This window comes from Eleginops maclovinus, chromosome 15 (genome assembly GCF_036324505.1).
Source record: "Eleginops maclovinus isolate JMC-PN-2008 ecotype Puerto Natales chromosome 15, JC_Emac_rtc_rv5, whole genome shotgun sequence".
Taxonomy (NCBI): domain Eukaryota; kingdom Metazoa; phylum Chordata; class Actinopteri; order Perciformes; family Eleginopidae; genus Eleginops; species Eleginops maclovinus.
This window is the reverse complement of record NC_086363.1, coordinates 13,903,013-14,045,900: the sequence shown is the minus strand read 5'-3', so window position 1 is coordinate 14,045,900 and position 142,888 is coordinate 13,903,013. Positions and strand designations below refer to the sequence as shown.

General features: G+C 40.4%; 9 protein-coding genes and 1 long non-coding RNA gene across 21 annotated transcripts in view; 3 read left to right on the top strand and 7 right to left on the bottom strand.

The window, feature by feature from the left end:
- Nucleotides 1–1,552, bottom strand: part of LOC134876682 (kelch-like protein 29) — a 191,683-nt gene extending 190,131 nt beyond the window's left edge. For both annotated transcript variants that reach the window (XM_063901738.1, XM_063901737.1), the window contains exon 1: nt 1,274–1,552. The gene's annotated coding sequence lies outside the window, so the exon portion shown is untranslated. The remainder of the gene's footprint in view (nt 1–1,273) is intronic.
- An 11,326-nt stretch (nt 1,553–12,878) lies between these two features.
- Nucleotides 12,879–20,809, bottom strand: trib2 (tribbles pseudokinase 2). Its single transcript, XM_063902149.1, has 3 exons — nt 19,453–20,809; nt 17,783–18,075; nt 12,879–15,086 (listed from the first exon to the last, which is right to left on the bottom strand). The coding sequence occupies exons 1-3, from the start codon at nt 19,720–19,722 to the stop codon at nt 14,612–14,614; spliced, it is 1,038 nt and encodes a 345-aa protein (XP_063758219.1). The 5' UTR covers nt 19,723–20,809; the 3' UTR covers nt 12,879–14,611.
- A 41,700-nt stretch (nt 20,810–62,509) lies between these two features.
- On the top strand, nt 62,510–70,590 carry gzf1 (GDNF-inducible zinc finger protein 1). Of its 4 annotated transcripts, XM_063901776.1 has the most exons (11): nt 62,510–62,594; nt 63,130–64,190; nt 64,822–65,005; nt 65,120–65,186; nt 65,610–65,772; nt 66,344–66,527; nt 66,636–66,805; nt 66,893–66,987; nt 67,085–67,252; nt 67,379–67,536; nt 67,942–70,590. In XM_063901776.1, exons 2-11 carry the CDS (start codon nt 63,145–63,147, stop codon nt 68,668–68,670), a joined length of 2,964 nt encoding a protein of 987 aa, XP_063757846.1. In that variant the 5' UTR covers nt 62,510–62,594; nt 63,130–63,144; the 3' UTR covers nt 68,671–70,590. The 4 variants fall into 4 exon arrangements, with proteins under 4 accessions (XP_063757846.1, XP_063757844.1, XP_063757842.1 ...); XM_063901774.1 differs by having other exon boundaries at nt 64,825–65,005; nt 65,120–65,772; XM_063901772.1 differs by having other exon boundaries at nt 65,120–65,772.
- A 91-nt stretch (nt 70,591–70,681) lies between these two features.
- On the bottom strand, nt 70,682–76,955 carry napbb (N-ethylmaleimide-sensitive factor attachment protein, beta b). Its single transcript, XM_063901777.1, has 11 exons — nt 76,721–76,955; nt 75,031–75,110; nt 74,690–74,806; nt 74,162–74,208; nt 73,723–73,800; nt 73,572–73,627; nt 73,061–73,145; nt 72,860–72,964; nt 72,718–72,786; nt 72,568–72,618; nt 70,682–71,897 (listed from the first exon to the last, which is right to left on the bottom strand). Exons 1-11 carry the CDS (start codon nt 76,819–76,821, stop codon nt 71,796–71,798), a joined length of 891 nt encoding a protein of 296 aa, XP_063757847.1. The 5' UTR covers nt 76,822–76,955; the 3' UTR covers nt 70,682–71,795.
- A 1,803-nt stretch (nt 76,956–78,758) lies between these two features.
- Nucleotides 78,759–89,955, bottom strand: gpcpd1 (glycerophosphocholine phosphodiesterase 1). 6 transcript variants are annotated; one of them, XM_063902889.1, is made up of 22 exons: nt 89,638–89,954; nt 89,282–89,371; nt 88,980–89,070; nt 88,765–88,849; nt 87,757–87,795; nt 87,550–87,625; nt 86,725–86,766; nt 86,296–86,419; nt 85,779–86,022; nt 85,485–85,647; nt 85,213–85,342; nt 85,010–85,064; nt 84,835–84,927; nt 84,670–84,747; nt 84,348–84,387; nt 84,122–84,180; nt 83,955–84,020; nt 83,692–83,828; nt 83,431–83,566; nt 82,629–82,789; nt 81,846–81,895; nt 78,759–80,108 (listed from the first exon to the last, which is right to left on the bottom strand). In XM_063902889.1, the coding sequence occupies exons 2-22, from the start codon at nt 89,328–89,330 to the stop codon at nt 80,065–80,067; spliced, it is 1,962 nt and encodes a 653-aa protein (XP_063758959.1). In that variant the 5' UTR covers nt 89,331–89,371; nt 89,638–89,954; the 3' UTR covers nt 78,759–80,064. The 6 variants fall into 6 exon arrangements, 4 of the variants coding, with proteins under 4 accessions (XP_063758959.1, XP_063758957.1, XP_063758954.1 ...); XR_010167555.1 differs by having other exon boundaries at nt 79,923–80,108; nt 82,629–82,812; nt 89,638–89,955; XR_010167554.1 differs by lacking the exon at nt 81,846–81,895 and having other exon boundaries at nt 82,629–82,812.
- Nucleotides 89,956–93,825: 3,870 nt separating this feature from the next.
- On the bottom strand, nt 93,826–98,867 carry LOC134876543 (solute carrier family 23 member 2-like). Of its 3 annotated transcripts, XM_063901522.1 has the most exons (12): nt 98,676–98,867; nt 98,202–98,339; nt 97,622–97,779; nt 96,794–96,953; nt 96,424–96,605; nt 96,105–96,225; nt 95,843–95,999; nt 95,149–95,402; nt 94,865–95,029; nt 94,675–94,783; nt 94,446–94,541; nt 93,826–94,326 (listed from the first exon to the last, which is right to left on the bottom strand). In XM_063901522.1, the coding sequence occupies exons 1-12, from the start codon at nt 98,721–98,723 to the stop codon at nt 94,073–94,075; spliced, it is 1,842 nt and encodes a 613-aa protein (XP_063757592.1). In that variant the 5' UTR covers nt 98,724–98,867; the 3' UTR covers nt 93,826–94,072. The 3 variants fall into 3 exon arrangements, with proteins under 3 accessions (XP_063757592.1, XP_063757593.1, XP_063757594.1); XM_063901523.1 differs by lacking the exons at nt 94,446–94,541; nt 94,675–94,783; XM_063901524.1 differs by lacking the exons at nt 96,424–96,605; nt 96,794–96,953; nt 97,622–97,779; nt 98,202–98,339; nt 98,676–98,867 and having other exon boundaries at nt 96,105–96,384.
- Nucleotides 98,868–112,891: 14,024 nt separating this feature from the next.
- chgb (chromogranin B) lies at nt 112,892–117,576 on the top strand. Its single transcript, XM_063902030.1, has 7 exons — nt 112,892–113,052; nt 113,194–113,240; nt 113,323–113,413; nt 113,783–115,169; nt 115,773–115,872; nt 116,042–116,152; nt 117,179–117,576. Exons 1-7 carry the CDS (start codon nt 113,007–113,009, stop codon nt 117,257–117,259), a joined length of 1,863 nt encoding a protein of 620 aa, XP_063758100.1. The 5' UTR covers nt 112,892–113,006; the 3' UTR covers nt 117,260–117,576.
- A 56-nt stretch (nt 117,577–117,632) lies between these two features.
- trmt6 (tRNA methyltransferase 6 non-catalytic subunit) lies at nt 117,633–122,807 on the bottom strand. Its single transcript, XM_063902031.1, has 12 exons — nt 122,508–122,807; nt 122,172–122,302; nt 121,894–122,003; nt 121,290–121,381; nt 121,101–121,184; nt 120,885–121,009; nt 120,606–120,776; nt 120,276–120,421; nt 120,079–120,164; nt 119,347–119,449; nt 118,976–119,062; nt 117,633–118,225 (listed from the first exon to the last, which is right to left on the bottom strand). The coding sequence occupies exons 1-12, from the start codon at nt 122,612–122,614 to the stop codon at nt 118,064–118,066; spliced, it is 1,404 nt and encodes a 467-aa protein (XP_063758101.1). The 5' UTR covers nt 122,615–122,807; the 3' UTR covers nt 117,633–118,063.
- On the top strand, nt 122,038–129,943 carry LOC134876856 (uncharacterized). The gene is made up of 3 exons (XR_010167504.1): nt 122,038–122,304; nt 128,775–128,976; nt 129,801–129,943. It is a non-coding gene; the product is annotated as an uncharacterized LOC134876856 (long non-coding RNA).
- Nucleotides 124,195–132,304, bottom strand: fermt1 (FERM domain containing kindlin 1). Its single transcript, XM_063902029.1, has 16 exons — nt 132,211–132,304; nt 130,341–130,500; nt 129,732–129,829; nt 129,040–129,175; nt 128,794–128,919; nt 127,789–127,972; nt 127,580–127,682; nt 127,389–127,496; nt 126,493–126,624; nt 126,254–126,303; nt 125,888–126,012; nt 125,621–125,727; nt 125,288–125,512; nt 125,080–125,204; nt 124,852–124,993; nt 124,195–124,755 (listed from the first exon to the last, which is right to left on the bottom strand). The coding sequence occupies exons 2-16, from the start codon at nt 130,489–130,491 to the stop codon at nt 124,582–124,584; spliced, it is 1,986 nt and encodes a 661-aa protein (XP_063758099.1). The 5' UTR covers nt 130,492–130,500; nt 132,211–132,304; the 3' UTR covers nt 124,195–124,581.
- Nucleotides 132,305–142,888: the final 10,584 nt, after the last annotated feature.

The following is a 142,888-nucleotide window of genomic DNA, read 5'->3' as shown; positions in this document are numbered from 1 at the left end:
ACCAACTAGAGCTGCAAAGATTAGTAAATTGACATAGGAATAACAACATTTTACTTTTTAATCGATTATCCATTACAGTATATTTTCATGTAAAAAACCCCCAAAAAGGCAGGAAATGCAGTTTTACCCTCAAATATGTGAGAGATTACCTGCTTTTTTCTGTGTTTTACACTATATATAACTGAGTAAGTGTTGGGTTGAAACTGATTTAACAAGCCATTTTTTAAAAATGCATCACCTTTGGACTTTTAGTAACTGGGATAAAAATGTCCCACTATTTTCTTACAAACTATTAATCGGTAAATCTAAAAAATGATCGGAAGATTATTCAATGAATATAAATATGAGTTGCAGCTCCAGTACAAAACCCATTCTTTCATCAATGCCTTTTCTCTTGCCAAGAAGCAAACTAAATGCTGCTTCTCGTCATGGAAAAAGTGGGAGCCTTTCTAAATAGATTGGATTCATCTGTAACTTTCTGCATGGAAGAGGCACAGCGTCCTTTACAACCAGCGCTCTACTTCACACTGCCAAGGGTACAGCCCTTCACTGTAATAGCAGATGGGACTTGTGATGAGTAATGCTTTGTTGTCTGGAGGATGAGTCTTGCATGCTGCTGGCTACAAGTTATATACCTATATCTGTATAATATAAGATTATAATTGTTTTAATTACACTTGAGACACCCTGCAGAGTGCAGCACTAGGATGCAATAAGATGCCTTCTTAAGCACTTGTGATATGGAATTGTTTATTTTTGCCCACCATGCAATGTATCCCACATACATTCTATGTTTTAGTACTTGCTTTATTTTGCACAAGAGTTTACTAATTATTAATAATCTGAATGTAGAGCATATTTATAATATATTAACTGATTTGATTCAAGCTCCATTTTAAAGAGGCTTTTTAGAAATTGAAGCTGTGACAGCCACCATCCGTTTGTCCTTGGTTGCCAACCTTTACACTGACCACTACTGTACCATTTCCCTAAGCTTTACAGTTTATGTCAGAAGTCTGAGACGTGAAGTTAGTTTTTTTATTTCTTGCGGGAGCGCTTGCGCACAACGTGAGCTCCGTACACACCATTTGGCAAGCTATGGTCCTCAGCTAAGGGGTGGCAGTGAAATTGATGATCCTCCTCTCATTCATTCATGATAGGACAAGTGCCCGTGTGCCTTCCTAAACTCCTGCCTACAAAGCACGTCAAAATGTAGCGTACATAAAGTCAGCGTGGTGGCTGATCCACCTACGCTGCCTGAAGAAGCGCTTACCTCCCCGGCCGCTCGCTGCTCCTGTCCCCCGGCGTTTGTCCTTGTTTCGCAACGACGTTGCCTATGTATGAATGCTGTCTTTATCCCGCAAAGACTGCTGTTGCATTTCACAGCAGAAGGAACAACACTGTGCACCGGTGGCGGCTGTGTGCTGCTCGGTAAGTAGCCCGTCTGTGCGCCTCTCTGCACGTCACCAAGTGGGGTGGACAGTACTTGGCAGACGCGTCTTTCACTGCTCCCTGAGCGGCGGAGGATCTGAGATGTTACCGACTGCTTGGACTGGGCTGGCACACCGTGTGGCCACTTTTCTCCTGATGCTGCTCCTCCCCTTTCACTTTGGGTTGTACACACAAGCCCTACAGCGCCTCTCACCCGCCAATGTGCGCCACTGCATGCACCCGCAGAGCTCTGTCAAGAAATAAGTCATACAGTAAGAGGGTACTGGGATCATTACGCACCACTAAAGGGAGGTTCATGCATGTCTTAATTAGGTGACATGTTTGTAAACTTCTCTAAATGTATAATAAGAGTGCTATTTGCAATGAAACTCATTCCCAAAGGCTATGAAGAAGTGAAAGGCAAAAACAGCTTTTCACATCTTTCAAACGTGCCAATCTAACACCAGGTCCTTCTTTTGGTACTGTAGTACCAAGAGCACCGCTGCTTATCCGAGGTAGTTAATGCCAGTAATTACATTCACTTTGCATCCTGGTTTTTAATCAGCCCCTGATTAGAGGGCTATGGAAATCAACAGGACTCCCTCGTTGGATCCAAGTCGCCTAAAATAAATGTCCTTTGTTGTGCTTTCATGAGAATCCCTATGCGGTCAAGCAAAGGCTTGAATATATGAAGGAAAATACAACCGCGGTGTTAAGAGAGTAGAGCTTTTCACAGAAAGCATTTCGGCATGTCACAGAAGGAAAAGCCATGGTGTAAATAATACTACTAATATGCTATGGTCGAATTCTATAGCTACAGCTGCTTTGATATCAGCACATTTATGCTAACATTTAGCTAAATAAAGACACGTCTTTTTCTTTGCTGCCTGTGGGTTAGCTAGTACTTGCAATTAAATCAAGGATAAACAAAGAACCCGTGTAACCCACATTTTTCGACGACACAAGACTTTTAAATACTGCCCAAATCTTCATAACCATTTCTAATGAGTTTCAGCTGTTGCTTAACAGAGCTATTTGTGCTGACCCGATAGATTATCACCCCGTCAGATACACAATGTAAAATCCATTAGAGTTTATTGGTTAACCGCTGAAATTCACCTTTACTGTCCTTACTGTAAAAACCGATGGTACACCCGATACAGGTGTTTCCACTTAATAGCTTGATTAGTCCTCCTTCAAGGAACCGCGCGGGCGTCTTTGATTGACATCTCTATTGACCACTTGTTGGGCGTTTCGTTGAGCTCCTGTTTTCAACACTGGCTAATCAGCGTTATGGGAAAACACCTGTGTTAAAAATATTTAGTATACCAATACAGTATACTAAATCATATACATACAGTAACAGTGGTACATAATAAAGTGAATCATGGCTGACTTCCATTTCTAACAACACAGTATAACAATACCCTTACATGAAATAAAAATACTGCAAAAATATGTAAATATCACAAAGTCTCAAAAATCAAAAGTTTGTCATAATAATAATAATGTAATGATAACAACAATAATAATAATAATATCATTTATAGCATTTAATAAACTGCAAACACTGTTATCACTCTTATTGGTACTTTAGGGACATCATGTTATTCCCAGTACAGCTCCTACCAATTTATACATTTACACCTGACTTAAGGCCTAATTGGTAATTAAAAACACCTGAGTGTATGTGCAGGGCCTTTAAGATTCAAATTAAAATGTATGTATCAAAGTATGCATTTGACAAATACAACAAAACAGTACTTTTGTGGTACTTTTTTTAACACCACTGTAATGCTTCTCAAAACATGGTGAAGTGCGTCAATGTCATGTTGGAATTACTGCGGCCTATACAAATTCTAAGACGGTAATTTAAATAGTAAAGTACTTGAAGTAAACCTACCATGATCACCAGCATACAAGTTAAGAGCCCTCGAAAACACTTGTATAAAATACTTGGGGCTCTTGACTTTGGAGAAATCCGGCGTTTCATCAAAATGTCACACTTGGCAGAGTAGATGGTGGGCCTTATCAGGGGTCAAATTCATTTTTTGCAGTCATTTCAGAAGTCTTCCACCTGTGCCAGCCATGGCAGCATGTGGGATGGCATGCAGCAGTACTGATTTGTTGTAAAACCCAGAAAGCCTAATCTGAGACAGCAGGTAGTGGTGTGTATTAAAAAGGACTTGTAAACAAAGAAAACGCTTCCTATCAGAGATCTTGATGTGAGGGAATTCTACCGTCAAAGGAAAATTGGATCATGTGGATTAATTGAACAATTGGCGAAATAGAGATGTATTTATATCTGCAGTGAAGAAAGCAAATAGTAAATGTGAGGGCTATGATTTAATTTGACAGAGGTATTGCAGATGTATTGAACCCAAGAAGAAAACACAGAAAAAACACATATTTACAAGACCTTGTTGAGGTTTTCAGTCATAATATTTCAATTGCTTTAAGAACAGGAATCTCTTCGGAACATAGTAAAAAACTAAAAAACATTTTAGCTATTCTGTTTGTTTTCGGGCATGTTGAAACTTGTTTTGTTATCTTGCACAGGTTATGCTGTAATGACTCACCAAGAATGCCAGTGGTTTTGCTGGGCTGTCTGTTACTTATGCCCTTTGGTATACCCTGTATGTGACATAAATCTGGAGCCTGTTAACCATCGTAATTGGGCCCAGGGGGTGGAAGGTAAAAACAAACTGCATCTACATCATTTCATCCTTGTGTCTGTGGATACTGCATAATCCAGAGGAACAGAATCAAAATAGAGAACAAGGAAATGTCTTGTCCAAGTTTTAGAAAAAGTTGTATAGGAGTTAGACAACTGCTCTGGGGCTCTGTGCCAAAACTGGGTAACTAAGGACCCTCATCTGTTCTTGGCTGATGCCTTTATTCAGTTCAACACACTATCAATCCCCTTCTATCTATCTATTATTTACTTCAGGCTATATATCAGCCTAGTTGTACTTTGCACTTTGACGTCAATGCTATTTCTTTTACCAGCCTTGCCAGTGCTGTGCTTTTATGGTCAGTGTATATCATTGTCAAAAAGTGTGTCTTGTCTGCAACATTTCTATGATCCTAGTAGTTTGTTCTGCAGCAGATGTGTCAGATCCACAGTGTTTTACTGTCTGTTTGTGTGTGTGCCCTGACAAAAAACAAGTTCAGGATTTTTGTGCAACCTTAGCATTTTTACAAAAGCTACAAAAAGTGATTCTGAATTAAAACAGACAGGGAGAGAAATGGGTCCAACAAATGAATCTCAATTTGGTGATATACTGCCAAGAGTTATAAGAAATTCATGAAAATATTTTAGAACTAATGTTTTAAACAGATTGGAGTAGAAACAACTTGAACTAGGACATCTGACTCCCATGCAAGTGTATTTGATGCTTCTCCCTAAACGTATTTACTGTAAAATGTAATGTAATTCAATCAAACAAGGGATTAAAGTAAAAATCTAGAATTTAAATTATGTTTTAATAAACTTCTATAGCTCAAGGATTACATGTTAATCCATGTGGCGACCTACTTCTGCCAGACTTCGGTTACTGGAACCTGTTTGGATTTACTTTATTGCACTTGAAAATAAGATTTGGAAGATACAGTTTTCAAGTCTCATTTATTACAGCAATATTTATTAGGACAATGAGCTAATCGCAGCACCCTTATTAGTTTTAGTACTAGTATTAATCTTTCTCATTCTAGAAGCTTTGCAGATACAGTTTTGTTTCCAATTGTATTTAGCAGCTATTAGTACTCGCCCAAGTGTGGGAGATTCATATAGTTTTAAGTGGAATTACAAAAAACGGGAGAGTCAACACATTCTTCCTGTCAAAAGGGTAGGAAGCAGACAGTGAGTCTGTGTTTATCCATTATAAAATCCATATCTGTCTGGAAATGAAACAGCATAGGTTAAGTTCAGTCTCCACATCACTTCTTCTCTGGAAATAATGGTCTGACCGCCAAAGTGTTTGCTTTTTTAAATGATTAATTGGCTGCTATAAATCACTGATCAGCCCTGAAAGATCGATGCATTTTAGCATCCTCAAACAAGCAGGCCTCTTCAAAAGGGTTCGAAGCAACAACAGTCAAGCAAGGACAAGCAAAAAAACAAAACAAATTCAGGTTGACTGTTCTCCTGTCAAAAAAGTGGAGCGCAATGCGACGTTTTTTAAAAACTGCAAATGGGCCTTTGGTTGGATTAGCCTAGGTTAAATCATGTTGGCCTACATTAAATAATAATGGCACTTCTAATGCAAACCCTCTAAAACTACCAAAGTATTTATTGCGTAGTCTTTGTTTGAGACAGATTTTTTGATGTGAAATATATCTCAGAATGTTTCACGCTCTGTCAGTTAAGGCTGGTGGTTAGAGCGTGGTTGAATGGTTGCCATTGTTGCAGTTATATTCAAGTGCCTCTCCCTTTTATGGATGGAATGTGAATTAAATTGTGAGCCCTATGACAATAAACCCCACAAATTGATCACAATGTCCCTTAATGCCAGCAGGTTTGAGCAGTGTGAATTGTAACTTGAGAGCAACTAGAAATTGTATTATCCAATTCCTCCTCCACTATGGATGCCTGGAAACCAAAACAATTAACAGGCCTATTTCTGCTAGAGATGACCACAAACTCACACTCTTACTGCCGCAGGTGGCATAAGGCTCGCTTCCAATTAACAAGTCTAATTACATCACAACTCTGCAGAGTTGTCTGGCATTCATTGTGTCTGATTGTCTGTGTGTACTTGTGTGTGAGTGTGCAAATGTTCATTGTGGAGTGTGAATTAAAAAACACAGCAGAATGATGAGTGGGGTCAAGGGACAGAGCTTCATTTCTTGCTTGGCTTGATAATTGGCATGGAGAGTTTTAAATGCTGAAAATGAACACTTAACTAGCGCATTTGATATTTAAGAGGCAACAACTGCTTTATTGTGGACAGCTCGGTACTCAGATAGCAATGCAAATCTATCTAACAGACGCTACAATCATACACAATAAACTGTTATTTTTGACAAAACTTATCATATGGAAAAAATTAAATGAATGACATTAACATTTTCTATTTAAAGCAGCAGTAATACTTACTTTCAAAATAACATGAAACACATGTTTATGTTTAATGTGAAATGGAAGTGGGGTTGAACCCACAGAGAATTGTCACTGACTCCATGATTTCCTTTACCTTATCGTTATGGTGTATGTATAATTGATGTATTTTAGCTTGTTGTTTTGTTTAATGCTGAAGTGCAAAACCAAAGGATACCTTCCATGTTTCAAAAGTGAAAGCAGCAAAGTGCACTGAATTTTCTTTAATAGCCAGCCGGGGGAGCCTCCACTGGTCCGCAAAAAGAGGTCCAATTTATAACTGTCTATGAGAAAATTACAATATTTATAACTACGTTTAGTGGACACTCATTCATTCATTTTGTAAGTTATGTTCCCACTTAAATTAAGTCAATTAGATGATTAAGCAGGGTTTGCTTTAGGGTGTGGCCTTCTGATTGGCAAGTTCCTAGCATAGAGCCAAAATGATTGGCTGGCATTAAACATGTACGTTTTTAGTCAGAATCATAGATGCAAGTGAAAGGTGAAATGTCAGTGTAGAGAGCATGCAGGTGGCAAATAAATAAATTCATAAAAAAATGTTTATCTCCGGTTTAATAACATGTGTGATAAAATGTGCAGCAGCAACTGTTTATTTCAGCCCATGGAATTTCTTTAGATTGCTCCAGAAAAAATCCCAGGCCATGCATAGTTTATCACTTCATTTGCACATTTGGCTGTTTAACATGGTTGTAGACTGATCAAGGCTTGTATTTTCAATGTGTACACCAACATTTATTCATTTTCTTAAATAGCCCTCAGCCATTTGCAGCACTCATGGTGTCTCCCAACTGCCTTATTGAAAAACCTAAACTAAGCCTGAACTAAAACTAGACACTGCACGCTTCAGAGGTTGTATCTAGATTGAGAAGTCCATGTTGTTTTCTCCTTTCTCCCCCTTCTCTTATACCTCTGTAAGGCACAAAACAACCTGTTTCACCCAATTATCTCTCCCACAGGGCACAGTCAGGCAATTTGGCTCAGTCAAGACTCTGATTCATTGAGCCAGATGATTTAAAGCTTTTGGGGGGCCACATGTCAGCCTACCAGGACTGAAACTGCTCCGTGATTCTCAGCTAATATTTAGCAGCGCAGGTTGCGCCGCTAAAGGTTGCAGGGGAAAAAAACACAATAGTAACTTCTAGTCGTCTTCATTTGTCACCGTATGAAACCCATTTTTGAGTGTGAAAACAGTACTAGAGCACAAACTAATATCTACCCTGTAGTGACAGCTGAAAGCAACAAACCTAATATTATATATCTTAAATCATTATTATGTCACAAAAGCCAGTATGAGGTTACATGCATCTTAGTAATTAATAAGGAAGATTGACAGTAAGACAAACAAAATGTCCTTGACAAACATGGAGGTAATAATCACAAACATTAGTCACAAAAAACAATTAATACAATCCTGGAGACCCAGAGAACAACAGCTCCAATAATTACTGTATGGGGTTTCATGCTCAAGCACATAAAGAGGCCAATGCTTCATCTGATGCCTGCAGTCAATATTGCTGTCATCATACTGTAAGAGCAATGCTTATTGCCACCACAGATGTCAGGAGTCAGGAGCACTGAAACAATTGACTGTAGCTTTATAGCCATTTGTGGGGGAAAGAAAAACCTTTTGCATTGACCCTGCAAGAAATTGCTCAGTGATCTGTCCTTTCTCCACCTGTTTAAAGTCATAATGGTTGATCAATTCGTCAAGTCAGTCTAAATTGCTGCAATTAGAAAACAATGCCCCCAAAAGCTATTTTAAGTCATGCGCTTTCAGTGGGAGAGGCAACCGAGAGGATAATTGGGTATTGACAAAAGAGTGTGAAAAGCAAAGACAGCATGCAAGACCACTCTCCAATTTACTCTGTCATCTTGAGGCTCTGATTATGCTGTTTACTGACCAGATAATTGGGGTAACGCTTGATAAAAACAAACATTTTAGGGTGAAGAGTCAAATGCAAACTAACTTGCATAAAGTCATTCGGAACACTTAATTGGGATGATGCTTCCCTATTTTCTGTGACTGCCTATGAGGCCTGACACACTCAGGACTTCCTGGCTCCCTGGAGTTTAATGTAATGTTATTCACTGGGCCGTGCAATCTTTTAAAGCAAGGGGGATTTTCATGCTTCCTCGGGTGTAAACTGATACTAAACGGCTTGTTAAGAGTTAATGACCAAATTAACTTCCTCATTATTTCTGCTACACATGCATTAAAATGACAGTGATCAGTCCATTTTTACAAGTATTTAATATGTTTTGTTGCCAAGGGTGTACCAAGGCCCAGAAAACCTAATTTCTCAATCAGCTTCTTAATGAGTGATGGGGTACTACATGAAGACAGAAATAATCTGACATGAGAGATTTCTGTGTTTCTGTTTGTATCTGGGTTTATCTCACTGGTTTGAAGTAAGCAGGATTTAGCTGGAAAATAATGATGTCACATACCCGGTGCACCAATCAGGATTTAGTCATATTTGGGTGTGTAGACAACTGTTGGGTTGTTTGCTGATGTTGCAAGGCCACTGTTGGTCCAATTTGAGCAAATTACACCATTTGTGTCTCTCACATTTGAAATCATTGAAATGTTTGTATGATCTTATTTAGACATCAAGATACTCATCTGTGAGGATTAACATGACATACTTTTGAATATAGACATTCATAATATAAAATGAATGTCTATATGCGCTTGTCTTTTAAAAGCATTCACCTTTCACCACAACCTATTGAATCTAAAATAAGAATAAATGTCCTTCAGTGGATCTGTCCTGTTAACAGCTTCCACTCTGTTATTGAGCACCATCTAGTGTTGAAAGCAATTATCTTTAATATATTTTTCCAGAGAACATGACTTGATGTAAGGTACATGCACTGAGCTTTTAAAATGCATTCACATCGTTTTGTTTATGAGATGATATAAGCTTTAACTATAATATGTTCCTGTTTGAATGAATGTATGAACCATTAAACAACACCTTCCCAATAAATATTTACAGGCTAGATGATATACTTGCAACATTGAAAATACCATAGAGAAAATATGTTTATGTTGATTATTTACAGTAAACTATTACAGATATGACTCATATATCCACCTGACAGGGTTCTCTGCATCTCTGCTGCTCGCTGGGTTTAATAAACAGTAGCCTATTGGCTCGGTGGAAGACAACACAGGCCATCTGTTGTCTGTTTGTTTTCTTTGGTGCCCTGCCACAAAACTCTGCTGCCAGAACACCCAAGGGTACCCATGTGCAAGGCCCCGCACCTAGGGACCGGATTCCTGATACACCTTTATAGCCTACTGGCTCCGTCAGGGGACAACTGTGTTCTGCCAGGGCCCAGACACAATAGCAGCGGCGTTTGAAAAGGGCCATGTTGTAGCAGGATCGTTACACAACCGTGCCATTAACCTTAATTGGAGAAGCTTGGTGGAACACAGAAAAACTTTCAATGCTCTGAGAGAGCAATGTAGTTCCCCTGAGTTGAATAAAATCGAAAACTGATCTCAGGCTGAGTTAATTGAATTGCGGAATACTTACATGGCTGCTGAGGAGTAAGTGAGGAAGACATCATTCTCTTGCTCTTCGCTGTGACAGAATACCAACGCCGTTACACAGACACAAGACAGGGTGAAAACTATTCCTCCTCATTCTGTCTGTGCATAAACATAATGACACTAATGAATGAATTCCCACATGGTGGTGATTGGGTGTAGCCTAGGAAACACACACTTAAGCAGAGACATAAGGGGAAATGGGGCATAGCTCCCTTTAAGAAGTTTGTTTGCTCACCCTTCAAGGACACTAACTTAGTCTCAAGGCTGGATAAACATCTTATTGTAAGCATCGTGCACAGTATAATATGTCAAGATTTAGCTCCTATTCAGGAGCTAACATTGGAGTTCTAACATCATCGTTTAGTGGAAACTGTGCCATATTATGATTTATTCAACACAAATCCATGTACTGTATCATTTAAGCTTGAGAACATAAAAACTGGGATTTTTCCTGACTATTCATTTCCATTTGGCTTTCCGACTGTTCTGTCTATCTATCTCCCACAGAAGGACAATATTATTATTAATCTCTCCCATTCATCAGAGAATATGGCCCACAGTACTTCCTCCCTAAAGCTGTTATCTCGTACTCATATTAATCTCCATACAGATTGGATTGGATTGCATTGCTAAAGAAGATTAGTGTGACAGCTGGATTTACCAGGGCAGAGGGTCACTGCATATGTTTTGGAACCAGCAGCTACCATTACTTTTTTTTAAAAAGTAGGACAAAAACATCTCACCTTTAGCGTCAATGGAGCACTTTCCAGAGTTGGTTTGTCTTGTTTTGAAGGAGAGCTGAGGACATAAGATAAACACATAAACCTGCCAACAGGAAAAAAATGAACTCATGCTTTGCATGATTTTACCCCCTTCTTACCAAATAGATAAAGCACTGTCCTGGTGCTGCAATAAGCCGCAGACACACATCAATTACTTTGCTCAAACAAAGCCAGAGTGTGAGCTGTGTCTAGCGTGTTTTCTAAGTCTTGAAAAAAAAGTTTGTGAATGTCAACAGCTTTCTCCATCAGCTCGACAGATTGTGGAAATGCACAGCGCTGAATGTGTAAACATGAGATGAATCATTCCTGTCAACAAGGCGATACAACAAGCTGTGTCGGGGAAATGTGTGTATGTCTGCACTTCTGGACTTGGCTAAGTTTCAACTTCCTTGAAATTTCTATCTTTAGTGACTTTTACAACTATACAGGTTTCTAAATCTTTTTCGTTGGTCAGTCAAAAATAGAAATAGCAATACTGTTAGCTTCAAAGCCACGTTGTGCACTCAAAAGTTAGTAAGTCATTTTAAATTTATACAAGTGATTTATACATGCTACTCTCTATTAATCAAGTCTGCAGGTGTGGAGGTTACTAAGTTGTTGTTCAATTGATCAATTAAATCTGCTAAAGATTGATTGACAATTTTTAGAATGTCATAGGCCAAAGGATCAAAATCTAAAAATATGAAAACGGATTTATCATGTTGAAGAAATGCATTGTATTTTAATTGGATATTTTTGGTGTTGCTAACGCCACTAGAGGTCAGGCTTACATTCAGTTCAGGTTTAGAAGGCTACTATCTGTCCACTGAGATGTCAGATCATATATTTTCTCCTTGCATTATTTCTTTTCTAGGACAGGAGGTTTTCTGGTGTGCTCTGATGATAAAAAATGTTGACAAAAATCTGAATACACAATGCCAGTGTGACTCACCTTTTCTCACATTTGATTACAAAGAAACAGGGAATCTATTTGTTGATGTAGCCGTCTGGAATGTGATTGTCGCACCTCGTAATGTCTCATCTTTTTTCAGCTCAGAGGAATCAGAAAATGTTTTATTTCCATTAAAAAACTATTCCCCTGTTGTTGAGCAGTGACAAATAACTTGAAATTGTTATCGTACGCCGAAATACGATGCTTTATCCTTTCTTAAACATGAAGATAGGCACAATGGGTTATAACCTCAGTAAGGATTACCCTGCATGAACACGACAGGTGAAAGCTCCAGGCATGCACTCACACACACACACACACACACACACACACACACACACACACACACACACACACACACAGAGGCCCAGATGTCGGTCCACATAGACGGGTATGAATAAATTGAAGTGATTTTCTTTCTCAAAGACAGGATGAGGTCATCAGAGACTGTCAGCTAGCCTTACAAAGCTTCAATGTTGTCAAAGAGACAGAAACAGAAAAACAAAAGACTGTAGTTAAGGGTCTCTCATGAGTTTGCCACCAGGAAAAATATTGGACTGGAGAGCTTTTTCTTAGTGCCTCATGTGTGCAATCACTTAGATGAAGTGGGGCTGACAGAGCAAAAACCCCCTTCTCCTCGTTCATTGGGAAACCATTCAAGCTCTGTTCATGATTGCAATCTCGTGATGAACTGGGAAGTGCTTTTGTTAGGGCACACTGGCTGGGAGTGTAGTGGAAGATGAAATATAATTGGTTTTTAATATATGAATGTATGAAATGGACTGAAAAATCTCCACATCCCGAGCTGGAATGACTTAGATGTAGCTCGAGGACAAATGGACGTCTTTCTTTTTCTAGTCTGATATCAAACGAAAGGACTGCTTTGATAAACCATCAGATGTATTTTACACATTACACCACTGAAATATCAGAAACATGTTGGGTTCAAGATGTAATTGTAACATGAGGAATGTAAGATGCAATTTAATCAAAAAATGTGAGGTTTTTATTAGGTGCTGAAGCTTAAGTGTATTGGAAAAGAAAAACAAAGTCAAATAGCAGTTCACGATTTATTTACTGAATAATTTTGGACAAAACACCAGAATCTGTTACGATACAATCAGAACATCTGAGGCAGATATCCCACCATGCACCACCCCCCTCGGTGAAACAAAACGGACTAAACATTAGCACCAACTTAAATAAAAAGGTAGCTCAGTCTACAAAAACAATGAAAAGCAAAAAAGTCTCTTTTTTTATTGAAAAGCAACTCAGAAAAGTAGCAAATTGAGAATTTTCATGTTTTTAACCTTTCTTAAAAAACAAGCACCCTCCCCCCCACCCCTTCCCCCACTGCTAGGCAGGCTATAGCATTCATGGGGGCACATGCCAAAGACTAGATAAAAACACAAATTCAAGTAACATTGAGATACGACAAAACATGTCCACTGGTACCCTTTCCGAGCATGAGCGTTTCACAGCACCTACGCAGGCAGTAGAAAACTAACATGGGGTCCTGGTAGTGAACACGTCATAGCAATACTATCACTGAATATCTCGTGTCAAGTTTTAATAAAGAAATTAGAGAGATCGGGTGGGATGGGCTTGTCGGGGCAGCGGAATACTGGCACAGAAGAAATCGTGTATTCCAAAAACTTCAGACAGACATTTCCCTCTCTGCGTCTGTCCTGTGTCAAGATATTGCCAACATCATCCATGAAAAAGGAATCTCTGAATAAAGAAAAACCCTGCAATGTACTTTTAAATATATATTTATATTTATTTATATATAATATATATATAGCTGTTACAATTTAAATAAATGTTACGTTCTCGTTCCTACAACTGAACAATGGATTTAAATAAGAGGAAGCTAATTTTGAAGAGTCGTCCATTCAAGTGCACGATGCCGTGTTTGGAGGCTCAGCGAGACAAGACTGTTTTAAGATCGAGGTTAAGGGAGTGACAGTAAAGCAGCAGTAAACACAGAGTGGAATAGCTTAGACACAAATAAATGTAAAGAAAAATAAAAGAAGTGTGGTGGTGAATGAAGCGAGGTATGGGCAGACTGAGGAAGCAGAAAACATACTAATTACTGAAAACAAGGCCTTCGAGGAGTTGAGTGATGTTAGATCATTTAAAAAAGGCGAGACAAATGAGATGACAAAACAAAAACTTAAGCATGAAACATAGACAACGTCAAACCTGTTGATGATAAGAAAAAGCCTAAGCTACTCCATTTTACTAACCAACGGTCCCGGGTCATAATTTGTTTAACAACACGTTGGTCTTGTGATGACTGACCCTGGGCCTGTGGTTTAAATTGGTACCACCTGAAGCTACGACGAAAAACTAAACAGAATATGTATGAAAAAGTGTGGTGTTGCACTCTGTCAGTTCATTTTGAATTGTTCTCCTTGGTTTCCTGTGTCCCTTCATGCTTTCCATAGTGTCAAAAATGGTGAATGTGTCTACTTGTATGGAGCACCACATTAAACCAAACTGATCCAAAAAAAAACGTTTGCTACATTGTTTGCAACTTGCATGTCTGGCAGCAGCATCCCCAAGCGGGAGGTGCATCGCCAGGTGACGTATAGATGCCATTTGTCATGCCAGGCTCAAGGTTTTCCATGAAATGGTGGAAAAAGGGAAACAGGATGGAAACACCTTTATTACGAGTGACAAATGCTCATCTATTAATCTCTAAACTACTGTTTTTTTTGGCTCTGCTGTGAGCGTGGCAAGCCGGCCGTGGCGGAGTCGTCCCATTTGTGCTTGGTGTTTCTTGCTCAGCTGAAGAACTGCTCCAGCTCCTGTTCCATGTTCACCTCAGGCACCATCTGCTCCTGCTCCCGCTCTCCTCTGCCGGGAACTGCGGGGCCCCCTAGTGCTCCAGAGGAGGTGAACCAAGGGTGCTCCAAGATCTCCCGAGAGGTGAGGCGCTCTGCGGGTTCCCTGCGGAGGATGGAGCGGATCAGGCACTTGGCCTTGGGTGTGAGCGTTTCGGGGATGTTGAAGTGGCCCCTGCGGATTTTGCTGAACAGAGAGCCGGGCTCAACGTCGTGGAAAGGGTAGCGCCCCACAAGGATGGTGTAAAGCATGACGCCAAGGCTCCAGACGTCAGCTGCCTTTCCCGAATAGCTGCCGTTGGCGTTGAGGATCTCGGGACTGACATAGGCAGGGCAGCCATGTTTGTCTGACAGGGAGTCATCATGACCGTCCAGGATATAAGTGTCCTCAAGGCTCTCCAGCTTCACAAGGCTTCTGGAAACACACAAGGAAAACGCAGAAAAACATAAGGATATGGCGTACAACAAGAATAGACACACAATGATCTGTTAATCTGAATGTTATTCAGAGATAATTATCACCAAAGGTTTAATCTTTTGGATGCCAACTAACAAAAAATGCAATACAAAACACACTCAAGTGGGGGTAATTTGCTCTGATGGGCATCTTAGTAGTTTTATATCCATTGCTCTTGGATATCAGAGAAAATAGAGCACATAATGCTCAGGGCTTAAGTTTGACATTTCCCGTCACTCAGATAAAAGCCCATGCATAAAGCATTGACGTACAAATGGGCTTTCTAAAAGACCTCCACAATTCAGAAGAAAAACAATTACGGGTGACCAATCATCTTAAGATGCACGCATTGAACAGTTTGGCTCAGAGCGTCAAGGATCTGACAATGTGGATTTTATTTTCTCCTGCTCTTCCCACTCATAAATAGCATCTATTTGTGCTCTTCTCCAAACCCCACAATAGAGCTATGATACCCTTGAGTGAGGATAATAATGGCTGGTTGTTCAGAAGAGGTGTGACTGTAGAATATGAAGAGGCACAGGCAAAAAAAATGTTCCACGTTCATGGTAAGAGACACTTGTGGGGCTGAGCAAACGCTGCCATCTGTGTGTGAGGTCCATGAGACATGACAGACAAAGAGGCAGCATGTGTGATAGTATCGACTGGGAGCAACTAGAAGAATGGAAACCAACAAGCACTGGCTCTGACATATTCAACAAAGTGTTGCCATCTGCGAGACGTGCATGCACCTTCACATTAGCCCACACACTGGTTCATTGGCAGTAAAAATTTGCTTTCATTAATATGCCGTTTCACATTTTGTAATCAGGAACATCCTTTTGTTTCCTTGTGCCAAAGGCCCATTGTTCCTCTGCAATTTGGGCGGCAGTGGCTCAGTCAGTAGGGACTTGGTCTTGGGCCCGAAGGGTCGCCGGTTCACGTCCCGATTGGACCAAAAAAAAATATGGAGTGAGCTGGTAGCTGGAGAGGTGCCAGTTCTCCTCCTAGGCCACTGCCGAGGTGCCCTTGAGCAAGGCACCTAACCTCTATCGGCTCCCTTGGCGCCGGGTACCTGGCTGCCTCTCTGCTTTGCCACCTCTCCTCTGCATGTGGTTGTGTGTGCATGTATTTCCTCTGTGTTTGTGCATGTATATCCTCTGTGTGTTTAATGTGTGTCAACATAACAGAGTAGAGAAAAGCAATTTCCCTGTAATGGATTAATAAAAGTATGTCTTCGTCTTCTTCTTCAATACCAAGAGCAATGTGCTTCTTTAAATACAGCATATAAACACTCATATTGAGGATATGTGCAAACATTTAATTAGTTTAGAGGGCTTAGAAATACAAAGAAAGACTTTTAAGAGTAGCTTATTGTCTTTATTTAAGCGAGCTGAATGCATGCTTATGGTAATATATCTCCTAAGCTTGCTGTAGGAGAAGCGCACCAACAGTGCCTGTTTCAGTAGCCGTATTGGATTCCAACCTTTGAACGATGCCCTTTAAACAGGCTGCGGTTTGGTCAAAGGCCAACAGCGGTATAGCAAATTCGAGTCAGGAAGCTAAGACACCCTGAAGGAGCATGCTCAGGTATCATTATACGTCTGGGCTTGTTCCTTTCCTTCTCCTTGCATTCACTATCGTTTTTTTTGGCACACACTTAGGTTCAAGCCAGAGTGATCTTCAGTCTCTGAAAAGGTTCACTGAGCCAGGAGGTCTGAAAAGGTGTAAGAGGATTCTTGACAGGCCATATAGTAAATGTGACTCAATACTGCCCTGCACTATCACTCTTAATATTCACCCAGCATCAATCATTTGATGGGTGGGGGAGAGTCTGGCACCCCAGCTCTGCTCATGAGCAGTCTGGTTGTGACATTCAAGGTCATTGGACTGAATATGTGAGACAGCTCAACTTCCTTTTTCCACAGTTAGTGCCAAAGTATGACGTCACAAATTAAAATAGAGGGCATCAAGTGTAGTCTGTGCCTCAGCCATGGCTCAGAACTGACTTTGAAGAAGTTCCCCTAAGAAACTGTAGCCTTAGAACTAACACAGTAAAACAAAGTCTGAGAAATATCTACTAAAATTTCAAAAAGTATAAAGTTAATAAAATCTCAGGTTGCTGTGGCAACAGATGCCTGGAATTTAAATTCCAGGCATGTTGTTTTCAAATGCTGCCACCAGAGGTCAGTAGACTTGTGTTGTGAAAGTGTGATTCTACAGATTTCTCCTGCAGGTGAGTACAGGAGTGCAGCAGTGGGAAAAGCTTGCTTTAATTGGTCGACTGTCAAGCAAAAAAAAGCCAGTCGTGCTAACCGATCTGTCCTTGTTGCATTGCTATTATCCTCCAAAGTGTGATCCCACATGCCACATATAATGTACATGTGTCATTCACTACTTAACCTACGAAAATAGCTCCTAGACACACAAAGGGCTTATGTTTCCTGTACTCTGCATAACATCTGGGAGAGGCATGCAAGTCTTGTATGGTCTCAGTTTACAGTACCCTCTGTGTAAGCGGAGACATAGCACAGATAATACTGACACGGTTACATTATGCAGTTACATCACATACAACATGTTAGGCAAGAAACGATGTCAATGTACACAGTGGGTGGTCGATGTACAACGGAGAATACGGTTTCTGCCGAACTCACCTGTCCTCATTCTTGAAGACAAACTTCCTCAGTTTGAGGTCGCGGAGGACCAGTCCGTTGTCGTGGCAATGTGCCACAGCCGAGGCTATCTGATAGAACAGTCTGGCAGCTTCGTCCTCTCGCAACTTCTTGCAGGTGCGGACGAAAGAGTGCATGTCGCCATAGCTTCTCTCGAAGAACACATAGGCTCGAGTCTCCCCGAGCAAGATCTCCAGGATTTGGTTGATGTGCTGGTGCTGGCCCAGGGCAAAGTAGGCCGCCAGTGACTCCTGGTATCGGCCAATGTCAAAAACCTGCAAATGTAAGACAGGAAGCCATTTATACATAGCAAAGATTGTTTGCAGTTTAGTGTAGGGTGCTACAGACTCGTTAGGTGGTCCTTTTTGTGGTGTATTTACCAGATTTGGGGGATGCAAAACTTGTGTTTACTGTTTTAGCAGAGGGCGTCAGGTTGCACAGAGGCAAAGTGAAAGCATCATGTTAGTGAATGGTATTGTTCTGCAGCCAGGGGGTTGCAGTGTCTCTTTTGTTTCCATGGTAACCCCCCATTGACTCTCAGCACAACCAGTTCAGGTGATACTGCTCCTCTGCTCACACTCAATATAAAATACACCCCACAGCTCTCAAGGTCTGAAGCTGTGACCTGGGCTCCCAGCTTGGAAGGAGAGATCAATCCTTGATGTGGGGATTGATCGCTGCTGTATTGTAAGGGAGATGAGGTCAAAAGGCAGTTAGCTCACAGGCTGTGCCAAAGGCCATTAATTTGTTATTGCCATGACGAAACAGTATGTCAAGTCAAAAGGTACGGGTTATTGGATATGTCATACCTTATGAGTCCAATGGTGCATGTAACCATCGTCTCAATTCACTTAAGCCTGCTTAAGCCGGAATGTACCTCAGGGACAACCCCACTGCCCTTATAATCGCCCTCATAATCAGTAATACACCAAAGTCAATATGGGCTATAAATGTGGGAGGACAAGCTTCAATGTTGTCCTTAACCTTGACGGAAAAGTGGTTTATTTCTTATTGTTAGAGGGTCAATGCCAGAGCCAATGTCACAGCAGCTGGCTGAACTTGCAAAGTTCTCTAACACTGTGTGCTTTTCTCTCAGCACAGCTGTCCTCAAAAGATTACAATCCCACTAATATATGTGCAATAGACTATGCTCAACCACCGAATATAAAACCAAGGGTGAAACAATACGATTACAGCATTGCACTATAAAAGAGACGCCATGGGTAAGCGAGAATAGCACGGAGAAGAGTGTGTGCGTGGTTACTCACTCCTTTGTCAACGTTACATCATGCAATCCAAACCACGCAGCTCGCCCCATTCACTTTTTCCATTAGGCTGCTCTGCCAGCTCTCTATTTACAATGCAAGCAATTATTAAAAAGTTCAGGGTGTGGACTTGCTGCAATAGCAAATCCATCGACACCAACTAAGACATTTTTCTGCAGAGTATGTTCATTACAATTGGGGGCTATATATTGAAATAAAGACAATGTTGCAATGAATGCAAAAGGGGGAAACCTGTAGGAACACTTGGTTTTGTGCTGAAAATGTTGTTTTTCTGAATTGCAACACCCTGCTTGAACAATCGGAAACGGTACTAAAAATACTCTGGGACTATTTTGGTAGGATACGTCAACCATGTTGCTTACTAACCTTACATACGAGCTCTTCCCCGCTGTGCAGGTGGGCGGCTCTGAAAACGTGGTCTCCCTCCAGTGGCTCCAACAAAAGGTAGTCCCCGATGCGGGAGATACAGTGCGAGGAGTCCGGGGTCTCCGGCGGGCTGGGGGACCCGAGGTTAGGACTGAAACTCTGGTGCGACTCTGTAGTCCTTAAGCAAGTCAAATCTTCGAAATCATGCGATTTATGCCGCGATCTCCCATAACGTGAAATGTTAATTGGATTTGACCTCTGTATGTTCATGAGGAATAAGTTTGATACCTCCACAAATTCGGGGGCCTTCCTCCTCCTTGTTCTTCTCCTCCTCGAGTAGGGCACCACTCTGCTGTAAACTCAGTGCAATAACACAAATCTGGAGATACTTCAGTAAATCTTGAATACACTTTAAAATGTAATTGCTCCTTGTTGTTGGGGGACGTTGCAGACTAGCAACAGGCAAAGCCGGTTGGTTTTCGCACAACAAAAAAAGAGGTCAGTATATTATTTTTGCAGAGTTCAACTGTTCATTTGTCCTCCTTTGTTTTCCATTCAAGAGATAAGGCCGGGCTAAAATGACAGAGCAACTGTCCCAAGTCGACTGTAAACCCTTTGCACAAGCACTAGCAGTGCTAGCAGGCACGACGAGACTGCAACAAAGGCTACCAAAGTCAGCTTTTACAATGAATGAAGGGTGCTAAGTTACCCCACAGCTTGTTTGCTAGCTTATCTTGCCGGTTAATGGTATGGCACGTTTATAAAACGGAAACAATGTGTTGGATACAGCTTTGAGGCACGGGAAAAAATGCACAAGCAACAATACAACGCAAGTATTGCAAGCTATATATAGGTGCTGTATTTACCCGCAATTTGACAGACAAATGATGGCTAGCAGGTGCAGAGCTAACTGGTTAGCTTCCTTGGCTAACTAGTACCAGGTCAGTGCACGGCCTTGTTATCCAGGACCATATTCATGCACGGCAATTGTCACCTATCACAGAAGGAGAAAAACCCCATCCGGAAAAAAAACTGTAGCTCTTTGTGTGCGGGAGTCGACGTCCTCTCTCTTTCTCTGGGTCTAGTCCAATGGAAGAAAAGTGTCGTCTGTGTTGACTGTCTGCTGCTGTAAGCTTGCTGTGAGGAAGGAAGGGACGGCCGGCCAACTTTCCCAGGCCTATCCCTTGGTTCAGCAGGACATCCTCTCTCCCGTGTTGCTGCTGTGTTCTTACGTGGCTGGGAATCTAGTCCATTCAGTGCGGAGGTAGCCCAGCGGAGCAGCACACACTTCACACACTGCGCCTGTACAGAGTGAGAGAGCTGCCTGCCTGCCTGGCGGAGGGGGGCTTCTACACACACGCGCGCGTGCGCACGCACACACACACACACACACACACACACACACACACACACACACACACACACACACACACACACACACACACGAAAGCACCTACCCGCCCCCTGACGTCACTCCCACATCGTAACCTCATTGGCTCACAAACTGAGTTATAATATGCAGTGCAGTCATGTGAGAACCATAGTGTGGCTACACCCCCAGAAATCTAAATGCGTCGCACGCTGGTAAATTGGATGGAGGGGGGTGAGGGTATAGCTACTGTACGTGCTGTGTTACAAATGTGTTTCCTCCTGAAATGTCATTCAAGGGAAAGCAAGGGGGATCCCACTCACACAACAGCACACAGTAACGCAATACTGATGTGCATTTGCATTCACACCAATAAGGTGTTAGGCTATGACATGAAAACAAATAATGCAGAAAATTATGTTATAAAATGTGTTACTGATTTCATTCAGTGATGGCTGTTGCACTGCCAGGATATGTAAGTAAAACTTGCAACAAATACAACAAAAACATGCATTATGATTTCATATAATGATGCATTAAAAATAAGCCTGTAAAATAAGAGCATGAAATACATGGCAAAACGAAAACATAATGAGTAAGAATGTGATGACAACAATCGGTGCAATCCTTGAGAAAAAAATGCTTATATGCATTTTTAAAATATGTAAAAGCAAGGTATTATCTTTGCTGTGATATGGGATTGTATTCCATATTTTTGCAAAGTGTGGGATAAAAAGTCTTGGCCATAGAATTATTTTCTAAGCTGGCACAAGGCTGTGAGCTTCAGATGCATCGCGTTTAACAAATCCCTGTCTTGCAGAATTGTGCCCCCGTAATATATTACAAAGAGAAGGTTGGATGAGGTTCATTATTCATTGTTCTTCCTAGATTACTAGGGGGTGTGACAGCAAGATTGTGCAATTCCATATACGAATCCGGGGCGGTGAAAGGAATGCTTGCAGCTGGACACAAGACACTGACAAAAGTGTTCCATTTAACCTTTATTCCCCTGCTTGCAGGCGGTAGCAGCAAACTAACACACTCACACAAACATGCACTATTCTAAATTTGTGTTTCTCGCTCTCTGCCTGAATAAACCCCCGCAACATGGAAATGCATTTTTCACACAGAGGCCTCTCATCTCAGAAACGGTGGTTCACAGTTTCAGAATGTGGCTTCACCCACAAGCTTTTATATATCGCAGTACTCAAGATTGTGTGTATGTATGTATCTGGGATCTGTGATATAATCTCTGCGAGCCACCCACTTTATTCTTTGTTACAACGCTGGAACATTCTTCCCCACAGAACAGCTTTGCTTTTGTCTCACCCATTCACTTGAAAACAATATCAACATGCGGCTGAACGATGGAATTTTTGCAGGTTACATCTTGGATAAACGTGTTTATTTATTTATATTTTACCATAGTACATTTCTGCTTTATGACACCACATCTACATTTACCCATTGCTTTAACCCCATATAGGGATTCTGTTAAGCCTGAACCACAGCTCTGCATGAATCAGAATAATAATCCCTAAGATTCCTTTTGCCCCCATTCCCTGATACACTGTGTGACTCATGCACAGTAGAGAGCAGCACTCGAGAAAATCCATTGAGGCTCATCAGCTCTCGAGACACGTCTACATGTCGAGGAGTAACGGCAGGCTGCCCCATGGTGCTTTCCAGCAAGAGCTTCTGTATACCACTGCAGCAGGATGTGTCCTGGAAGCCTACAGAGGTCAATGAGGATGGGTGAGCATCTCTAAATCCCTGGAGCGGTGTTACTCACCAACTTCCTAATAGGCTATGTTGCCCTGCAGGGAATGATCTAAGGTCAGTTTCCCCAGTAATGTTGACGTTACAGGAAGGCCTAAGGCTTTAAATCCACCAGAGGAATGTGTGGTTGCAATCAAATGAAATGCATCATGAAAACCCACTCAAATTAGAGCTATTTTCCTTGCGTTGTGCATTGAAATAGCCAAATTCACACTGTCACATAGCAACGCGGCTAGCGAGTTCATGTTGACACCAGCAATAATCAGAACTGTCACATCCACACCCAGCGGGTAACTTCCACTGAGAAAATTTGATCATACACGAGGAGTGAAGATGCAGAGGCATAGGAGGAATGAGATCATTCAGTGAGAGGAGACGATGTGAGGGAGAGCGAGGCAGGAGGACGGAGGATGGAGAAACAGGCAGGAACGTGACGAATGTCAAATTTAGAAAACCGGGGAAATACTTTGTGAGAGCTAAGAACAAGAACAACATGTTTAATACATATTTGTACAGAAATGTGTGGGAGTAAAGGGTACCAAGTCAAACCATGTAAGGCAAAGATTTTTCACAAACAAAGAGTTATAATGAAAGCACTGACATTAAGTTGAGGTATTCTCAGCTTTGTTTTGACAACAGACTCCTGCTCCCATGGATTCTTTAGGTTTATTTTTATATTTACTGTTGAGAATTAAACAAATTCCCATGATACTCGTTCCATCTATGACCCGTAATGACTGTGTTGGTACAGGGCGACAGCTGCAATACCCCTCAACTTCAAGTTATTTTGGGTATGGGTACGATATGTGCCACACTCTGCTCTTCATGGTGCTTTGGAACCTATGGCCTGTTTTTAACCAAGAATGTGTGAGGGATAGAGAGAAAGAGAAAAATGGAGGAGGGAGGGAGATAGAGCATTGATGCTATAATGACACTCAAATTTCTTCCCATGCTTTACGCATAATCAAGTTGCGATGGTAGCTTGGCACATACTTGAAATCATAAAAAAGAAATGCAATTACAACTGAAAGCCTGATTTTAGTATCAAGTTCAAATCAAATCTACCCATTGAAATCATATGTTATGCAAAAGGAATGCTCTCATTGGTGTGAAAATGCATATTGCTATTTTTCTGTGATTATCGCATTCACCACTCAGGTGTTATCAGCTCTTCGAAGAACTGGAGACAATGAAGACCCTTAAACCTCTGCTATGCACTACATAGAGGGTCTGTCCAACTATATTGTCATAATTTATCCCCAGAGAAAGCTGAATGTCAATGGAAAGATTTTGTACAACTCGGCTGTGACCCCTTTCACATTACTTTAACGTTGCACGTGTTTTGTTTACTTTGAAATGCGTGCGTGCAATTTAATGAACACATTGCTTTAAAACCTTGTCCAGTCAGCACCAGGGTAAACCCAAGAGGACAATTCAGCAGATCAAATAAACACTGGCACTTCCCTTGACCTTTATTCCACCTCTTGGCTTCTGACTAACATGAGTGCATGAGCTGCTACATTAGGCAAAATCCAAAATGAAAATATCCCGTGCTGACGAACGCAGGATGTATTGCCCGATGAGGAGACATTTTTCTGCTTTCCCTTTTCCGAGGCAGCAGGAAGTGTGAGTGGCTGTGAGTAGCAGGTCACGCAGAAGAGACCTCCTTCAAGCGGAGAGGAAGGATCTTGGCTTGAGGGGGAGACAGGATTGGCGTCACTGGCTTGGATCTCTCCTTCATGAAGTCAGACAGCTGAGTGAGGACTTGTGGCAGCTCTGTCACTGGACAGGGTGACTCACTCGCTCATAAGTGGAGAGGTTAATAATAGTAATACATTAGAGCCGCAGAAGTGAAATCACACAGCTTTAGCAGCTTAAGCCTTCCATGTGCCCAGCTGCAAAGCGGAAATGCTTCTTCTCATTTATCATAGGTTTAGATGACAATGATATACATTTCTTCAAAGCTAAATTGCTGACTGTTAGACATTACGACACTGTTGCAATATGCAGTATGTATTTGGTAATGTGACAGATGAATAAGGAATCAAGCTGTCAAAACTGCCAGGAAAATGGGAGAATGTCTCCAAAAATACAACATCTCCCATGTTTTGATTTGTGTTTCCTCTCTGCTGTCAGACTGCTTTTATCATCTTGCATATGCAGGAAATATTTCTTGGCGCTGTGACACCTGAATGCAAGTGCCAAAGGCGTCACAGTAAAAAACAGGCAGATCTATTAAAATTCCAATTCCAACACTTGACATTTTGGAGATGCAAAGAAAGACACCAACATTATGCTACATTTGCTACTGGTGAGTCAGCCAACTCTCCACGATTTGCAGGGGAGTCCTACCATCGAAAGGGAAATGCATTCGGTAAACAATAGGAATGTGTACTGGTAAGCAATCTAGCAATAGTTTAAGTATCAAGACACAAGGGTTACCGTTCAATACACTGTGACAGATATATGTGATACTCTAGGCAAGGTGATTAAATAGAAAAACTGTATAGTATAAAGAACACACCAATGCTATTCTACTTTCTGTCTTAGTTTACATTATTACATTGGATTTGAAAAGAAAAGTAGTTAAAGATAGATGGACAGCTGGGCTAAAAAAAACACTGCTGCAACAATTTTGGGATTTTAACTTTTAAATAATAAGCGAAAGTGTTCACAAAACATTGTGCATTAATATTTTCTTACACCCCTAAGAAATATTCCAGCTTGTCGTAATGCCTCGTAAAACATTGTCTATGGTTTCATTAATATGTTATTGGATTATCTAGATGCTCATTTCACTAATGTTCAGGGTGTGTTTTTGGCAGTGATTTATACTTCATTCAACCACGTACAGTAACACATCTTGTTAGACTACACATAAAAGCCTAGTGACTCAGTGGATATCCCCAGTGCATCAGAGCACAGAGGTTGGTTTTTGATGTCAAGTTTGATTCTTCTTCTGTGGCTTTCCTCACACGGTCCAAAGCCAGAAGCTCAGGTGTATTGCAGAGTTTACAAAGATGTGAACTTGATGATAACAGGCTGAAACACACAGAAAGACTCATATAGTCAGAACAGATGTGAAGGCAGAGCCATAAAGCCCAGGGGCTTATCACAAGGCTTCTCTTAAGCAACGCTGGATTACCAGCTGGGGAAAAGTGGGAACTTGTTTGGAACTAAAGGCTTGTGTTTCACTGTAGGGGAAGTCATTTGTGGTCATTGTGAATTGTAACTTTGGTTGGCATTACTGTATGCACCACTAAAGCACTTTATGAAATGAATTGACAGCGACAACACCTGCACTACTTTGAGGTCCCATCTAGAAATTCACTAACAGATCTACATTTATGATTACAGTTTGTATTTTGTTCTATGCTGTATATTAATTTAAATGTAGCTTGCACACCTTTTCCGAAACTAATGACTGCACAGATTGGGAGAGACCAATTGTTTTAAATGTGCCATAGCTGGTCCATCAGACCCTGGTAAGGATTGGTAACATTTCATAAGAAAAATAAATACACAAAACAGTTATCCAATAAACTGTTCATGGTCCAATTATCCGATATCCAGAAGCTTGAAATGCAAAATGACTAAAGACATCGATAAAATACTCTGGGGGAAAAAAGGAAGTATACAGTATATTATAGGTATAAAAAATTGCCAAAAAAAAATGAGTTGGGATTTAAAATGCAGTAGGAAGTTGAGGGTTTTAACTGTTAGTGAAAGTATGATAAAAGAGCTATTTAAAACAGAAGGAGAACAACACGGAGTATGTTGTAAAAATGAAACATGATTGCTGTCTTTATCATACAGAAAACTGAATTCTAAGAAATCCCTTCCTACTCTTTTTTTTTTGACAGAACTGTGTTATTTTGTCCAAACAAGTATCATGCAACCTGACACAATAACAAATAGCTTATTTCAACTTCAATATTGACTTAATGTGTGTGATATTACTGCTTAATTTAATCATGTCTGATGTGACATGTTATTTAACATACAACCTTTACAGATGCCTTGTAAAAAATAAAGCAATGTAGTTTTCTGTGAATGTACAGGCTGCTATAATATCTAAGGTGACAGCATGTTGGCAACATTGAAGGGATATATTCATGGAAGGTCACTTTAAACCTCTCCTTTTTCAGTGATTCCGAACCTGTATAATCTATGAAATGACGATAGCTCACTGTCCTTGTCTGGCCTCTGCACGGGAACACACACATACATAAAAAGACACACACATCCCTGCAATCCACGCAACAACATTCAAGCTGCTGCCATGGCAACTTGTCTCTATCTCCCAGGGGATATTGCACAGGACCGCAAACATAAACACAAACACACAAACTGAAATACACACAAGGGACTCCGTGCTCTAATCTCTTGGGAAAGAACACATTGCTCGGTTTATTGCTCGCGATTCTGTGCCAAAAGGTACGTTTCATGCCCGCTTGGAAAGGAAAATGATGGCAAGGATTCGTGATTCACTTCCCTTTCTCCATACCATGTATCATGTTGTAGTCACAGAACTCCATCACAGCATGATTATGGATGGCTTACTGCCATTTCCATCATCTAAAGTGAATTACCGCTTCATTATCCTGTACTCATTTCATATGCAACAGCGTTTCTCCCATGTTCTTTTCTTGATAGCCTGGAACAGCCTCCGAACAGCGTTTACAACTACAAATGAAATCCATTGGAGCAAGGCAGCAGCTTCTCTTTTCAATTTCAGAGGAAGAATAAACCACTGTGTGATGATTTTCATGATTGTACTGCGTACAACAATCAGCCAGGTTGAGTCACGCACAACATGCAAAAGCAGGAGAAACTGAGGTGGGATACAGCAGGAAGTAGACGTTAACAAAATGTTGGTAAGGACATCACTTGTTACTGTACTACACCACTTTAGCTCGACTTCCTGCCTGCAGCGCTGCTGCGTCTCATGTGACAAGCCTAGTCTCTTGTTTTCGCCGACACAAGACACTGGCAGACACACACACACAAACACACACACACAAACACACACACACACACACACACACACACACACACACACACACACACACACACACACACACACACACACACACACACACACACACACACACACACACACACACACACACACACACACACACACACACACATAGGGCTGCTTTGAAATCCAACTTCTGTGCAATCACTCAATATACTGTGGGTGTCAGACAACCCCTTGTTGAAGACAGTGGGGATAACTGCTGCATGCCAATCAGTTCAAACAAACAGAGCTGTCTCCCCCTTGTTTACATTGCCTTGAAGAAAAATCTAAATAGGAAGAGCCCCTCTTTTTGTGCTGTGAAATCACAACATGGAAGTCGTCATGAAATGAGAATCTAGGCCACGCTAGATTGAGGGCAGCGGATATCAGATAAGAGCATGCATCATTTAGTCTGAAGAATATGAATGTTAACATGATGAAAGTTGCAGAGGGAAGGCCTGCCTTCAGTCGCAGTTTCAGAGATCCTTGTGTTGCCGCGCTGCTTTTGAGTATGCCATGCATTCACATATTTATACGGGTATTAAGATAATAATTGGCTTTCGTCTCAAAAGGCCTTTGCTGCAGGCAAAATGGCCTCAAGCCTGACAGAGACAAACAGGCAGAGTGGACAGAGCGAGAAGGAGGAGTGAAGGACCTGCGATTAATGTCACACTAAGCTACATTAGCAGCATTAGCAGTGACAGTAATGATCTGTTTCTACCATATCTGGCTAACAGAGGCTGGCATGTCAAACAAACCATGCCTATGGCATCAGTGCCGGGCAAGGGTCAGTGTATTTAGCATACCATTATAGCTCATATCTGTGCAGTGTATTAACATAGCAATTGTGGAGGCCAGCACAAAGGATGCTCATAGTCTTTTTTTTCCTATTTTTTTCTTATATTTTTGAAAAATGATGGCTAATTTAGAAATGGATAATGAGGAGGGATGCCATGTCTCGAAATGCTTGAAAGAGAAAGAGATGTATTTTTCTTTTTGCTGTACATTCAATTGCTTAATTTATCTGGTTGTTGTATACGTTATATATTCTTATTTCATTTTTTTTTTTATACCTAATGTTATTTTTCCTTTCTCTTTTTTAAAAATATTTTTTCTTTTTTTCTTGTTTCTATTCTTTTTTTTCTCTTTTGTCTTTTGGTTATGCCATTTAATAAAAATATTTAATAAAAAAATAAGGTTCTTGAAAGTCCTCTGGTAAATGCAGAGATAAGCATGACCATAACTTTTTATATTGTCTGCCAGAAAGTTGTTTTTTTTTCAGTCTAATTTTCGACAAGTGTCTAATGTGGTACATCATAAAGAGACAGATGGGTGTAGGGCGGTGGAGCATTATGTGTAACAGATCTTATCTTGGATGGCTTTTCCTCCTCAGAGCAGCACACCACAGCAAAGATCAAGAGATAATGTGTGGAGGATGAGAAAAGCTCAGCTGTTAGTTTCTCACTGTAGCACCTTAGCCGTGGCTTTCTGCTGACTCGGACAGTCAGGGCTTATACGCTGACCTCACAGGTGTGTGTTGTGTGTGTGTGTGTGTGTGTGTGTGTGTGTGTGTGTGTGTGTGTGTGTGTGTGTGTGTGTGTGTGTGTGTGTGTGTGTGTGTGTGTGTGTGTGTGTGTGTGTGTGTGTGTGTGTGTGTGTGTGTGCAGGCAAACAAAAGCAAGAGAAGAAGCTTTTCCCACTTGCATTCCCACTAAATGCTTTTGTTTTCAAGGGCCATCCTCTAATGTTCCAATCATGGGTCATCAGTATAATAATAATAATAATAATAATAACTTATATAGCGCCTTTCATGGTACCCAAGGTCGCTTTACAAATAGGGAGGATAAAAGGGGAGTGGGGGTTAGGGATCAAAGGACTTAGTGCAAAGAAATGTTTTGGGGGGCTTTTTGAACATGGGCAGTGATTGGCCAGAGCGGACGCGGAGTGGTAGACTGTTCCAGAGTGTGGGAGCATTGGCAGAGAAGGCCCTGTCCCCAAAAGTTCGCAATCTGGTGCGGGGAGTGGCCAGCAGGTCCTGGTCAGAGGACCGCAGGGAACGTGACTGAGTGTAAGGGTGGAGGAGATCTGTGAGGTATTGTGGTGAGAGTCCATGGAGAGATTTGTAGGTGAGCAGGAGGATCTTGTAGGTGATGCGTGACTTGACTGGCAACCAGTGGAGCTGTTGGAGGATGCGAGTGATATGCTGCCAGGGCTTTGTGTGGGTTAGAACCCTGGCAACTGAGTTCTGGACGTACTGGAGTCTGCTAAGGGCCTTGGTCGGCAGTCCAGACAGGACACCGTTGCAGTAGTCCAGACGGGAGGTGATGAAGGCATGGATCAGTGTCTCTGTGATTGAATGTGAGTCGTGCCGGAGTCGTGAGATGTTTCTGAGGTGGTAGAAGGCAGACTTGGTGATGTTGTTGAAGTGGGATTGGAAGGAGAGAGTGGAGTCCAGGATGACGCCCAGGTTGCGCACCTCAGGAGATGGGGAAATGGAGCAGCCATCCACAACCAGGGCCAGGTCACAAACTAGTATCTACTGTTAGCAATAAACACTGAAGAAAAGTGATGCAAAAAAACCTTTCTCCTGTGTTGTTGTTTACCCACAGATTCACAAAGATGCATTTCCATTTTCATTTGATTTTCACTTTCTCTCAAATCTAATCACTCTTCCCTCTCTTTGCACTCACACAAACACAGGCGCACAGATGCAAATAACACAAGCATGATGTAATTATTGCAGCCTTGGAAAATTCTACCCATTTCCTGCTGAGAAGTGACCCGCAAATGAGCGCCGCTGTTGTAACGTAATTAAAAACAATCCCTTAAAAATGCAGGATGCATCTTTTATCTCTGTTATATGTTAAATTAAATTACAAGAGAGAACAATGGAAATTGTGTTTGGCTATACCAACTATTCTTCCCAAGTGGATTAGGTCATGTTTTGCTTTTTAAAAGTTCCTCTGTGTGCACTCTAGGAAAGAAGAAGAAGACATTTCCTTCACAGTGCTCGCCGTCAGACTAAACAGATGTTAAAGTCACTTTCCACCCTGACCACTGACATCACCGTTAACTGTGCTGATAAGCACTTCTTTCCTCTGAAATTAATTTGAAAAATGTCAGTAAATGCACTTTTAATGAATTAATATAACCAATTTGATTTCATATAAACGCAGAAGAGTGTGAAACCAATACCCTTCTGGGATCATTTGCGATGACAAAGAATACTAATAAGGATTATGATCATAACAATGACAACGACACAGCTGCGGCAGCAGAAGACAATTATGATGATCATGATGCTAAGAATGGTGATTAGAGCAAGTAGATGAGCACATTTTTGAATATAAAGTCACAAAAGCCTGCAGACATGAACAAGCACCTTTATTATCTAATATCATTCTCTGCAATGATGTGTCCTACTGTGATGCAGTTCTGTGTCAGATGTGGCACAGCTACAGCTACATATTCTCTGCCTGTCAGAGACCCTGCTCTGTAAATTACTTTGGGGATGTAGTTGGGATGTGGTGTATTATTGCTCTGAAATGTGCCATGAAAGCCAGCAGGTCGCTACATTATATGAAATCCAACAGATGGCTTTCTACAACCGGAGCAATATGTTGAGATGACCTCTTTGACTTCCGATGTAATAACTGCCAAAGAAATGAGGGAGCGAAGCAAAAAGCAATCTCTTCAGACAGTGATAACATCACACTTTTGAGGCACGGAAAACAAAGGGATTGGAATGAAAGAAAATATCAAAATAAACAACAATGGGCCGCAGATACCGCTTTAATACGTCTTTCAGTTTGTATCGATTTCAGCTGATCAGAGTCTGAGATCCTGCGCATGCTGTGAGGCCCTAACACTCCTTTTAGGATATTTTTCCTACATGAGCTGTGTAATGTTGCCAGGCTGATGACATACCAGGGATTGCGACAGAAAGCCAATGAGACAATGTGCCAAACAACAATTGTTAGCTCATGCAAATTACATTTCAATAAGATGCCCACAATATGCATATGTGGATCATATTACATTACATTACATACAACTAATGAGGTATTAAAACCTCCTCTTTTACATGCCAGTAGTGTTGCCAACAAACATAGGTTCATCTTGGGTACCACTTTGTCATAGTACAAAACATACAGTTGATAAGGAACAAATCTGGAATGAACTGATACAAACTAGAATAAATTAATAAATTATAGAGATTGATCAAATATTATTTGAGCTTTTGTTTCTTGCACCACTCAATATTTTTACGTACTTAGTTGGAACCATAATTTGCATATTATCAATCATTCTCATTTTACTTGAGAAAATAAAGGACATGTTGTGTTTTTTCCATAATGTGTTCTTTAAAAAAACATATTTGATTTATCATGCACTTCATTTTTAGGAGAAGCTTTTTATAGACTTTATAGCTTCAGGTTTCGACCTCCCTTTCAAGATGTATTTGGGCATTTTGGTATTTTCATGTGTCAAGAGCAAGAGGGGAATGACATGCAACAAAGCTCCTGTGCCAAATTCAAATCAGTCTATAGGGTCCACGTTTTAGCATACTGTATATGTGAATGAATTTATGACAAAGATGAAGCTACAAAATCATGAGGAAGAGCAACATATTTTGTACAAAAAGCCAACTAGCTAATCTGTACTTTGTGCTGAGTGTCATGTTGACAGCAGTTTTGCCTCAAACTGTGATGGAACCTTTCTCTAGAGGAAGCCTTGCACGGCTCCATTGTGGAAAAACTAACAGGCCCACTCTCCCCTGTCTCTGTTACAATGAATCTGACTCAGGCTTCCAGAGGAATGAATGGCTGCTGCCTGCTCACTGCTCTTCTGTCACATGGCCCGCTGCCAGAGCTCTAATTTAAGCTCCAGGCCTTCTGCTGGGAGAGGGGGGAGTGTAGAGGAAGCCTAGCCCAGGCAGAAGTGCAGCGGGTGGGGGAGAGTGCTGGGCCCTGCTCCCTAGAGTGGAATTGATGGCTGTTAAGCTCATCAATGGGGATGAGTCATCTGAGGCAGCCAGCCGCTCCAATCCTCCTGCTTTGCCTGCCTGAAGTGGAGGGGAGTCAAAAGGCTCGGTTACTACCTGCTCTCATGGCTTTTAGAAAGCACATGATAAGGTGATACCACTAAAATCCACTACACTTGAGACTCAATTAGTGTCTGTATGTACCTTTGAATTGCATTCATGTAGATATTTTTCAAAACATATATGTAGTGATTGCAAAGTCACTAAAGCCAAGAACCTGTGCTCATGTGTTTAGAACCAGTTAAGCAACAATTTCCATAGCCGTCTAATTCTCAAAGGTCAATCACTTTTAGACAGCCAGCAGTAGGCTGATGGCGGTTGGCTGAACATGCATCTGATTCCATTTGGGCTAGTTTCAGTTTCAGAGCCTCCCACCTTCCTGTCTCATAATCACTCCTACAGATTTTCGAATCAGTCCGGGCCCCAGCTCAGACTGAGATGACTTCTGATCAACAACGGGCTAAAACACTTTACTATGGTCTGTGATATTTTGGTGTCCACACAATTTTTCATGATTGCTTAAAATGACTGCGAATGGCCACAATGTGAACTCCACAACTGTAAAAGTATTTCCATCCCTTCAGCAGAATCCAAAGCCTTTTTTTTCTCATCTCCACGAGCTGCAATATATCACTGGTGGTGACTGGTCTATAAATGCTATCTTTAAATTCTGTGGCAAGCATGTAACCATGACTGCTAGTCGGCTGCCAAATGCAGTGTGATAGCGTCAAATCGACGCGGATCACGGGTAGGAAGCAGGAGCATAATGTCTTATCACATTCATTCTCATGTAGGCATTCTGCTTATCAAGCCACTGCAACCACAAACAGATCTCAGTGCTGCTTACAGGTTATGATGCCCTCTGCATTTGCACTGAACTCTGTCTACGTGTGTGTGTGTGTGTGTGTGTGTGTGTGTGTGTGTGTGTGTGTGTGTGTGTGTGTGTGTGTGTGTGTGTGTGTGTGTGTGTGTGTGTGTGTGTGTGTGTGTGTGTGTGTGTGTGTGTGTGTGCCTGTGTGTATTTGCACAATCTTGTTAGTGCAATAGGAATGTTAAAAGCCCTCATTATCTCTATGGAAAGTGCGTGATTGCTGACCAGGGTTGTGTTGACATGTCAACCTTGTTATGTGCTATCAGCATCATTGAAGCTCTGAGACGAAACTGTGCTGTTGAGAACGTTATACAGTAGTACTGTAGCATGCAGGCAAGCATGTTTTTAGACTTGAAAGGTGAGCAGGAAAAAGACGTGTAAGACAGTAATAAGAGAGAAATAAAAATCCCCCTCTGTGTCTCTATTTGTAGCATGACTGCCTACACCCTTGATCTGTAAGACAAGCTGCCCACACGTTTGGGCTTTAAGATGCAGCGCGTAGGATTTAGTGGCATCTAGAGGTGAAGTGGCATATTGCAACCAACTTTTTACCCCTCCACTAATCCCTCCCCTTTTCATGCATGTTGGACAAATCGGTGATGGCCTTCAGGTAACGTACAAACCTTTAAAAAATCCGTCTTAACAGAACTCAGTGTTGTTCAAGTTTACACCGATTAAATTGAGCTATTTCACGTTACGCTCTACTACTTTTTCAAACCGGATGGATGCTGTAACGTTTAATGAATTGGGCTCAATAACTGCACAGATATAAAACAAGCACGTGCAAATGACACAATTCCACATTAGAGTGTGCACAAGTATAAAAACACGCTCATCAAGTTGACTTTTCAGACTTTAAGGGCCGAGGTGGAATTGACAGTGGGTGATGTCTCAACAACATCTTTGATTGAAATGCCGTGCTGGGTGCTGTAAAACTCGGTGTGTTAGCCTGGCTAACTCTCGCAAGAGACAACAATCACATTCATTCATTCCGAACAAATAAAATTAGATCACATATGGCAAGGCAAGTTTCACCATAACATGACCATATTACGTTTTTTCAATCATGTGTTGAGTTTGTCCATTCTGGGCTACTGTAGAAACCAGTGGTGCAACATGGTGGACTCCATGGAAGGGGAGAAGATTCTTATGCAAGTATTCTTAGTGCTATGCAATCATACACAAATAAAAATATTGGTTATGGATATGGCATACCTAGTGCTTAAAGACTACAGGTTAGCTTCTCTTTTCTCTTCATATAATCCTTGCACGTCCCTTAGCAGCATAGGAGACAGTATGTAGAGTGTGTTTCCATTTCTCTCATAAAAGGGTTTTCTTCTCGTGGTTGAACTTAATGCATATGTGCATACACGTTGTCAGAACATATACACATATCATATATATTTTATGTGCCTTTACAATCCCCAAGCACACTAGTCATATGAGGGGAAACAATGCAAATCAGAATAGACTGCACATGCATACAAAATAAAACCGCACACATCTTTAAATGTACAGTGCAGAGTAAAGGGTGAGCATGTCCACACTCACACATGCTGAACGCAAATGAACACACAGGAAGCCCTGTAGAGACTCAATGCCACAATGATTTAGGTTCAGAGTGGTTAAAAGAGTGCTCATGACTCAGACTTTCCATTGTGGCTCCCACTCTCCCAGTGCAACTTTGTGTGTGTGTGCAGGTGTGTGAGTGATATATGTGTTTGTGGTGAGTGTAGCATGTCTGCTGCTGTTCATAGAACCACTGTGCTTGCTTTGGGGCTTCACAGACCAGAGTGGATCATAGCACGATCTCTCTCCTTCTTCCAGCCTATACCTAATGTGATGCATGCTCTATTTGTGCTCCATGTATGTAAGAGATAGCTAGCGGCTGCCGTGAGCATGGGGCAGGATTAAGCATCAGAGAGCATATGGTGGCCCACAGCACAGAGCCAGGGGTTTAGAAAGAGAAATCTTTATTCCCACTTTTACAGAGCTTCGGCTTTCATGCTCAGACCCATGATGTACACACTGAAACTATCAGAACATTAAATGAATTCTCAACGATGCCTGAACAACAAGCAGCTTCAAAGTGCAGCAGTGCTTTAGTGGGGAGTTCTTGGCTCAGACATCAAACGTGGTATCATTGTAACTTTGCCACAGATGAAAAGGACAGGATTTCCTTACTGTGTGGTACCTGGAGAAAGCATCCCCAAGTCAAGGCTTTGATTTGCCTTTGAGAGCCAAATTAGGCCAGCCATTACGGTGTGTCACTCAAAAAGTGAACTGACATGCCTACCAATCACATGGGACTTCTTTGGAAGTCAGACGCACAATACTTCCCCTTGTCCATGAATTACTCACCTTGTGTTACATTGAATTATTTTGGTTCTTGCACAGGAACAATAAGACTTACCTTATATCTTGACATAGATTTACTTTTGGTAAACACGCCCTCCAATTACTTAAATTAATTAAAGCTCTTATTCTTTGTTCACCATTGAAACATGGTAAGCAAAACAAAGTTTCCTTCAAGAATTCACGGTAACGCGGAATGAGTTATTGATTTATAAATAGTCCTTTTGGGCATCAATTATTACTTAAAGATGAAAATGTCATGCATGCTGCATCTTTTCTGTCTTACTGATGGATCATAGGCATGGTGCCTGACATATATTGAGTGCTTTATTGCTAAATGTTGCTCAACTGTTAAATTAAATTGTCAGATTTTCCTACACCTATGTCATAACAAGGTAAGTATAGACCTCAAAATAGATGTTTAAGTGTTATGATTGTGTGAAGCTGCAGCCAGTCTTTGGTCTGGACTGCTGTGTCACATGGTTTCCTACCCCAGCCAGGTCACGCGGTATTGGCCGCTCGTTACTGGAAGACAGGAAGCATTGGTCTGTGGTGTCTCACATGCCTCACATGTCTCTCAGAAGATGCTAGCTGGCTCATTTATAATGCATTAATGGATAGGGCCACAGGAAAGCCTATCTCCTGATGGGGGAGTACCAGAGCACTTCCATTCATCAAGGATTGATACACACTGACAGTAGATAGACCTGTGATGTAGCTGCTTGGCTCAAACCAGCAACACAGGGGCAATCAATATTTTTGTAGGCCATTAGTATAAAACCAAAAAAAGTAGCTTCAGAGGAAATAAGAAAAGTTTTGGTAACCAGCTCTGTCCTTAACCTTTTACCAATTTTGGACACAACCTGTTTCTTTTTCATGAAAAGCCCTGATGCAAAGTTTTTCAGTTTTTACCTCAGCCCTGAGCACTGCAGCCCGCTGTCTTCCCAGAGTTGTGTCTCTCTTGTTGTGGCTATGATCAGGACATGATGCAAGGCAAGGCGGTGAGTGAGAAACATGTGGCTGGTGGCTCAGCTTTGCCTGGGGAAAGGGACCTCACCTTGATTGTTACTGATGAGGGCTGACTTCACTTCAGGCACTCAGACACCAAGCCGTGCTCCTGCCCAGAAAAGACACAAGGCACATGATGAGATGTTCTTGAACTAATAAAGCAGCAAGACGTCCCGTGATTTCAGAGAGAAATGCACAAGTGCGTACTGTATGTGCAACCATCAGCAATGAGTTACTATCAGGATGACACAAAGGAATGCTTCATGCTAATCTTCAGTATGTGAGCCTGGCGGTGCTGAGATGAAGTAAACAGACACACTAATTATCACCTCCTTTCTTATTATTCATATGTCCTAGTAAATCACTGGAATTCAACCACTTCTTTTAAACAGTTGCTTTAACGCTTGGATGGATGGGAATTGATTATATTCTTGGAAGTCATGCCGGAGTCATTCCTCCAACTGAGAGCGGCAGAGGCAAGATAGGAACTCAGTAATTTGGAGGAAAGAGGTTAATCTAATCCTTCTGTGCTTATTCAATTCAATAGAAGTTTGATTTACGTGCATAAAGTACATGAGCTCACATAGGCATTCATATTTGTATGTAACAAAGGGGGGTGTAAGAGTAGGCGTTTATGAGTGTGGTTAGCTGGTGCAAAATTAACATGTTGACATCCGTTTTTCTGTTTGTGTTTTCCCCCATCAGTACACACTAGCAGTGAACGCGGAGGGCAATTATCATCATAACCTCAGTGTTTCCTGTTAGCAGACTGCAGGGTTCATCATCGGGGTCGCACCAAGAAAAATAATGAAGAAATTTCACTTTTTCTTGGTCAGTTTTACTCAAACGCTTGGAAACCATTGGACTTGACTTATTAGAAATATAGTTTATGAGTTAATGCATTACTCCAGAGGGTTCATGCTTGGAAACAGCAAATTATCTCGGGAGCACATGATGTGTGCCTTCATAATGACATGATGAGTAATCATTGACTCGTACACGAGGAGTCAAGCGCACATGTTAGTTCATGTGCACGCACTTTCACAGGCATCTACACATTCATCCATACACACACACAGACACACAAATGGTAGGTAGAGTCTGAGGCATTTTGTGTGTGTGTGTGTGTGTGTGTGTGTGTGTGTGTGTGTGTGTGTGTGTGTGTGTGTGTGTGTGTGTGTGTGTGTGTGTGTGTGTGTGTGTGTGTGTGTGTGTGTGTGTGACTCAGCAGGCCTAGTTTAATAAATGTGTATGTGTTCTGGAGACTGACACTCTGCAAAAAGGTTTCTAAGTTGCAGACATTAGACATTTAGCAGCACAGAAAGCAGAGGTTAAATATTTTTCAGAGAGCACAGACAACGGCATACTTACACTTCATCACCAGCATGGTAAAAATAAGAACGTGCTCATGGTTGACCCGTCTATCCCCGAGTTTTATAATCCGCTCTTTCACTGCAGAGGTGTAGCTGTATTAAAAATTGTCAGTTTCATATGAATTCTTTGTTTCAAGGTCGGCTTTGAGGCACAGCAATTAAACATGAGTGAACTCATAAATGTGTTGCACTGGGGGGAGGAGACACCTCAATAAAAACCTAATTTGTTGTGAATATGAAACTTATTAAATTCCTACTTTTGATCTACTTTGCGTTTTTTGTGCTAATTAAAGCACAGAAGGAAATGCCTCCTTTGCATATTTGAGGGCATGAGAATACGAGAGCATAAGAGTGAAATAGGGAGACAAGGAGGGGGGGCGAAGGGGAGAAGATTACATGCTGTTGGCCTCTATAATGAGATTGTCGTCAAATATTCCAGCCAAACTTAATACCTCTCTACAGTGTTTGAAAATATGTTTCCATTTGGTCTGGCCTGGATGGACTGATTAAACCCTTTTTAATCAGGATGTCTAAGTGAATAATTCACCCCCACCCCATCAAACATCTTTTGAAGCACTGAGGCGTCACAGAGTTCCTCTGCTGACAATATTTATCACAGGGACAGAAACTAAATGTTTGATTCCTTTACACTGTTGCAGTGGTGATATACTGCATTGCAGTAAATGATGGCCAATAGCCAACAAGTGACAGTATTGTACAAACAGCTCATCCTTTCAAAGAAAAATAGCCAGCAAACATTTAATATACTGCATCACTCACTGAGTCTCTGCCTCTTTTTCTTATTGTTTCTCTGCAAATGCAAACCGATTGAACCTAAAAGTGAACAGATAGGCCATCTCTGATAGTCTATGGTCAGACTTCTTAGTCATCTCATATACTGTGGTGATTTCCAATGGTTGTTAACAGGTGGCTCGTGTGAATCACTACAAGATGGTTTGCTTAAACTTTACATAGATTTACATCAGTTGACATTGAAAGAATGAGCCACTGGCACAGCCAACATGATGGCAAAGTCAATGTAAGTCACAAAGTTTCTCAGTCAGTACAAAAAGTGGGGTATGAAGCAGAGATGGGGGACTCGAGTCTAGTGACTTGACTCGAGTCAGACTTAAATCGCCAGATTGAGGACTTGTGACTTGCTTGATCAACAGTGAGAAAAGACTCGACTTGACTTGGACTTGCTACTCATGACTTGAGACTTGACTTAGACTTGCATGCAATGACTCGACAAGTCATTGCTGTCTTGGTTAATTGGTGAATAATAATAATAAAAAATATTTTCGATTGGATGTTTCCTGTTGCATGTGGGCGAACCTGGCAACCAGTAATCTCTACTAGGTGATGCGCCCGCCATCTACAGTAGAGCGGTCGGGGTTTGGAAGATGGAAGGTGCTACCAGTTCTGCTGCTACTGCAGCCAGTGTTCCCAAAATCATAAAATTTGGATTTAAAGACTATTCAACTCAACAAAAGAAACGATTCGCCGTGTGCAAGGTGTGTAGCGCAAAGAAAAGTACTACACAAAGAAAAGTAAGTAATGTCTCTAGCTAATTTCACATATTGTTAATCTAACGTTAGCTGGCAGCTAACATCCCATCTCCATCAGTCAAACGTGACAAGAGCTTACTGTTTGCATCACATTAAGTTTTAATCATGTTGACTTAGTTTCACATTGATCCCGCCTATCAAATAACAGACAATTTGACTGAAATACGGCAGTTTATCTGAAATTGCCAGATTGATTCACTTGGCAGATCAGGCCTAGCTATCGCTAGTTGCTAGTCCAAAGTCTACCACATCAATGTAGCTGTTAGCTTGTTAGCGCTAGCTGCTTTTTATTTGTTAAATCATATATAAAGTATAACAGCCAAACAACATGCACAAACCCTATTACTGTAAATGTATGTATAAGTATATGATATATGAGAGATGTATGACATAAATGAGAAATGGGCCACTTTCAAGAGTAAATCGTAGTTTATAACATAGAAGTGTCTCCATTTCATTTCCGTATGGTATTTATTAATGGAATATTATGCAATGAAAGCATGAGCTAAAAGTAGTTTTTTTGCACTTCTCCCCTCTGTCTAGATTTGAAGAGTACATCACTACTAAGGACACATTTGACACCAATAACAATGATATCGCAGTTTATGACTTCAAGAACTCCAAGCAATACCTACAGCTTTAGTCATCCACAGCAGAGTGAGAGAGTGAGGCCTTTTTGAAGGAGTAGTGGACATAGAAGTTGTATTTGTTCAAGTTCATTCCTTCTTGCACTTCTTTGTCTTCTGTCTTTTGCAACACATTAAAAAAAAGGACTGTCTTTTGCAACATATTGAAAAAATGGTTGTAAATAAAAGGAAGTGGTTTGCTGCTGTTCCCAAGATAAACTACTGTGTTGAGTACTCTGTCTGGTAATTATTGTTTGGTACACCAGGCCCTGTAGTCGTTCCTAGTAATTCTGATCCTGCTGGTCCTAGTGAGTATTTATAATTATTCTTTAGCCTTATATCCCCTTCCTCTATTTGTTAGCCCTTTTTTGCAAATGAGGGCTACATAAAACTTAGGCTGCAGTCTCTTAAAGTTTTAAGATGGTTGTCTTCCAGCTTATTATATTTCTATGACTTGACTTGTGACTTGCTTGACCTAAGCTATGACTTGACTTGACTTGACTCGACTCTCACAAAAATGACTTGAGACTTGCTTGAGACTTGAAGGTTAAGACTTGAGACTTGCTTGAGACTTGCATATGTGTGACTTACTCCCATCTCTGGTATGAAGTCAAGAAAAAAATGGAGCTTCCTAGGTTGTGTTTTATTTTTGCTTATGTGATAACTGCAATGTAGTGCAGTATAGTAAGAGATAAGCTAGCCATGATGATAATGTTTGTATTTTTTATTATAGACTTTATTATTAATGTGAGTAGCATAAGCATATATGCAGAATGTGTGCATGTATTTACTCTTATTTACCCAGTATGGTACAGTAATTGTTTTAATGTTTTTGTTCAAGGCAATCTAACTGAACTCTGAGGGTGGAAGAACTGCGATCCACTTTCAAGCCTTGCACACCAATCAATTAAAAAAAGGAAAATCACTTCTTGTTGATAGTGCTGTACTTGCTAGTAAAATTAACACTTCAAAAATGGTAAAAAGGGGAGCTCATTAGTGACAAACCCGCAAATAATTATTTCCCAGCTCTAAAATTTTCCTCAGCTTTATGGAGCTTTTTAACATCTTTCAGTTAATTATTTTGGTTTTTCTTGGAAGTATTACTCATGCTCACGGTTCTGATAAGCATAGTTTTTGGGTTGTAACCACTGTTTCAGTAAAAAAAACTGGAAAACTCCTCGCTAGCTAACTGCTGAGAAACAAACTGATAAAGTTAGCAACTAGCTTAACATATCATTTGGCTAATTAAGACAGAAATGTTTTCAAAGAAGTTGGAGTGGAGACCAAAACAAAGCTAAAATGTTTATGAATATTGGAATAAAATTCCCGAGTGGCCAAAACACATAACTAAATAAATGCTAATTTTGCACCATATCCTGTTTGCTAACACATTAGCCATGCAACTTAAAAGCTGATAAAATGCTAATATTGTGTTTCTGCTGGCCCCAAAAAGCAAATGTTTGTCTGGTTGACTTATGTAAATCTGGTTGCATGTTGGTACATATTTAATGTATTCCACAATTTGTGATCACACACCAGGTGTTCCAAAACTGCCGGGATCATCCGTGGGTTATTTTCTTACCAACATTAGCCTGACAATATCCTGTAGCCTGGTTGTACTGCTTCTCGTTGCTAAGAGAGTTGTTCCCTGCCATCGACTCACCTCACATCACAGTACTCCTGGAGGAGAAAGGGCTTTTTTCTCCTCCCCCATTCTCTAATTCGGTCTGCCTTTCTCTCATCTCGGATAATTCATTCAAGAGCTAAAAGTCAAAGTTTATCTCAGTCTTACTCAGTGTGTCTCTATGGCTTTGTCAATCTACCCCCACCGCCACCCTTTTATCATCTCCTAGCCTGAGTTGGAGAGGCGAAAAATTCATGATACTTGTGATGTTTTGTAGAAAAGCTGAGAACAGAGTGGCACAGAAACAGTGAGTCTGCCTATCAGTGTGCATGAGTCATGCGGCTGCCACACTTAGAGACACTGAAATGCAGAGAGGAAAAAAAAAGCAACAAAGTCAGGTTGAGAGTTAAGGGGAATCAAGGGAGAGAATAAAAGGACATCAATTTTGCACCTGGTCATCAACTGAAAAAAAAGACAAGGAGGGACAGCATGTGCAATGACTTACAGATTACTATCTGTGTGTGTGATAAAACAGAATTACCAAATTGAAATTAGAATCCTCAGTATCAACCTCTAGCCATCAGTGTGCTCTCTTTCACCACTGCCTTCTTATCAGCTTTGTCTACAGCCGAGTTGAGTGACTGTGTTTTGCATACGGCCAGCAGGTTTTGCATGTGGGCCACATTATTGTCACCTTGCTGAATTGCATTATAGAAAGTGAGCGAGCGAGACTCTAGAGAGAGAAAAAGGAGACGGAGAGACAATCTTCTCCAGGCAGGGGTGAATTCAATCTGTATTCACTAAGGGGGGAGTTTCTGTCCTGCCCTCCTGTGAATTAGCCTTCAGACTTGTCTTACAGCACAGTTCAGCCTGCATATAACGCTGTGCCCTTTTGCTTCAATTTTTCCACGGCACAGATTAATCATGGCTCAATCTGATTCTCTGCTAATAAAGCCTTGGGGTGTAACTGCACTATTTCTTGAACTAATTAAGGGCGGAACTTGCTGTTCTAGCCGAATTTTATAAGATTGTAATGCTCTATGAATCCTTGCTGAGAAAAACTACAATGTGTTTTTTTTTTTGTCTACAAGTACAAGCCTCTAAAGTCATGTGGGATGTTGGCCTAGTTTAGGCAAAAATCGAGTCAGCATATCAATGTGTGGATGCAAGCAAAGAGTTTTGTTAGGAAAACATCTCATTTTGGAGTGGTGTATGTCAAATGAAGGCTTTGTTAGCTAAATTTACCCAACACTTGAAGAATCAGAAATTACAAAAAATATACATTGTTTACCTGTTTATCTAGGAGTTTTAGAGCGAGGGATAGAAATACATTTGGATGGAATACTATTTAAATGTATACTGCCTTTGGGTTTTAAGTCAACATTTTGAGAATAAAGCATTCCAGAGATTTTCACTTTATCTTTTACATTTTGAGTTTATTTTCGACATTAAAATTTAATTATGACATTTTGACTACCTCTTATACTATTTCCCCTTATGCCTGGCCCTTGACCTCTTCTGTAGGTACAGTATCTAACACTGAGATTGCTGCCTTTATACCAATACAATGGAGCTAAGTGGAATTCTGTTTGTGGTGCTCAAGCATTAAAAATGACATTTAAAAAATGTCAACAGCCTCACACATTTCCTAGAAACAGTGTCCCTGTGTTGAGTGACCTTGGGAACACATATCCGTGATTACATTTCCTAAGGTTCACTTTCAGTGGAAACAAGTAGCATATGATGAGAATTCTGCCCTGACCTTATTCTCAAATCCACAATGCTACCTCAACAGAAACCACCAGAACAAGCAAAAAAGCCTTCAAACATTTTCTGCGCTGTCCAAAGGGAACAGAATACACCTGGAAATATAAAGAAAATAGGAGGGTTGTTTTTTGCCCTTTTTTGTAAAAATCATTCAATGGTATGCAAATCTTGTCACTTTGTAAGAAGCAAAGCTAGCTGTTTTCCCCAGGTTTCTAGTGTACATGGTCAGCTATGTAAGCTGGATGCTGATGGTAGCTTATATGAAACTACACAGATTTCTCAAAACCTGAAGAAAATCAACTAAAAACAATCAGCTTTTTAGAAACTGCTGGGAGTATGGGACAAAATATGCTTTTTGGTCAATTGTGTGAGTAGGCTGCAGAATAACCTTCACCAGGATTCCATTAGCAGGATTCCAATTTCTTTTTTGTCAGAGTTAAGTTTACTAATAATAGGAGCTTAAAAGAACAGCAATGAACTAACAGTATGTTATGTGAATGGTGCTTGGGTGACCCTCTTCCTATATGAATTGTAACACACATAATCAAAAGTGCTAGCTCCAATCTCTGTGATCAGCTCATGAAAGCTTTGAGTGGCAGAGAGCAGCGAGAACAGCGGACACATGTGACAGCTCCGAAGATGCTCCAAGAGAAATGGCGGCATCAGCGGTGGCAAACAGAAACGCACTTTACCCATCCATCCATCCACACGGCGGAAAAGCAGCTTCAAACAGACTGTGAAATCCATCTCAGTTCCAGAGTTTGAAGAAAGGGGGAAAGGGGAAGGAGGGACACTTAGAGAGAAAGAGAGGGTAACACAGGAAATGCGAGACAGACGGGATGTTATAAAGTGAGAGTGAGTGGTCTCAGCGCGAGTTATTGATGTCCAATTGACTTTAGAACATCTGTGAGCCCATTTGGTGCTGTTAATTATACTGCACAATGTATACTGCAATTTAACTCACACACTCAGGAAAGACAAGGAGGGGAAGATTGGTGAACTGTGGAGCACTGTGTCCTGACTTCTACTTTATCTCCCGCTAAACCTGCTAGTCGATGGTGCCTCTCAATACGTCTCCATGGTAATTATGCAGCATTTTGTCTGGTTAACTGCTTTATTACCTGGAAATATATAAATCGATCCCAGTGATGAAGAAGCTCAGAGCAATATGTTGCCCTTAAGGTAAGATTATGTTGAGGATTTTTGCAGTACATAGAATGAAGGCTACTTGTGAGATAGGGCAAGGACCAAAAATGGCCTCAGACTAGACTTTTGAAAAAAATCTAATTTAAGCCCCAAAACGTATCAACTATTGGCTCATTTAGCTCAAGTATTACCTCCATGCTGGCGCTGCAATACGTGAATTTCTATTAAACACAAGTTATTACATTCAAGCACATCTAATATTACCAAAATATATTTTTAATAGAATACCAAATGTCACATTTTTAAATCAATTAAGTGTACACTGCCAGAGTTACAAAGAATATCTCATGCCGCTCAGAGACAAACATTTCACCCAAATCTCAACTATACAAACAGCCCCGAAACTGTGTGTCGAATTGAATGATGAAATCTGAACCCAAACGAAACCGCATCCATAGAGAAAAACGTGTCGGGCATTCTGATTGGTTATATAAGGAGAGCATGTACAGGGAGAGCAAGTGAACACACACTCTTACAGACCCCAGAGGTCTGTGTTTGCCTTTCCTGTAATCTGAGCTTCCGTTCTCTGAAGAATGATGTAACTGAATGCCAGCTCTAAACCAAGCAGGAGAGCCAGGCAGCCAGACATGCTCAAATGTGTGTCTGTGTGTGCATTCTTTATTTCTCTTTACATCACTTGTATCACTATTTACTACTAATTGCAAAAGGTTGTCAGAGAAATAATTTGTTTTATGTTGCAAACTTTTTTGCCCTCCACCGAATCTGCTGCAGTAAACATGATCTTTTATTGCATCACGTTGCCCTGCAGATACTACAAGGTCACCAAGATGTGGCAGTGGACCAAGGCACACATAACTCCTGTAACACTAAATCTTTGACTGCTTTGTGGGCCGTAAATGCAAGTCTTTAGAAGCCAAGTACACACTGTCTCGGACCGTGAACTGGTCAGGAGGGCATAGTCAGAGATTGAATGATCTGCCATGAACTCTTTTTTCTTCTCTTCTTTTCTCCATAATCTCCTCTCCCTTTCTCCCCTCTCCTAACTTCCTGTGCTATTGTCTGCAGTGAGTATTCCCTGCTAACCAGAAATGAGTCACCGCGCTGGGCTCTCCTGGAGCAGGAGGCAATTGCAGAGAGGCCGGTACCTCCCTAACCCTCTTCCGGCCTTCTGCTTCAGCATCACCAGCCGGAAACGGAGGCTACCTCAGAGAGTTGAACGTTAATTTTTAAAATGCTCTTCCAAACACTATTCTCTGCATTTGCCTTCTGAAAAGGCTTTTCCATCTTACATGGACTGACAGCTATCTCAGATATCAATAATAAATTACTTAAAATGGTTAGGGTTAGGAAAGTGGGATAAGCAGTTGTCTGCAATGCTCCAAAAACTGTTCCAATAACTAAGTGAAGCATATGTCCCATGGCTTATACTTTAACTGTATCGCGTGTTGCGACATAAGCATGTTGCGCAAAAGAAAGGGGCTCATTTTTGCGCCTGGTGGTGAAATAGGTCAGGGGTTTCTTTACTTTGTAACACTGCACTTGATGCTAAGGGGGTTGCCACACAAGTTTTAAGTATGTGTGTGTCAATGTGTGCATGTGTAGATCTCTGCTTGTTTTTCTCTCCATGTGACCCATTTGCTGATCGACCACAGTGTTCCCCGCTCTGCCGGGGTTTCCATGCCAACGCAGCCAGTGGCAAGACAAAAGATGAGGTCTCACTTGGTCTTGATCAAAGAGACCACTGCTTCAGTCTGTTGCTATAGCCATCTACTGTAGTATGTTTCTGAAACTGATATAGATAAGATAGTCTCCAGCAGGTATTCCTTTTCTGATCAGATATACCCCCACAGCACTGAAGTAAATAACCCCTCATCAACACCATGTCACTTTAATAAATAAGAATGGATTATTAACTAGGTGTTATTTAACACATCTATTTACTTTTCACTTAATGTCACTTTGGTCAAATTTTCATGAATAATCTCTGCCACAATTAAATATATTTAAGTAACTATTCTACTACTTCACCAATACTAGCCTATCATTACTCAACTGTATAGTCCTTTAAGCTAACTATTTCAATGTTTACTCTTTAATACTTTAAGCTCATCATATCAATATACAAAACAATACGTTTATTAATTAGACCGTTTATTCTTTAATCTAAGGCAACTATTTCAATGTGCAATGAGCTACATTAATCAAACTATTATTCAATGTTAACACATTACCTGTTTATCCAATACATTAAGCTAACTATTTTAACAGTTTTTCTCATTACCTTTGGCTAAATATTTCAATATCCAATACATTTAGCTAACCTTTACAATGTGTGCTTGTTACTTTTAGCTACCGTTTACTATTTTAGCAAATGTATCTACAAAGCTATACTTTTTCAACTGTTTTGCATTTTGACTGTTTGTCTGTAACATATAGCCAACTATACCAACACCTGGTGACTTATATTGACTTTAAGCAGTATCACACATTTGTGATGTCTTTATCTCTTTATTTTCCTTCTTTAACAGCAATTGTGGATATACATTAGTTTATCAAATCTCAATTGGTTCTTTTAAGTTGTGTTTTTTGAGTACAATTAGTTAGTTAAAGCCCTCAACAACCAGGCCCCCTCGTACCTCACAGACCTGCTGCACCACCACACCCCTTCATGCTGCCTCCGCTCATCAGAAGCCAACCTCCTATCCATCCCCACCTGCGCCAAGCACCAAACCTGGGGGGACAGAGCCTTCTCCGTCGCTACCCACTCCCTCTGGAACTCACTCCCACAACCCATCAGAGACTGCACTAACCTCACCACCTTCAAGAAACTCACAAAAACTCACCTCTTCAAACTGGTTTTTAATGTGTGACTTTTTATACTTTGCTCTATTTTAATGTGACTTTCACTTTATTTATTGTGTTCTTTCTTTTTTATGTACCTCTGTAAAGCGACTTTGAGCACCTGAAGAAGCGCTTATAAAATAAATGTATTATTATTATTATTATTATTATTATTATTATTATTATTATTATTATTATTATTATGCCTTCCATGTTGCCTACCCATGGCAACTGCAGAAATTAAAATGTGATTCTTGGGAATCACTGTTTTAGCATTTGCCTATTGGTTGCTACTGTACCTTATTATGGTACCTTATATATCCTACCTACTGAAATAGCTCCAGTGTAGATTTAAAAGGTGCAGGAAGTTTTTAATTAGAAGGGAAACAGGAGCATTTGCAACACAAACAGTATGCCAATTAATATCTAAACATGCAAATGTAAAGAACAAAGGAGGAGTTCTTACATTATTCTGAATAGAAGAACTAATATATATTCCAAGTCAAGATCTCATGAAGAATGCTTTGTGCTGCATTGAAAAGACCAGGATGTTAACATTTGCTTCCTATCACCAACACCCAACATCCTGTGTTCACGTTTTGCAGGATGTCTTTACTTATTGTCATTCATAGAGGAAGAGATTTTATGATGCACTTTTTATGTACACACCTGATTGTTAACACGCTTCCGGCTCTCCATTGTATAAAAGATGCATACTGATATCAGTTACGAAATGAGTGCGTGTTTTCACTGACAATGTTGCTTGCTGGAAAATTAAAAGTCTTGGCTACTTTGGTGACACAGCATTATCATTCTTCCCTAAATGAAAGCACTCCCAAGTTTCTGTATGTCAGCCGAGCAAACAAGCTCATTCACTGCGACGATCAGTAACGCTGAGGTAATGCATTCAAACAAACAGTGGAGGAACAATAACAGTTGAAAAGAGGAACTGTATTTAACCACTTTCTGAATGAATGAGTAAAGAAATGCCACAGCAGCTGCATTTAGTGATACTGCAGGAGAGCTTTCCACTCCATTCATCAGCAGTGAAAGAGGAGGAGGGACGTGCGTGAGTGAAGGGAAAAAGGAGACAAAGATAAAAACAGAATGATAAAGCGATACAGATTTGATGAATGAGAAGGGCAAGCAAATTGGGAATTAATAAGAAAAAAGAGAAAACATGAGAGTGCTGCAAAAACAGTAAAAGGGAGGGGGCTGCAGGGAAGAGAACAAAAGAGGGGAAGCGGGATGTTTGGAAAAGACAGTTGGGAGAGGGAGTCGAGTTCAGACTTTCAAAGAGATGCAGCGCCTGACTAATTCACCAGCGCTGAGACCTCAACCAACCAATGCCAATTTGTGCAGCTCAAGGTGACCCTTGGGAGAGCAAGTCAGTGTGTGTGTGTGTGTGTGTGTGTGTGTGTGTGTGTGTGTGTGTGTGTGTGTGTGTGTGTGTGTGTGTGTGTGTGTGTGTGTGTGTGTGTGTGTGTGTGTGTGAGAGAGAGAAACAAAGAGAGAGAAACAAAGAGAGAGAGTGTTCCTTTTTTGATAAATCCTCATCAGTGCTGCTGCAAACAAACAAGTGATGCTTTCACCTATCAAAAAAGTCACACATGGGGATCATGTCACACATACAGTACATACACACCCCTGCATCCTCATCAGGGAGGGAAGATTAATGATCCTGCTGTTGTCTCTTCTAGATAACAACTGCCTCATCATCCACCTTGCTGATCAATCATCCTAATGTAAAGAGATAGACTCCGACTGCTTTAACTACAGCCGCATTCATCTTCTGATTGCTCATTATGGCTTCTGTGAGCTTCTCCTGTGAACACTATTACATACACAGTATATTCATAACAGCTCAAGGCTTTTAGTGACCTTAAATGATACCTAGCAGTTGTGTGGACTTGTGTCGAATGACTTTGATTTGAGTCACAATCATTTGCCTTTATTTCCTGTATCAACTCACATTGTCCCTTTCCATTCCCAGCAAGTCGACAATTAATTCCACATGGTTTTAACCAACAGCGTCCGATTAGGTTGCAGGAGAGAATCATTAAAAACCACCGTTATGTAACTGAGCACCGGTTGAAAAATATATACTCAAGCTCTACTACTACTAATGTTAATACCTGAGACTTGTGACTAGTCTAACAATGAATGAACTCTAATAAATAGTGAATGATGCTTGCATAATCAAAGCATTAAGGTGTATATTGTATATTGCTGTGTATTTGTAATATCATTTCGTTTGGCTTCATTTGTAATATGTTATAATAAATCTCTGTTTATTGATACATTTGTAAAAAGCCGTTTGAACTAAATCCTTTTGTCCATCAAGTTACAAAGCAGGACGATCAAAATGAATTTCTTATCATTGCCATCTTGACAGAAAAATGTTTTTTCTTCTGAGAACAAAAGACTATTGAATAATAAGAAAAGATGCAGATTTTGGAGCCCCCACTCTCTGATATATTTGATTAAGTCCTCTCTGCTGCAGAGCTCGGCACTCTTCTTTCTTATCTGACAAGAAAATAATGAGATCACTTCAATCACACATCTGCGCACAAATGCACATACCTGCATCTGTGTTGCATTATGCCATTCACATCGTTTCAGGCGGCTGATAAGAGTGTGAGTTTGGGGGCGTGTGGTGGGGATTGAGGAGGAACGCTCTCCTCTCCTGTGTATTGGATTAATGGAGTCAACAATTCCCTCTGGCGTTTCTCTGATTATGCACATACCGACTCGCCCTACTCTGCAGGAAGATAAACAAAAACAGCTCAAAGCAAGTCGTCTACACATAGGACACACATATATACAGTACACATACACACACACACACAACCACACACACACACCTTTTAATGATAACATATGTTTGCATACACCCCTCATTAATCCTTGAACATACATGCACATGCATATGGATATACACACAATGAATATGTATTGCCAATCTTTGCGTACATACTGTATATCCTGGAAAGAACACACACTCCCATCTTTTTTTTAATGCTGGGTGAGTCACCAACCTGACAGTCTTCCCGCGGGGTCTCCATCCGGATGACTCATCCCGCATCAAACGTTGGCCCTGTAGGAAAATCAAAACACTTCTATTCACACATCTGGCTCTGGCAATAATACAAATACACTATCAAACACAGATGCATAGCATGCCCGCACCTACACACAAACACAAAGGGCTTCCCCTTCCTGTGTGCTTGTCAAGAATTTCTTTTATTGTTTTGGAGGAAAGCCCCTTGCCGATAAATGTGACTCTATGCCTGTGTGTGTGTGTGTGTGTGTGTGTGCATTAAGCGAAGGATCACATGCTCCATGTGATGAGTCATACACAGAGTGGATTGCCAGGGAGCGGCTGGCTGGTTGGAAGCAGTAAACTCATCAGCATTGCACGGCTGAGCTCAAGACTCCAGTGAGATTCACACGAGACTCTATGACTTTCTTGTTAACTGATGTTTGATTTGCGAGTTGGCTACAAAATAGCCGCCTTAACATGTTACATGCTGTTCTGTTATGGGAGCAGCCACACACTTTGCAATCAGTGACTTTAACAGCCAGTTTCACACCTCATTAGTTCATTTAATGCATTGGAAGATGGATACAGATTGTTTTGGAGAGAGGCAGTGGCCGAATTGGGAAATTCTGTATGCGCTCCAGACCTAATGTCAATGTCATGCAGCCATTTTTATTCCACAGTCCTATTATCTTTTGTTTTATGATAATATAAACAAGCAATGAAATGTTGCCTCTAAGATTATTGGAATTCACAGCAATTTTATATTTTTTATTGAGTTAAAATGCAAGTAGTTACTGCATTGTCATTTTACGAGTAACATTAAGCAGCTTCACAAATGTAAAAACCACAGCATAGCTCAATTAAATCTTTAAATAAATAGTAAAGTTTTCAAGGTTGAAATGACAGGTGCGCGCTGAAAATACACACATGGAGTCGCAGGTGGTGCTGAAGCTCGACAACTAAAGGTGTTACGCTGAGATGCTTGCATGAACAAATTCTTACTGGGTTGATTTTGGAGAACAGAACATTTAACTCGATAAAATAAAAGCGATTCAGGGAAGAATTAGGTCAGCTTCTGCAATGAATCTGTTTTTCTTGCACAAACACAGCTATAGCTTGAAAAATGTCTTGAAATGGCAGATAGTGGACCAAATAAACGGCAGCTTGAATAATCACAACTAACATGTTAATCCTTCAGCACTAGCATTCTATTCAAACAGAAACCAGGAGGTAATGGGACTGGGTCTAATGCTGGTGCAAGACTGAGGCCACCAACAATACAGAAAGTATATTAACTCTACAATTAGTTCACTTAGCTGCTTTATATTACACCTGGTAAATGTGTTGGAGATTAAAAAAGGCTGCACATATATGAAACATCACATATGGATTCTTTGAGAATCATTAACATTGAAAGCACATGATCTATAAGCGAGGAGCATAAGGAGGAGGAGGAGAGGGAGGAGGAGGGGGAGGAGGAGTAGGGAAGCTGCTGCAGAAGAGGGATTGTAATGATTAAAGGCTTTTTCTCTGACACAGATCCACATCAAATGTCTTGAGCATGTTTTATCCTCCGTCCATAGATCCATATGTGGAATGTAGAATGTAGTTAAGCCATATGTAGGTAATGCCTGTTTAAAGAGGAGGGAGCGTGAGGAAGACAGGAGGGGGTATGAGTGTGTGTGTGTCCATCCAAGTTAAGACAAGATTGAAGAGATAAGCGGCCAGATCAAGCTGGCAGAAAAGATAAATTGCTAAGAGACAAGGAAGTGTGTGTGTGTGTGTGTGTGTGTGTGTGTGTGTGTGTGTGTGTGTGTGTGTGTGTGTGTGTGTGTGTGTGTGTGTGTGTGTGTGTGTGTGTGTGTGTGTCTCTATACATGCATGTGCAGGCAGACATATGAGGAAGTGCCAGAAGAAAGGCTTTGATGAAACAGCTGTAGGCAATGTCGGGAGAACCACGAGACACTGGGTCACTCATCACTTTGTTCTACCTTGCACCTCAGTGTGTGTGTGTGTGTGTGTGTGTGTGTGTGTGTGTGTGTGTGTGTGTGTGTGTGTGTGTGTGTGTGTGTGTGTGTGTGTGTGTGTGTGTGTGTGAGTGTGAGTGTCCTCCACTGGCAACAGGCCGTGATCCTCTGCTCAAATAGAAATCGCATGATACATCTTTGGCAAACACTTTCTCACATATTCTCTCCTCCTCACAATGTTTGGTATTCTCCTCCACATCAGTCATCTCCTCTCCCGGCCCGGTGCTTAGGTATGCTGCTCTGACTTTTCTGCAAGGCCTTGGATTTTGACATCTGGCAGCCTAGATAAGCAGGAAACACACCGAGCACATCAGCGGATCTGTGAGACTAAAGGGCGATTAAAACACATAATCTACCTGATGTATAACGAGGGGAAAACAGCCGGGATCACAAAGACTGACAGAAACAAATGAGGACTACATGTTGAAGTGCACATCCAAGACATGAGGGCAATACCTTACAGTGTTCCCTTCCCTTGTGTCCATTTTATCTATGCTTTGTGTGTGTGTTTTGATCCCAACCCTTTTCCTCCAGATGCCAACAAAAAAAAAATGTGTATGAGTCATAGCCTCGTGGTGTAGAATATCACTGTCCCTGATGAAGAGCAAATGTGGAGAGACAGACAGACTATAAACCCCGCGGAAACAGTCTGCCACAATGCTGCTTGGTTTCCACGACAACCGTTCTTTGCGAGGATCTCAGGGAACATAACGTTTTTCTCTAATGAGGCAAACCAGATCATTTTGTCCCTCTACCTGTGTACCTAGTAGTCTTTTTCTCCCGTCCCTGTGCCTTTTACCACTCATGCACACAGAGGGAGGAAAGCAGGGAGAAGGAGGGGGGGGGGGGGCGAGGTTATGACTGCAGCTTGTGTATTTACTCTGTGCAATGCTTAGAGGGTAAATTGCTTCTCTGTGCTCTGATGTGAGACTCACTAGACAAATGTGAAAAAGATTGCCCTCTCTAACTGACTGATTTGCACTGCAGTGGCAAAGTCAAGGTGACCCTCGCACTACTTCTGCTTAACACTCACATATTTTCCCAATGTCACTGCATCCAACTAATCAAGTGTAATCAAAACTGCCATCTGACTTCAATAATCTCCAGGAATAATGAGCTTTTTGTCTGTCGTAAGTGAAAGGATGCTAGATATTATACCTAAGTGAGCACAGGACAAGCATGAAGGCATATCTGGCAGGGTGCTTAGATTATCTGTCGCAGTACAGCATAGTTCTCATCTCACTGTTAATCTACGAAGCTCTGACAGAGTTAGTAAGTGTGTTGTCAACATCAGGGACAGTCTGTACTGTACTGAGAGCACACAAAGTATACAGATGGCTCCTCAAGGGAGGTCAGGCTCCCTCTCTTATCTTGTGTCTTTCACAAAGAACCTTCGTCATTGCATCCTCTATTGGGACCGCCTCGGGTTTAAGATTATCGTCTGTGATTGAAATGCTTTTTGTTCCTTCCTTAAAAAATGTAAACACCAAATATCACTCACTCACTTGATGTTGATGAGAGGTCATTAAATTCGTAGGCTAAACCAAGGCAACAAATTGACGCTTTTTATACTTGCTGGTGCAGTTGAATCTTTATTTACATCATAGATGTGCAATGCAGATAATCAAGGCAAGTAGTTTCATTTCTAGCTTAAATTGTAGTTTCGAAAAAAATAAATGGGCCTGCTTGAGTTTGAAATACCATTCAAATGTAACTTATTATAATGAAGGTGTGGGACATGCCACATTTTTTGGACATCCTTGATTTGATGAAAATAAAAAAATTAGATTCAAAAACTTGTTGGCAAATCATATCATGCCAGCTCTCAAGTTTCAAGCTCTTGAACGCACCATCAAGGAAAGTTTAAGTAACCTTGGAAAAATCAAAGAGACGCCTAAATGTTAAGTGTGATTGATTACTGTTTCAATGAAGTTTCAAGCTGCTGCTAAATTACTTTTCCATGGTAGTGAAATAAATGGAAACCAGTGGCTTCCTGTAAAGTGGGATATCCATCTTTACCCTTATGGTTTCCTTTAGAAAATAGTCACAGTGAAGCAAAGAATTAACAAATTGTAGCTAAAAGGCTAACACGTGCATAACCACTGGTCCTATGTCCTGTCTTCTGGCTCCAAGGCCTAATGGTGATCTCACCATCATGCCCACGATGAATTCTGGATCATTCAATTATAGAGTAACACAATGAATCATGCTCCTCTTCTCTGACAATCTCCTCCACACACCACTCATCTGACACCACCAAACCACAGAAGATGGCCCTGTTATCTCCATAATGTGGATAAACACTGACAGTTGTCTGGACGGAAGGCCATTTCGATGGCAGCAGATCAAATGAAAGCTCATTATGGAAAAAGTGACACATTAGTGTCTGCAGCGAGGCTTACAGTCAGGGCATAAAGAGATGGCAGTCCTGCTGAGAGATGCCTGGGCCCCTGCAAAATTCCTCGCCAGCCTAGATGGAATGAAATTAGTGAAGTGGAGCTCCAGTCCCGTGACTTCACTCAGCTGACAGAAAGAAACACTCTCTGCTAACATTTGTCCGTGTGTGTGTGTGTGAAAGAGGGGCATTATTTCTATTTAGTCCTCTCACTCTGTGTCTATCTCCCTCAAACACTCACATAGATGTCTTGTTCCGCAGTAAATGTGTCAGTCATGGGTCTCATGGCTGGAGAAGCCTGTCAGACCCTCCCCTCCCCCTTCCTCAGCCCCCATGCTCTTTTTCCTCTCTCCTCTCCATTTTTGGACATTTTCAAAAGGATGTTGAAGCAGAGCAGGGGGTTCATAACAAAAAGAAAATGGTCGCTCTTAGGGCAAGCTTTGTTTCTTTGGATTATAGGGATTTGGTGGCGATCCACAGAGTCAAAAGGGAATAGGTCAGCACTCAAGATCTTACTTGAGGGATTGGATACTCAGAAATGGTGCAGCAAATACCTCCCTCATGTTCATGATGTATTTTTTGAAGTAATGGTGGCTATATAAATCAAGCAAAGCCATTGTAAATTTAAAACAACAGTTAGAATTAAGCTGTGATGAAAATAATTTAATAAAAACAATCAACCTATTTTACTGTATATCTAAAGGCCAGCTTTATTATAAGTTTCGAGCCAACTGGCCGTGTAGTTGGGCTTCATTTTCACATTTTCATGGTTCAGGTATTTTCCTGTCTGTGGTCTCTTTCACGTCTGGGAGACTACCCAAAGAAAATGGACAAATGCATTATGGAGAACGCAGACCTTTGGGAGGCGACCCCGGAGTTAATTTAACACTGTCTATTTGACAACTGCTTGCGTATTTGAAAAACAATCCGTCTTGAGCCGTTGTGTCAACAAGCTGAAACCAAACAGCAGGGTGCAATGTTTCTCGAGAACTATTTGTGGTTTATTTAACTGGGAGAGTCTTTCTTATTCCCCGTTAAAGCGCCCATCCAAAACAGTGCTATGGCAATTCCTGTCAAAACTCCCGTACCCATAAGTGATTGACTTAGCTGAAGGCCAGATATGTCAGCAGAGTGTTCGGCATGCCGGGAGGCCCATGTATGTGCAAAGTGGTGATAAAAATTAATGAGGAAAGCCCAATACGGTTGCAAAAGGCATTCAAGCTACACGGAATACCCTCACATCTGTCCCTTTTTACTGCGATATCAAACCAATGCTGAATAAACCAACTTTCCTTTAAGAAAAAATGTAAGCTGTTCTATAAGCTGTGTACAGAGAAAATATCTGCTTGATCCAAGGTCAGTATTTATTTTTTCATGCCAGTGTTTTGCACACAGATCCAAATCAATTTTTATACTGAGATCCTAGTTTTCCAGTAGAAAACCTTAACTCAACATCAGCTAACCATGACCGATGCTCACACAAGGGATTTAATTGGGCAAGACTTTGTTTTCGTCTGTTAACACATGGATATGAAAGGATGACTGGTTGAACTAGTGTTCTTTCAGCCAGCCAAGGCCTCTGTTATTACACAAGAGCTGGGCCTCTGCCATGTTACACAACTCTGGGAATAGGTGAACCCAGAGGAACAGGGTTAACCAGGCTGCAGTCAGTGCAGTCCCCTCACTGAGGGAGAGGACTAACTGTGACACCAGAAGATTTTAAGATCAGTCTCTCTTATTTACCATCGGACTTAAGATGGATTAGGTCTTGGAAGATGAAAAATTCTGCTCAGAAAACCAAGACAATGTTACATGTTGAGATAGACCTGACCCCCGGTGGGAGGGAGAGTGTATAGTTGCGAGACACACAGACCCGCCTATGCTGATCCCAGCATGTGTTTCCTGTATGGGAATTCTTAGTGCAGTATGCTTACAGTGTGTGTGTGTGTGTGTGTGTGTGTGTGTGTGTGTGTGTGTGTGTGTGTGTGTGTGTGTGTGTGTGTGTGTGTGTGTGTGTGTGTGTGTGTGTGTGTGTGTGTGTGTGTGTGTATGAGTATGAGTATGAGTATGAGCGAGACAGAAAGGAAGGGAGAGACAGAAAGAGGGAGAGAGCGAAGGCATATCCAAGGGGATCAAACCTAAACCACAGGATATTTCTGACCTTGAGGGCGAATGGAGGAGCAGGGAGGGGGTAGGAAAGAGAGGGGAAAAAAAGGGAAAAAAAGAGAGGAAAGCTGAAAGGAAGGAACAAAGAGTTGGAAGGAGAGAAAAAGGAGCAGAGTCTTTGGAGGGCAGCTGGAAAGCCTCCAGAATCCTCTGCTCAAACCAACCATAAAATTCCAACTGAAGCCACAAAACCAGTGCGAGGACTGACGAGGGTGCCTATTGCCCACAATGGGTGTGTGTGTGTCTATGTTTGAGTGTGTCTGTGGTGTGCACACATTTATTTTTGTGTATGTGTGTGCCATATGTGATTAAAGGGTCCGAGCAGAGGAGGCCAGGAGGCAGACGAGTGATGCAATCCACGGAAGCATAGGAGAGGACACGAGGGCGGCAGGAAGGAAGGGAGGGAAGAGAGGAAGGAGGGATTGTTGCTTCTGGGGATCGAGCTCCCCAGGAATGTGCTGACGGTCATGTCCCACAGTCTGGGAGAGTGTTGCATTCTGGGGAGCTCTGAGGAGGTGAGAACACCTGTTTTAGTGGGCTACAGATTGCAAACGGGTGATAAAATCACACATTGCAAAGAGATAGACTTTGTGAGTCATAATTGTTCATTTTTAAAAAGGCACAACAATTACTTTTCCCTGTGCAAAATGGTCTCTAACAGTGCAGGCTGGAGGCCCGAATCCACCCTCACGCAACAGCAGCGGAGAGCTATTTTGGTGCGAGCTACACAATGTCCAAAAGCACCCACACAGGCTTGGTGGGTAAGGTGATTGGTAAGCCTGGACAAATAGTCTATTTATGAGCATCACAAGAGTGGGAGGTTGTCCTTGAGCTGGTTTGTCTGCTGTCTGAAGTGCTAAGTGCCGTATACAGTTACAATAGATAGAACATACACAAGGGCGAGTGAAGGTGGAGAGAGAGTGAGGAAGGGAGGGGAGGGGGAGTGAGGTGAATAGAGCACTGGGAATAGAGATGGTGAGTCAGAGGCCATTTGGAAAGTAATTTCATCTCTGAATGCCGTATATCTTTTCATCAATGGAAGGAATGTTTTTTCCGAAGCAGAAGAAAAAGATCTCTGTTTGGTGAAATGGAGCTTATTTGAGGGGGAGAGGATAGATACCATTCTCAAGTTATTTCTGTGCTTTATCTATTTCGTGTAGGTGGAGTTGTTTGTTGGGATTCAATGCAGTGAAGTGAAGTTTGTAGAAAGACTAAGAGTCTACAGCTATGCTTTGTGATAGCATGCTAAACTCTTAACAAAGACAGTGCCAACATGCTGATGTTTGGCAAGTATGTTTACCATTGTCAACATCTTGTATTTTATCATATTAACATTTAATAATATCTATTTAAAGAAATTAGTAATTTAGTTAACACTTCCTATTGTTCATGCCCATTTCTAGAATGCATTATAAAAGAACATCAAATCCCCTGTAGTTATGGTGTGTTGTATCAACCATAGTTGTAATGCATTACAATATGATTATAAGTCACTTTACGCGGTCATTGTCTTGCTTTAGGTGAAGTGAAAAAATATAATTGGGACAACAAACATGCAAACCTTGTTCAATGGTTCAAAAATTGGAGTACTTCAATTTGACACATTTCAAAATGTTTACAATCAATGAGTGTCATGAAAAGTGTAACTGTTATTTCAATTTAATGGTGGCCCTAGAAAAAAACTCAAAGCTTTTTTGCAGTCATTAGAGCTCACCGGCTAGGCAACATAAATATCTTTATCAAATGTTAAGCTAATCCACAAGGTCAGCCTACAGACAATGCTAGAGCTATGCTGCTAGCGTGATAGCTAGATAATTGTTTTCCCTCATCAGCCATGAAGACACACCACAGGCAATAATCTTCGCATTATGGCACCAAGAGTCTTCTGCAATTTTAGTGAATCATTGGTGTCCTATGTCCTGATGTTACATAATGAGGTTTTTGGGGTTCTATCGACATTCTGGACTGTGTGGTAAGGCATCTAGCCAGTGAAAAAGGGAAAAGAGAGGGGGGAAAGGGGGAAAAAGTTGAGTTAGAAGGGACTACCAGAGACGGGTTTGGTCTGCTGTGTGTATCCTGGCAAAGCAGTCTTGGCCTTGACAGGACTGAACAAACATGTACAATATTTGACTCCTGCCAGATGTCTACCTTACAAAAACATGGTTGCTGATGTCCATTTATTAAAACAACCAAAACCACTCTCCAAATCTGCATAAAACTAATAAAGTGTAACTTAACTGTCAAACAAGGAACTCCCCATTTAGGAAAAATACAAATAAATTGATACCCATTCAAAGCTGAGGAGCATGAAAAAAAGATAATTCATAAAAGATGTTTCCGTAAGTTCACTGACTGGAGGCGAAGTGAAAACTGAGTTGGTCCAATTTGTGATTGGTCTGGCATCAGCTGTGTGGTTCTTTGGGCAAGCACAAAGAGAATGCTGCGGTTATTCTTGGACCACCACTGTCTGCACTTCCATGTACTGTTATGTTCTAGTGTTTACCATTACTGGTTCAGTTCTACTGGGATTGTGAGCACGCCCAGTGAAGGAGCTTTACAGAGGTCCTGCAAGGACACTGACCTACCCTCATCCAAATTTAAGTGTTTGCACGATTCCAGCACTAAACCGAGCCTGAACACAACCATGGCCACCAAACTCCTGAATTCTACTGTGTTTTCCTTTCAGTGTGTGTGTGCTCTGTAGCCTCAAATTAAAATCGGCTTTGGTTTTGAGCTAGTCTTTTTTCTCTCACACAGTGCACATCTTGTCATGTTGTTTGTGCGCTGTGGAACGTCAGCACGGATATTTTCGGTTGTGTGGAGGAGTCTACCCATAGCAGAGCAAACACGACCCAACGTAGGCAGAATGTTTTGTTTGCTGAGCCTGTCACCTATCAGCAAGCGTTTGCACCTCGTGTTCTTCAGTGACAATGTGGTGATGTACCCGTGGGAATATAATGTTGTTACTGGACAGACTGGCAACACAGCTGGCTATTAAGCCCGGCATGATCTGGCAACATCTGAACCCTTGGCAGTAGTTTTCTTGACATCCACATTCTCTCTCCCCCAGCTGAACTGTGCCCTTTTGAAAATCAAAAACTGCCCCCCAGTCATTTGAAAAGTCAAACCGGTATCACTGCGGAAAGTAGATTAAAATGGCATGCTCTGAAACGACTATTTGACCTTTTGTTATTTCAGTGCAGTAAATGTTCGTCTCCTTGATTACACATTTTAACTAGTGATGACACGTAGAAACCTCAAGTCTGGTTTTCTGCCATATCTTTGTTTTCCGACAAAGCATCCTGTGACAACATCACAAACCACAACTTGGGTTTAATATTACCAAAAACATTACTCAGGATCTGACTTTGCTGAACTTTTTTATATATACTGTATGTCAAATTACAGTATGCGGAATAGGAAAAATGAAAATTGGACACAGCTGGTCACAACTTCAATGGCCATATAATCTAATATGAAGCCTGGAGTCCTTGTTTAGGAAAAGAGAAGTTGAATAAAAAAAGATTTTGCAATACTGGGCCTCAAATGAAAAATGTTTTCCTTCCTCTTATCTCAGTCATGTCAAAAGTTATACTAAAGTCAATAAACTGAAAATGATTTTGTATGACTCGTCTCATTAACTTGTACATGGTAATTCAATCATTTCATTAAACTCTGAGCTTATTTTCATGGTGATAATTAACGCCATTAATATCTATGCAAATGCTTATGATTCCCATGAGGAGTTACAGATCATTACATCTGCAGATTTTGTGTGCTTTCAATATTAAGATACACCCGGAAGAAGCCATTCAATGATAAATGTCAGCATAAAAATGAGTGTTGTGAGTGGCAGAAGAGTGATGTAGCCTAATAAAAGCCAGGCGAACACCGTGTTCCAGGTCAGAGCTTCAAGTCTGCACAGCTTCGGTCCAGAGAGCAGCATGAGTCACCGGAACTGAGCAGATTGCTAGCTTGCAGAATTCATTAAGACAAATGTAAGGTATATGGATTTCCTCTGGAAGAAAGGAAAAAACCTTGGCAGCTGCAGAACAGCACCCCAGTGAATCCTCAAGTAGCTTTCCATATACCTTTGGAATGACAGCATACTTTTTGTAATTCTCTGCATGATTTATGGTAGTCTGAATATAAAATAATAGGTTTAAACCCTTCAACATGTTGGCCAATATGGTATTGTTTGGAACCATTCTCATACAACCAAAACAGATTTGGACATTACGTTTTAAGAAGCTAGTTAATACTTAACCAGAGGGTTTGCCCGGTGAAATATCGGCTAGAAAGAGAGTAGTCAGTGTGGAAACTGAATATATTGAAGAAAATGCTAAATTGGCTGTTAAAGATGCAGGCTAATGTGTTTTTAAATTCAACACTAGTCGATAGTCTATCAAGTGATTTCCATCGTTGCAATGGCGCCCCAGTGTGGGAACAAGGCAGTAGTGCAGGGATAAAAACTGCTAAATTTTGGTGTCACAGTTACGGTAATATCATTACTCTACTAAATCACTGTTTAAAATAACGTTAATGCTGCAGTTGCTATATATCGGTACCCTGTTCAACGTTTTCACAACATCTGGGCTAACATTTAGCTTGCACAAAGACGTGAAGCAGGGTTTTTGCGAACAATAAAATGCTATTTACAGCAACAACACTAGCAAATGAGGTGAAACAGATTATTGTTTAATGCCTGTTAAAAATATAGTGGAACGAACAATATTTTGGATATAGGCAAAGCAAAGAAACGATGAATTATTAGCTAACGTGAGCTAAACTAGCTTTAAAGTAAAGCCTCAAAAAGGAAACGGTTAAACAAATGTCAAAGGCGCTAGGTTTGAGGTGATAACGTTATGCACTTCTTGTTGACAAACCTGCTCAAATGATCCAGGGACAGCAGTCGTGTCTGGGAACTCAAACTTTAAAAGCGACCATAAATGAATGACTGATCCCGAGTCAGCCAAATCGACACCGGATGTCAGTAAGTAAAAGGAAAAGTTCCGTTTTCGGGAGCGTTTTTCTACAGGAAATACCTTCCGCCGTAGAGAGCATTTGTGAAGGGCTGCCATTTTACCGACCTTACGGTAAGAAAACTTGCTTCGTGTTGTTGTGTGGTTAGCTGGCTGCCACACGTTCACTTCAGCCCTGTGTTCAGTGTGCTATGCGTTGAACTGGTGTTATTGCAAATCCGTTTCAGTTTGTTGTGGGATAACATTTAACGTTAGCTAACCTAGCTTGTTCGCCATTGAGTCTGTGATGCTACTGTTAGCATTAACTGAACCTAACCCACTGAACATTATCGTGACAAAATAAAGAACATATACGAACGATCGCTAGTGTTTCAATAAGTAAGGGTTGGAGTTGTGTCTGTCTTTACAGCCACCGTAGGGAGTTTAGTTATTTCAATTAGCGTAATATTAGCTTCCTTTTTGCAGCAACTTATATCTATCCAACTTCCAATGCAACGTGCACTGCTCTGAAGGTAGCCTCAGTTATGATAAACAAATAAACAAAACAAATGCCAAGGTCTGACAGCATGTACATGTGTGTGTACACAAATGTATGGAAACACCGTTTAGCATTTTAAGTCACCATCCCCCCTTTTGTTTTGTTTTTCAGCAGCACAATAGAAAGATGGTCCTCAAAGTGGTCCAACTCACCTCTAAGTCCCACCATGAGAACATCCTGGCTTCTCTGCATCAGCTGAGGCTGCAGGGACAGCTGAGTGACGTCACCGTGCAGGTAGACTACCAGGGAGAAGTGCAGGAGTTTCAGGCTCATCAGGTGATGCTCGCAGCATCCAGTGGCTACTTCAGGGAGATCCTTCTCTCTCAGGATGCTACCAGAGACAAAGTATTGCTCTCCAATATGCACTCCAATGATTTCTCAAAGTTTTTGGAATTTGTGTACACTGGTAAAGTTGAAGTTGTCCGAGATAAGATTGGTGATGTTCAAGCAACGGCACAGTTTTTGGACTGTGAAGATTTGTCACAGATATGTGGTGAGGCCATGAGTGCTGGAATCCTACAAAAACATACAAAGAAAACTGAATCTGAGGATGTTGGTAATGGTAACGTTGATTTACATGACGCTAAGAATGAAAAAGGGACCAAAGGGAAGAAGCAGCCTAAAAGTGTACTTCTCAAGCGGCGGCCTTCTCCTCAGAGCTCTGACAAAGAAGTACTTTCAAAAAGATTAAAATCAAAGAATGCAGTGAAGAATGATAATGGACACATAAAAAAACTCAAACTGAGGTCGACTGGTCGTAAAATCCTTCCGAGGCATTTAAATACTAAAACAGATGCTAGCATCAGCAATGAAAACCAAGTTACAGATGAAGACGCAGGGGAGAATGAAGACACAACTGAAGCTGAGGCTCAGGCAGAGGATGGGGACAAATCATCTTTGGGAATGCCAGCTTCTGATGTAGATGATTGGGAATGTGAGGGATATGTGCAGAGTAGTGATCATGAGGAGTCTTTGTTATCTATGGTGGAAGAGGAGGAAGACGTGGAGGAGGAGGAGGAAGAAGAAGAAGAAGAAGAAGAAGAAGAAGAAGAAGAAGAAGAAGAAGAAGAAGAAGAGGGAGGACAATCCAAGAGAACATCCAAGGGCCAGTTCCAGTGTAACAAGTGTCAGAGGACCTTCCGTTATGAGAGAAGCTGCTTGAAGCACATCAGGTAGGAAAATTAGTTCAGGTATAATAAATTGTTTTACTCCATAGATACCCCAAAGCTTCTGAACAGAATGTTCAATAGCGACTTTGGCCAGGCTTGTTGGTATTATAGCAATATTTGATTGTTTTAGCAGGCTTTAAATAGACTTGTCATATTGTAAATGTTTAAATGTACAAAACTCGAATAGTGATAGCTAAGCAATAAGATACTAAATATTTAAATGTGTTCATACACAAAAAAATACGGAAATCTTAGATAATATTGCGTGAAGGAAGTTATTATAACAATTATGTTTTTTACCAGCTCTCCTATCGGAGACAGGGCTGTGCAATCACAGCCCTACAATCTTTTTTTAATTGTAGTACTTAAAAGATTGAGGTCAATTGAGAATGTTGCAACAGAACTTTCATTTGTAAGGCTTTTTTTTGAAGCTAATGGACTTGTAGGTTTCTTGCTGTTAGTATTTATCTACATGTTTTATTGCATTCCTTTTACGTTGCATTGGATAAAAGCATCAGCTAAATATTATGTAATGTAATGAATTTTTAAGGCAAATTCTCTTCTAAAGCTTAAAGCTGTCAGATGATCATCAATACCATTTGAAAGATATTTTGGTTATTGCTCTCTTGGCCAGTAGGTATCACGGAGTGAAAGCAGATGTCATCTATCGCTGTGAGACCTGCCCGCAAACGTTTGCTAACTGCAGCAATCTGAGGATCCACGAAAAGCATGTCCACAGTAGTGAGAGGCAGTTCACCTGCGACTCCTGCGGGAAGACCTCCAAAAGAAAGAAAGACGTTGTCCACCATACAAGACAGGTGATGATTTGTTAAATTCCCCAAATGTATCTACATACAATAACAAGAGTCCAACATAACCTCATATTTCCCCTGATTTGATAATTTTTGTCTTTCATTCCGCCTGCTTCTCAGGTACATGAACATAATACTATGCAACATGTCTGCACTGACTTTGGGAAGGCACTCAGCTCTGGTAAAGGTGAGTTACATGAAGCTAAGAATGAAAAAGGGACCAAGGGGAAGAAGCAGCCTAAAAGTGTACTTCTCAAGCAGTGCCCTTCTCCTCAGAGCTCTGACAAAGAAGTACTTTCAAAAAGATTAAAAGCAAAGAATGCAGTGAAGAATGATAATGGACACATAAAAAAACTCAAACTGAGGTCGACTGGTCGTAAAATCCTTCTGAGGCATTTAAATACTAAAAGTGATGCTAGCATCAGCAATGAAAACCAAGTTACAGATGTAGACGCAGGGGAGAATGAAGACACAACTGAAGCTGAGGCTCAGGCAGAGGATGGGGACAAATCATCTTTGGGAATTCCAGCTTCTGATGTAGATGATTGGGAATGTGAGGGATATGTGCAGAGTAGTGATCGTGAAGAGTCCTTGTTATCTATGGTGGAAGAGGAGGACAATGACGAGGAGGAGGAAGAAGAAGAAGAAGAGGAGGATGAGGACGAGGAAGGACAATCCAAGGAGACATCCAACAGAACATCCAAGGCCCAGTTCCAGTGTAACAAGTGCCAGAGGACGTTCCATTATGAGAGAAGCTACTTGAAGCACATCAGGTAGGAAAATGAGTTTAGGTATAATAAATAGTTTTACTCCATAGATACCCCAAAGCTTCTGAACAGAATGTTCAATAGCGACTTTGGCCAGGCTTCCAATATATGACAATATTAATTCAAGAGGACACAGCTGTTTGCAAGCTAACAAGCCAATTTACACATTTTCTTGTGCATGCTATATTTCAGGAGTGAGTTAGCACACAGCTGTTTGCAAGCTAACAAGCTAATTTACCAAAAACTGTGTATGTTTCTTGTTGGTATTATAGCATTATTTGATTGTTATAGCAGGCTTGAAATAGCCTGGTCATATTGTAATTTGTTTTAAATCTGGAAAAAATCTGATAGTAGTAGCTAAGCAATAAGATACAAGATATCGAAATACAAAAATGTTGTTTACCAGCTCTCCTATTGGAGACAGTGCTGTGCAATCACTTGGATAAAAGCATCAGCTAAATGTTATGTTATGTTATGTAATGAATTTTTAAGGCAAATTCTTCTCTAAAGCTTAAAGCTGTCAGACGATCATCAATGCCATTTGATGAGATATTTTGGTTATTGCTCTCTTGGCCAGTACGTATCACGGAGTGAAAGCAGATGTCATCTATCGCTGTGAGACCTGCCAGCAAACGTTTGCTAACCGCAGCAATCTGAAGGTCCATGAAAAGCACGTCCACAGTAGTGAGAGGCAGTTCACCTGTGAGTCCTGCGGGAAGACCTTCAAAAGAAAGAAAGATGTTGTCCGCCATACAAGACAGGTGATGATTAGTTTAATTCCCCAAATGTATCTACATACAATAACAAGAGACCAGTATGTCGTCATATTTCCCCTGATTTGACCATTTGTCATTCCCTCTGCTTCTCAGGTACATGAACGTAACACTATGCAACATGTCTGCACTGACTGTGGGAAGGCACTTAGCTCCAAAACTGCCCTGCTGTTGCATGAGAGGACACACACAGGGCTCAAGCCTTTTGAGTGCAGCGACTGCGGGTCCAGATTTACCCAGAACTCTGCACTCAAGATGCACCACAGGTATGGAGCTCGCTAAAGATGCTAAAAAGCGGCACATTGTCACTAACAGTTGAGGAGCGCTAAATGTTCTTGTTTTCTTATGTGTAGGACTCACACAGGAGAAAAGCCATTTGCATGTGATGAGTGTGAGGCCAGGTTCACCCAGAAACATATGTTGGCCTATCATAAACGATCACACACAGGTAAGAAAGTGAGCCTAAGGGCTGCAACCAATAAAGACAAGGCTTTTTTTGACGTATCAGATGATAACTGAATAGATTGTTCTTTTTCTCTTGTTAGGAGAGAAGCCCTTCATGTGTGAGGCCTGCGGGAAGAGCTTTGCGTCTAAAGAATACCTGAGGCACCACTCAAACATCCACACGGGGTCCAAGCCATACAAGTGCGAGCAGTGTGGTCGAGGCTTCGCTCAGAGGAACTCCCTCCACCAGCATTTGAAGATTCATACAGGTAATTGGATAATTTGTTGACCTATGCTTTTCTTGGTAATTTGGAGGCGTGACACAGAAAGCAGTTTATTTTCTTCCTGACGGCTCGCTTCAAACTGTGTTTTCTGGCATCTCTGTTTTTTGTTAGGTGAGCGTCCCTACAGCTGTAAAGACTGTGACAAGAACTTCACCCAGCTCAATGCGCTCCAGAGGCACCAGCGTATCCACACAGGAGAGAAGCCATACATGTGTGGTCTTTGTCGACGCACCTTTACAGACAAGTCCACCCTTCGTAGGCACACTATGGTGAGCATTGCTTATCTTACTGTAGCGACAACTACCCCATAGGGTTATTTTGAACTGTATAGTGGCACAGGAATGAGTCCTAAAACCTGGAAATGAGTTAGCATTTGACCACCATAAACATGCTTTTGCCAAAGATTTAGTTTTCTGCCGTATTCCGACATCCAATGGAAAAAACCCATTGCTTTTTGTCCAGGGAGCCCCTACAAAACTTCCAGATCTAACTTGTACTGTGCAGAATGAATTTACCCTTGATAAAAATGGGGATATTGGTAAAGAAATACTTCTCCAAAAAATAACCATTTGTATTTGAATCACTCACCCCGTGTTACCTTGACATTTGAAAGTTTTCCCGCATGCCTCCACGGTAAACGGTGGGAAAATAACATAAGCTTGTCTAACTTCCAGATTCACGACTCCACCGCTCCCTGGAAAACCTACCTTGTGGTTCTGGAGGGAAATGTGGAGGATAAGAAACCAAAAATGTCCACCAAGGTAAAGACAGAAAAAGCAGAACCTAAGGAGAAAAGAAGTACCACCAAAAAAAGTAACGCTGCGGCTGCGGCTGCTGCTGGTACAACTCACACCGAGTCCTTTGAGATGTCTTCTGAGCCCGTAACCCTCCCACCTGAATGGACCGGTCATGGGGCCATTGCTCTGGTCAGCCACGGGGCCCTCGGCGGGATCACCGTCATCCACGCAGAAATGCCCCCTGGGACCCAGATCCAGCCCATCGTAACCACTGACAGCACGGGGGCCAGCGTCATTTCCATAGATGGATCAGGCATCCCTTTCTCCATACCAGTGTCCATGGCTCACACTCTGCCCCTGTGCTCTGAAGCCCCCACCTCTCTGTCTACATCCACTCTTTCTGTTCCTGTTTCTGATGGTATGTTAACATCAGAGATCCCGACTATGTCTACGTCATCTGTCCTGGAAGTCGCGGCCTCACAGACCATTTTGGCTCCGATTATGGAGACGAAGCCCACGTGCCAGGCAGATATTTCGCAACCAGATATCCTGACCGTGGTAATCAGTGGCGGTGTTTGCCGAAAAGAAGAAAAAGCTACTGTCCCAGGTGATGGAGAGCAGAGGAAAGCAGACTTAGACGATCCCCTAGCTCAAGATGCTGTGTAGTACATGCGTTTTAATGTATATGATTCTATCTGGGTGTGATGAATTTAAAATCGACCTTTTTAATGTTATTTCATGTTTGGCATCAGCTGTTTGAGTCTGTGTCCTAACCATGTGGTGTTTCATCATTACTGTCATCTCAAGTCCTTTGTTTCAGTAACAGACTGGGATGTCTTCAGTGTTTGTCACAACCTTTTAAGTTGTGAGGGTATTTATCAAGAAGAAAGACAAATCTGCTGCGCTAAAGTCATGTTTCAGTAATAAAATCTAAATATGAGTAAGATGTTATCATGATCATAAAATAATACTGTACATATTTGATCAATTATAGTCTCAAATGTGGCATGAATCATACCGCTGAGGATTTCTGTTGGTGTGAATGTACAGTAACGGTAAAAAGTTTGGACACACCTTCTCGTTGAAAGGTTTTTATCTATTTTAATATTTTTCTACATTGTAGATTAATAATGAAAACATCAACACTATGAAAGAACCCACATGGAATTATGTAGTAAACGAAAGTGTTAAACAATCCAAAATATGATTTATATTTTAGATTCTTCAAAGTAGCCCCCTTTTTGCTTTGATGACAGTTTTGCACACTCTCAATCAGCTTCATGAGGCAGTCACCTGGAATGATTAACAGGTGTACAAGAGTCAATTTGTGGGATGACTTGCCTTCTTGATCTGTTTGAGACCATCAGTTGTGTTGTGCAGAGGTAGGGCGGATAGGCCTATTTGACTACTCTTGTAATCTATATTATGGCAAGAACTACTCCACTCAGTAAAGAGAACGACAGTCCATCGTTACTTTAAGAAATGAAGGTCAGTCCATCCAGAAAATGTCAAGAACTTTGAATGTATCCTCAATTGCAGTCGCAAAAACCATCGAACACTATGATGAAACTGGCTCTCATGAGGCCCATCCCAGGAAAGGAAGCTCAAGAGTAACCTCTGCTGCAGAGGATAAATACATGAGATTTTCCAGCATCAGAAACCTCAAATTAACAGCACCTCAGATCAGAGCCTACAGCAATTCTTCACAGAGAATCAGGAAATGGTCGAATTGCGAAAAGCCACTATTGAGGATGACCAAACAAGAAAAAGAGAATTGTTCGGCCAAGAAATGGACATTAGACCTCTGGAAATCTGTACTTTGGTTTGATGAGTCCAAATGTGAGATTCTTGGTTCCAACCGCGGTGTCTTTGTGAGACGCAGAGCCAGTCAGCAAAGCTGTCATAAAGGCAAAGGGGGGGCTACTTTGAAGAATCTTAAATATAAAACATTCTGGTTTTTTACTACATAATTCCATGTGTGTTCTTTCAGTTTTGATGTCTTCAGTATTAATCTACAATGTAGAAAAATGTTAAAATAAATAAAACCTTTGAATGAGAAGGTGTGTCCAAACTTTTGAATGGTACTGTAAAGGAGTTTTGTGAATCCTTCAAATCTCACTTCTTTCTTCGGAATCATGTACACATTACCACAGCTGTGTTTCAAACAGCATGAAATACTTTATCCAGCTACAACCAATAAAGAAAGTTGTACATTTTTATTAAATGAAATAAAAAAAGCAGTAATTTCAGAACCACACTACATTGTACAAGAACAGACAATTGAGGTGATTGATTTTTCTCTTGACAGCCCTAAACAAGCTTCATCAATCACATTTGTTTGAGTATCAGGTTACACTGACGTTAAATCAACAGCAGCAAATGACAACAAGAAATATATATATGAATGAAGCTAAATAACTTCACTATATATATCAATTGAAACAATAAATATTGTATTAGGTTGTCAACATTTTTAAAAAAATATGAATAGTAGTTCAATTCTAAAGGGTTTTGTACTTCTGGAAAATGCAGTTACTGGGATATTCCTTGAACTGGCAAAGGGTTAATAAACTGTTCTTAAAAGCGTTACGACAAAAATAGAATTCAGACATGTTGAACTTTATTTACACATAACATTGCTGGTTAATAGGTAAGGTCAAAGACAGGAGAACACAGCTGGGATTATAATATCTTTATTATTGTCCATTTGCACTAGCATACAGATCATATCCAAGGTCCATTGTCATTCCATGTGGAAGAAGCTGGATACGTAGGGCGACTCGACCCTTTAGTAAAAACTTTGGTCTGGCTCACACTAGAGAATGTAACACGACGCTATCTATACACAATGACATGCTTTAGCGACTGGCCGTTTGGAAGGTGCACTGCAGTAGTAAACCCTGGAGGTTAAATTCACATCACAACACAGCATGAGATGACTAATGACGCACATAACCCCTAAGATTACTGCTCCTGGAAATAAGGAGGAAAGGTTTCCATGTCAGTGCTATTCATTCAAAAATACATTCTTCCACAGGCAAACTATAAATCACAGCTTACAGATTCAAACATTCAAAGTACATGAAGACATCTAAAGTAATATTAAAAGATGCTGAAATACTAAAGTATGAATGTGTGTTGCGGATAAAAATGAGTGATCAGATAAAAATGTTTAACAGTCTACCCTTGGTGCATATCATCGCCCTTCCCCGAGAAGAGTCGCTCCGTGTTGGTAATACATTGGAATCAAAATCACTTTTTATGTGGCTGGAATTACCTTAACTTTAAAAAATAAAAATAGCTATAATAAAACATTCTTGATAATCTTATGAAGAACAAACTGAAACATTTAAATAATATTTGTATATATATATGTAATAAACTAGATAAAAACAACAAAAACAAGCTGCTTCTGACTAGGAAACAATAACTGTACAAAACATGCAGTGCTTATTGTCAATACTAACATCAGTTTCAATACAAAGTACCACTCACCCCCCCAGGACAGATTCCAGCAGAAAAAGGTATGCAGCAATCCTCTAGACAGAGGTGAGGGCGGGAGGATTTACAGTCTGACTAGATTCAGATATGCTTGTAAGGAAAGCAAAGATAGTACTCTGACGGTGTAGCAGTGGGATATTCAAAGTCGTCTTCAGATTCTATAGCAGTGAGGTGACTGAAAGTGTGTGTGTGTGTGTGTGTGTGTGTGTGTGTGTGTGTGTGTTGTGCGTGTAAGCATGCGTGATGGATTTGTCCCTCTGTGCTGCATTTCTACCCCCCAGATTCTTTCTTCATTTTAAATCCCCTTCATCGCCCTGGATGGTCTTTTTGATGCGCAGTAGAAGGGTTGTGTGCCACTGGTCGAGACGTGAGATCGAGTCAAAATCCTTTATCTGCAGGAGGGGGAGGGACACAGAAATACAATTCCCAAATTAGGATTACAAGTGGAAATTCTGCTTATTAATATACCCTCACTAAGGAAATGTTTGGCTCTATTAAGGCATTTTGTCAAGGGTGTGTTTTTTTTCTCAGACTTTTGCAAATTCAACCTCAGCTCCTATAATAACTAATCAGTGAAATTCAAAGAAGTACATTAATATATATATATATATTTTATGGCAGTTTTACTCACATGTTCTACATTTTAAGATTTAGTGAGACAAGGGTTAATTTGTAAAACTTGAAATTACACAATTCAGTTTAATTTATATCCCCTGCATTGCCCATGTATAATCCGACACATCAGTTAGATTTGCAATACATTTCTCCAAACCTCTGACATGTGAAACTGTGACATGAACACTTTTCCGTTTCTAAAATGAAGTTTTAAAACTTTTAAAAGTCTTTCTCGGAGCTCAGCTACATATGGACGCCCTTCAACAGTCTGTAGCACGTCCATATCAACACACAGTCCTAGGAGACTGAATGGATACCTGAGATCCAGTTTTCCACTTTCTTGAACACACAGGGGACCCAACACAACTATGGCAGCTGAACAAAAGGGATTTCCTGTGCTCTCCAAAAACCTTGTTTCCAAACTTTTTAAAGTTATACGAGACTTACTGCCTCTGTGAAAGCTTCACTGTTCTGTTCCTCATGAGCCTCAAGAAGTTTCTGTTAAGACAAACAAATGTAGGTTACTTATAGAAACTGAAGAGAATAAGAAGGAGAAGTAAGTTAACAGAATCCACAGAGATTTTAGTATTGAGTTACCTTCAGCAGTTTGCATTCTCGAGAGTCTGAGAAAGCGGGGAACATCTCCTCGTATTTTTCAATAGCAATCTGCGGGGACACAGTGTGTTACACCAACTTGCAGTCCAAAATCCTGAGACTAAACCGCATTTTATAAACTTACCTTAGCGTTGAGCTCATCGACGATGAAATGACAGAGGGAAGCTTTGAAGAAATACTCTTTGGCGCTGTATTTCAGCAGTGGGTTATCCATCGTGTTAGCTCCAACCTAAATACATCCAAATCATACAAAACGTTTTAGAAATGTCAACATTACCAAATCAGTTTTGATTGAAGAAGTATGACGTGTACAAGTAGTGCTCACCTGCTCGTAGATCTCAATAGCCCTCTGGTACTGCTCCAACTGGGCACAGTAAGCCCCCACCTTCAGCAGACACTTGTTGGCAGAGCTATGGATAAAAAGTACACATAACATTTAAAACAATACAAAATACGAGAGTTATAAATGTGGAGTATGAGTCAATTGATCCATTTATAAGTTTGAGGTGTGCCATTCAAAAACATGGTACATTAGAATGGAAAAGTGTGATGGTTAACAGAAGATGACACAGGTGCAACTCATAACAATAACGTATATAAATAACCTGGTAAATGTTGCAGCAAACTAAGGGAATTCACTGCAGCTGTTTCATCATGCCATAGCAGAGTGAACACAGGTGTGAATAACAATGATACCGAGTTACATATGCTTGTTAAGGTAAAAGTGGCAGCGTGAAAATCAGTGTGCTACACTAACTGTGCTACTAATAAAATAATGATCAGTTCAAGAGATGCCAGAGCTGGAAAAACACACAACATGCAGTATTTTACATTACCTGTTGGATTCTTCCCCTTTGTAGTAGTCTGCTGCTTGTTCATAATGTGCAATAGCCTTCAAAAAGAAGAAAAACAACAAATAGTGTCGTGTGTTCCTCAAACAAATATGGCGGATCCCTACTGTATAACAACTCATTGTGTGATTTCTACCTTTTCAATATCCACCAGTTCAGACTCGTAGATCTCTGCGATATTGATGTGGTGTTTGGCTGCGATGGTGAATCTTCCCTGGAGGAGAAGAGAAATCATTACTAACTGGATCTATCCAGAGGGCACTCCAGTCAATGTAAGCGTTGCATTACATTCTCAGTGCAGAGAGGCGAGGTCAAGCAGTAGCTTGTGGCTCCATAACTACAAGGTTTAAGATTTTGAAATAAATCCTTGCTAAAGGGTATGCTAAGTAGGCAATTTGGTCAAGGTAGCAAGCCAAATTTTGTGATATCAGATCTACAGTAATACTGGGAATCAAAGAAGAGTAGACGTCATCTTTCAAAATGTTGTAAGTATAGAAAAAGTACAATGACACAGCCTGTTTCTGGATCAGAACATAGAAGGACACTTTCTCTATCATCTTACCCTATGACCTTACCATGTCTGTGTATATTTCGATGGCAGCATTTAAACACTTGATTGCCTCTTTTAGCAGCATAAAAGGCAAGAGGAGGGAACAATTAGACATCATGTTAGTTTTGTTCAAATCTAAAATACACAGCACCTGTTATGCTGTGCTAGGATAAGATGAATATAAGGTGTAATACAAAACAAAACCACAAGCAAGACCCTACCTTTTTATACAAAACAAATGCATCAGCCACCTACTATTCCCTAGACCTATGGCTTAATCTATAAGAAGATTGAATAGAGAGTACAAAGAGCACTATAACTCAACACATTGGAAACTCCATAACAAGGGTAATAACTCCGACATTATAATTCATCAATTGTGTTGATTGTAAAAAAGGGAAATCTGTCTCTTTATAAAATACAGGCTCATAGCTTGAGACTAAATGAGAATAAATAATTGATTACCTTAACAGTGCAAATATTTATGTCTACAATTTCAGGCACTAAACCGTTAGTTGTGATTTGGACCTGATGAGTTACCACATGTTCTCACCGTTGGGGTCAGACTTCTTGAAAGCATTTCCTGCATCAATGAAGCTGGTGGCACAGTCGTGTTTGTTCTGCAGTTGCATGTGGAGACGTGCCGCTTTGCAAAATGCATTCCCAGCAGCTGAAGACAAAGCAAAAAAGGACAGAGACTTTCACATACACCCCCTACTTTCTACTTTGCATTGAGCCCACACTTTCACACTTTTTTCCCCTCATGGCACCTTTACAAGCGCTGAGCTTGCAGTTATACAGCCAAAAGATCAGCACATAATCCTATAGCTTTCGGAAGTGTTTTTAAATTCACATGGTGGATTTTTCTTTAGTAAAAAAAACAGCTCATCGCACCGCTCCAGTTCTTGGCCATCTTGAACATGTTTGCTGCTCTGCAGTACATCTCGCATGCTTCTTCCACTTTCTGAGGTCCTCTAGACAAGAAAGATAACATAAAGAAAATAAATGTACACAATTGAATATAGTTCACAAATTCATACAGTCTCCATGGCACACTCTGGCTGAAACCAATAACCAGTCTGACAATAACATTAAAGTTATATGGAATAAACTTTCTTAATGGCACCATAGGGTGATGAACTGTAGAACGTGGTGCATTCATCAGGAAGTTACAATGCTAAGACTGGTGTACTGGCTTATATAAATCCTCCGCACAAGCATTATAGATTTCCCTCCCACCATGACAGAAAGTGGAACCCTGGGAGCTCCATGGAGTTGTAATAATACGATGGCCATTCAATCATGGCAGAGGATTACATCACTGCTTGGTCTGCCACAGAATTATCAGCATAAAGCCTGCAAAGAGTTATCACGCAAGAGAACTGCCGACAAGTAACATCTGGGGGTCACCTCTGACAAAGCTTTGAAAAAAGAAAACTGAGTCACAAGGGAAGAATAACTGCTGGCATTTTGAAGGTCTATGTAAACAAAGCCTTCCTTGCCTTCTCGTCTCTGTGACATTGAAAAGTATAGGCAATTATTAAATATGAAACCATATTAATCATATCCCCAAGGTCACTGATGGATAATAGCTTTCTGACAGGAGTGTTTGTTACTGTGTTATGACAGCAGATAAGTAAGCAATAATCACATAATTATTTTATGAACGATTGAAGGTATAATGAATGAATGAAGTACTTGAAGTGTTACATTTGTGTTTAAGGTTGGGATCTTGGGTATGAATAAGACATTTTCACAGCAGTAATCTTGGCATTACAGCGTAAACACAAGTGTAATCGATCAAAAATAATTAGGGTCCCGTTCTATTTAGTGTGTCACAGCCATGCCAGTGAGCAGCATACACAACACCAGGGCACCAGCACAGCTAAATGGAACGTGGCCAAAACTAATGCTATTAATTACACCTGTGTTTACCGTGCAAAGTGGTCAAAATGGCTGCTATACAAAAGGTGTTATTCTGGTGTCATTGAGTGCACTGAGTGTACCATTCAAATTGAACCGTGTAAATACTGTTGTGTTACCAGCGATACATTTTTGGCCTTTACCTCAGGCCAACGTTAGACTTTCAAGCAGGTCTTAGGAGAGTAGGTTAAGTGGTGTAACTTGACTTGTATATCAAAATAAATTCCTGTATACAGATAAATGTAATCATTAAAAAAATCAACTGCTAAGGAATTTAACAATATGGACAATGTCCCCTTGTACACTGCAGAGACTGTGTGAAAGGTAGAAACATACAGTCAAAGTAGATATCCTAGCCTTAGCCAAAACAGCCTGCTGCGTAGCTTTCAAGCTAACGCTAGGTTCAGCAGAGATTCGTGATGCCTTGTTTACAATGATACCGACAGCTAACGCAGCTAACTGACATACAAGAACCGAGACACTGAATGTCACGTGTCGTCACACTGGTTAAATATCTAACTAAACCGCTAAAATGTATTGCTAATGTTCATATCCACATCCAGCTAAATGTATGTCTACATTAAGGTCGGCTGCGTGCCAACTTTGCTACTGACATTTAAGGCTTGCTAGCTGTTTGGTCTTTGGTGCAGTGCTGTCTTACCCTCCAAACATCCCTCCCAAAAAAGAGCCAGAGGTCTTGCATTTCTTGTCAGCGTCGGCCATTAGCTGAATCGCTTCCTTCTCCTTTCCAGAGTTGTCCATGTTTGCTTTATTCTAAACAAACTGATAGTGAGGCAGAAAAAACCTACAGAGGATTCGGCTGTGTACAGTGAGGATTACACTCGATGGGTTTATTCAGCGTAGGCGTGCACCTGCCGACGTTAGTGGTTTAGCAGAGCACCGGTGGTATCGCGGGAGTTTGAGTGCTTTACGTGACAAACATGTTGGATTCAAGGGGAAAAGACTACAATTCCCACTGAAGCATGATTCGCCACAATATATTTAACGTTTATATATTCTTTCTAATAAAACGTTACACATTAAGATTTATTTTCCTCTACGTGGAGATAAAATACAATATCTTATTGTCTGAAAATTCTTCAAGAACCAATCAAGAACCAGTTTACGTGTTGTTTATTTACAGCAGAGGGCGCTAAAGCTTCATAACTTACCCTGCATCCTCTTCATTGATGATGGGTGAGACTGGTCCTACCTTCTCAAGTACCTTCTCATCTTTTTAAGTCGACAGAGATACACTACATCGTACAGTTGTAATTATACATGTTAATAAAGCTTCACACATTTCAATTTAGCATGGCCTTTTCTTGGTCGACATTCATACTTGACTTGCCTTATCAGGAAGGCACAAGAAACACAACGACCTCGTGCTACCACAATATTAAACCACGCTTATGCTAAAGCTATGCGATATTTATACACCAAGGTCATAAAACAAGGTCTTTAAACAAGAGCTCCTTCTGAAAAGAGAACTTTTTTCTTTTGGTACTTTAAAGTACAGTTTGTGGATAGAAAGATGTATCGCTGTATAAACCATGACTGGTCTCCAGAAGTGCGTAGAAACCTGTAACCTTAACCAAAGAGGTCTACTTGTAACTTTAAATAATTAATAGTGGTCAAACTGAGGTTATCTGCAGATCAGTTGTAACCTATAGACACTCTCTGTTCTAAGATATGCTTTCTTACATCTTCTACGTGTTAAGCGCCTCTGTGTCTAGTTATCTTTTTTTTAAATTCATTTCTTTCTTCTTCAACTGCCAAAGGTGTGTGTGTCTTCATTCTGAGCAAACAGAAGCCCAGGCTGATGCAAAGAAAAGGACTGATCAGTTTTTAAAAGGTTGGAAGGTTAATGCTGATGATTACAGCCCAACAATCACCATTAGATAAGAAAGAAAACCCATATCATCAGTGGTGCCAACTTAATGAGTGTGCATGCATTATCTTAGTAATCAATAACTCATGGATAAACAGCAGCGTCAGCAGCACAGCATAGGTGAAGGCCATTGCTTTGGACTGTGTTTATAACTACAAGGAAAAGCTGATTTTATTCCCCTTATTACTACCAACTGAGGAAAGATGGGCCACGTGTGCATGTAAACCATTATTTTTTTAAACAAAGTTGGTTAAAAATCACATGTCATGAAAATGTAAATAGTGTGAGGCTAAGATGAACAACTACAATTGGAAAAATCAGGCCAGTAAATCTTTTGTACGTCAGAAGTTTGCCTCCTTTTATGATTTGTTTGTTAGTGGTGTGAGAGCTCTATCCCAAGTTGGTGAGCTGTAAGCACACAGTCAGGGGTGTTTTGTTGTTGTTCGCAGTTAGAAAGGAATCTTTTAATGGCTGCCATTATTTAAAATGAGGAATTATAATTGCAGGCAAAACTTGTTTTAATGTTTATACAGGCAAGGGATTGGCATTTTTAGACGGACAGAAACAACAACTATTCTTCAAAGCTTGTTGTTGTGAATATTTCACATGTTGCTATTCTGTCAGCACTAGTTGAAACGTTCAACTTGAAACAGTTTTATCTCAGAGTGTCCTGATAATGGAGATGCATTGATATTTGTGTGACTCTTTTGAATAAGGGAAAAGTAGTACAACCTTTGCAAAAACCAAATGTTCACAAAATACCTCAGCTCAACTTAATGGATGTGAAAGAAAAAGGTCTAAGACAGAATAAACAAATATAGGTTTAATTTTATTTACATTACCCTTTACCCCCTTGTGCCTTGAAATGACAGTTATTACACACTAGACTCATTGATTCATACAGATATACATGCGCAACTCAATCATTACTGTATGTAGTTAAGAGATTGTGCCCATATACAGACAGCATGACGATATACAGACAGTAAATGGATCTGTTTTGCTGTGATCAAAATGCTGCATTATCATTGAGATATATTATAACACCATATCAATATGCAAATGACAAAATACTTCAAGCGTAGTTTGTACCCCAAAAAAGTATCTTCCATGCAATAACAAGCCTGGGTGTTTTGAAGTTAAGTATTATTTATAAGAAGAATATAAAGGGAGTATTTGTTCATTCTGTACAAACATCTTAACTCAAGTCTATTCTAGTAGATGAGGAGTGAGGTATTGGCGGTTTTAAAAAAACACAAACAGACCTGATCTCCCCCTCCCTCCCCTTAAGGCTGTGTGTGTGCACTGTCAAATAAAACATTCATCTGTTTATCCTCTAATCAAGTATATAGAAAGACTTAAGGATATAGTGCATCCATAATGTCACTTACAATAATAGCTATGAGTTTTTTTTACAGACAATAACTGTGGAAAGGAGGAGTAAGTGCTTTAGACAGTCCGTTCAAAAGGAAATAAAGGAATCAGATCTCTTGTACTTGCAGTAGACAATCTGTGCGCATTATTGGCAATCTGTAACTCCCAAATGATTTCTGTGATAAACCTGAAATAGCAATCAGTAGCTAATACTCATTGCTAAGCGACACAATAAAAACAATACATTTAAAGTTAGGGCCACATGCACAGCAGAAACAGAAAATAGCATTCGGCTTCATCTTTGTAAAGTTTATGCCTTGAATTTGCAGCTCTGTTAGACCCGTAAAAAAATGTCTAAAGAATCAAAATTTGGGCACTTAGACAGTGAAGTGATGCAACATTAGCTAAATAAATAGCCACTGTCATGTAAGATTTGGCATTGTTCCACTATTATGAAGACCTCGGCCTGAAAACACTAAAAACCTGGCTGCCTTAATGTCTCAATTTGTGGAGATGCAAGACAATAGACATAATGTGGTGTTTCATTTGCTGATTCGTTCCCAAATTGGTCCATTAAGACCTCCTTTAAGAGGAGCTGAGGCCGGAATCAGACTCTCCGCTGCCAGAACGAATCTTGGAGGAAACGCAGGGAGCCACGGAGCAGGGGATGGAGTAGCAGGAACAGGTGGCGCTATTGCGTGTCTCGTCTGTTATGACCTCCTGAAGGGTGTGTTGCTCCTCTACCTGAAAGATGTTTGGCTGCTCCCCTTTCTCCTCACATATGCTAAGGAAAAAAGAGGACAGACTGTTGGTTAGATCTGCTGCATCACAATTTTCTATACATGATTCAAGTCACAGCAGAGTTCCCCAATCCTAAAAAAATGTGGCTAATAGAATGGTATGGCCTGGAATATGTGTATCATAATATGTACGTTTTTATTTTGTATTTAATGTTTATACTACATATCATACTATGGCACAAAAATACTTTTAAGATTATGAAGTTAAACTGTGCTTCAGAGTTATTCATTACACTAGGCAAAACTCTTCACACTTGTACAAATAAACCTTTTAACACTTGGTTACATTTTCTAATATAATATATGAAATGCTATCTCAATACACTAAAAGTTGCTAAACAATATCAAATTATCCCCCGTCACTTCTGATCCAGTGGAACAAAATCTATGCAATAACTAAACTATAATTCAGGTTGATGGTTTAATTTGAATTATTTTAAATGTTTACTATTGTAAATAAAATCAATTTCTATCAGACAAGATGCGAAAACATATAGACTACTCCAGTGTGCTAAACCAAAGCCAACTTTTCACATGCACCATTGAACATGAAAACCATGCTTTCTGCTGCATTTATTTTGACAAGGTGGATAATTGCACTGGATGGCGCCAGTTTATTACTTACAGGTCAAATCACATGTGTGGCCACCATCCTGACAAGAAGTACGGAGAACAATGGCCTTGTTCCAACCCCTTATTGACAATACAATTCATTGTTCAAGTAAGCTTAAACCCCTTTGTCCTTGGACACACTACATTTAGCACAGCAATGCAGCTTACTCTATGTGTAGGACAAAGGTCATTCATGTTCTACATGACATTGGATAAGGGCCAGTCAATATTAACAACAGAAGTGGAACTGTAGCTCAGAATGAGGGTACAATCTGTCTAGAAGTGTGGACTCAGGGGAAAATGATCAACTACGTCTCTTCACTTGAATACTCATGCTAATCGATTGGACAAATATATTGGCTGTTTTTAGCCAGTGCAATCATCCCTTTAAGAACCCAAACTGCAGCACAAGCACATCTTCAGACAAATGCAAATAATGATAAAAAAAAAGATGCAACTGTAAAAAATATGCCAGGACATCTGACTAAGTTGTAGAGAGGTGGACAGCTGTGGGGCTGAAATCCAGGTCTTTCTTGGATCGTTATTATTTTATACTATTAATTCCATTGACTTCCTAAGATTTACAAGCTAGAGTGATGCATGGTTGCTGCAAGGTGCTTTGGTGCTATGTCACATGCATACACCAGATTTAACTAATGAGATTGAAACTAATAAATATCAATCTTAGTTTGGATTATACAGAAGACAATATCATAACACTACCCTAATGCATTAAAAAAGCCATGAAATCTTTGTGTCTCCCTTGCTTTAAAAATATATCGCTGAGTATCATGCCAAGCTCAAAATAATAAGACATTTCATGGTAAACACAAAACAGAATAGCAAATGATAAACATGGCAGTTGACATCAGACAACCCTGTTTAGTACAATCCAAAAAGATAAAAGAATCCTTGACTCTGAAACAAAGTATTGTACTAATAAGGTGTTGACATGTGAGAAGTCAACCGTCTTGCATCATTGTCAAGGAACATGTTTTGTTCCTGCTGCGTATCAATGAGTAAGAGTGGGAGGACGGCCCAAAAACAGCCAGGGGGGGTAAATAGTGAGCAAATAGACAAAACACAGCCAGGAACCAGAGAGACATTACTGGAATCTGGAGAACTTGAGTCAAAATATGGCACCAAGCATTCACAAATTCTGTAAGAAAAAGGCACAGTTATAACAACAACCTGGAGGAGGAGTCAAATGGTTTGACTTGAGACAATAAAAGAAGTTACATCTGAAATATGTTGGGACTGTTTGGTGTTGTAGGGTTCAATGCCTATTCGTTGAAGAGTTCAAACATAAATATAAAGCAAATGTCACTGTATAGAGTAACAGAGAACTGATACGGCTGGAGAAACTGGCCCTGCTGACCACACAGGAAACTCTTTCACCTCGCTATCAACCCCAGTTTATGTAACAACATTGGCACGTCTTGTGTTGCATGTTCGCATTCATCAACAAAATGCTCAATGATTAACCAAACCATTTTCATCAAAGCTAGAGCAGATGCCAAGTGAGTGTCTGCCAGCGCTTGATGATATAACCCTGAATACTGTAATGAACTGTGCTTATAGGAAAGGCCTTTTACTAGTACAGTGAGATAACAGGAGTTGTACTGTCAATGCAGTCTTCACATTTAACATACTAAATGCCCTGCTTGATGAGTACATGGCTTCAGGCTGACAGACACAGCAGGACATTGTGTTCTGTTCAGTTTTCATTCTTGGGTGCGGCGTAACAGCTTGAAACCCGATCATGTTATCACCACAGAGCTGGCAACAAGGTGTACCATCTTTTATTATTTATTTGGAAATGGTTGGCTAAACAAAACCTGTTTTAGAATCATTTCACCTGTCACACATTAGCATGTCGTGTTTTGACCTACCTATCGTAGATGAGGCCATCGATTCCCTGCTCCCTCAGCTTCCTCCTGGTCTCGTGCTCGTTGTTGTCCTCCCCCCAGCTGAACACCACCAGGCCTTTAGACTGGGCATCCCCAATGTAGGAAAGGTTCTTCAGCAGCTCCTCAGTGTGGGCACTGATCCCCTAAAAAAGAGCAAGGAAATCCACTGAGAAAAAAGGTGGGTTTGTTAAATTATATAAAGTTCATCTTAAAATGAACTTCTTACCTAATCGCTTTTATGCCGGTTTAAGAATGTATGTTTTACATAGCAAGTAAGCTAATTCAGCCTTATATGAGCGGCCACCAAAACTGTGACCTTAGATAATGCTGAGGAAACTGTCTGAAGGGAATTTTTCTACTTCCTCATACCACTTAGGGTTTCTTAAAGACAGCTGACAGTGCAATGCTAACCGACTTGTTTCTAATGTACTGTGACCAATGTGAGACTATTTTGGGAAGTCCTCGGTTCAAAGGCATTGCAGCAATATTCAAGGGAGGGTGCACAACCGTCCAAAACTAGAATAGAATTCATTTGAATATATATTCACAGTATTTTGCTTACCTGATTTTGCTTAACTGATGGTGTTTTTGATTGTCACACTGGCGAATTACATGTGTAGTACTTTCAAAATATAAATTACTCGATGAATTTAGTTATTTTGGAATTTCTTTAAAGCAGTTAGTGTGAAACTACCAACTACTAAGTGTTTTTGCGCTAAATTTTAGAAAAATTCAGTGGATACTTTATGATAAATAAAAGGACTTTCTGCATTTCACAACTCACCATAATATTCTCACTCTGGGCGAAACTTATGGCGATCTGAGTGGTCTGGCAGCGGATGTCCATTAGTTCAGGATACTTGTTGGAAATTCCCTGAGTCAGAAAGAGGATGGGGTACTTGTTCTGCTTTTGACGCACCCTGAGAGAAAACCAATGAAAAGATGAATTAGACTTTGCTTGATGAATGAGAGTAAAAATCGTTTAAAAATGTACAGCCTGATTAACTCTTGGCATACTGTATCCCCAGTTGCTAACCATGCTTACATGGTGCAGATATCTGGGTCAAAGCAGGAGAAGACAATACGTCTTTTCCCGCCTCTTTGCAGGACACAGGACAGGATGATGTCCAGGTAGGTATTCATGTTGAAGTAGGATGATAGGTTGCCATCCCATGACCCGTCCTGTCAATCAAAAGCATTTATCACATGAGTTTATCATGGAGATGTGTTATTATCCCACACTTAAATCTACAATCAAAATATGATTTGAATTACGCTCCATTGCACCTTTTGACTAAGTGTACCAACCTTCATCTGGGAAATCCATTTAAGCTCAATGTTGAAGCCCACATGCTCAGGAATAGCTTGGAAGATCTGTTTAAAAAAAAGTAAATATGAAGGATGCTATTGATTTTACTATGACTTTGACATGACAAAAACATAGGCAACAAGTAGAAAATCATTAAGTTATTTACCTGTGTGAGTGAAGGGAATGGCTGATGCTCATCAACCTCTTCTTCATCATCCAGCAAATCTGAAGAGACCAATCAAAGAGAGTGTTAATGCACAGAGCAACACTTGATCAAAGCTGAATATATTACTGTATGCAACAACACAGAAATGAAATGCGTTTCAACATGTTGTCGAAAATGGTTTTCCCTGGCAGATGCTGGTGAGAGGATTCAAATAGTGGGTGCATACCTTTGTCATCGTTTTCTTTTATTGCGGTGGCATGGGCCAGCTGTTCAACAAAACAGAAACATCATCAAATCTATAGCCAACAAATCATTCCATTTTCAGCACACTTGTGTCACAATTCATTGGTATAATATAGAGCGAACATTTTCAACACTCAATAGCAGAACAGAATATTTAAATGTAGGGGTTTTCTTTTCTTCTTACATCAAGAAAAGCATTGGTGTGATTTATATCAACCTTTTCCATGTCCATCTTATAAATGAATAATTGTTAAGTTCAACCTGTGTAGTAGCTGCACATTCTGCCCATTATTCCAGATGTTTACCTTCAGAAGCTGCAGCTGATCATAGGTCAAGTCTTTGACTGGCACCTCAATAAGCTCCAGAGAAGTCTTGTCATTTTTCTGTCCAGGAGATGGATAGAATGACATTAAGTATTTGAAGTAATGACATGCATTGGTTTATAGGAATATGACGGGCTTTTATTTTACCTTCTTGGTGGATATGCAGCACGTCAGATCATGGTATACAATGGGAACAGAATCTTTGGAGAGGTGAACATCAAACTCTACGTAGGCTGCGCCCTTTAAGTACATAATTAAGATCATTTAGGCCCAAGCTATGACGTTAAGGTGAAAATGAACTTTAATCTTTTGCGTAACTCACATGCTGGGCAGCGCTTTTGAATGAGGCTATGGTGTTCTCCCTGACTCTGTGGTGCCTGTAAAACACATTAGAAAACGATCTGTTGACCGATGCAGGGTTTGCAAATGTGCTGTTGGCACACACTGTTGTTCTATTGACTCTTTTTTTTTTTTTATGCAAGGCAATGTAACCTGTCCAAGTCAAAGTGTGCTGTTGTGACTCACTTGGCTGCGTGTGTGCTGCCAGCTCCTCTGTGACCCACATCCAGAGTACTTCTTTTCTTCCAGTACTTGGTGAAGGAAGAGCTCATGTCACACTGCAAACCCTGGATAGGCCGCATCACCAGGTAGTCCACTAAAAAGTAGAATCAAATAGGTCAACAAGCTTTTCCACGTGCACTGTGTAAACCATTAAGGTCATTCAGAGGAAGGAAAGCAGATTAGAAAGAGGTTAAGCAGTTGCTCACTAGCTTAAGCAGCCGGAGTAAAAATCTTACCTCTGACTTTCCCGATTGTCTGTCTGGAATTTCGCCCCATTATGGGAAGTGTGGCTACTCCGAAGTCCTTGCCGCTCTCCGCAAAAGACGAAGAGAGGAGGCAAGCTGTCCCCGCAAATCCTGGATGTGCATCTCCCTGGACTACATGCTCACCCATATCCTCCTGTAAACAAATATAGTATTACTACAATAATAATACAATTAGAACAGATAAGGCCTTTAATGGTACTCAATATGTTCTTCCTATTAAATTTAGGAATACTTATTTTACTAGTTTAACATCACTAGTTTTACCTCAAAGAACTCAAAGGTGAGCTCCAGGTTGTACGGGTCCAGGGTGTGGATGCTGTACTCAGTCCACTGGGAGGGCTCCAGTGCATACCCACATTCAGGCTGCGAGTGGCGTGACTTATAGCCGTTGGCACTGATCATGCTGATCTCAAGAGTGGTGGTCTCCTTGAGCAAATATGCAGGACTAAGCTTGTCTTCCTCCTCATCTTCTTCCTCCTCCTCAAACCCCTCTAATGTCAGCTTGATTCTGTATTGGTAAGGAAATAAACAACAAAGTAAATAGACGGATATGGGGATGATGAAAGATGCATAAAAAAATAAAATATGAATGCATCTAAACATGAACACATAAGGTGTAATCAAGTGAGGTTTTACTCTCAGCCTCTCTCATAGGCAGAGTTTCTGTTGCACTTTGGTAAAAGGCTGGGTAACAGTAGCTCTGTAGTGACCTACTGGGCCATCTCATTTAACTTTCAAGGAAAACTTTCTCTGGGGAGTTAGACGTCAGCGTCATGTGTACCTAAAGCGTGACTTCTTGAATTTCTTCTTAGTGATTGACACCGGAGACGTCTTAGAATAGTGCAGGCGCAGGCGAATCTCGGTCTGGCAGGTGAGCCAGCCAGAGTCCACACAATTCACCCCATCTATAAAAAGAAAAGCACAACATAAATTGACTGCGGACATGAGAACTGGCGGCAGTTCTCTAAGAAAAGACAGACTCTAAAGCCTCTGCTGTGGTCTAAAGGGAACTTGCCAAAGGGAATAAAAGGGATGCTTTGCTCACTAAACGATTATATATCTAATTATCACTCAGTGCAACCTTAAATCATTGAAGAAAAACTTTACACACATTAGTTGAATGGTACTTTTGTCTTCTTAGGATTTTAAATGCTATTAATAGTTCTTGTGTTTGTTGCGAGTAGTTTTAGTTATTTCAAATCAAACTTACTGTGAATTCCAAACTGTCCATCGTCAATATTCTGGTGGGATCCTGCAACAAATGGAAAGCCCATTATAAACTGGATGAAATAATGTCAACAGTACACAAAGGTTGAGGTCAGATCAAACCAGAGCATTTCCTGTGTACAAAGAGTCAATCTGTTTGATCTCTCAAAACATCAGCCTTCATTGCACTGAATTTGACTAGTCTCAACCTTAAGTTTCAACCAAGCAATACAATTATTTGACTCCAAAATATTTTTAACATAGACTCTGAGTGTCAGTAAGGCTGGTTTAGCAGGGTGTTTATTTAACAAGTCAGACCTCAAACAAAACATTTCTGGGTTGACAAATGTGTAAAAATAAAAATTGTCTAGGCAGCAAAAGTGCTTTAGTGCAGGCAACTATTCTACCCAACGAGCTCATTTTAACAATTGAACTTTGACAGTATTATTCCAACACAATGTTACTTGACTAAAGAGGATTACAACATCAGTTCATGACATATGCTGCATTGCACAGTTCACTCTGTGGCTCTAGATTATTCCAGAAAGTGCTGTCCCGCTCTTTTTGCCAAAACGTAAACACTGCTTTCAGGTGGTAGTTTGTTCATTTGGACATACACATTTCCCAAAACGATAAATTAAAGGTCAGATTAAACTGTCCCTGAAATACTAACCTTGTTTCTTCAGTGGTTAAACAACTGACCCTATTCAAGTGCTAATGGGAAACTGTATCATATAGCGCTAGGACAGGGAATGGGAAGTGTGCAGGGGGCGTTTGAGCATGGCACACTTTACCTAACCCTAACCACACCGTGCACATTGTTCTATACCTGTGGGGCTCATCGTGCGTGGGTGTTGATGGGTCTCCCACATTTTGACTATCACTTGATAGGGACCACCTGCACTCTGCAATTTCAATATTTGGTACAGTGTTAGGGTTTTCAAATCAGATACATTGAACTAGCTTTCCGTCAGGTGTCAGCGCAGCAGCTTGTTGGACTAGAGTGTCAGAAAGGATTTAGAGCTGGTATAGTCACCAATCTCCCGCTGGGGCAGTCAGCCACCATCTGTTCAATCTGAAAAGTGAATTTGTTAGTGAAAAAAAAAAAAAGGGTCTTCAGTTTCACATTAAGCTGCTCTCTATCTGTAACAAATCCATAATCCATTTTAGCAGCAAAGGGTTAGCATTTCATTTTATTATTTAATAAAATCATTGGAGAAAGACAATATCATACGGAAGAAACAATAACCCAACACTGATCAGGTGTACACTTATGGAAAACAAGGTCAATGAGTTTTAAATGTATTGCTGATGAGACTGCAGTTTCGGATGCAATGTTTAAACTGCATGATTAAACCCCCACACTGGCCGATGTTAATTTAATGAACCTTTCATCAACTGTTGAAAGCCAATGTCAAGCTTCAGCTGATCAAAACTTTAAGCCTATCAGTTTACAGAGCGAGGCTAACCACAAACAAATACTTGAACAAGTCAAGCAGAGCAGGCTTTGAGTCCCACACAATGTAAGCCCTACACATTACATACAAAATAATTATAATATTACCCTTAAAATAATGAAGGATAAAAGTTGAATGATATTTTGTAAATGTCTGACACATTTTCTGCCTCTTTCCACCCTGGGAAAAATGGACCCTCTTGTTTCTACTGTAGTGTATACAGAGCCTGCCTATTCTAAAACACTGGTCTTAAGGAATAAAACATACATGAACATGAGGTGAATGATCCTAACGTTAACTCATTTTCCCCCACAAACTATTTGAAAGTCCGTGGATTGAATAAACTAATAGAACCTGTTGTCCCCCTTCCTGCTGATGAGCTGCGGCAAGAAAAGTATGAATTGACATAAATCCTGAAAACATCACAAATCATGCATAAATTAATATGAATTTGCGTTGGCATTGAATTCCACAATATTAATCTTTAGCCAATACTGCTTTCAAAGAATTATCTTTGAAAATCAACAAGCATATAAATCACTTATTTGTAAAGCTATAACTGTTTAGAGCCAGGAGACTGCGCCCACCTTTGACTCAAGGAAGAAGCCTTTGAAATAGCGGTACTTGGTGACAACTCCTTTAGGCACAGTGATTGTTGTGGTCCACGTATTTCTGTCAGGGAAACAAAATGTATTTTAAATGGACATAATAGTTAGAAAAGCCCCAACCTTGTGTAGTAGAGAATCACACACTGTCACAATTTAAAGATTTTTTTTTTTTTTTAACTTTGAATTTAACCTACCCATCATTCCCATGAGGATGTAAGATCACTGCTTTTTCATGGCTCCAGCCTCCCAGGGATTCACAGCTACCAACAACTGCAATCACCTCCCCTAGAAATGTACAAAATAGTGTGTTTTACCTGATGTGATAATATTGACATCAACAACAAAAATGTTTGTTTAATGTGCAAAGTGTTCTTATACAAACACATAACAATAAGATTTAAGGAAACTAATTCGATGTGAAGACATGAATGTTTAAGATAATATCACAAATGTCTTTATATTTAGTTGTGTCTGTAGTCGAGTTTAACAGACTTACCTGGGGATGTTTCTCCTCCGACAGCCACCGTTACCCGAGTGGTCTCCATAGCTGACACAGCCACAGAGAAAGACTGAGGGCAGAAACAAGCTGAAAAAAACCACACACTTTAAAAATCTCGTCTCATTTGAATAGGTCAATAACACACTTTAGAATTTGCCCTGAAACGGAGTTTCACGCTGTACCAAATGTGACTTCTAGCTGTTAAGCTGTTAAGTAAGCACTTGAGTAGTATCTTCATCTTACCGATAGCTGACTCAAATAAAGTAGCTAACGTTAGCTAGCTGAACTAACGTTAGCTACCAGACAGTTGAAAGAATATTAGCTAGCATACGGATGATGACAGATAAGGGTACCTTCTTGATTTAGGCAGATAAATGTAACTTCGGGCTGCTTAAGATGGTGGGTCCCCGGTGAACCAGGATCGCCTATCCTCCAGGAAGTCTCAGAGAAAACATAACTGGCCAGCTGTTTCAAAGCTAGCAATGTAACGTCAAAGCTTGAACATAACGATTTAAAAAATCCGAGTACAAAAATAAGTGAAAACGAAAAGAAATGACTTCAGCAACATGGATTAAATACCACCAAATGTGTTTGACGGCAGATACCTAACGCCGACCGAGCAGTTTAAACAATGGTTATCTGACTGCAGGGTCGCAAACAATATATCGAGCGATCAAGTTCGCCAAAATGGCAAACAGGTCATCCGGCGGATACTTTCGAAGTAAAACATTTCATTACTAATATTCCTCGATGTTAAAAACATTTTGATTATATATGTAAGTAAGCAACAGTGCAATTATGGATTCAAACTATAATTCCTATAAATGACCACAACCTAGTTAATTCATTAATTATAAAACACTAGGAGGAATCCAATATGTTTTCAATACAAACAATTGCAGCAATTGGGAACATATGCAGTGGAGAGTTAAGCATAGGGCTATAGGAAATTAACTCCGTGACCATCTTAAAATCTGTCAAACCGTTACCTTAACTTATTCTCCTGGAAAGAGACACGCTGGTATTCATCACTTTTATTTTGAATGTATCATTTCCACATGGTGCGGTGCGTTCTGGCTTCCGCTGGCCCCTTGACCAAACTGGCTCATACCGCCCTGTTCTGGATCCTTGGCGTGTCTGTTGTGCTGCATAGTGTCCCGTCGTAAACAACTCTAGGAACAGATGGAGGTTACAGAGGAGCAATTAAAAAACGTTGGCTATTTTTTAGCAACAACACTGGAACACGTTATTGTTATATACGATTACAGGGCCTTAATCTATTAGTGTAGTACGTTGTAATTGCATGTTAGTTTCTGAAGTAAATAAGAGGAGACAAAAGCTGTTCTTAAAGCTACGTCAATATAAAATAACATTTTTCTTGATTGTTAGCAAAAACAAAAATCATCTAGTTCACAAACTAGGACTAATATTCAATATAATAACAAAGTCCATGCTTATGTAAGGCCCTTTCCAAGAAAGCTTCCGGTTTTACAAGTGAAATCAATACTTGGATGACGTTAATCAGCTGTTAACAGCTGCTGGGTCAAGAAAAAGAGGGTTAGTTTGCCATTTTAAGGGGCCAGGGACAGACAAAAATCAGTAGCCTTTGTAACCCAGTGAACAGTTCATCTTGCGTCAACACCTTCGCTTTTCACCTTCACATATCCTACAGTAGCCTACTCTCCAAATAACAACTCCCAACCAGTTTAAACTGCTGGATAAGAGTTGTGGCCAGCTGCTAAACCTCTTCGCACACTGTGTAGGGGTTCAGACTGAAAAGTTTAGCCTGTAGCCCCCTCCCGTGTTGAAATAAGCATACTACATCAAGCCATAGAGAGGCAAGGAGCAACAACATTGCCGAATAAACTAAGGAAACATAAACCAATGTTCACAAAATACAACGTCGAAACTTCTTCACAATGCATTTCCTCATCCCTGACATGAAATACATTTTTAATATTTGATATATGGAAATCCAGTAGTGTAAACTATTTAGTTGGATCTGGGAATAAAAGGCCCCTCTTGTGTCAGATAAGGCACTGCATAGTATTAATGACTACGGTAAAAGTCACGTGAGTTAACATTTTGTGATGTATTGATTACTTGTCAGGCTTTTTTTATGAACACCAATGGGACCCTGCTGTGATAACGCAGGTCTCAGGATGGGAGATAATTATCCATCGGACATGAGGAAAGGCTTAAACTGTCCTGGGCCGGACGTTTTAAGCATGAAAAGTTGCTAGGACTTTTAGGATCTCATTAATAAGAGATGGAGGGAGGGAGAGACCCTTGATGAAAGGGTAGAGGAAACAGAGAAATCCTGATGAGTGAAGAAAGACTGCAGCATTGTGAATATTTCAGGCTATTGCTCAGCACCGAGCAGTGCTCTTATTACTGTGTCATGATCTGCTATGCTTATTTATTTGAGATTGTTTGCTTCATGCTCGTTGATGCAGGTTAATTATGGACTAACAGTCCTCAGAGGCTGCAGCAAAACTACAAAATAAAAACAGAATTATAGTCGATATAAGGGAGGCAAACCAGAATGAAATTATTATCTTGAATATTTCGTAGTTGGACTAAATTATTGTCTGGTCAAATATAGAATATTACACATTTGCCTTTGATCTCTGTTTATAGTTTTTTTTATTGCAATTGGGGTATTCTGAAGATTAACTATTATCGTTATTGCACCTTGCATCCAGTTAGCATCATCCAGAGTTAGTTAGTTAGTTAGTTAGTTAGGTGGTTAGTGCTCAGCAATGTATTGATTAAGAATCTCAATATATACATAGCACCAATACAACCAATTTATAGAGAAGAAATAAGAATATACAGCATAAAGGTTTCAGGTGTTATTCCTGATTTAGACAGTGAATATGTTGAGCTGTACCAAAGCAAAAGTCACACTATTCTTGTTCAGATCAAGTTTATTTGTCAGACATAGTTTGAACTCAGGGTGCTGATTGATCCAGTATCCCTCAGAGCAAAGAAGTCTCAGATATGCCCACCACTGAGCTCAGCAAATGAACAGACCTTATTCTTATGGATCACTGAAAGACCCTGAGGATTAACCTGAATAATTATTTTCATAATCTACCGTTGTCATTCACCCACGTTAGCATAGTGAGTGCAAAACAACTAGTTTCCCTAAAGCACAGAGCCATAACTCTAGTACTGAAAAGGATCAAATCAATAATACATACTGTATGTGCACAACATGGTGTAAAAATGTCAGGTCATTACTTAAATTAAAGTCACTCTTAAGCAGTATGGATAGATCCTTCTTACACATGTATTTGTACTTCATCATATTTATTCTCCTGTGATGACTTGAAATTGATTTTCTTGGAATAAAAAATAGAAGCTAATATTGAAACCCAGCCTCATGACAGTGTTGTATTATGAAGCTACTGCAGTATATTCAGTCTTATAAATGAATGTGGGTACAGTTAGCAAGATCAGTTCAAATAAATGTACTGATGTATGCATTCATTGGACATTTTTCTTTGAGTCAGTGGGAGTGTGTAGAGCAGTCTTTCACATTGTCTATAAAATGACCCCGTCACAAATACACATTATCTCTCTCCTTAATATTTTCTGTGTGTCTCTCGGTTGGTCTCTCTCCCCGTTTTCCTCACTCCATTTGAGTTAATATTTATGTCCAAAAGATAAACTAGGTGTTTGAACGCTTTCAAGAACTGACTATAGATCTCATAAAGTGCCAGAGCCATGGAGGCATGATGAGATGATGTGGAGTTTAAAAAATAAAAGCAATTTCTCAAGTCTGAAGTCCCACAGACAGTATAAAAAATATATGATGCTGGTAAATTTGAAGCCTTTACTGATGAACTGAGTTGCTGCGTTATCATTTCTCCATTGAAATGGAAATTGCCGGTACAGTGTTACATAAACCCAATTGACAATCACTGCATAAAATCCCTTTCCAGAACACTAACCTTCAAAATATGATATTCTGTAATGCGTTCTCAGTAAGGCACGTAAAGTAAAACGGTTAGATTTTTATAGTGCTTATCACTCGTGCTTTTGTACCATCCTGTAATAACAGAGTGTGCATCCAACCATTGACCAGTGTTCCAATTTTGCTTCTGGGAGAACTGATGGCGCCACAGATCAAAGCATTACACCATATCCCACCTGCCTGTCAGCCCTGGTGAGGCTGAGGAATTGAATTGCCAAAGAAAGAGATGAAGGCAAAGTGGACGATTGAGAAGATGTGTTATCTCTGTTTGCTTTTGCAGAAGGAAACACAAGAAGAGCCAGAGGGTCACTGCTGTGGATTTTTTTGCTGCTTAGATCAGTGTGAAGATAGGGCTGTGTAAAAATACAGTTATCCACAGGCTAAATTAAATTTCCTTTGAAAGAAGAGAATGAGGAATGCATGATTCTAGTTTTCTGTTTGTGTGTGAGTGAGTGGCTATGAGTTTTTAGAAGAATTTTGAGTAATGATGGAACATAATAACACAGTGATATTTAAGTAGTTTTCTGTAATTGGTGTTGACATAATGTGGAAGCTTCAGTTCACACTTTAGTTTTTTATTGCAAAGTCATAATTGAAGGGTTAAAACATGAATGACACATCAAAAATGAATCCTCTGCTGGCAGTTCTGGTTCATGTAGTAAAGTAAACATTATTGTAATCTCCTTATTAACCAGTAATCAATAGTGCAACAATCCTCAAGACAATATTTATTTGACCCTTGTGTGATCTAAAAAGATGACATTTTTTTATTATTTCAGTTTATGACACTACCTCTTTATCATAGCTCATAGAGCACATTCATCAAACACCACTGTGCCATTTTGCAGTTGATCTTTTCCCCGGCCTTGTGGCATACTGTTGTCCTCAGATCTGTTATCCCTCCATGGGCAGAAAGGGATGTAATGGACCCAAGATTGGGATGATAGGCAAGTGGTTATGCCAAACGGAAGGTCATAAACCTCTCCAGTTCCAAAGGTGCAGCTAGAGTCCTCAAGATGTACTTTATCCCGGTCTAATAGGCCACGCTCACGTTTGGTTCCTGAGACAGAGTATTAGAAAGAGAATTAGAGCACACCTTTGTTTTTATAATAACGCTTTGAATTCACATTAATTGGATTTCTGAATTTGTGTCAATAACAACGTTCAATTTCAGATTACCTGGAATTGTGTTATCAAGGAAGAAGCCAAGAAACCCTCCCACAAACATATGTGTGGTCAATAATATCTGCAACACTTGATCTAGCTCTTTAACACCTGAGTTACACACCATGGCAAGAGAGAAAAAATACATTTTCAGATAGATTTACAGGACATTACTTACTGTTATAATAAAGTTAAAATACTTGGTGAAAGGCTTCAAGGAGTAATAACATTTCTTGATAGATACCAGTCTCTAAGAAAACAGGATTCTTCATTATCCAGTTCGGAATGACGAGTGCAGACAGCATCGAAAAACCAAAAATAAATATATTCCTGGAGGAATTCATGTCTGTGGCCTATAAAATGAGATATGTCAGCAACATTCTGAATAGTAGCAAAGCAGCAAACAATGTGGCTGATTGTTAACAGTATCTTACCTGCAGATTTGAAATTCCTGCTGCAGCTATGACTCCAAACATGATCAGTAGCATGCCTCCCAATACAGGGGTGGGGATGGTGGCGAAGATGGCCCCAACTTTGCCCAGTATCCCGATCAGAATCATGAAAAATCCACTCAGAAGGATTACCATTCGGCTTCCGACCTGTCACACAAACCGGAGTTTTGCATGTTCTCAATACCAGATGTTTTGAACATGCATTTTAATTCTGCAGTATAAACAAAAGATGTTCTGTACGATTGGCGGTCGATATCTTATCTTACCTTGGTGATACCAAGGGCAGCCACATTCTCACTAAATGAGGTAGTGCCGTTGCCTGTGCCAAAGGCTCCTGCCAACAAACTGCCCAGCCCTTCAATACCAATACCCCTGTTGATGGCGTGCAAAGGGGGAGGGGGGGCCCCTGACAACCTGGCACAGGCGTAATAGTCGCCCACAGATTCTGCCATGGAGCATATTATTCCAGCCATCATGCCAAACACACCTGCCAGGCTCACAGCTGGCATGCCCCACTGACCTGTATGAGGAGTCAAAATGGCAAATATTGAGCAGTGTAAAAAATAATAATCATACTTTCAATCATTCAAGGATTAATAACTAACAAATTAGTTAATGAGTTATCTTTTTTGCGCTTCCCCTTTCTCCATTTCACAAACCAGAAATGGTATATCTGGTGGAGGTGTTGAATGAATGCGACTAGTATGGTTTGTTTAAAGCCTATTGTTAGCTTTTACTTTAGCAATCACAGAAGTAGTGCTTATTTGTGAGGATTTTCCGGCTAAATAGTACAATCTTTCATTTGCTAAAAAGCTTATTTTCTGCTATGTTTCACTAGAGTAATCCCATAGGCTTTTTGACAGGGAAACCAGGGTGATGCCTACACAAATGCGTCATCCCTGAAGCAGTTCATGTTGTGAATATTTGATTCTACACCCATTATACCTAACTAAGCCTTACCAGGATAAGGTAATGTGAACCAGGAAGCCTCGTTCACCACATCTCCCTTGACATCAGTGCGGGCCAGGTGGCCATATTGGGTTGGATCAGCTGATAGGACATCAAAGATGGTGAGGAGGTAGCAGACTAACCATGACACCGCAATCCCCAGCAGAATCTAAACAATATTTTATTTTAGTATCAGCATCAGCATTTGCCAGCACATAAAAAACTATGAAACGGTGTATATCGGGCTCTACATACATGCATGTACATAACATACAGGCATTATCTGGAAGATATACAACTTTGAGGTGTGCAGTTTCTTGGCTTTGCTATAAGCAGGAACAGGGACTGGTATTCTTCGGAGATACTGGGAGAACAGGATGATCAGCGCTGCGGTCCTGTGTGTATGAGAAGAACTGTCATTAGCATGATGATGCAATATTAGAGACTGTGACCTTAATTGAAATTGGTGATCCATCTCCTCTGAAAAATGTCTGGCTTTGCTTGCAACCCAAATACTGCTGGTTCACACAGTAAAAAAATGTACTTCCAACTAGACAAAGAGAGTGTCACTATGGCAGACTGCGCTTATGTACATAGCAGAGATGCCCCAGTGGCTGCCAGCCTTCTCTCCGACTGAATCGAACAGAGACAGGCCAATGAGAGAGACAGTAGGGGCAATGGTTAGCGGGCCAATGAAGCGCATGAGGAGGCCAATGAGGCCCGAGAAACCGACCAGGATCTGCAGAAGAGAGGCCACCATGATAGAGCCCTGCAGCTGCGGACAGGAACACAATAATCACGGTCATTAGCATCAACTTTGGCCAAGTGAGATTCTAAAACTGCAATTGGATTGTCAACTTCATGGAGCGGTCACTAGCTCACTGAATTAATCATGAGCTCAACAAAAGTGTTGTTTCACGTATATGTTTTTAATCAAAAGTTGTGAATGCACAGTGTGCTCACTGTTCTCAGGCGGGTCTGCCAAACTTCTATGAAAACAGGTGAGGAAGTGTTGACCAGTGTGGCGTTCTGGGTCCAAGCTGGGCACTTCCATTCTGGTAGGGACAACATGGCCATGGCAGGGGTCACCAGAATAAATGTCCCCCCCTGTAGTATGGGAAGCCTACAAGTGTGACATAAACAGAGTTCTCAGTCAGACAAAAAACACACATCATTTAATAAGACTTATTTCTACTGAATGTGTAAGACTACAAAACAGTACAGTTGAATCCTCATTTCTGTTTTTAATTCACAATAATAGGTGACAGACTTTAACAAGTTAACAACAGCATTTGTTTGACTGTAGCTTTGTGAGACTGTTCTAAATGCTAACATCGTAATGCTAACATGCTACCAATAACAATGTTAACATGCTGATGTTAAGCAGGTTATAGTATGTTATTATAATCATCATCATAATTATTTAATGTTCAACAGCTTAGTCTTAGTCAGGTTTTTTTCAGTTAGCCCATGTTTTTACCTTTGAATTCTCTTTTGGTTTTAAAAGTCCATTAGCGTTCATTTTTTACACTTCTACACCAACTGCCCCGCAATTAGTGCTAGGTAACATACACCTCTTTTTGCTTAAAACAGCTGTTTGCTGCTGCTTTAAACATTTTTTATATGAGCTTGGAAACTGAACCATCACATTTTCCGTATTAATGTATCCATAAAAGAATGGAAGCCAGTATTCACCTTTCCAACGGTCTCAGTAAGGGTCTAACTTGAAGTCTTGAGTATCAATATTATAGGATGGTTAGTGGTGGGATTAGCTAGAGATATCATACTGACCTGACGCCAAAGGTGACCTGCAGCACAGTGACCAGGCCAGAGGTGAAAAAGATGGTGTTAATGAGTTGACTCTGGGTCAGGCTGTCGTGCTGCAGACACAGCCCCTCAGAGAGAATGAGGGGGATGGCGGTGATCGCCCCAAAGGCTGTCAGGTAATGCTGCACAGGAGAGAAATGGTGATGAGTGTGAAGAATTATGGTTATTGATGACACCCTTAAACATACAACAACAATCTGCATTTTGAGTATTTGACAAACTATTAATGATAAATGGATGCTACTTTTATACATGTGCATAAATGCCAGGAGTGAGGGGGCTGTGTCAGGGTTCTTTACTGTTCAGACTGAAGAAATCTATTCCTATCTTATTTCGGACAACATATACAAATTGGGCAAATTCTGAGTGAAGAAAATCAGTTTACATGTTGTTTATTCTGTTTTCTATGACAACACGCCCTATGATGACCCAAGCGTGACTGCTCTCCATAAAACATTTAATCATATAATTGTACTGCTTCAATTACAATGTTGGTTTATTGCCCACAGAAACAAAAACATCCACAAGGCTTTGTGACACCCACCTGCATGGCCAGAAAAACACAAAGGTACCAGGGAGGAACATCAGTCACACAATAGGTGGGTTTATTTCTGTCTTCCTCTGTTACACAGCTGCTGCCGCATGCCTTTCCCTCCTCTCCTCTTTGATGATCCATATCCATCTGCAGCACCATATAAAACATTTAGCCTTTTGGAATTGTTTAGTGAAGTGAAACAGATGGACATTTCAGGTAGAAAGACATCATAGACAACATACACACATCTCTGTCCTTGTGTTCCTGTATTAGCTGAAGATGTGTAAATCTACCTAATACAAAACAAATATCCCGGCGTATGCCGACTTTTATAAACTTCCAACCTAATCTCCCCCCAATCTGAACCTTTACCCACTTTGTTTCAGGATTAACCGGAACTCAATCAAGTGCAATCCTCACTATTTACAAATACTTAAAATGCCAATACATGGTATTATTTACATGAAAAGATATTGTACTTACATCAAATGCAATATTGTTGAGTCCATTACTTTCCTTCCCTGAAGCCATTGCAAGTCCAGTATAAGATCAAAATGTGGTTTTGGCTTCCTGTGTAGGAGAAATTGATTAAAAAAAAAAGGACACCCGCAGAAGTAACAACCAGGAACAACCCATTCAGTCCATCAGGGACTCATTTCCTACTTGTAATTTAGGTTCATTTTAGGACAAAGTCCAGCTCAGTAATCATTTAGTTACATATTATGTGTTAACCATTACTTTCTATTTTTGGTGAAATGCGGATATAGTTTTGGAGAGACATATTACTATTTAATTGGTACTTTGTCATCATAGAAGAAAGGAGATTCTTGTGTTTACATTTTAAGGACTATATTGAGAAATAAACCTCTTGTCAAAGCACTTCCAGTGGGTGTGGGCTGGGGTTCACAAAACGACGGAGAAAAAATAATGACAATAAAACAATTTTACCACAGGGTGTCACCAAAGCATAGTTTGGATTAATACTGAGCAAGACTTGTTTTTGGCGAAACTGAAAAAACACAAAAACACAATAACTCACTGAATGAGTCAAAGTAATAACTCAAACTGCCCCCTTTAAACACTCAGTAGCTAGAATATAAACAAATTAAAGGGATATTTAAACAAGCCTGAGATAGTTTCTTCCTGTCTGTACATTATGGGTTGCCTTTGTGTAATGTTAGGTGCTAAATGGATAAATTGATTGATATAACAAATGTGATGGATTGAGAATTTGCTTAATCCAGAGCTCCAAGAGTGGTAAAGTTATTCATCCTACGCAAAAAACGATCCGCTTACTTCTTATAATTAAATCAATTCATGTTGAAGAATCAACTGAAGATAAATTGCCTGACAGTTTCTTCTACACGGTTTTGTTTGATGGCAGTTTTAATTTGGCTCTTACCTCAAACTGTCACTATCAGTCGACAGGACAGATTTGGGAAGATGGGGAGATAAAGAGATGTAGGCCTTCAAAGAGAAGATGTGCCACTCACTCGGAGGCAGAAGAGAATGTGGAGAATTGATATAATCTCTCTGCTTGATGCTGATTAATGTGCCAAGGCAGGTGCACAAAAGCATCTTGGGACATAATAATGTAAAAAAAACATACACTCTAACAACTGAGAGGATTGTTAAATTTATAAAAGCGACTAGCTCAAGCTAAGTGCTTTCCCCTCGTCACCTTTGGTACCACAGTGGTTTTTGATAACAGGTCATAGTCACCCAGAATCCTTTGTTCCCCAAAGCCTCATGTCCTTACTGAGTTGGATCATTGAGACTTGGAATAATTGTTCACAGGATTAAGCACAAGGACTCATTGTAATTACGGTATATAACAGATTATGCAGTTTTATGTGAAGTTATTATTTTTATTTCAAAGTTTGAAACACAATCTGATATAAGTCAGTTACATTTGCCCAAGACTGTTTCCTGTTATAGAGCATCTGTGGGTGTGCTGCTTTGGATGGGCTTTCTCCTCGTATATTAACATATACAGGAAATCGCCATTGAATTAACCACATCGAGGCTTCACAATGGAGAACGTTGCAGTTTCTAAACGAAACCACACCAATAAGAAGGGAAACAAGGAAAATGCTCAGCCTGGGTATGGATCCAAGTCCTTCATCAGAAGAACGTCTGTTACTCCCTTCCAACTGACAAGCAACCAAAGAGATGACACCTTGGTAAAAGATGGCCCTCTTAAAGCCAAGGTGGACACAAAGTCAACATTTGGTGAGGCCCTGCAAAAAGTAAATTGCTGACGTCAAGCAGGTTCAGCGTCTGAACACGTCGACACGTCGTCACAGTGAGAGGGCAGGCGGCGAGCGTAAGAGACACTGCTGGGAGCCCGGTCCAGCCTGAAACAAACACACACACACACACACACACACACACACACACACACACACACACACACACACACACACACACACACACACACACACACACACACACACACACACACACACACACACACACACATACACACACACTTAACCCCACAATATAGTGGACGGAAAAATAAATACTCAAGCAAAGTAAGTACATCAAAGTACTAAGGTCAAAACAAAACGAGGATACTCAAACACTCTCTGCAGGATGGCGGGCAGACATGGTGTGTTGGCAGCGGCTCTCTTTTACGCACTCATAACACATTTTCTGGGAGCTAAACACTCACATGAACGGGACTGCTTAGCTTTGATAAGTAGTCATACGTCACAAAAGCAGTTTGGACTTTGTCACCTCGCTTTGTTTACTACGTTTGTCCGCCCTGGCATGGGAATGCAGGGCCCAAACAAACAATTCACCAAAATGGATCAACGAGGGGTACGACTCATCATTACTTTCTGTCTGCTTCTAGCCGGTGATGTTCGTCAATGCCCTGGCCCAATGATCCACACTGAACTTGCGGCTAAACTACCAATTGCCGCTCAACCAAGATCACAGGCTGGGCCTGGTCTGACCGGTGTGGAGGAAGAGGGTGAGCCGAGGTCGCTGAAACCGGTGTGCATCCTCACTAACCTCCGAGGTCGCACGGCAGCAACTCCACATTACATGGACGACTCCCAAATCTTACCTGACGAGACCCTATGGATCTTCACGCCTAGGGCGATCGTTATGCAGTCCCCGGGCAGTGCACAACCAGTCGATCTCAAACCAACAAACTCCATTCTTCCTCTTAACACTCTCTGCAACGGTCCAGGTAAGCATGGGGAAATCAAAAACTCACTCAGAACAAGAGTCGGCACCGCTCGACGGAAAGCAGCAGGATTAAATCCAGCAATTAAACATTGTGAAAATTCAAATTGTTTCAAACAGTGAACAATGCAAGAGTGGTGTCCATCATGCAAAACCCATTGGTATGCTGGGGGGGGTCACTTGAATATGCGCAGTCTTGTTCCCAAAAGTGATCAGACATCTCGTAACAGACTCTAACTTGGACTATTTATGTTAGTCAGAGACTTGGTTAAATAAAAACTCCCCATCCTCAGCCATACATATTCCTGGCTATAATGCTTTAAGGAAAGATAGAGCTGTGGGCAGGGGTGGAGGGGGTTACTGTTTTATATCAAAGACCACATATCATGTAATCAGGTTCAATGCTCTGCTGAGAATGAGCTTGAGCATATCTGTCTTAATGTTAGCCTGTCAGCACAGATGTCTTTCATTCTCATTGGAGTGTACAGACCACCATCTGCAAAAGCTAGTTTCTTTGACAAATTAGAAATAATGCTTAGGGAATGCAGTTTTGCTAAGAAAATAGTATTAATGGGTGACTTAAATGTTAATTGGGAGGACAAAGCAAGTAATAAGGCATTAGAACGGGTATCAAATAAATGTGATCTCACAAAATTAATTAAGGGGCCTACTAGAATAACCACATCCTCAAAAACCCAAATTGACCTGATTTTCAGCAACAAACCTGAAAGGGTGACAAAAATCTTCAATATTGTCACTGGTACGTCTGACCATAACCTAACTCTCATAGCCAGAAAGCTCACTAAATCCTGCTTCCATCTGAAACCCAACACAACATCTTACTAATAAAGAATACCCAAGAGTGAGTATTGATGAATATGACAGGGAAATTAAAAACATTAGCTGGAGCCAAATTTGATCTAGTACAGATGTGGATACCAACACACATGCCCTTATGTCGACAATCCAAAACATATCAAAACGATTCCTCAGGAAAAGCAAATCTAAGGCCAGAAATAAACACACCCTCCCCAGGATTAATAGTGACATAAGGAAATTAATGAAGGAGAGAGATACTGCTCTAAGGCACTCTCTTAAATCCAAATTAGTGACTGACAGGCATATATTTGTGTCCTTAAGAAACAGAGTTACAAAGGAAATCAGAGCAGCTAAATCGAACTTCTTTGTAAATCTCATTCATGAATCTAAGGGAAATCATAAACAAATCTGGGACTGTCTGCAGAACCTAATAGGGAAAGGGCATAAAATAACAAAGCAGCTGGAGATCTATGACAATGGAACCTTATGTAAGGGACCAGCGGAAATAGCGGCTATTTTTAATAACCATTTTGTTAATTCTATGAGGCTGACTATACACAGTCCCCAAACTGGTCATATACATGCATGTATACTCCTCACCTATTGATAGTACACAGCCAGTCTTCTCCCTGACAGAGACTTCTGAATCCAAAGTTAATTCTATAATTTCTTCTCTAAAAAAATTCCAAATCAAAAGACATTTTTGGACTGGATTCTCTATTTCTAAGGAAACATGCTACCACTCTCACAGGGATAATTACTAAAAATAATTAACATCTCTTTTAAGGAGGGAAAATTCCCAAAAGACTGGAAGTCAGCCATCGTTGTGCCAGTCCACAAATCCGGGGACACAACTGATGCGAACAACCATAGGCCCATCAGTGTTTTACCTGTCATGTCTAAGATCTCTGAGAAATGTGTAGCTGAGCAATTAACTGGACCTCTTAACAGTGGTGCTTTCACACTACACCCCATGCAATTCGGCTTCCGAGCCAATCATTCCACTGAGACTTCAAATTGTTTCCTTGTTGAAAATATCAAATCAAAAATGGACAAAGGAGGCATTGTTGGAGCAAACTTCTTAGATCTTAAGAAAGCTTTTAATACAGTCAATCATCAAGTACTCATTCACAAAATATCTCATTTTAATTTCTCACCCAGTGCAATAGACTGGATGAGCTCCTATCTGTCAGATAGAGTTCAGTGTGTAAGGGTAAGTGGTGAGACATCCCCACCCCTGAGGAATGAACTGGGTGTACCCCAGGGATCTATCCTGGGCCCAATTCTATTCAGCCTCTATATAAATGACTTGCCATCAGTGTGCACTGGATGGTTTCAAGGTTTCAAGGTTTTATTTGTCATATGCACAGCAGATACAACGTATATGTTGGCAATGAAAATCTTATGTCGCGTGCTCCTCCAACAACTCAACATACATGGTGCAAATAAGATAAATAAAATAGTGCAAAAAGAGAGAAGAATATTTACAATAACAACAATAAAGATTTGAGGATGTGAAATATATACATATGTGGAATACATTGAGAGTATTTAAACACTTTACACTGTTGAATGAGGTGAATGTGAGGTGCAAATGTGTGCTGATGACGATTTCATTTATGTCCATGCAAAAACCAAAAACCAAAGCCCAAGCTGCTGCAAAACTAAATGATGCAATGGTACACGTACATCAATGGCTTAATGACTCACAGCTATATCTAAATGTTAATAAGACAGTCTGTATGTTTTTGCAAGACCAACACTGTATCACACTGTGAACCCAAGGTCTATGAGTCTGGGGAGGTCATTCAAACAGTTACACATTTTAGATATCTAGGTATTATCCTTGACACTACTCTATCCTTCAAAAACCAAGTGAAAAAGGTAATACAAATAACTAAATACAATCTAGCAAACTTTAGATATGTAAGGAACTGCTTGACAACACCTGTAGCAAAACTCTATATGACTGCCATGATCATTTCCCACCTAACATACTGTATGACCAGCTGGACCAGCACAACATTAAGGCCTATCCTATCACTTCATAAACAAGCTCTCAAAGTTTTGGACAGAACACCTAAGCTATACCACCAATGCAAAATCCTGGACAAACATAAACTGCTCAGCTGGGAAAATCTTTTAAAACAAACTGATGCATGTCTAATTTTTAAGATTATAAATGGCAAGGCACCCCCACCACTCTGCACTTTTATACAGCAGAAAAATTCAAACAGCAGAACCACAAGGTCTGCCCTAAGAGGGGACTGTACAGTCCCTCTTAGGTCCAGTTTCTTTGTAACATGTGCTTCTCTGTGAGGGCATCAAAACTATGGAACACAATATCAATACAGATAAGAAATAACACCTCCTATCATACATTTAACCACTATCTTAAGAACTGGCTTTTAAGAAATCAAAAATGTGAACACTTTTAACTGTATGATAGTATTTCATCTGTTTGCATGTTTGTCTGTTCCTATTTATTGTTGTACTGTTGCTGTGTGTATTTTTTAAATTATGTTTTCATTTCTCTTTTTGTGGTTATTTTAACATCTTGCAAAAGGTCAACAGTTGAAAATTAACCTGCCGGCTAACACTGGCACGTTTACAGCAATGTTGTTCAATGTGCACTGTCCTTTAAATAAATGAAATAAAAAGACATATATTAACTTTAAGAATCTTCATTATCTAAAACTATTTTGTGTGAAACATGAAATTATTTTCTATGCTCTGGTAAGATCTTTTTGAGGGTCCTCTTTGTATCTACAGAAATATTTCTGGCCCAATTCTCCCTCTCTCTTGGTTACTTTGTTACTGTGTTGTTACTTTTTAAAATATTTTCTCGTGTTGTATAACATCATGTCTGGTACTATATTGTCTTCCATTTGTTTTGGGAGTGTTTGTTTCCTTCCCCCTTGAAAATGAGATGATACATCTCGAGGGATTCATCCTGATATAATAAAAGATTCTAACCAATTAAAAAAATAAGGCATGGGGGGCCATTCAACAACACGAAATGCAAGCCCTTGGAGATGTGTTTTACTTTTATAACAATGCTAATGCGTACTGGTTTATGTGTGAAGTTGGGCTCTACAATTAGGGAGACATTTTTATTTTTAAGGACGCACTTTGCAAGCACCAAACTTTAATGTAATTGGCTGCGATGTAACACATCATTAACCTTCGGCAACTTTTTCATAGATAACAACGCTTTATCACTTTGTGACATTTTTGTGACCAGGCAAGTTCATTTTTCATGTTTAGAGTATAAAAAAGGAATCCGGGTGATTTACGGAGAGATAATATTTTCTGCTTTGAGTTCTTACTCAGCTCTCTGCTCATTAAAACAAAGAAGTGTACTCCCTGATGAGTTATTTGTCTTTGTTCTCCAAGGTAACTGCTCCTGCAAATGTAAACTGTACAGAGAAAAAAGAAATGACTGCCACAAGTGACAAAGTGCATATATTAAATAGAGTCACGTTGCAGATCTGCACATAACTTTTCATAAGTGTGACAGCGATAGGTAGCAGAGCTGTAAACACTGGGGTTTGAAAGCAACAAAGAACATTCAGTCAGCAGACGTCACTTCGCATAGTGTATCGGTTCCTCCAGCAACAACCCACTGTGTCTCAGTGGAGCCTGAGGGTACGCGGAGTAGAAAGACTCAAAGCTCTTTGTGCATATTTAGTGCAGCATGTTTCATAACTTCTCAAAAACAGGTTTTTAAAGTGCATGACTTTTATGTATTGTGCTCTTTTATCTAGCGTATTTGTTGTTTTCTGGTTGTTTTTTGTCTACCTCTATACCTCCTATATGTCAATTAGCAACTAGTTAATTATGCTGCAATTACTTTGAGTTGTGTCCTGTTTGTGCAAAATTAACAATCCATTTTTCGGTTTACGGTACTCAGTAGGAAGTTTACACCTTGTATCAAAGGCTTCACACTATTTCAATGCCTGCTTTTGCTTCTGTCATGTCTTTCTGCAGGAGTAATAGCGAGCAGTGAGGCATTCATACATTCATGTCTCCCCTCAGACAAACCAGTAGAGACTGACTCAGCCTGAGGAGGATCTTTCCGTTTTACTTCAAACATCGGCATGTGTCTGGCCTCAACTCCTCCAGCTGAGGGAAATTACATTAATGGCTGTATGGTTAATACTTGTCTCAAGCAGAAAGAGCACAGCTATATTCAAAGCAAACAAGTGCCAGCACAAGTCTATTCAAATGCGAAGTCAAGGTAAGAAGTAAGAAAACAACTTTGTTCCCAAACTGCCATTGAATTCGACAGCAGTGTGAGTGTCCTTGCAGAGGCTGCCTCTGTACTATTGATTTACTGATTCAACAAGAAACTTCCCGCCATAACACAGAGCAACATCCCTAGTTCAAATCTAAATTTTGTATAACTCCCTTTATATGCAAGCGATAAGTGTTTCGTGTAAAAACAAGCACACAGAGACCATCTCTGAATTGATGCATTGTGTTCACCTTTCAGTGTTTTAGCACGGGACCACACATACAAATTCAAGCGCAGCTAAGCAGCATCACAGATTGCTGCGTCACTCATTGAATATTTAGCTATACATTTGCACAACAAACACAACGAGAATGTTCGCTCCCTGGTTGAATGATCAGAGTAAGTGTGACAGATGTCTGCTTCATGGCGTTGATGCAGTTGCTGCGGTCAGGCTCGGTGCAAATAATGCTTCACAATGGGATGTATGTGATTTGAACAAAAAGGCTGGAAAAAAATGTTTGAAGGCTTTTTCCTGTTGGCATAATAAGATTTGCTATTTAAATCCTGGGCAAAGGTTACCTTTCAAGGAGGCCTCATTGAATGTCCCAGAGAGGCTGCCCTTGAGGGGTAGTCAAACTGTTGATCAGTCCGAGTGACAACAGCTTTGAACCTAAGGAAGAGTTTAACGTAATCCAGTTTCTCTCTCTCTCTCTCTCTCTCTCTCTCTCTCTCTCTCTCTCTCTCTCTCTCTCTGTTGTCTCCACGCTGACATACCACTCAATGTGAACGCCCCTGTGAACAATGTTTAACATCAGTGTCAATTTAACCCAAGGGCTGAAGGTCAAAGTAGGGAAGATGCTTGAAGGCACCATCAATCCTTTTTATTGTCAAGTCAAAATGAGTGACTTTGACATAACACCACTCTGTATAATGTATGCTAGGGAGCAGAGATAAAGCTATAAATCATTTGCAACAAACAAACAAATAAATAAAAATGTGTTTTTATGCATGTTTTATTAAGTTATGACTATGCTTCTTGGATAAAGTTGTTCCTGCAGGTATTTTGTGACTGGTTTTGTAAAACAATACTTGCAATCCTAATCATTCAACCCAAGATATTCCCCAGTGTTTAAACAGAGAGTAAAAACAACCTTAGACCACTGAAATGATTACCAGTAAATTGCAGTTCTCCAATAAGCGTGTTAAGGAGGCCTTTCCTCTGCGGCAATTAGTGGGGGGAAAATCAATGACATGTAGAGCCTGTGCTTATATGAGATTTAGGGGAGCTCTTTAAAAACGGCATTGTAAACTGGATCAGACACAAAAACGCATTACAAGCTTGGTTTTGTGGATTGTGGATCTTTGTGCAAAGATATACAATCCAACTAGAGTTCAATAGAAAATGATGATGATGATAATGCCTTAAGAGTCCAACCTTAGCGCAAACCCACAGTCCAATAAACCGTTTGATGGCCCCTCTGGAAAGTTTGTATTGATCTCCTCTTCACAATTGCGCATTGTGCTCAGCGCACTGAGTTGTGTGATAGGGCTAGTTTGCCTTTACACGTCACAATCAATCTCGTGAGGAGAATTCAGGACAGGAAAGCATATGTTGCAATTCTGTTCAATTACATTTTTATTCACAGAATTGAAGAGGTTGTGTGCAAAAGGTTTGTGTACACCTTCAGTTGTGTAGTGGTCAATCTTTTGTTGTCTTTAGGGGATCTTTATTCTTAAGGCTGAAATATGTTCCAACTGTGTTCACTGTGCTGAGCAGTGTTGACTCATCATCCATCACACTGTTAAATCATCAGCACATTTAAGTGAACAGCTATACGAATTAATGAAATGAGCTGGTCCTGCAGTACAGTGAGTTATGCTGGTGTTATGATGGTGTCATATGATTACATGATCATGTAATCATATGAAAAACATCCCCTTTACAGCTAAATGCAAAAACATTATGTTGCACCAAAAAACTCCCCTCCATATCCTCCTTTATTGCATACCCATTTAGGCAGCAGTTTGCAACAACGATAAGTAGCCTACCAGGCAGCAACTCATTGGCTTAATAGTGGTTAATATTCCAACAACAATAAACATTTAGTGTTATATTCATAACGACTGGCCTGCTTTTCCTCATTTGTAATTTAATCACATTTATCATTCCTTGAAGTACTTATCATTTTGTCCCAAAAGACCTCATTAAGATCTTTAACTTTATTAATATATACGATAGAAAATGGTTTCAGTAGAACACTGTCTGCATTAATAAATACAAAGAAACCAATCACATGGGTGATGGCAGAATTTAGAGACTTCTGTTTTATTTTCCACAGTTCATTTCCATCTAATGAAATGATGGATTTGAATCCTATTCTCCTTTTCAACAGAAACAGAACGAGCTAAACGATTTGAAAAGGGGATTTTATAATTAAGAATTACACATTTTAATGAGCCATTCTCTATTTTTCTGGTAATGAGGATCATTCAAATCCTGTATTGCAAAGACAATCAGGGCATAATCGTTTTTATGGGCCTTTTGGGTCCAATTGAGTCCTTTAGCCTTTTGAAAGTCTTGCTGCTACTATAGTGATGCTAATAACTCAACAGTTTGGAGAACAAGCCCTCCTTCAAGCTTTTTGCTGAATGTATAAACAAGCAAGCAGCTTTGTAATGACACCTGTGTGGATCGTTTGGAACCACATGTTCCATTCTTTGCTGCCTCCTCCTCAAATGTCCAACACTACTCCCCCCTACAGTACATGGTAGTGATACTGCAGCGTGTATCACTCATCCAACAGCTAACAGATGGACAATGATAGCTTGGCATCAAGGTAAAGCAGGCAAATGCCACAGGGCCTCATAACTCTCAATGTTCTTTCTGCTAATTGAATTGAAAGTGTTTGGGTATATGCTGCCCTTTCAAATGATAAAAGTTCTAAATTGAGTTCTTGCTTATAATTCAATGTGGATGCTCTACGTAGAAGAGGGTCCCTGTTTCAACAAATCTTAGAGAATACAGCCATGCCCGTAGCTATGTGAGGCTAACATGCTAACATGCTCAACTGGATGGGAGTGCAGTGTTATTAAACACAGCTCCTGGCCTGACTCCACCCTCTACCAATTTCCTAATTAGGTCCAGATTGTGTGTTGCAACACCATTGTTGTCCATTTTCCCCTGTAGATTTACTTGCTGCTCTTTGGCTACCAAGCACACATATCCACTTCTTAGCCATGTCATAATAATAATAATAATAATAATAATAATAATAATCATAATAATAATAATAATAATAATAATAATAATAATAATAATAATAATAATAATAATAATAATAATAATAATAATAATAACTTTATTTATACAGCACTATTCAAAACATTATTTTAACATTATACATATGATGCCGTTGTTGGTCTTCTATATCCTTTATCAATAAAAATTCTCCCCTACCTGGCAGCACTCCCAGTGACGATGCTAACATCGTCACATCTAACAGGTAATTAAATACTATGTTTACAATCTTAGTTTAGTAGCTTGTTAGCATGCTAACGTTTGCTTTTTAGTATGCTAATGTTTGCTTGTTAGCATGCTTGTGCTTGGTAATTATCAACCATCTGCTTAGACAGAAAGAAGTCTCATAACTTGAGAAGGAGAAATTTCAACCCGGACTAAAAAGAGCAGACCAATGTTCCCCTTGTATCCCTTTAAAAGTAGGCTGCTACCCGGTAAATAGCTAGCTGCACCAAGACCTTCACCCTAGGGCTCTTTAGTTGGGTAATCTGGTGAAAAGTGTTTTTCAATGTTCTAGTTTTTATTGGAGTTTTTTAGTACTGTGCTATGCTAAAGGAAAGCACACACAAGGGGCCCCTGATCTGCTAGGCCTACTTGTTTGGTGGAGTTGGCAGCACAATAGGTACACATAATAATGGTGGATTAGCAGAGTCAGAAAAAGAGACCACAGAAAAAACTATTTTTTTGTGCAAATATGATTTAAATTACAAGTTTTGTGATGATTTTGGTCCATTAAAGTTGGTGTTCAAAGGCACATTTATTAAGTGCCTGACTTTTATGTCAGATAACTATTCAAGCAATTTTAAGATAATTCAAGTTGGGCACGGATGAATGTTTGCTTATTAGGGAGAACTTTCTTTAGATGTTACATTAGATTGTGCTGAAACACTAATCACAAGAAAAACATAATTGCCCCCATGTTCAACAGAATCCCAGACATTATAATTTAACCAGAAGTAAAAGCATTTGATCACAAATGACCGCACACTCTCCTATTTCTCTTCGAAAATCAACCATCAAAGTCCGTCAGTAGTTCTGAGCCTAACATAAAGCTTGTCCCCACCAAGATCAAAGACCAGTCGGTCATCATGAGACACTCGCCTTTTGTTTTTGAATGTAAATAGTTGTTATGAAAAGGTAGGTGTTTTTGCAGACAGGGACCAATCTGAGTCGTGCTCACAGAGCCTGTCTGAACCCATCGAGCATTCCCTGTCAAAGCACCCCCCCACTCACCTCGCTGCCTGTAAGCTCCTATATCTTCACGCCTCACTAAAATATTAATCAGGCCTGGATGAATAGCAGTAAGGCCACAATAACACATACACAGCACAACATGTGAGAGCATTCTTGGACACACACACTGTTCAGAGGATTAGGTTTGTATAATTTAGTGCATCAGTGCTTTTCATATCTGCTGGCTGTATTGCTCACTTTGCATTGCCAAGCCCTGGTCACAGACACAACTTCCTCCCTGGGGACAGCACAGGAAACTGTATCCCCTTGCTGATGCCCTTTACGCAAAACATGTAAAATAGAAAAAAACATAAAACATTTAGTTCACTGGCTGCCTTGGATTAGCAGCGTTTTCCTTAGATGTACAGTATACCCTGCTGCTCTGACCGGCAATTATTTCAGTTTCCATAATAGAGCCTGTCTGCATACACACAGATGGATGTTAGTGAGCGGCCGTGGAGGCACGAGAGGCGAGAGGGCAGATTTATAGAGCACGATATTCTCGTTTTGCTCGCAGCTGTTTTTGGTCTCATGGTTTCAAAGACATGATTGAACTTGAATGTACTTTGCCATACATAACGGTCAGTGCTTGTTGTGTACACATGGCATGTAAACAGTTGTATGATGCATCTTTACAGTATATAGTTGGATTTTCATGGTAGCATATTCCCCAAAGTCACAAAAAGTGTGTCTGAGTGAGGGAATACATGCACTGAGGAAGAACAAATTGCAGTACAAGCAAGCAAGAAAAAAACATGCAAAGTGCCAAAAGAGGATGCCAACAGTTGTCAGTTTTTATGTTCTGTGCCGCGCTGAGCTGAGCATACTAAATTTGAGCTGTGCCACTGCATATCCTAATCCAGAGTACGTTATGAAGACGACAGCAGTCGCAGATTTGGTCTGTACAATTTTGGAACAAAAAGAAGTTTGAAATGAGGATGAGATTACTGTTCCTACACACACAAATCATTGCACTGAGAATGGTTATGAGAGATTTATAAATAACCTATAGATAGAAAAAGCAATAAAATGTACTCACAACTAACACATCTAAATCACTAAAAGGTTGACCACAACAACAATCGATCCAGGTCTCCATTAACTAGTTTTCCTCTACTGGTGCTGAAGCTTACATGTTCCCATGGGAAACTGGACAGGATGTACAGCAGGCTGAATTAATTATTCATCAGTCAGTTTGGCCAAAATCGGACATAAGGTTTGTCAGACTGTAATTGTCTGTACTTGTCGTTTTACTTTAAATGTACAGTACATTAGCCTACTATCAATCATTTAAACGGGCATGAAATGTAAGGCTTTAGCAGTTGATAATACAGAGGCATTACATAACTTCAGCTAGAGACTGGGAAAAGCCTCATAAAAAAGACAACGGAAAAAAGATTTGTGACAAACCTCAGGGCACAATATCATGAATATGTCTGGAATCCAATATTGTATAACTGCCATAAACATAACTTTATTTAACATTCAGTGCAGAATAACAACACCGGCAGCATCAACACAGTGTAGGCTGAGCTGAACTTCCTTCCAACTTAAAAAACAACACTCTTTACAAAGTATTGTTCCAGGGCTTTGCAGAAGCAGAGTGCACGAATCCTGATGATTCCATGTCCACCCCCCTGTACCTGCCTGTCCTCAGGCACCCCATGACATTCAAAACAAACACGCTCGCATAACATTTCTTCCAACGCTTTTTAAATGTGGTTAAATGATCACCTCCTGAATGAACTGTGACACTAATTCACTTAGCGCAAAATGTCGACATTGTGCGTTCATCACTTTTCACCCCGATCAGTCTCCTTGCAGGTCTAATGAGTCCTGACATTAATAGAGCCCAAAGCCCTCCTCCCACGCTCCTGCAGCCCACTCCTCTCTTTATTAGAGGCGCCCCTCAGCTCCAGTCTTCAGAGCAGCAGGCGCACAGTCAGTGCAGCTCTCTCCTGAAGCTTCAGAGGGACAGGAGTCCCTGCTTATTCACACATTCTCCTGGATATACCATCATCTCGCCAAGATGAGACTTATTTATGTTGCTGTCGTGGTTGCGGCTTTGTTGGCAGGTAGGTAATGATTTTTTTCTTGAGGGCTTTAAGTTAGTGTGCGCAGTTCAGGACCATGGACAGAGACACTGATTTATCTTGTACTTCAGTGCATGCAATACTCTTGCAGGTTGACTAATTCTAACATGTTTCCTAATGTAGAAAATCTAGCACATCCAGTTGGAAAAGAAGGTCAGAGAGAAGATGTGGTATGTTATTTTTTTCTAGAGCAATATTCAGACAAGAAGACATTGAAGAGCTTCCTATTTACTAGTTGTTTTTTTATTGCAGGTCACACGCTGTTTGGTTGAAGTCCTCTCCAAAGCTCTCTCCAAACCGGACTACAGGCTGGATCAAGAATGCAAAGACATTCTCCATGCAGGTTTGTAGCAGAAGCAATTTTTTAGTAGAGATACAAACCAGAAATATTTAAATCATTAAAGACTTTGTTGATGCAGTGCTCTTTTAACTGTCTGTTCACTGAGACTTTGAATAGCTGGTAGATTTAAACAAAGAGAAAAAAGTGTGTATTTTTAACTACTGGTAACAAAAATAGAGCTAAAACGATTGCTTGAAACTTTGAGGTAGAGAAAAGACAAGAGACATTTTAATTCTTTAAATAATGGAAATGCAAACCAAAATACCTACCAAGTGATTGATCAAATTCTCAATTACAAGATGAGATTCAACCTATAGCTTATACTGAAAGACTCTTTACATGCCTTTTGATTTCTCTTCTTTTCTATCATAGGGGTTAAACATGCCCCAAAGGACAAGATAATTGGAGAGGGGATTGTAACTCATGCAGAGGTGGCCATAGGTCAACCCGAAGAGCCTCAGGCGAAGGGAGCCGATGTGAAAGACATTGAAGCCTTCCTGAAAACTGTGGAAGAAAAAAGAGAAATCCCGGAAGACGAGCGCAGCCAGGAATCCTGGAGTTTTGGTGACGAGAAGGAGAAGAGACACGAGAACGAAGAGGAAGAACAGCGGGAGAAAAGGAGCGGCTGGAGGCCTGGGAGATACCACCAAAAGAAACAGAAACGAGACGAAGAAGGAGTAGAGGGGGAGGAACCAGAGGAAGAGCGTAGCCAAGAGTCCTGGGATGTAGACAAAAGGCACGGAGATGAGGACGAAGAGGAGAGATCCAAACGCATATGGAAGCCAACACATCGTTATCACCACAAGAAAAAGTTCCACAAACGTGCTGAAGAGGAGGAAGACGATGGTGAGCGGAGCCAGGAATCATGGGGTCTTGACAAAAGATCCTGGAAACCCGGGAGGTACCACCAGACCAGACACAGGCGTGATGAGGAAGGTACAGAAGAGGAACCTGAGGAGGAGCGCAGCCAGGAATCATGGGACCTTGATAAGAGGGGCTGGAGGCCAGGAAGATACAACCAGAGGAGACACAAACGTGATGAAGAACTCTCAGAAGAAGCCAGGGAAGAGCCCGATGAAGAGCGCAGCCAGGAATCATGGGGTCTTGATAAGAGGGGCTGGAGGCCAGGAAGATACAACCAGAGGAGACACAAACGTGATGAAGAACTCTCAGAAGAAGCCAGGGAACAGCCCGATGAAGAGCGCAGCCAGGAATCTTGGGGTCTTGATAAGAGGGGCTGGAGGCCTGGGAGGTACAACCAGAGGAGACACAAACGTGATGAAGAACTCTCAGAAGAAGCCAGGGAAGAGCCCGATGAAGAGCGCAGCCAGGAATCATGGGGTCTTGATAAGAGGGGCTGGAGGCCTGGGAGGTACAACCAGAGGAGACACAAACGTGATGAAGAGCTCTCAGAAGAAGCCATGGAAGAGCCCGATGAGGAACGCAGTCAGGAATACTGGGACTTTGACACTGGAAGAGACAAGAGAGAGTGGAGGGCCGGCAGGTTCCATCAGAAGAGACCCAAACGTGAAGAGGAGCTCTCGGATGGGGAACGCAGCCAGGAGTCCTGGGGCTTAGACAAGAGACAGGGAAAAGAAGAGGAAGGAATAGAAAAGCGTATTTGGAAACCGACACATAGATACCACCATAAGAAGAAATACCATAAACGTGGCGGAGGATCGTCAGAAGAAGAGGGAGAACAGAGGGCTGCCTCTGAGGACTATGAGGAGGCGGGAAAGGACGGGGACGACCCAACAAGGTACTTCTATCTTTTGTCACATCTAATAACTTCTACTCTTTATTGCTGCTAGTGTGTATTCTGCACCCTGGAGTGTTACTACCAGGGAATCCCCCAGGTTAATAAGGTAGGATTTTTAGGAGAGTGGAAGGGTTGTTGAGATTTCTGGCTCAAAAATCATGAAAAAGATATTGAGAAAACAGCCTTTAAGCATGTCATAAATTCTGCAGACTCCACAGATGAACATATTTTACTGATAGATATTACCAGGAAAACTTCCCTAGTTCCCTACTAATAATAGGACAATACTTTTTGGATTACACATTTTCTGATATGTTTTGTTACAGGATGTAAATAAGTTTTTGAGAAATCTACAGATACAAAGAGTAAGATAATCACCTAAAGTTGTGTTCGGATGTTTTCTTTCAATTACTGAGAAATGGAGACATGTCATGGTTGCAGAATAGCCAAACATGTCTTTCAAAATTGACCACTGAATGGAAAAGCAAGGATTTTACCTTGAGTGGTTTGTCTCATTTGAATTGGACAAGCTCATTTATCAGTGTACATGCGCTGGCATTACAACGCTTGGTGGAACAGCATCTAATTTGGGCCGTTTTTAAGGTATCTGGCAGAGAAGCGCAATCCCTGGATTTACAGAGGATTCTACCATCCTGCATGGTATAAAAGGGATTCAGTTGAGCATGCAGCAACCTCAAACAAGGTAGGTACAGCATATACAGCCTGAAACATGGAAATATGATTTTGAAATGTAATCTCTTTTCTCATCCATTATGATTACATCATCAATTACCATTTTAAATGGCAGATCCTTATTTTGGCCTAGTTTGTGCAGTTTAGACATGATCTCATTCTACTTTTTTTGTGTTCAGATGGATGAACTGGCCAAGTTGCTGAGCTATAAGATAGACCAGCTGGCCAACCAATCAAACCAAGAGGAGCCAAAGAGGAGCATGCACCAGAGAGCACTCACCCCGCAGGAGGTAAGAAGTGCTTCCATTAACTGCAAGAACTAATGACCTCTATGAGGGTTCATTAGCTGTCATGTTTACTTTGTTAAACTGCGAACCATTCAACTCAAGTGAAAATACATTGTTATAATACTGATATTTATGACAGTACTTTATTTTGTATGATTTCATAGAAGCCATGATACAGGTATTAAAATGCAAGCAAAGTATGAACAGTTTAATTCCAATAATCCACCCTGATAGATCATTGAGAATACAACCATTTGTACACAAAAGATCTACTGTGATACATCATTTAGAATACACCTTACTCTGTGGTTTTTCCATGAAACTCTTCCCCTATATATTTTGAGCTGACCCAGTGAAGCGCATCAATTGCCTCCGCCACTGTTTCACTGAGAGGAAAAAAGCAGCAATGCTCATTATGGAAATCTCTAGTCTTCATGGAGATGTCAGGGTGTAGCCTTCAGAACCACAGAGCATCAGTGAATATGCATCTGTGCACATCAAGAACTGCTCCTCATGAGCATGTCACATAAAGAAAAGCAATGCATCCAGAATATTCATGGGCAGTGAGTCGTTTCTCCACTCCACTTCAATACTTAACTCTGCTCTAAATCACCTCTTCTTCACGGCATTTCTCTTCAACAATTTTCCCCTTTGTATTTGCACTTTCCACGTCTTGATTTTTATGACTGCTACAGTAATCACACTAAGAACCTCATAATTATAGCCTCCGAGAGAAATCAAAGTGATAATATGTCCATTAAAAAGAGCTACAGCCTATAGAGACCTCCCCCCTTTCTTGTCACTTTGAAGCAGAAAAGAAAAATCACGGAGGAGGAGGTGTAGTAATATCAGCGCTACAGCATCACGACTTAGGATAGGGAGGGAAAGCTTAGCCTAAATGTACTCATTATGCAGATATTTGAGCAGGGTTGGGTAAACAACCCCATTCTATGATAACTTAACCCTGATTTTTATTCTGTAAATGGTGGGGAAACTGTTCCTTAATATGTCCATGTTGATGTTTTTCAGGAGAAGGAGCTGGACAACCTAGCAGCAATGGACACGGAGCTGAAGAAAATTGCTGCCAAGTTGCATGACAACAGTGCATAAACCGAGATGGACACCTTCAGCGGATAAGAGCTGCTAGCTTACTTTATGTCATCTAATTCAGTGTTTAAAAAACAAAAACATCTGTCAAATAAAAATCTGGAGCCTTGCCAAAAGCACTTGATCAACTTGTTTATCATAGTATTTGTGATATTTTGATGTATTGAAGTGTACTGAAAATGATCCGCATGGGAATGGTTTTGATGTTTATATACATGTTGTAAGAAAATATGAGATTCTAATATATCTGAGACAAATTACTCAAATTGTGTTCTAATGAGTTTGTTAAGTCTGCACTAAATAAAAAGAGTTATTCTGGGACCAAACAAATATCTCTCTAATTATTTCAGGAAAAAAAAGTGTTCCCACATCGAGCTCATTACTAGTGTTTTTTTTATTCAGAGCAAATAAAGAGGTATCCCACAGTGAAGCTGCATCATATGACAAATGGCACTTTCAGCAAGATAACAAAATAAGAAAGTTATAACCTAGAACTGGAAAGCTTTTTTAAAAAATGATTGAAATGATGACATAAAGATGATTTCAGCAGTTCCTTACATAACACATCCTCTGACCTCGTACTGCGCTTAACGGGCTCATAGTTCACTGTTCAGCATTACGCCTCCCTCTGCACTGATCTGAAGACACAAGACTGGAGAAAGTGCTCTGATGAATGCAGACCAGACACGCCGTCTTCCTTATTCCACACGTGTCAAATCAGTTCAGCAGAAAGAGAAGTCAATGCTGGTGGGGGGGGGGGGGGGGGGGGGGGTCCTACAGGCTGTTGTTAAGTTGCCCTTTGTTTGTTTATCCTTCGGTCTCTGTCACTTTCTGTCTCTTTGGTGCTGGTTCCTCATCTTTTCGCGAGCCAGCAGGTTTGGAGAGCTCCACGGCGACTGTTGTTCCTGAGAGGAGGTAACCCCCACCCCCGCTCATCAGCAGCACGGGATGTGTCCTGTTAGGCAACACCTAGGGGCACAACACATACAGTAAGGAGACATTGATTCAACAGGAAAGGCTGGTTGGATATAACTGAAGTCCTGAGGGAGGGCATAGAGTATGCAAACAAAGTGTTCACATGTAGCTGCTGCATAGTACACAGAAAAAAAAAAATGGGCAATGAGAGCAAATGGTAGGGAGTCTCTGCAAAAACGGATCAGGGGGTGCTTATGGCAAATTATTGACGCTGCAACGGTGGAATAGTAGCAACACAGTGGAACAGAGAGGATATCAATTTCATTTTTTTCTAGTATTAATTAAAGTATTTCTTAATGACTGAATCAATTAATGGAATGACAATTCTGATCATCTTTTATTGATTTAAAGTCATGCTAACATGCATAAGAGATAGTATTAAACCTACAATGGTTGACAGTAATATAACATTTTCAAGCTAACAATTAGCAAAGGGTCGCCTGATACAAAACCATAAAGCATAGAACTACATTAACATTCATAGGGAGAAGTGTTTGTCTCCATAGGACAAATGTAGGTCCCACATTCCCCATTTCTTTTATCTCCACTTATTTAAAAGCTTCACTATGTTAACAAGCTAGCCAATAACTTTGTGTTGGTGTGCTTTCCAACCTTTTTTATTTGATAACAGCTGCCTATTGTAGTTTCGTTGTTTCATCCATTGTTAATATTAAAATATTAAGTAGACCAGCTTTAACAATGTAACTCAAACCTGACTGTGTAGATTTAGAGTTTAAAATGTACCTGATAATGTCTGAGCCAGGAGTCTGTGAGCTTCAGGTTGACCGTACCGCCTTGTTCCCTGAGTTTTGTATAGCACTCGACCAGACACTGCAGAGATATGAGCCGGGAAGAGATGAAAAAGGAGAATTAGGAGCATTCAACAAACACACGCAGGGGGATCACAAGTAATAATGGCAAGGACTTGTTTGTGGCTTGTTGGCAGTGACAGGATGCTGTAATGTAAAAAGGACATTTCCCACTGGAACTCTAAGCAATAAAAAGCTGCGTACAGCTAATGAGAGCTCTTTCGCAGATAACTTATTATCCTCATTAAGGGGGGACATCAAACTTGTTGTTGTGGCTCCGGTAAATAACCCTAGCCATGATCTTACCTCTTTGTATTGGGAGTAGACCACGAAAGGCCTGGAGGGGGAGAGGAATTTGAGCAGGGCCATGAGGACCGGACACGGGTCAAAGCGGCTCGCTATAACCAACCTGCGCGTGGGGAACAAAACAGATGATCAGGCAAACCTGTCCAACATGAAATACACTGTAAACCATACACTGTGTTATGGGAAATGTGGATGTAGGCAATTGGAATTTAGCTCTGCGGTGCTGCATGTGAAGGATGTCGATTTAATGCCTATTGTAGACCTTCATTTCAGATTTTATGATGCTGGATACGAGTCAGTGAAAGAGGCTGATTTATGGCATGCAAGAAAAGCTGTGGTACTGCCTATGGTAAAGCTGCTATGATATGGAAGAAGGCTAACCAGATCAATACTATCTCTGGCTCATATGTCACCCCCACAACCCTTCATCCATCAATCATAAACAGCAATAAAGCAAGTCCTTCATTAATATAGGACAGGAAACTGCAAAGCAATCACTTTGTTCTCCTTGTGAGGGCACAGTGAGCTCGGAGGAAGATTGTTATGGACATACTTAACACCACTCTAATCATTCATCACTTTTTAATCCCTGTAGATCTATTTTAATTATTGTTGTTAACTACACAGCGCCATCCAGAATTAGTTAAGCAGAGGTGGGAGTGAAAGAGAAGGAGGAGAAGAGACGGGTGTTGTGGATCAGAAATGTGAAAGCAGGAGAAATCTGAGACTGACCCGTCGGCGTTCCTGCCTTCCAGCAGGGAAGCAGCGGCAGCCAGCTTCTTCCGCTTCTCCTCCTGCTTTACCTTTTTTTCCTGAGCCTAAAACAAAAAACAAACAACATGACATCAGGGCTCTCTCTCTTCAGATCTAACACACAGGATTATTCTTGTTGGAAAGTCCTGAGTGGGGTTATAAAATAGTGGGCATACTTTGGCTTCTCTGCGTTTCTCCTCCTCTTCTTTCTTGGGGTCATGGCTTCCATCACCTATGTTTGTCTCCATGCTCTGTTCCTCTGGACCGCCCTGCCCTTCTGCCTCAGGCTTCTCCTCTGCAGCCAAGTCGGATTCCTTTAAATCTGCATCAGAGAAAAGTCACAGAATCTAAGTATATTTTCAGATTATCAGTAAAACATAAGGATAAAACTATGACGCAAAACGCAGCATTTGTGATCTTGTACCCAGGAAATATTTACTTCTCTTTTGCATGGACTAGCAGTACTCGTGAATATATTTTGAAATAAATAAAAATGAAAGCTCTACCGGCACTGGAATCTTTGGCAGCGGTGTCCAGAGTTCCTGCCAGCAGGGCATTGAGATGGCAGATGGGAAACTCATGCAGCATATCGTGAAAATGTGCAGGGAAGCCAAAGCTTTCCACACCCGCACGAACGGGCCCACCTCCTGGGAACATTTGGATCACCGAGCCATAGCCTGGATGAGGAGGAAAGAGTGGATGATTATACAAAAAAGGGAAAGAAGAAAATAGACAGAAAAGCTCATAATTTCAACGCCACAGCAAAGTTCACAGGACTGACGTACCTCCCATTCTTTCCATGACGGATCCTAGCACAAGGCCAGCACAAGTTTCAAACACCAGCACTTTACTGCTGGCGTGGATGTTTGCCAGAGTCAACATCTGGGCCAGTGTGTCATAGCGCAGGTGGCTGCATCAGAGGAAAACACACACATCATATATTTGTCTGTCTGTGCTGTGAAGAACACTCACACTTGCTCTTATTCCACATGCTGACTCACCAGATCTTCCCTGGTTCCCGGCCGTGGTACATCAAAGCCAGGATGCGACAGGAAGGTTTGAGAATCGTCACAACATTTTCATACCTGGAAAAGCACAGGAGTGAGAACAACTGATAACACTAATCACCGCAACCTACTTTATTTTTAAGTCTGAGGAAAACTGTAGATGCATCATCAGTAGTGACTCACTTCTTCTTTTTCTTCTTGATGTACTTTTCCTGGGAATATTCAGTCTTATCTTTGAATGTGGAGCTGTTGTCTACGAGCTGTTGAATGATTTCCTGTGGAGCACATACACATATTGTCTCTATTCTCTCATCTGTTATACCTTTTTTCTCAGAATTTAAAAGATAAGGTTCCCATCTTCCTCGTTCCGCCTGTAGCACTTCAATCATCACAATAGGGCACAAATAATTAACTTTCTCTTTAATTAAAAAGGTTGAGTTATTTCTTGAAATATCTGAGCTCTGCAGTTTTTAGCAAACTTAAGTCAAACTTAATGGTGCAATGGTTGGGACTATTTTCTGCTGCATATTAAAAACACATTTTCTGTACAATGGACCGTGTACAGCTACTGCCTGAATTTAATTATGGTGCTCATATGTGAAACTAATAGTTTTTGTTCAAGCAATGGATTGACAATACTTATAAGCATGCTCCAATTATTTATTTTTTGATTTTCATGACAATAAAAAGTAAATTAAACATTTAGCACATAATTCTTAAAACAAACAGACCCATTTGTCAATACCGTCACACATTTATATCTGTAATTGCAACACTCTTTATGTACCTGACCCTTCAGACCTTGCTCTTTGAGCGTCTCAATGTCATCCCTGGTGAGCTTCTGGGATTTTCCATCGTCCACTATGTTCCTGTTGTCAGTGCCTGCTCCCTTTGTATCTGAGGATGGACACATACAAGGAGATCACTCAAGTAGTCTTTACAAGTTCATGCATACAGCCTAGGAATAACAGATATAATAATAATGCTCTGAAGACTTCAAAAGTGTCAGTTGTATGACTCAAACATGGATGTGACTGCTGTTGTATTTCCCAGCAGGTTACACACCGGTGGAGCTCTCTGTGTCCTTGGGCTTCCGTGGCTGCAGGATCCCTCCAGATGCCAGCTCAAATGTAGTGCTGTACAACTGTCCCACAGCATTATCCAAGAAGAACCACTGCTTCTCAAAAATCACCTTCCTGTGAGTATATCATACAGACAAAAAACAATAAAAACCAAAAGAATGACATCTTTACAGCATCCATCATACAGATGCTGCTATATATCACTAGTGATCTGTCATTTTCTTCTTTAGCTATCCCCAGTTTGTTCCTTTCATGACAATAAACTAAAAGAGCCAAACATTTGGGGTTTATTTTTCAGTAGTTCCAGTTTTGTACTTACTTCTTCGTTTGAATTTGCACAGCTTTGAAGATATCTCCTCGTTTCATCACAACGTAGTCCCCCTCTTTAATTCTGTACAGAGAATCATCGTCTACGTTGTCCGCCATAATGAAGCCGGTTAAACCAACTCGTCCCTCAGATGAGAGATAGCTGTCACCCTCAGAGAAAAATACGGAATAGCACTGGCAAGGCACGTTTCAATAAGGCACTAAACAACCCTGAAGTAAAGGCAAAATATGGCAAATCACTATTTCCACGTGTTAGCTTTCATTTCCCTAGCATCCCAGGACGACTAATCGATTGCAGATTGTTGAGCGTACCACGCTTCATCATAGCACTGGATATGCGTCTGACTGAAAAAAGATTTCAGAATCATCGATCAATGTAAATGTATTATTCGATACGAGGGAGTTTTACCGTTTTCCCAAAACGTATACACTTTGAACGTTTGGCTGAAGATTTATTTGCGTATTCCTTTTAGGTTATGATAATTGTTACAATCATTTATCATTACTATAGTATTACAAGTACACACAGCATACTGTTGTCCAGTAGCTACCAGTGAAAAGATGTGGAATACTCCCAGTCTAGGTTTTCATTATTTATGAAAATTGAACTCTGTTCTGACATATTCATTTTGCAATATAATATCATATGATATTGTATTATCAAGGGGTATCTTATATCTTCTTTGTAAATGCTTCTGTATTTTTAAAGATGTGGAATATATCAGAGTTGCAATATATTGAAAATATGCAAATTATTTCTCCATTTAAAAAAAATGATCCACATACTGTTTGCCATAAATATCTGATTATTTGGATTAACTTTAAATTGTAAGCTATAATTATGGCCATACAGTTTTGAATCATTTTACAAATACTTATTGTTTTTGAGTTCCTGAACACTAAATTGTATACTTTGAAAAGTTAAATAAAAGCATACACTTGATAGCCTACCTATCAACATACAGTATGGGGTTATCCTGCTGATTTGCATTCAAAAAAAGTTTGTGGGGTGCAAATGAGGCAGATGTGTGAACACGTCATCTCCCTGCTTGGGTGGGTGTGTTTCATTTTCCATCATGGTGCCCCAATCTGGTGTTTTATAACTGCGTTTACACAATGTGCCAACTCAACCTGCCCACTACAGCAGGCGGTAAGGCAGCTGAAAGAGCAAGAGAGCAGCCTACACTGCGCAAGAAATAGCAAGATTTGGTCAAACTAAAATAAGTGATGCAATCTGAGAAACATTGAGTCACTTTTTTTACTCAAAAGTAATTTTTAAATGTCCTACTACTGTCCATGTCACAACTACACAAGGACATGATGAGCTCAGGGCAAACCTGAAAGTTTAATTAAAGTTGTATTTAACCTGGCATTACTGTAGGATTTGCAGTATTTAGTTTCCTTTGTTAGTTTCTGGAAGTATATTATAAGTCATAGTTATTGAAGCCCTTCTGATAAAGACATTTTTTAGAGTTCTTGCGAATATTATTTTCATAATTCTCTTTTAAAGCTGTGTGGCAGCAGTTTACAGTGTGGGTATAGCTTTAAATGCATTCCAAAATAATACTGATTTCATGATTTTAAGTAGCAACACTCATTACAATGGAATAAGATGACTTAATTCATTTAAAAGTATTGTGTGTAGCAGCAAATGAACAAATCTGAAACAAGTTGTGAAATACTAAAAAAAACAGCCTTTAATGATTGTATACAAAATGTTTTATCTGAAACATGTACATCTCTTCACCTGGAAAAAAAAAATCTGAATTCTACCAAATATCAACGCATACACGTTTTGAGAGAATCTTGACTAAATATTTACATCAACGTCATTATTTTTCTAGTGCAGGGTACATTGCTATGACTGTATAATGATAAAAATGATGATGCTACTATTTTTCTGTGAGTGAAAATGTTAAATTTACAGTGTACAGTATTACATTTTCTATGGCAATAGTTTGTTTAGCAATTAGGATTACCATTGTGTCAGGAGGTGAATGCTGTACTTTCACATTATACCACACGTAAAAAAACAACAGATAAGAGACATAGGCTTGTGTCTTTCCTCATTCTTGGCCTCCGGTGAGTTTATGGAACAGTTCTTCGTCTAGTGTCTCGTTCTGGTCTTTAGATCTTGTTGAGAGGAAGATGTACCCACCAATGAACTCGTGGACCACCTTGCAGTCGCAGCTCAAACAGCTGAACGCTATCGACACATTTTGGTCGAACTCTATGGTAACCTGGAATAACAAAACAAAGGATTCATGTCTCAGAAGTCTTGGGGCAATGCTCCAAGTAGCAACAAGAGTGAAGTGAAGTCATATCATATGGCTCACCTGTCTTATCTCCCAGTTCACGTTCCACTGCTTCATGTTGGAGAACCTCCATGTGGTGACAGGTAGACAGGAGGACATGTCGATACGAATCATACGGTTGTATGAGATCCCCAGAATCTCATCTTTCTTACTGCCTCTGAACCTGAACACCAGTAAAAACAACCAAATTATCGATAAGAAACAGCATGTAGTTATTCAGATATGTCAAAAGAAATATAGGGACTGTACCTGACAATATAGTAGTTAATACCAAACTCTGGAAGCGACTGCCAGGCCTGGATGAAGCGCATCTTAGCCTCCATCAGGGACAGCCGTGCTATGTTCTGATGGGCCTCCAGGATACGTGCAGTTAGCTTTCAAAGGCAGATTTAGAAATATATTAGTGATTGCAGTTATGTAACACTGATGGCTTTTGACAAACTCAAGAATACGTTACCTGTTTGGTCTTGTGCTTCTTGGTGTAGCGCGGGGAGAAAAAACATTCAGCATTCATATCCATCGACTCGAGGTCAGGAGCTGCCTGTCCAGGAGGGGGCGCCAGGCTCTTCATTTGCAGAAATGACTGGATGTTCCTCACTTCTGATTTGTATGAGCTGTAAGCCATTGTCTTGCCCTTAGAGGCCAAGATACATGCAGCTTTCCACTTGGCATACTGTGTTTCCTGGACAGTTACAATATGAGGCCGGTATTATATACACACACTTTACAGGGATATACAAAGAGGAAGAATAGGAAGAAATATTTATTGGGAAGAGGAGGGGGGTCTTACATTGTCACATCGGATGTACACCTCATTCATCCCGTCAGCAACTGGGAGCAGTAGCTTGATGCCGAATTTCTTTTCTGTTACGTTGACATCAGGGACTACCTCACAACCTATAACAGAATAGATAGTAATTAATTTAACAACAGAAGAAGAGCAGCATGACACAAGAGATATGCAAATATTAACAAAAAACAAAACTGCAGCTTCATTGGCAGGACAATAACATTCAACTTTTTATTTGGACTGAAGTAAAACACATGGAGAACTGACCTCTGAGTTGAAACTGCTCCATGGGTTCTCCATTGGACGTCTCCTTGTTCTTGTAGTAGGATATTGTGGTGTCCTTGAAAACAAACCAGTACTCTTTGTACGGCCGCAGAGTTAGTCTTTTTGGCCTGATTTAGGAGAGAAAGAAAGAGTAAAAGACTGTAAGCCAAACAGCATTATATTGTATAGAGAATATTTTACCCCTGTCCCATAAATCACCACCACAAGCCACAAGTTAGGTCAATTTAATGACACGAGACATTAGACATTTAAGAGACAAGTAAAACATAAATTTCAGCTAGGTATTTTACATTTTAATTCGGTTATTTGCATTACATCTTCATGTGATAGGAACAAAGGTGGGTTTACCTAAACAGCCGTAGGGAATCTGCCAACTGTGGAATGTCTGTAATGTCTTCCTGGGGGCGGGACAAACAACTGTGAATTATCCCGAGCCTTCTCCTGACATCACCGTGTTAAGACATGCAATCATCGGAGGCCTACCTATCACTCCTGCTCAAAAACAGGTGTTCTACTGTAACAGACCCTAAAAAACCTTCAAATTACAGTTAATATTCACTCCAGTGACTTATAAAATATATGTTTACCAGAATTCTGTCAGGGAGTCCACCTTCAAGTGTCGTCTCCAAGTTGGACAGAGCAGCTTCTACTTCATCTATTTCTGGTTCGTTGGAGTTGTCCAGTGGTTCACTCGAGAGGGTCAGTTTGCAGATATGATACTGAAAATTAAATTAAATGAAAGTTTGTTACTCCATAAGAAGAAAACTTCTAACTCTTTTTTATGAGCAATGGCCTAATATTTTATCAAGTACCGGTCATTATGACTTGAGGAGTTATGCAAGGCAGTCGTGAGTCAGAGTGGGCCAGTCATTGAATCTATGTGTAGGTGAGTGCAATGATCTTATTGAATCACTGCGATTTCTGAATCACTCGCCCAACAGTTGCAAAATAACAGCTGAGTGGATTAGAGATAGCCTGGAATTTAGAGAAAAAGATGTCCTCACAGCTGAAACTTTACCACAGTCTAGTTCTATAGAGCAATTTGTCTCTGATGGGGAAGTATAATCCTACTTTTCCTGTAGCTAAATCTCTCTTCCTACAGTTCTCTTTCTCTCCTCCCACCATCCTTCTAAAGTGGGATATTCTTCAAGCACTGACACGTTCTAACGTGGCTTTAGACATAAACCTGCCTCCCAGGGGTATACTATTCAGAGCTCCAAGACACCCCTATACTGCACTTAAAGCTAATTTAGACACCATTAGCATACAGTTTAGACCACATTACCATTCTGAGAACTCTGGTTCGACGATCACAATCCACTTTAAATCAGGAGTGCTATGAGATAGATTAGTTCTTAAATTAAAACAAGTATGCATCGGAATGTTTGGTAGCTTTGAGTTAGATGAGCCATCATTTTAAGTACTAAAACTTTGACTGCATTCTGTTACACATACAGGACCTTATTTCCTTCATGTTGTTTACCTGTAATGAAGCAAACATCAGCATTTCCTCCTCAGTGCAGTCTATCTCCTCCAGCAGAATGGACCAGCGAGCTTGTTCGTACAGCTGTGTTATTCTGACGGCATCGTACTAAAACACAAAAGCCTACACTCAAATTCATTCCAAAATGGCGTCAATTTATTTTTCAAGGGATACATTTGGGGGTCTCTTACTTTAGGATTGAGGTCAAAAAAGACGTTGTACTTGAAGCGAAGCAATAGCTTTTCCTCATCTTGAATGTCTTGCTCCATAAGAGAACGAGAGGAGTCCAACCACCTGTCAATCGTATTAGCAACAACCAATTAGAAGGCCTATCCTCTAAATCACATGACGCTGCTAGTTTTAAATACATTAGCAAGAAATGAACTGTAGTTTTATCCACCCTGCACTGTGGACTGCTTTGTCCACTAGCTCCAGCGGCTGGAACATCTTGGCCAGCTCAGCAGGGGGCAGGTTGGGCTGAGATTCGGCTAGAGGGTTATCTCCAAACCAGAGGCTCGTGGCAGACACCGGCATCCCGTTCTCTGGGTCGTAGGTGGCTGTCATTGTCTTGCTGTACATAGGGCCTAGTTCACGAGAAATGTAGATATTTTTATTCAAATCTGATTTGCCAAAAGGAGTGGGCATATTCTCTGAAGTTAAGATCATCTTATCGTCAGATTGTAGAGCGCGTAACAAAAGTGCAAATGCACAACATTCGCAAGAAGAAGCAAAATTTAGGATCAAAGTTTGACAGATGTGAGACTCGTAAAGACAAAGTAAGGCATCACAAATCACGAAAAAGTACCAACTGGGTCGACATTAAAATTGGCAGAGATCAAAGGTCCTTATTAGAGGGATCTTTAGGATGGCATGAAATCTGAACCGGATACTCAGTGTTGGGGAAACCCTGAAGAACATACTAAACAATTCTTTCAGTTCTCACTGATGAAACTGCAGACTGACAGATCCCAGAAGCACTATATATAGAAGTTCTTCATTTCTCAATCTCCTCCTACAGTAGAAGTAACTCATTGAAATAAAGATGCTATCCCTGGGCTGGGCATCACATACATTATGAATCTTTTTCTCACCTAATTTTAGTAAATATAGCCGTTATTTTCATCAAAACCACAAGAGGAATATTAACAATGGCAAGGCAAGTTTAATAACATAGGGAATCTTCAGGAAACATTTCAATTTCTCTCTAGCCAATGCATCTTTTCTATTCCATATAAAAGTTTTACACTACATTTTTTTTCAGACTTCCTGCACATCTATAATTGACTCTGTTGCTGCTGTAGCAAATTAAAATTTCCCCTCTGTGGGACGAATAAAGGGATTCTGATAATCAGATTCTGTGCTTCTATACTGTGAAACTTTTTAAAGCATCGTTAAGAAGGAGTACCTGTGCCTGCTGGACCCCCACCAACTAAATCGATGTCCCAGATGTCCTCCTGTGCCGAGTTCTTCCCTTTCTTCTTCTTCTTCTCTGGAGGCTTCAGCAGGGACAGTTCCTCTGATCTTCTGATGTCTGAGAGAGAGCAGGAACAGTGGAACAGTGTGGAAGAGATCAGGGAGAATATGGAAGGTGGGTGAGTTTTATATAAATCATCTAAAGTTACTGAGATGTACTAAGGAGAGAGAAACTCACTGAGTATTTGACAGATCTCTGACACCGCCTTGAACACAACACTGGAGAAGCTGACAGTCAATTTGATGGTTTTCATATTGGGGAGCTGCAGCAACAGGGGTTTGTGCTGGGGTGTATAGCGCAGGTCAGCATCTGCCTGTGTATAAAAAAATGTATTTTAACCACACCTGCAAAATCCATAATTATTCACTTTCCTTTTTTTATTCAGCTGATTTGAGTTATGTAACCTTAGCTGGGTTTAAGGAACTTTTCCTGTTTGAAAATGTTTATACAGAGAGTATAATGGATAGACACCAACAATAAGCCTGTTTTTGAGCGGTAATGACACATACATTTGCATTGCACACATTTTTTCCTTCCCTTAATTTGGTTGTTACTCTTTAAAAGTGAACTATTCACCATATTCATTTAGGGATTCAAGCTTAACAATGTTCTAACAACATGCTCTTGACTTGAAATCACACATGTTCTTTCAGGCTTTAAAGAGCTAAAAACACATACACACACATAGAATTCACTTAGTATGATTTATACTCGAGTGCTGTAGTGTGCCATTGACCTTAAACTAGATGATTTGATAGATATTTCCTGGGAAATTTGAATTGTTCTTGGAAATAAATGATTGAAATTAAAACATATCAATGATCAGCACAATTATAAAAACTTAATTAAATCACTTAAGTCTTAATTACCTGAATTCCATACTTGTCTAAGGTCCAGTGGGTTTTGAGCAGCCAACATTTCCTCTGTTCCCACCACAGTGCATGATCTGACCAGTCCTGAGGAGCCTCTGCAGACAGACGCATTAAGTTAAATACATGTTATTGTCATATCACACGTTTGAAGGGTATTGCACTTCCTGTACCTGTTGTGTGGGTGACTGAGCATGATTAAAGTCTGGTTTTATGAGTCTACCTGACGTCATGTTTATGGTGCTGTGCTTCAATCCGTCTGTTGATGACCAGCTATTTAGTCATCTATTTTGTCTCACACCACCTTACTGTTGCCCTCATACTACATTAGCTCCTCTGGATTTATGTAAAGAGATATCAGATCAGATCCTGGCTGAACTTTGGCCCCTCAGGCTATGCAAGCCAATGCATTGTGGCAAAACAATGGCACTGCAGTGTAGAAAAATACAGGGCAAACAAGGGTGTGGCTTGACTAACAGACTTATTATGGCAGCAGGGGGAGGTTAAGACTCTGTGCCTAACACAAAGGCAAATGTAGTATGCTTTTACCAGGTAAACAAACCAAAATTGAATCTGATTACATTCTGACAGTTATACTTAGGCACTTACTGATCTTCTCCACCAATTTAAGCATGAGGCCACCAATGTGCAAGTCTCCCTTCACCCTCAGCTTAAACTTCATGGACTCATCTCCAGCTTTTTGGTCCACCTGCACGGACAGCTCCCATGATGTTTCTCCATACTCTGCGGCTGTGATCATTGCCTTGTTCTAAAAGGAAAGAGGTGCATAGATTATAGACGGGAGGCTCCTATTGCCATCCAAGAGGCACAACAAAAGAAATATTGGAAGGAAAAACCTCCCAGTATCTCTGTTTAATCCCACAAAGGGGAAATTCCGATAAGATATGTTGACTCTTTTCTTGCTTTCTTTTGTTTGGAGGATTAGGAAACATCTGGTAAAAACAAAACATGAGTCAGTGGATTAAGTGTTTCTTAACATCCTGTGGGAACATCCACATTAACTTGGCCAACATTTAACAGACACAGATCTCTCAGTGTTTCTGTTCCAAATCTTCTTAATGCTTCTTCCGCAGTATCTCTGCAATGATACTGCAGCCCCTGAAGTATTCCTCTCAGCCGATACATTTATAAATAAGATATCAGGAAACACACAGACTGAAAGATGTACAGGCTGGTGCCAGAAGGAAAATAAGATGAGACTGTAGAAAACACAATAAACACAAGAGATGTAACACAGCTGTACGGCGCTGCCAAGAAAAGCAGAAGTATACTGGATAATTTATATATTTGATAAAGAGGGAATGGATGGAAGACATCAGGCAGGTACAATGTAAGAAAGAGGAGAAGAGCGGAGGAGGTTCAGGGAGGGTAAAGCTGTGGAATGTGTGACGAGCAGGGACACGAATCTCATGCAGAGACCAGGCAAAACAACAATCTCCAAACACTGCACCAATTTTACTTTATTCCACATCTGAACTATGAAACTGTTATGAATTAAAAGATCCCAACTCATACACTCCCAGACACACACTTGTGAAGACTGGGGCTGTCAACAGAAATACCTGTTACTTGGGGAGCCCAGTTGTAATGTACACTGTTTGAAAATGTGTTGCCGCAAGGCTAGGTTTAATGAACACATTCTGCTCTCCTTGTGCTGTTCCCTCTCTATGCAGCTGTAGGGTACAGTTTAAAAATGTTTAAACTTGCAAGTGTACGGAGGAAAGGCCTGTTGAGATGTGTTAGAGTGTGATGATTTGACTCCAACAATAATACACTATCTGCAAAAAAGACCAAAAAGTTATGGAAAGAGAGGTGATGTAATCCAGGCCAAAGCAACATTCAAAGATTACATAAAATCTGTTTGTCCTATACAATATGCAGGGGTTTAAAAAGCTAATGTGAATAGTGCAAATCTACAAACTGTGATTTACAGGTGTTTGTTCTCCAACCAAAAGTGAACTACAGGAATGCAGCACTGGAAATCATACAACCCCTTCTTTACAATACAACTACACACATACAACTTTTAAACGAAAAAAGTGCTGAGCATCTCTTGTAAAAATGTATCATACTAAGGCAAAGGGTTTGAAATTATTACAATGAAAATGATCACAGTGAACCTTGTGGCAACAACTATCAAGTATCAGGCCTTACTGTTGAACTAAAGATATATAAACAGCACTAGTGTTCAGTTTAAGAATTAAAAAATAGAGTAGACATTGGTGTCAGCCCATCCTTAGTATAGCAATAATAGTACAATTAAGTCCTAAAAAGATTAAACATTATCTTTCTTCTATGTAAGACCACGGATAGACAACAAGTCTCAACTGTAAGCTACCATTCCCAATCAAATGGTTTGATTATTTTTCCATGTGAAGTCTGCCTTAATCAATCCCAGCATGATAATGGCCCTTTAAAAACTCAATAAAAAAGTCAATACTCTGTAAACAAAACTCACCTTGATTCAAAGTTTTCTGCTGGTGAGCTATTCCTAGAAATTCTTTGTGAAGTGGAATGAACCATATGAGGCTCCTTCGGGAGTAAAACACGCCCCGTTCAGACAGGTAGAGAGGAGGCGGTACGGTCAGAGTGAAGTCAGCAAGGTGGGTTTGTTCACAAGCCGGTGTTAACAACACCTTTAATGTTTGAAGCCTGCTCATTAAATAAAAAACGAATTTCTGCAGGGTCATGTTAGCTGTATCGTAGAATCTAATGGTACTACTTCAAAATCATAGCTAATTAACTCTTTGTGACTGAACTAACTATGGTGCACTCTGAGTAGGCTAACTGCCCAGAAATTAGCTAAACATGCTCAACATAGCTAATGCTAATTGACTATCTTGCAACTAAATGACAACTTGGCAGTAAGCAACTTTGTGTAACTTGGGGATAAATAATGAGTTGGCCTATTTAGCATAACGAAAACTAGATATTATGTTTCAAGTTTCTTCAGTGTAGCATATTTTAAATAATAGACCATGTACATCAAATGCACAAGATGGAAGTTAGCAACAGTTAGCACAAGTGTTTTTCTTTTGCACTACTATTAGACTTCACTAAAATAAAATTAGCAGGTTTATTTTTAAAAGTACTGTATGTGTTGTGTCAACACAACCTATATAGGGCAACTAATTATAATATTATAAAGTACAAATGTAGTTGTATCTGTGTCTTACACTGGCTTGGTGAGACTGGCTAACCACTGTTGATAGAAACTGGATTTATGTTTGCTTTGATACATGTGCATACATTTATAAATTATTGGGGTCCATCAACTTTTCTCAGAACATCACAGACTTTACTGCCTGTGAGATAATACTGATTGTTGCGGCAAGTTGGGGTTACCCTTTTAGAAACTAACAAACACTTCTAAATTATACATACCATGGACAAGTACTTTGTCCAAAAAGTTTAAATCAGATCTCCTGATTACACAGCAAAAAACAAAACAAAACAAAACAAAAAACCTGAAAGGGATTGGATTTGGATACTTTCAAAGGAGTTATAGTTAGAGTGTTGTTGCTTCAGTTAAGGTGGATTTAAAGAGACAGGCCCACAACATGATGAGTAATAGTTTACCTAAAATGAATCAGCCCACCTTCCTTAATGCCCACACCCTGTCCAATGAGTTAATCAGGATGAATCACTTGAGTCGTTTCCACATAATGATTTTGCCAGTTTAACCTAATTTTGTATATTTAAATACTTCGTTGTGTTTCTTCAGCAGTGTTTTTATTTTTATTTTTACAAAGACTCGAGTGGAACCCATGTATGAAGCCTGCCACCTTCTGGTTTCCATTGGTAAAATCATAGTATTTTTGCAATTAGGAAGGTGCGAAAGGAGAAGTTTGACTAGATTGGGACATCATACTCATGTATTCAGATACACATACATGAGATTACAGAGGTTATTTTTTGGCTTTAATGGATAGCTCTGTATGTTAAATAAAGAGTCAGTCCAAATTCTGAAAGAAAGTAATCAATTCCAACTATGCCAACATCTTACTTTATTTGAAATTCAATGTTTCAATCTTTTACTTTATCAGTTATCATGTCTTTTTTTTCTTCCCCTGTGCACCAGAAGGTGTGCAATAACATCAAATTAAGTGCAAAATTGTAGGAATGGAAAACATTGAGAAAGACAGAGATATAAAATAACTACTTTAAATGTCCATGATATTATGGCTACTTCTACTTTAACAAGCAGTTAAAAAGTCTGTCATTTTAGTCTTGTGGAAACTACATTTTTAGTTTATTACTCATTTTATGGTCATTTAATGGGCAATAAGCTATTAGTCATACTGTAATTGGAAAATAATAGTCACATCAGTCCTATTCTTAGCTGTTTATAAAACTTTCAGTCTTTTTGTATTCAAGAGATCCTTTTACATTACTGCATTCACCGGCAGAGAGACAATTATATATATTTTTTTACATATTTTCATGTTAAATCAACCGACAGATAAATAAAGTAAATTTTAGAAATATTAGTACACAATATATCTTTAAAAGTTCCATTGCTGCCACACAGTGGCGCCATTAGACCAGACCAGAGTTGGAGGAAGGAATGATATTTAGTGAACCAGGTTTGAGAGAAGATGATCTTCATGTGCTTGGGTTGGCAACATACCAGTGTTGCTTATACTTTTTATTATGTGTGTGTTTGACATCAACAGAACCTTGAAGGTGAACAAATTCAAGTCTGTTGTGAATGTATTAACATCTTTTTAAATCCATTTCTTAATTTCAATTTTTTTCTAACTGGCAGAAAACAAGATACCCATTGCCAAATATAACACAATAATAGGCAGTATTTTTGAGTCACTCAATTAGTATAATGTCATTAGCTCTACTGGCTGTTCTAGGTCGCAATTATGAAACCATGCCACACGACAACTTGTGGACATCTTTTAATTGGACGCTTTTATACTTCATTGATTAAGTGAAAAATGTGTATCTCTATTTCTCCCATCCAGGGAGGACAGATGCCAGAGTCAGCTGCAGAATAACACCATAAGAATTGGTAAGAAACTTCTGCATGTTTGGTGCACACCCACACAAGGTCTTAAACCTCTGTGCTCCAGTTGAAGGACAGTTCCTTTGACCACTTGATAATTTCGACCACACCCTGCAGATTAAGTGTAGCAAACATGCCTGTGAGTCTGTCTCAGCTCTCTGTTCCAACTCAGTCTTTAGTGTTGGCACATAAGGTCGTCTTGAGTCCTTGTGTAAGACAGGAAATGTAAATTCCATGACAAAAACAAACAAATAAACCCTGAGCCTCATAAACTGTGTCATTGGTGGACAGACACATGGAAAATAACATCATTCGGAGCTGTCAGGCCTGGATGCAGTTCAGACAAAAGTTACACCATGTCCATGTCATCATGACACCTGTGGTCCTAATGGCAAAAAAAGCACAAACAGTCCAAGCTAAAGGAAAGCACAAATATCATGTAAGCTTTACTAGAGTGCCTGGGAGAATGATAAAGTGCTTCTTTAGAGTGATGAGGAGAGAAAGAGAGGGGGAAAAATGTTGGACTGTGGTTTTAGACACAATAAATTACACCTACTGCCTGAAGCTGGTCTGAACCTACTTGGAAGCGGGTGGGAAACAACATCTGTAGAAGCCTTTGCCGGCTTTCTGTATTTATGGAAAGAGAAACCTCCTGGTGACCTGGGAACACGCTTACCCAATTAGCAGCCTCGCCGACGGATCAAATGGAAGTGAAAACATTCACTGCCGTGACGGAGACGCATCACAATGCCCCATTCATGCCGCTGAGCCCCATGCTTTTGGGGTGAGATTGGGTGGGGGGTTGTTCTTCTAGAGATCTAGTGGGGAGGTAGGATAGGCAAAAGGGAGTAATGAATGCAACTACCCTACCTCACCTCCTTCTTTGACGTGTCGATGGAGGCCTCATTCATGACTTAATTTGGGTTCAGAGATAAACACTGTTCAAAGGTGTTGTTTTCACAAGGCTACCCACCACTGCTCACCTCCACGTTCCACATCCCCTTCACCTCAGACCCTACATCCCCTTGGACGCTCCTACCTCCATATCCCAACAAAACCTCTGGTCTTATCCTGTGGGAATAGGACCAAGGGGGTCAGGAGGCCTGAGAAACAGCACCGCGAGAGACGCTTTTGACAGCATGGGGCTCTGGGGAGCAAATGCTACACTGCGTCATGGCCTGCAAAGTGTTGCAGCTCTGATTCATTTTCACCCTTCAACATCCTTTCTTCTGTTTCTTACTTTCTGTTTTTGAGTGGGATTTGATTTATCCTCAAACCACTGACCTCCATAGCTACCATGAAATTCCATACTGGTTCCCGATTAAATAGAAAAATGAAACTGAAGAAAGGACAACCTGCACCTGGCAGGTTATTTGTTTTACAAATGTCAGTGAAATGTGACATTCAATTGTGATGAGAGTCTAGCAACACAGGTGTGACGGTCAAAAAAGGATCTATGACTTAGAGCAGAGTGATTGATTAAATACACTGTGTATGTGTTGACAAAGGTGCTTGTATTTGCCTAAATATTAAAAACCTCTCCTCAGATAGCCTGTGTAATCCGTGCACTGCAGTGAAGGCTCGGTATAAAGGCTCCTTTATTTCTAAAATTAATTGTTTGTTTATAAGGGTGGAGCAATAGGTGCTTCAGTAAATGGCGTCTTATGCTTGTGCATGTTTCCATTGAAGCTTATAAAGATTTTACCGATCCGGGAGCAATGCTATAAAAATTCTAAACACAGAAAAAGGTTTTTAAAATTGAAAAATAAATTTAAACATGTATAAAGATCATGCATTTTTAAATAGATTTAAACTTTCCAATGGACTTTGCCAGACTGATATTCCTTTTTGTCTGTTCAGCTCTCCTTGAGTGGAAACATCTGATAGGAATAACACTTCTCATGGTCTCAGGTCAGATAGCCATAAATACAGGTTGTCATTGCAGTGTGACCCTCGCATCTAGAGGAGAGGCTGTTCTGAACTGTGGGTTTGGAACAGGATATCACATGTTTAAATATTGCACTTCTTTCTGAAGAGAGGCTACTGTAAAACAACTTCCATTACAGAGTATCGCTTTACCTGTCACCGGCAGTATTTCATCCCTTTGCTGCCCAGAAACATAAAAGATCTAGATGAGCACAGCCATATGGAGGGTGATCATTCACCTCAGGCAGATACTCCTCCACTCCAAAATTGAAGACAGATAGATGGGTTTTTTCAGATATTATCAGGAGTTCACTGTCCTTTGAGTTGGTATGATGAAATGTTGTCCCTCAAATCTAACTGTCTTTATCCTTCTTTGTCAATTTGAGCAGTTCTGCATGCATTTTGTTCCTGTTCCAATATCCAATGTGTTGAATGAAGCCACATGCAATGCCGTGAAATGTTTAGGGTTTGTCAGAGCGCTCGCAGTGGGAACGTTGCTTATATTCTCTGAAAGATAAAACACCACCTTTTCTCGCAGGTCCTGTACGCAGAGGATGTTGAGTGTTGTGGCCACATGTGTGCGGAAGATGCCTTCCAGCCACGTCCTGTGCTGCCGAGCGGCTCGGAAGAAACACCCCTTAGCCCCGGCCTTGAAGTCGCCATGACTGATCTCGCAGGTAAGGCGTAAGAGGAAGTGGGGCGTTGTGTTCCTTTCCTCCCCACATCAATTTGCCAACTGGTTGTGAATGGGTGCCATTTTAAAACATGCAAATGTGAGTATCCTCTGCCTGTATCAGCTGATGGAGGTCAGTGTTGTTGTTGGCCGGGCCTTAAAGGCCTGAGGGGAGAAAGACGTACTGAGAGTTAGAAAAGGTCGCATAAACTCTAGCGGGATTACTTTACCAACACTTTCCATGGCTGAGATCCTGTGAATGGATCCATTGTGGGGTGGGTCTATGCTTGCGGAAAGCAAACCCTGTCAGGATCCAGTTCATTAGCACCTAGTTTACTGTTTGAAGTTAGTTATTTATCCGGTGTCTAAAGGGGAACCCCATTCAGACATATTCAAGAGAGTGTGTGTGTGTGTGTGTGTGTGTGTGTGTGTGTGTGTGTGTGTGTGTGTGTGTGTGTGTGTGTGTGTGTGTGTGTGTGTGTGTGTGTGTGTGTGTGTGTGTGTGTGTGTGTGTGTGTGTGTGTGTGTGTGTGTGTGTGTGTGTGTGTGTGTGTGTGTGTGTGTGTGTGTGAGATTGTGTGTGTGTATCATGCGCAGGCATGTTATGTGTACTTCTACAAACGTACAGTACTCATAGGATCTACAGGGGGTTTTCCAGAGCAAATTGCTCAAGAGCAAATAAAACTTTCCATGGTGCAATAAAATGTATGGAGAAGGAACAGGAGGGACATTGGTGCAGCTATGAAGGTGGGAAACAACCTTGAGAATTTGTTAAAAAAATATATACATAAGGGTTTGATATATATATGTTCTGACAGCCATTGACCTTGACTCTGTAAATAAAAAATAGTATCACAAGCATAGGAAGTTGGACGTTTTTAGGACGGATTTCCTGAAAAATTAACAATTTCATTATCTTAGCATAAAAGTAGCTATTCATCAAATGTTAAAGGTGTTAAACATACTTCAAACCGTGTGGGAACAATACTAAAGCAGCAGTAGCAAGACGTCCGCCCTCTAGTCCGAGTTATTCTACTGTATTTCAAACCATCAAGTGAGTGTGCCTGTGTTTTCTCTTTTCTTTTGTGATGTGTTTGTTCTTTGGAAGGCGTCCACGAGCCTCTGGTCAGACAAAAGTGCCGCGTTGAGCAAAACCTCCACTCCACTTTTATGGTCTATGTGGGCCGTCCTATTTGTACATGCTTAGAGCAAATTAGACCAGCAGCTGCGCATGGCCGTCCCATTCCATGTTGGCTTTTCATGATAAAAATATGCTTCGGTAAACCTCGTAGCTTGGATCCAGAAATACACAGCCCCGTTTCTTCTGGCGCTGACACCTCTCCATATTTACAATCAGCACTTCCCTTTTCCGGCATTAAAAGAGAAGGAGACAGAATAGAGGAGTGGGAGTAAATGAGGGGGGTGGACGAAGAAAAAGAGGGGGGGTAGAAAGAAATAGAGGGACCACCTATGCAGATGTTTTCCACATGTAGAAGGAAAACAAGATGAGATTGAGGAGAGGGAAGAGAGCAAGCTGCACCTGTTGTGGGGTGATGATCTGGCCACGGGTGACATCAGTCCTCGTATCGTGTCCCGTTGAGCCATTAACCAACTACAAGACGGGGAAGGCTGTTTGTACGCACTTTGAAAATGTGAAAATAATCAATTGTACAGTATATTTGTTATGCAGAGTGATTTAAGTGTTCAGAGAGAATTTTCGGTCCGTAAAACCACATTGTTGGTTTGTTTGGTTTGGTTTTGACAGTTTGAGGGACTGTAAATGATTTAATAAAATGCCAAAAGAATATTTTTTAAATTAATATGATGAGACCTTCTAAAGATTTCCAAATGCTGAAATCGGAATTTAAAGAAAAATACTAATATAAATATGCCTTAATATAAAAGCATACAGTACCTTTACATCTGTGACATATTTATTTAAATATGCAGTTAATAAAAAGACATTTCTGAATTAATGCAGAGGCTTTAAAAACCTGTACTGAGAGCACCTGTTTGTACCTGGACCTGGCACCTGCGTTAGCCTGGATGGGAAATGAAGTGTACTTTACATTTCAATATTTAAATCAATATCAAACACCTGCCTCATTTCCATTGGTCAGTCAAGTCTCTCTTTATGCCCTGGGACAGTTGGTAATAATGTTTGGTAAATATAATTCCTGACAGTGTGACAGGAATAAGGAATAGTCCTCGCTCGGAATTGAGTTCTTAGGCTAATCATCCGTGATTACAGCCTTGGAAGCCAAAACACACTCCATGTGAAAGAGGTTGTTTTCATCTGCATGCTGCTGGCTGACAGAGTTACCTATTCTCCCGAGGGCTCTCACTCTCCTTCTGCCTTTTTTGGACTGGCCTGGGGCAGGTCTCGTAGCCCCCGGGGACTGTCCTGGGAGACCTGGACAACATTGGCAGCAAGCGGTTTAGCGGTGTCATTTCGCCGCGGTAAGCCATGGACAAAAGCATCTCTTGTTGTCGCAAGCTGTACGTGGTGCTGCTTTCCCAGCCCTGTGGAAAGGAAAGGACAGCCAATGACCAATGCCAAACAAACCTGCTCCAGCTCACCTGTGCTGTGAATGTGGAACCGAGTGACCCAGATCTGGATGGAAACCATTGCAAATATTTCCCAGCAAGGTCTGTGGAAGAAGCATTTAGAAGGGCCTCTCAGCAGGGAATTTAACTAACTGTAAATGACTGCGACTCCCTCCAGTTTGTGTCATCTGTTCCTAAGAAGTAGTAAACAGTCGGTTTACTATCAAACCATCCAACATATAGCTCAGAGCAATACAAAGTGTGGATTGGAGTGCAATAAGCCTGGACGATTGTGTGTTTACCTTGTAACTGGTGGAATAATTCATTGCACAATAGAGCAAGTAATGAGCATGATGAGAAGCAGAGTTGTTGTTGATGAGCAACGAGTCTGTTTATTGCCTTGTCCATGCGGTGCTGCTGGCAAGGCAGACCACTTTTGCCCAAAACTACAGCTCAGTTTAGAAGCGTAAGCCACGCTGCAAATATTTGGCTTGGCCGCAGAAATTGAATTATATTGGCACAGAAAGCCTAGAAATAAAAAACAGCAACCTTGGGAACAATTATGCAAAGTAAAACGCGGTCAAACCAAGTGCTACTGTTTTTCCTTTCCATCCAAAAGGGAAAAAAAGGAAAAACATCTGCTTTAAGTTTATCTTCCTTAATAAATATGTTTGAAAGCATTTATCCTTGTGGTGAAAGATTGAGCTATTTCTCATTTTTTTAGTTTTGTATAGCCTTTTGGTGTTACACACAGCATTAAAAGTGAGCACGTCTTTTAGGGAGTCGCATGTGAACCCAAAGCTGTGGTGAGTTGACGGACCATTTCAACCACCGATAAACCCTCATAACAAACAGCATTTAATAAATGGTCTATCTGTTTCCTCAGAGCAAGTTTGGTTCTGACAACACAATAAATATCATTTGAGATAAACAGTAATTATGTGTGCTTCTGCATAAGATAAAGGGTGATTTATTCATCTGTTTAAGAAATCATTTATTTTCAATACTCAAATTTATAGTAGAGTTATAAAAGGCCAGCAGTTATGGTTGATATGGAATTGGTACAGGATACTGATTCAAGAGCTTTTAACAGGTTACAGAATATTATTGCTTGATTTTACCACAATTTTGGGTTTGGCAACTGTGACGCAGCTGTGTGATGTTTACACTGACAGTGTTTTGCTGACAGTGTTCATGTAAGATTAAAGTGTTACCATCAATGACAGCCAACAGGCAAACAAATGTCTTCCTCTTTATTTGGAGAACCTCTGGACAGGATGCAAAGTCTGAACTGGCTAAATAAATAGTAATTAAAGTCACAAGGATACACAGCAATGCAAATCAAACAGTAATTATTATATTATTATGTAAATGTATGAAAAAACCCTATAGATGCGCTGTTGAGTAGGTATAATATACATATTGAGTTACATAGGATGAATATTTTGAGTAATTAGAGTCAAGTCCCTACTTCAGGCCGTTACTGCTGTATTTAGCATTAATGCTGTGTGTGCGCTTTATCCTGCTAACATTGGTGGTGATGCTGTCTCAGAAACTAGAGGTCAAGTTAGATATTTTTGGATGGATAGTATCCCCCTTACTTGCTTGCATTGAACATTGCAACTAAGAATTATTGCAAAGACCGCTAAGGCATTGAGTGTGTATTTGGAAACCATTATGAATCCTTAAGCTCCACACTCCACTAGCCATAATAAAATAGGGTTATTGGTGTTTATAATGGCCTTATAAGTGGAACATTGACTGTGTTTTCTCTCATTAGCCATTGAAGCCCCACCTGCAGGAAACACAAACTCCATTGCTCTCATTGACACAAACACTAACGCGGCTAGCCAGCTAGCTAGCTAACCATCATGCAACCCTTTTAAGCCGTCTTTGTTTGCTCACAGCTGAGGCTCAAAAGAAAGTCAGGACCAGTGCAGAAAAAGGGCCAGCTTTGACAATTTTCACACAAAGGGAGCACTGTTGGCTAACAGTGAGCAGCCTGTTTCTGGGAGGTTTGCACTGTTCCTGGGACCCATTTCATGGAACAGTTAGCAAGGCCAAAGGCAACCCGTGGACTGGAGTCATAGTTAAGGCCTTCGGGGCCAACCCTGGGTCTGGCCCTCTGGCTCTCCCCTCTGTCCCCCGCCCAGTTCAGAAGCTTTAACAAAGCTGACTGAGGACGCTGGGTACTGCAGGTGTCCTCTCATAAAGACCCACATCACATGGGCTGGTGGACTGAATGACTGAGTTTGCATGCTTTGTTTGTTTTTTTCTCCTCCGCACAGGTGTTGGAGAAATCAAGACAATGTATTATATAAGTGCCATGTTTTCAGTATAAATCTTGTTGAATTATTAGTTGTTACAATTATTTTGTATTTCATTTTTTTCACTCAGTCTTCTGTCAGAAAAACAGTTTAACGCTGTTCATGGTTTATGGTACCATAACATGTCAGTGATCTGCGTCTGGATTTAATAAGAATATGGTTGGCTTTAGTTTTCTTGGGTGTCAAGGAAGGTGTGGTTGAGTTCTTCAGGTTAAAGCAAAATAGTCCAGGCAATTAATAATGGGGAGTTTACCATAAAATATAACCCAAAACTCAGCTTAAGATGGTAGTACGATCCATCACTCTGAAGGGGCCTAAGCCAGATCATCAATTACTTTCTACCTCCCATCCACCGTGTCAGTGTTTGAGAAGACACTTCCTCCAGCTGCAATTGCAATTGCAACAGCTATCAAAATGAACAGTCCCTGCCTTCGTTTGATTTAGCCCTAATGGGATGGAGAGCCCTGAAATACGGCTTGCGTGGTGAGAAGGGGAAAGAGGAAGAAAGCATGCAACTCAAGTCGAAAGGGAGAGATTAATATCCAGGCTTCTCTCCTCCTGACCACAGAGTGGGCATAAAGAACCCGGCGCCTCATTGATGTCAACCCTAGCTGTGCCTGTCCTGTAGTTTTCAGTTTGGTTTGGA

Excerpts from the sequence above, each read along its gene's own strand:
- LOC134876543 (XM_063901522.1), bottom strand. The coding sequence starts at position 98,723 with ATGGCTTCAGGGAAGGAAAGTAATGGACTCAACAATATTGCATTTGAT. Across the intron at positions 96,954-97,621 it reads CAGGTCACCTTTGGCGTCAG|GCTTCCCATACTACAGGGGG; the intron begins GTCAGTATGATA and ends TCACACTTGTAG. Across the intron at positions 94,327-94,445 it reads CCTTGATAACACAATTCCAG|GAACCAAACGTGAGCGTGGC; the intron begins GTAATCTGAAAT and ends ACTCTGTCTCAG.
- fermt1 (XM_063902029.1), bottom strand. The coding sequence starts at position 130,491 with ATGATCACAGCCGCAGAGTATGGAGAAACATCATGGGAGCTGTCCGTG. Across the intron at positions 126,625-127,388 it reads TGATGTTTGCTTCATTACAG|TATCATATCTGCAAACTGAC; the intron begins GTAAACAACATG and ends TTTAATTTTCAG. Across the intron at positions 125,205-125,287 it reads AGAAGCACAAGACCAAACAG|CTAACTGCACGTATCCTGGA; the intron begins GTAACGTATTCT and ends TGCCTTTGAAAG.
- trmt6 (XM_063902031.1), bottom strand. The coding sequence starts at position 122,614 with ATGGCGGACAACGTAGACGATGATTCTCTGTACAGAATTAAAGAGGGG. Across the intron at positions 122,303-122,507 it reads GTGCAAATTCAAACGAAGAA|GAAGGTGATTTTTGAGAAGC; the intron begins GTAAGTACAAAA and ends ATATACTCACAG. Across the intron at positions 120,422-120,605 it reads TGCCAAAGATTCCAGTGCCG|ATTTAAAGGAATCCGACTTG; the intron begins GTAGAGCTTTCA and ends TCTCTGATGCAG.
- chgb (XM_063902030.1), top strand. The coding sequence starts at position 113,007 with ATGAGACTTATTTATGTTGCTGTCGTGGTTGCGGCTTTGTTGGCAG. Across the intron at positions 113,053-113,193 it reads GGTTGCGGCTTTGTTGGCAG|AAAATCTAGCACATCCAGTT; the intron begins GTAGGTAATGAT and ends TTCCTAATGTAG. Across the intron at positions 113,414-113,782 it reads CAAAGACATTCTCCATGCAG|GGGTTAAACATGCCCCAAAG; the intron begins GTTTGTAGCAGA and ends TTTCTATCATAG.
- gzf1 (XM_063901772.1), top strand. The coding sequence starts at position 63,145 with ATGGTCCTCAAAGTGGTCCAACTCACCTCTAAGTCCCACCATGAGAAC. Across the intron at positions 66,988-67,084 it reads TCATAAACGATCACACACAG|GAGAGAAGCCCTTCATGTGT; the intron begins GTAAGAAAGTGA and ends TTCTCTTGTTAG. Across the intron at positions 67,253-67,378 it reads GCATTTGAAGATTCATACAG|GTGAGCGTCCCTACAGCTGT; the intron begins GTAATTGGATAA and ends GTTTTTTGTTAG.
- gpcpd1 (XM_063902887.1), bottom strand. The coding sequence starts at position 89,330 with ATGGAGACCACTCGGGTAACGGTGGCTGTCGGAGGAGAAACATCCCCA. Across the intron at positions 84,021-84,121 it reads CATTCCCTTCACTCACACAG|ATCTTCCAAGCTATTCCTGA; the intron begins GTAAATAACTTA and ends TTTTTTAAACAG. Across the intron at positions 82,790-83,430 it reads CCCAGAGTGAGAATATTATG|GGGATCAGTGCCCACACTGA; the intron begins GTGAGTTGTGAA and ends GCTCTTTTTTAG.
- napbb (XM_063901777.1), bottom strand. The coding sequence starts at position 76,821 with ATGGACAACTCTGGAAAGGAGAAGGAAGCGATTCAGCTAATGGCCGAC. Across the intron at positions 72,787-72,859 it reads TCGATGAGCTCAACGCTAAG|ATTGCTATTGAAAAATACGA; the intron begins GTAAGTTTATAA and ends GTGTCCCCGCAG. Across the intron at positions 72,619-72,717 it reads GAGAATGCAAACTGCTGAAG|AAACTTCTTGAGGCTCATGA; the intron begins GTAACTCAATAC and ends TTGTCTTAACAG.
- trib2 (XM_063902149.1), bottom strand. The coding sequence starts at position 19,722 with ATGAACATACAGAGGTCAAATCCAATTAACATTTCACGTTATGGGAGA. Across the intron at positions 18,076-19,452 it reads GGGAAGAGCTCGTATGTAAG|GTTTTTGACATTGGCCGATA; the intron begins GTTAGTAAGCAA and ends TTACATTTGCAG. Across the intron at positions 15,087-17,782 it reads GTCTTCAAGAATGAGGACAG|AAGCCTTGTGAAGCTGGAGA; the intron begins GTGAGTTCGGCA and ends GTGTGTTTCCAG.